The 123,057-nt window shown below is 33.6% G+C and overlaps 2 protein-coding genes across 3 annotated transcripts; one reads left to right on the top strand and one right to left on the bottom strand.

Annotated features, from left to right (window-relative positions):
• Positions 1–3,224: 3,224 nt before the first annotated feature.
• On the top strand, positions 3,225–90,325 carry LOC126746344 (zinc finger protein ZFP2-like). The gene is made up of 8 exons (XM_050454565.1): positions 3,225–3,526; positions 27,638–28,037; positions 38,565–38,826; positions 47,274–47,551; positions 55,722–55,926; positions 72,879–73,083; positions 87,025–87,220; positions 89,647–90,325. Exons 1-8 carry the CDS (start codon positions 3,362–3,364, stop codon positions 89,898–89,900), a joined length of 1,965 nt encoding a protein of 654 aa, XP_050310522.1. The 5' UTR covers positions 3,225–3,361; the 3' UTR covers positions 89,901–90,325.
• Positions 79,765–82,738, bottom strand: LOC126746346 (uncharacterized). Of its 2 annotated transcripts, XM_050454568.1 has the most exons (3): positions 81,236–82,738; positions 80,389–80,856; positions 79,765–80,285 (listed from the first exon to the last, which is right to left on the bottom strand). In XM_050454568.1, the coding sequence occupies exon 1, from the start codon at positions 82,639–82,641 to the stop codon at positions 81,685–81,687; it is 957 nt and encodes a 318-aa protein (XP_050310525.1). In that variant the 5' UTR covers positions 82,642–82,738; the 3' UTR covers positions 79,765–80,285; positions 80,389–80,856; positions 81,236–81,684. The 2 variants fall into 2 exon arrangements, with proteins under 2 accessions (XP_050310525.1, XP_050310526.1); XM_050454569.1 differs by lacking the exons at positions 79,765–80,285; positions 80,389–80,856 and adding an exon at positions 80,988–81,163.
• Positions 90,326–123,057: the final 32,732 nt, after the last annotated feature.

Genomic DNA, 123,057 nt, shown 5'->3' with positions numbered 1-123,057 from the left:
TACACATCTCGTGAGAGTGATGTTATATATTATTATATTTCTTCTATTATTCTTTTATTACTGCATCGATTTTTTTCTATAATTATGTTATTTTATTCATACCAGACAATATTTTATACAAAAATAATTGTTTATATAATTTATTTCCTAGGAAAGCAAGTCTACGGATTTCCACGGATATTTCGCACTGCTCCTACGGATTTCAAAATTCAAAAAGTTGGCAACACTGCTCGAAGGCATTGATAGCAACCAGTGTTGCCAGGTCTCATGATTTATCATGAGATCTCATGATTTTGACTTACATCTCATGATATCATGATTTTGTCTAAAAATCTCATGATTTAAAAAAAAAACAAAGATTTAAAATCGTAACTCAGAATATTAGTCGTAAAAATAAAAATAAAATAAAAATAACCTAAAAATACAACTAAATGTACACATATAAATATCATAAAGCCTTAAATAATATCCGCACAGTCCTATATAAACGGGAAATACTGACGAGTATGGGGATTCCCCGAGATTCTCGGATATATCTACGGGCTATATTTTTCACGAAGTTTTATGCATTTGCTTGTGTATTTGGTATTGTAAAGCATTATTTGTGAGTTGAAAATAATTAAAAAATATGAGTGACAGTGATTCTAGTAGTTCTAGTAGTAGTACATCCAAGAGTATATCTCTTCCAGGACCTAGCAAGAAAAGAAAGGTTTATAAGCAAAATTTTAAAAAGGAATGGAAAAATATACCGGGTTTGCAATGGATCGAGAACAGCAGAAAGGGGACAGGCTTTGCCTGGTAGGTATTTATGATATTTTAAGTTAAGGTACTTTCTGTAAAAATAAGTGCAATTTGGATTTATTGAGTACAAAATCTAAATTCACTTATAATAATGTTAAATCGAGAATTAAATGATAATATGAGTTACTGAATCGTAACTAATTAAAATTTGCTTTAATGCGGATATATATAATTTAAGGCGAACAAAACTTTTATTTTAATGGAGATAAAAACGTTTTTTTTTTTTATTTAAGGTGCGATTACTGTAAATGTGATGTTAAGGTATCTGCAGGGAAAACCCAACTAGTAAAACATTCTGAGACTGAAAAGCATGTTAAAGCTTTGCAGAGAGCATCAATGGGCAAGCAAAGTCAAGTAAAAATAAGTTAAATGTTTGCAGAAAGTTCTAAAAAAATAAGCATTGAAGAAAAAGCGAAAGAAGGAATTATAAGAACTGCGGGGTTTCTAGCCGAACATAATCTCCCTATGAATTTGATGGAGCATTTCATCGATTATCTCAATGCTGTAGGCACTGATTCAGATATTGTCAAACAAATGAAATGTAAACGAACAAAGATGTCAAGAGTTTTACAAAAAGTTACAGGCTTGTCTCAAGAATCTTGGCTTCTTGGCCTAATGAGGAATAATAAATTTAGCATTATCATAGATGAGTCTACTGATAACTCGTGCACCAAACATTTATGTTTAGTTGTAAGAATGTGCATTAATTTTGACATTGAAGACAACTTTTTGCGTTAATCCTAGTAGTAGAGACCACAGGGGCTGCACTTTATGAAATTTTAATCAACTTCCTTACCGAAAATGGTGTTCCATATAAGTCAAACTTTATTGGCTTTGCTTCAGATGGAGCGAGCAACATGGTTGGCGTTAATAATTCTGTGGTCAGTCGATTGCGAGAAAATATTCCAGGTATATTCATAATGAAATGCATATGCCATAGCTTTCATTTGTGTGCATCATATGCATGCCACAAGTTGCCTGAGGAAGTGGAACAATTTGCGAGAGAAGTAAGCTATACGCTAATAAAATAAATGTATACTTAATTAAAAAATATAATTTTTTACAGGTATATAACTATTTTTCAAATAGTCCGAAGAGAGTGGAAGAATATAAGGAATTCCAGGAATTTGCAAATGTCTCAATATCGAAGATTTTACATCCTAGCCAGACACGTTGGTTATCTCTGGAATGCGTGGTTAAAAGGCTTCTTAATCAATATGAAGCTTTGAGGTTGTATTTCGTAGATCAGGCGTCTCTTAAAATCAGTCAAGCAAATATTATTTTAGAAAAACTAAACACGCCCGAAAATAAATTATACTTATCATTTTTATCGCATGTACTACCTATTTTTAATAGCTTAAACAAATTAATGCAAAGCGAATCGCACAAAATTCACGTTATTTATAAAGAGGTTGCTAGAACAGTTAAAACAATTTTAGATTATTATATTAAGGACGAATATCTAAATGCCAACATTGAAAATATAGATTTTAAAGACCCTAGACATTTTTTAAATTTAAATGACATGTACTTTTCTACCCACATAAACTCTGCCGATCTGGAGAAAAACCGACTCGACATGGTAAAATTAAGATGTCTAGACTTTTATATTGAGAGTGTGGGGCAAATATTGTCAAGATTTCCACTTAAAAACTCTGTGTTTCAGAAATTAGAATTTCTAGATCCTGAGGTAGTTAAATCAAGAAAAATCAGGTCTATAAGTAATGTTTCCATGTTGTTTCAAAATTTAATTCCTGCTGATATGCAAGTTATTGACAATGAATGGTTGTTACTTAGAAATTATGAAATTAATTTTACCTGGAAAGGTATTTGCGATTTTTGGGGTAAAATTGCTAAGATTAAATGTGTGGAAAATACAGAATCCCGGTTTCCCAATTTAAGTAATTTTGTGTTTAATTTATTAACTTTGCCGCATTCCAGTGCTAACGTAGAGAGGGTGTTTAGTCAGATAAATTTAAACAAAACAAAACAGAGAAAATTGTCATTAAATAAACAAATTTATGATTCCGATGAGTCAGAATAAAATAACGGATATTTCGGATTTTTGTTTTTCAGTTATTTACTTTAAGATTATGTACGTTTGTTTACTTTAACATATAATTTTATGTTTTTATTTAAATTTGTTAATAAAAAAGTAGATATTTTGGTACTTGTATCTTTATTTCATCAAAAAAATATTTTAATAAAAATAATGTATGTTTTTTTTTTAAATAAGGCTTAAAACGCCATCTCATGATTTTTTTTCCAAAACTCATGATTTTTGGTTACATTTTTCATGATTTAATTTTATTTCACCTGGCAACACTGATAGCAACCGTCGCAATCGCGATCACAATCGCCTTCCAAATGAGCCTTCGGTCTCTTCTGTCTTTTGTCATTGACAATAACGATATTCCATTGTTTATTTATTTACGGTGGGAATGGGAATGAATATCCTAATATTGGGGTAAAAGTATTGAAAATTGGGTACTTTAATTTTATTAACTATTTATTAACTTACTCAATAATTTTCTTCTTTGCTTCCATTTTTCTATTCGAAATGGAAATAATTAAAGCAGAAGTAGTGCATATAGACATTAATAAGTTGTGTAGGACTTGTTTAAATGAAAGCAATGATATGAGGTCAATTTTCTTACCAGAGAGTTCTACAGGGGGTAATGATATCCTGATTGCTGATATGCTTATGAATTTTACTAAGATTCAGGTAAGCTCAAGTACCTTTATATTTTTTTATTAGGCTCACAGGAGGGGTCCCATCAGGAATCCACTTATACTAGTTATATTGTTAAATTATGTTTTTAATTTGTTATCTTTAATAATCTAAAGATATCACAGTAAAATATTTGATGGCACTAAAATTCTTTCCCCCCAGACATCTTATAGTTTAACACAGAAGACTTATTTGAAGGTTTTCTTTTAATAAACCTCGTTTCTTGCACCTGCAAAGCACATAATTGACACCCTACTAATATGTTCTTGTGAAACATTTCTGTTTTACATATTAAGGGAGAAATAAAGTCGAGTCTCTCTTCAATCCTGAGCCACTGCTTCACATTTTTGCTTTAGCCCTTTTAAATATTCAGTCAGTCAGAAATAAATCTGATGAACTCTCTTTATTTTTAGCATGTGAAGATAACCCTGTCATTGTTGTTTTGACTGAATATTAGCTCAAACAGGGTGAATCTTTTTTTATAGAAAGTTATGCTCTCGCATCCATCTATTCCCGTACTCAGTATAATCATTGTGGAACTTTGATATTAATAGAGAATAAGCTTTTAGACAGATATAACTTTGTTGATATAACCAAGTTTGAGTATCTCCTGGAAGAAAAAACTTTTGAATTTTGCATTGTTTATTCTAAAGAATTAAATTTGTACATTTTAGGCCTTTACAGGTCACCCTCGAGTAATTTTACTAGTTTTATTGATAAATTATATAACATTTTAAGCCAAATATTGGTAAATGCATTACTAATATTGACAGGTGACATTAATGTAAATTTTTTAGACTGCAATAACTCATTGTTGATATCTATCATTTGTCGATGTATACAATCATTTGTCGATATATAGAGTGCTGAAATCTTTTAATTTAAGTTTACATGCAAACTACTCGCATCACTTTTAGATTATGTTTGCTCTACTCTCTGTGAAAAGCAGGTTGCATGTAGAATTGTAAATGCCGGGTTGTCTGATCATGAGGCCGTATTATGTTCCTTTCTTCTAAGTGAAAAAAAGTGTACCTCAAGAAAAAAAAAGTGCGGAGGTTGAAAAAATTTCTGTAAATTTAAAGAATGTTTTAATTCAATAGACTGGAATGGTATCATACTTGACAACGGTGATCCTTTTGAGAGTTTCCATTCAACTTTAGTGGATGTTTTTGAGTCAACTTTCCCCATGATGACAATTAGGGAAAAAAGGAGAAGACCCTGGTATAGCGGGGGTCTCTTAATTTCTGGTAAAAATCTTCGGTGTTTGCACTCCATAAGAAAGTTTGCCCTAGACAACTCCAGATTCATATCCTACTTTAATAGATATCGCAAAATTTATCGCGATACAGTGAAATTGGCAAAAAACTTATACTACTTAACTAAAATAAACCAATCATGAAATAAGTCTAGAGAGTCTTGGAAAATTGTTAATGACTTACGAGGTGAACGTGTGAACCCTTCTGTTTCTAATAGCACGGTGTAGGCTGAAACACTCAATCATTTTTTCCAGGGTGTTGCTTTGGGTCTATCAATATTATTGCCTCAGTCTGTAAGAGATCCGCGCTCATACTTACACAACATTAAGGTGCCTGAAACATTTTTCTTTAGACCAACAGATTAATAATAATAATAAGCCTTTATTTCCAACAGGCAACTTGCCCAATAACAGGAAACAGTTGCAAAACAATGAAAAATATAGTTAAAAAAAACACACACAAACAAACCTAAAAGAATGAAAAGAAAAGAAAAAGAGTAAAGTAAAGTCACATTCTCAAAAGTTATCCAAAAAATTAGAACAAATAACTATTAATATGATATAAAAACCCAATTATAAAAGTTTAACAAGATAATCACATATTCAACAAAATTAAATTAAATTAACTGCAATATACCTACTAACTATAACTTAAACACCTACTAACTATAACTTAAACACATGGGCCCTAATCCCAAGAGTAATGATCCACCAAGATATCGACAATCACATGAACTGGAGAGAAATTTATATCTCACATGTGACAGATCCGATTAAATATAGCGCATATTGTATATAGTGGAGATTTCAACAGGATGTTAGTATGAGGCCTTGGCAGAAAGAATGTTGGGGGATGTCTAGCATTAAGCCTAGGCACCATGAAACGTACACCAGAAAGAAGTACAGGACTATCAATGAATCCATTCAGTAACCCATGCAGGAGTTTTACAGAGAAGATCATTCTTCTGAGATGTAATGGTTGTAGATTGAAGTGTTCCAATAGTTGCCGATGATCAAACCGTCTTACCGGATATATGCCATCCTGCCTGAAGGCCAAAAACTTAGCAAATCTATGCTGAACAGATTCAAGGAGACCAACATGATTCTGATAGAGCGGGTTCCATATAATGCAGCCAAACTCCAGTTTTGATCTCACAAAGCAACAGAAAAGCAGTTTTAATGTAGATTCCAAAGTAAAACTCTGAGAACTTCTAATTATGAACCCAAGCCTTCTCAGGGCTGACTTGACTAAGTTATTGAAGTGTGGAACGAATGTAAATTCAGAGTCAAAGGTTATACCAAGATCAGTAATTTGCTCTAATCTACTCAAAATAGTATCATTAATAAAGTAATTAAAATTTAAGGGTGTTTTTGATCTAGAGTAACTGACCCCACTACACTTAGCCGCATTCAAGCCTAACCTGTTAACAGCGCACCATACCTCCAATGTATTTAGACAGTTCTGAAGAAAAACACAATCCTCCAAACCATGTACATTTAAATATAGCTTCAAATCATCGGCAAAAGCCAGCCTATGACAAGTGAGTGACTCAATCAAGTTATTTATAAAAAAACTAAACAGGAGCGGACCCAGGTTCGAGCCCTGTGGCACACCCGACGTTACGTTAAAAAGTTTCAATTTAAAGCCCTCATATTCAACATATTGAGATCCACCAATCAAGTAGGAATGAAATAAATTAAATAATCTCCCTGAAAAACCATACTGAGTTAATTTATGCAGCAAAATATAGTGATCTATCCAATCAAAGGCTTTTTGGAAGTCGGTATAAATAACATCGACTTGAGTATTAACATCAAGTGATTCACAGATGTGGCTAGACAGAGAGGATAGGTTAGTAACACAAGATCGCCCGCTAAAAAATCCATGCTGGTCTACAGAGAGTTCTTTTGCGTGACTACATAGCGACCGATTCAGGATAATTTCGAAAATTTTTGAGAAGTTACAGAGTAATGAGATTGGCCTGTAGTTCACGATTTGATCAGAGTCCCCAGCTTTTAAAATAGGTATTATTTTAGCAGTCTTCCAAATTTCAGGGATTTGTTCTGTTGACAGTATTAAGTTTAAAATGTAGGTCAGCGGATCAGCCAGGACACCAATTCAATCTTTAACTAAGAAGCTAGGCACACCGTCTACACCAGATGTTAACTTATTTTTGAGTTTTTTACTGGCCAAAATAATCTGGGAAGCATCAACGTTGGAAATGTCAAGGTGGGGCACATTATCAGACGTCGACGAATGGTTAATGAAATTTGATTGTATAAATGTCTCACCAAAGAACAGTGCAAAAGCATCAACTATGTCTTGTGGGTCTTTAATTACCACGTCATCGGGTAGCCTCATCATACCAGGAATCCTGGTGCCAGCCTTCTTAGAACCAATAAAATTCCAAAAGCTAGATGGGTCCAAAGAAATATTCCTTTCGGTGTTTGATATATACAACTTATATTCATTGCATATTTGTAGTTTGATAAGGCGTCTAAGAGAATGGAATTTATTTTGAAAGAATGGAGAATTGTACATTTTAAAGTCCTTGAAAGCCTTTTCTTTCCTATAAATGTTCCTAATCAATTCTCGAGAATAATAATTTGGAAATCTTCTTTTGCGTTGCTGCTTAAGAGGAATGTGTGGGGCCAATATGCCATTCAATATATCATATAGGGCTCCACATGCATCATTAAGGTTAGAGGATAAATACACAGTAGACCAGTCAGCTTCAAGGATCGAGTCATAAAGGAGATGGAAGTTGGCCTTTCTAAAATTAAAAGAATGAGATAAGTTTTTATTGAGCTGAAAATTATGGACACGTTGGCCTGAGACGGTAAAATCAATTTCCAGTGCAGGGTGATGCAAATCCTCCAAGACAAAAGGCACGTCACTACGCGAAACAGTACAGGTGAAGTTAGATAAAACAAGATCCAATAGTCTGTTATTATAGTTTAGGATGTGATTACACTGAACAAGATTAAAAGTGTTAGCAAAATTATTCACAGCAATAGACTTTTGACTAAAATGATTACCTGTAGGTGAGTTAATAGAGAAATCAGACACGTTAAAATCGCCCACTATTATTACATTATGGTTTAGCTTTGATATTAAAAGTGTAAACTGATCCAGAAATTGCTCGAAAATTAAAGAGGGGATGTACAAAACAATCATGTAAAATATCTGTAACCTAATAGTAAATTTACAGCCAACAACATCGATAGAGGGCGCAATACTGTTGCAAAAATCAGATAAATTAATTTTTTTGAGACACAATGTTTTTAGAAACTCCACAGAGAACTCCGCCACCTCGTGTGGCAATTACGGATTCAAATTTTCGGTCCGACCGGTAAACATAAGTCTTTGGAAATATTTCACCACTAGATATCTCTGGCCTCAACCATGTCTCGGTGATGCATATGGTGTGAAAATCCTGAGCAATGGCGGCAAGAAAAAAAGTCTCGGTTTTAGTGTTAAGACCACAAACATTTTGATAAAAACAAGTTAAGTGGGCATCACTAGCATGTGAAAATAAAGGCGAATCTAGTTTTTTGCTACAATTCTGGGGGAACCATTGATGTATCTTATATAAAGATTATTTTCTCCTTCCTCTTTGCGTCGCTTTAACTCCGATCTGGCTGCCATAAGCTCATTGCGCTGCCGAGGCGTCATGTCTGTCTCGATGAAGAATTTACCGACAGTCTTCAATTTGTTCTTCAAAACAAGCCTAACATCGTCTGTACTACCAAGGATCACCCTGACAGCATTTAGATCACCCTAACAGATTCTAGTGAAATAATGGAAGCTCTATCCTCGATGAAAAATAAGAACTCCTCTGGATGGGATGGGCTGTCACTAAAGGTCCTAATAGCGCTACCGCTACCAACCCTTGATTCTTTGGCTGAGGTGATAAATGTTTCACTTTCAAGTGGGTCCTTTCCACATTTACTCAAGGATGCCTTGGTTATACCATTATTTAAGGGTGAAAGGGTAAAACTGGGTACATCTGATGCTATTTTCAATTTTTTGGAGAGTCTGTATATGGGGTTGAACGCTGCGGAGAGTGCGGCGGTGGTGTTCTGTGACTTATCTAAGGCTTTTGACTGTGTAAGTCACAGAATACTGCTGCAGAAGCTAGAAACCTATGGATTCAGAGGAGTTGCTCTCGACTGGTTTTGTTCTTACCTATCTGGAAGAACACAAAGGGTATTCTTTGACAATGATATGTCATCCCGGCTAGATATGGATGCGGGGGTTCTGTTCTTGGACCAATATTGTTCCTGCTGTATGTCAATGATATCTCTCAAATTCCAATTAGGGGCAAATTTACTATCTTTGTGGATGATACAACATTACTTTGGCATGACACTGACACCAAGAGGTTAAAGAATATCGTTGATGAAGATTTAATTCTTGTAAAGTCATGGTGTGAATCTAATAGATTAACTTTTAATATTTCCAAAACTAATATTTTAACTTTTAAATGTAACCTTGGAACTGTCACTTTGCAAAATGAAACAATAAGTCCTTCTGAAACATGCAAATTTTTGGGCCTGACGATTGATAAGCAATTAAAATTTGAAAATCATATCTCCTCTTTAATAGGGAAGTTATCATCCAACTGTTATGCTATTAGAGTAATAACACATTCTCTGGGACTTGATGTGGCTAAAATTGCCTACCATGCTCTTATTGAGTCTCATCTGAGATATGGTATTGTGTTTTGGGGTGTGTGCTCTCAATATTTGTTCAGCTCTCTATTTATTTTGCAAAAAAGAGCCATACGCTACATGTGTGCAGCTCCCTTTCGGCCATTAGGCCATTATTTTTAAAACACTCTGTCCTGCCATTGCCATGCCTTTTTATTTTAGGGACTGTTTGTCTTAAAAAAAAAATCAACAATCTCCGAACAACCTTCTCTTTACCTCTGCCTATCCCAAAAAGTGAGCAGATTAAGTCCTCTTTTGTGTATGGGGGCAGAAGGCTTTTTAACCACCTACCCCTTTATATAAGGCTAATAAATTGTGAAAAACGTTTTAGGAAAAATATAAAGAAACTTTTGCTTGCTAAAGCATTTTATTCTCTAGACGAGTTTTTAAATACAATTTTTTGACAGTGAAGAGTTTCGCGCAGCATAATGTGACTTCTTACTACCTTTTCTTTGGGTGTGTATTGGGTATATTCTATGTATGGAAGAATTGTTAAAATTTTTGTAAAAGATTATGTTGTCAACTATCTTTAAGGTTTTATATAATGCTTTGTTAACAACAGATGATGTTACATAACAAATAAGCTATTTTTGACTTTAACTTTGACAATTTTCAATAGAGTTGATAATATCTCTACTGTAAAGAATAAACGGTAACATATTTAATATAGATACTTAAGGTACTACCCCTGATTTAATTAAGATTACATCAGATGAGTGCCCACCAATATAAAACCTATACGTAAAAAGTCTAGAAGCCCTTTTGAAAACTCTTAAATTTTAGTTTAGCCAAAGCAATGGATGGTCCCAAGTACAAAGATAGAGACAAGACCTTATGAGATGCCGAAACAATGTTATCTAGCACTAAAACCAATGCTGAATTGTATCCCTTTTTAAATTCTCATATACTCGTTTCAGAGGTAGTTTTCTTCTTGTCATAATATGAGTAATTATTAAAACATCAACTTTCAACTATTTTGTAAATCGTGGTGCTTAACGATGTACGCGTTATGCACTACGATTTACAAAATAATATATCAATTATATGACTACACTAAGCATACCTTTTTATATTGTGAAGATTATGTAGTGCTCTTTATTTACTATAGTTAAAGAAAAGGAATTTATAATACTTATATAGATAGCAATATTTAATATTCTTCAGAACTAGAATTGTTATCTTAAGATTGAATTATTACTTGTAGTATGAGTGGTAAAACTGTATAATCATCAACTTTAGTTAGGTGTTTTGACACAACTTTTCGATATATCACTTTCGAGTTTTGAAACGACTCGGTGGTTGTATTGAATAACTACTACACTAACTTAAAGTTGCTGAAATGTTTCAAAGCTTTTTTTTAAGTGTACACCAAACAGTTCAAAGGAGTTAAATTGAGAATAATATAATGAGAATCTTAAAACAATGTTTTGATTTTGGGAATATTGTTAATAAGATATTCATTTTTCAAGCTAATTAATAATAATAATAAATCATTTTATTGTTTCAAAATATTGACATAGTAATATCAATACTAAATAGATATACATATTAGATATTATTTTTTTTTAAATTTATTCTTTATTCAGCCCAAAAAACATAATATTACAATATATTACAATGTTACATACAATAATCGTAACATTATAAGACCCCAGATGGGATATGGACTGTGTCCTAAAATATTAGCTATAATTAATAAAAATAACTTAGAAAAATTTAAAACTTTGCAAAAAAAATACATTTAAATAAATAAAATAGATAATGACAATTACAATTTCAAAACATCATTGACAGCAATACAACCACAAACAGAACAGAATAAAAACTGAAACTGATTCTAAAGTAAGCCTATTCTAGATCTAGATTTTATTTGTGCTTCATGCATGTCACCATCCTGAAAAAACTCATCAATACCATAGTATGCTCTGTCCCCCAAAAATGCCCTGAGCCTACAAACAAGCTTACTGGGAGGTAACTGCCTAAAGGAAAGAGGGAGTACATTCCAGATCTTTAGAATGTATAAGACAATGTTTGGTTTCTTAATTATTAGATTGTCCTTAAACCTGGCTTCATATTGATGTTGTCTTTTTCTATCAGAAAAAAATGAAATGTTATTAATTAGAAACTTAATAGATTCCAGAATATAAAGACTGTACATTGTAAGAATGCCAGTATCTTTAAATACTCCTCTACAGCTATCACGATAGTCCATACCAAAATAAAAACTACCTCTTTTGCAAAATAAAAATTCTGTTCAAAAACACAGAGTTGCCCCAGAATATTATTCCATTGGACATAGGCATGGTACGCTGTAAGCGCCGCTTGCCTGCTGGTATGACACAATCAAGTCCAATGCCACCCCCCTGATACCACATCATTTAAGTTTTGAGCAAAGTACGCCATGGTCCACACTGTCAAAAGCCTTGGATAGATCTAGAAGCATGGCTGTAGTCACCTTGCCATTATTTAAAGACACTAGTATTTGCTCCAAAGCCTGATAAATATCAATCATCCTTGAACATATAACTCTTTCAAAGATTTTACTTATATTCGAAAGGAGTGATACAGGACGATAGTTGTCAAACTTGTCACCCTCACCTTTTTTATAAATTGCCCTAATAAGAGCTTTTTCTGTCTGGAAGTACCCCTTTTTCAAGCATTAAATTCAATATATGGGTTAGTGGCAGGCTTATTATGTCTGCCACCTTCCTCAGAATAGACACAGGAATGTTATCATGTCCAACTGATTTCTTATTTTTTAGAGAGTTTATTATTCTAATGACTTCATTTTTTTGTGCACTTGTGCGTCCACATTTAGAATTCAGTTCCTGTATTTGGTCTCCATACTATAATAATCATATCCATAAGATTGAAAGTGTACAACATAAATTCTTAAGATATATTGCCTTTAAGCAAAATGGAGTACCTATAAATTATCAGGATGAGTTTGACTACCAGCAAATGGAAGCCTCATTGAATTTGAGAAGTCTTGAAACTCGTCGTAGGCATAAAGATTTGAAAGTATTTTACAACATCCTTCACTCTCAAAGCTTTTGTCCTGCACTTCTTAATAAAATAGGTCTTTATGCTCCACCTAGGTCAACAAGGGAATTTACTTCTTTTTACAGCCAATCACACCGCACAAATTATTGTCACAATTCTTTTCTGGCAAGGACTGTTAGGCTGGCTAATCAGTATTCTGATGTAATTGATTGCTTTGAGGGGCGCACAGGGTTCATTGAGAAATTAAATCTTATTAATTGATAATGCTGTCTTAAACTAGAACTATAAGGTGTTGTGAATTGTGATGGTAATTGTCCTTTGTGTTAACTATAAGTATTGTTCCAAGTTATAGGTAATCTTTATATTCTAAGCTTTAATTGTATGTTAGGTTAGGTTAGTTAGTTTAATCATCCAATTATTATTCTTATATTTTTTTTGTAATATTGGGCCAAAGCCCGTTGATATATTAAAAAAAAAAAAAAAAAAAAATACATTTTCCAAAAAAATCTTAAAATCACCCAGACATGTGCGATATATGCAAATAATAATTAAATTTTTTTCTTTACCTATAACAGCGCAAAATTCACCTTGACCTTCAATGCTACACTCTGATTTTTTTAATGTCTTTAAATCCTGTGATTTTTTCATTTACTAATATGCATGTCCCTCCATGCTTCTTTTTTTCACGTGCATAGCTAGATACTAAGTTAAACTTATCAATTTTTAAGAAATCTACCTCACTTGCTCTTAACCAATGCTCTGTTAGACATAATATATGCTGTTCCTCAACTAAAGTATTTAAAAATAATTCGATTTCATTACATTTATTACGCACACATTGTATATTCTGATGCAATAAATTAAGGTTCTTATATTTATGGATCACCTGTTCTTGTTGCTGATAGTCAGAGAATTCCTCTTGACTGACCTCGTTTGAATGTGCAGAAAATGATTATGGCCATTTCGCCAAGCTTAAAAGAGCCAATGTATTGTTGCTTCCTGGTCTTCATTTTGTAGCATTTTACCTCAATCCAATCCCAGTGTTGATTTTTACATGTTCTTGTATTGTTCTTCCTCAACATCTGGTTTAAAACCGGACACAAAGAGGTAGACTTTGTTTTCAGCCATTAAAACAAAAGGCTTTCTAAGGAGGGGCTGTTAATTAAAAACTTCTTTTTTAATAGCCTTTGTCAAAGACAGGAATGATCTTAATCTTCATGTTATGATATTTATTTTTTTAAAACCAGTATTTGGTATTTTATTTAAAATTCTCAAATAGTAAGGACGATTATCCATAACAATTACTGAGCTTGGAGTATTTTGGAAAATATTTATTATTGTATTATACAGGGTGTTTCATTAATATTGCTAAAAAATTCAGGAAAGTTTCCTTGCTTAAAAATAAAAAAAGTCCCTATAAACCTACGTCCGCAAATGCTTAATTTCTAAGATACAGGGTGTTTATGTTTTTTCTTAATAATTTTGGTAGTTATGCAGATATTTGAATGAAAATTGGCACCTGGGGGTTTTTTGATATGGTAAAATCAAATTTAATTTTACGAGGGTTCGCACTTGTAGAGGGCGCTACATACACGGTTTTTTATACTTTAAAGCGCGATAATTTTCTCATGGTTGCTTAAATATTATACACCCTGTATATGCAGGAGGCCAACACCTTGAGCACTTTTTGACATAAACAATAAATTATAAACAAAATTTATATTTCGGGTCTTTTTTTTCTTTTTACTTTGCTAAATGCTCATTACATTATATATTCAAAATATTCTTTATTTTATTATTGAACCTTTTGAAAAGAGAATTTGATGACCATCAAATTGAGGTATCACATGAAGTTTAACCCTATTTACATTAAAGGGATGAAGCTCACCCCTGCGTGTGGTTGGTGAAAATTTTATTTTTAAAATAAAGCTTAAAAGATTTCTCCATTATAAAAATTAACGGGTTTTGAAATTTTTTCAAGAAGCAATAAACTCAAACTCAAAAAATGCTTTATTGTCAATATAAACATAGAAGTTGTAGACAATGCCAAACCATAATATAATTCTACAATTCACATAAGTTACAATAGAACTAGATTGAAATGTAAACGATAAAGAAAACTTAAATGCTAATTATTAAAAAATTTCTTTAAACTATAGTAAGCTTTACTGGCAGGAAATTCCTTTGTTGTTATATTTATGATTTTTTCAGTTTTCTTATTTCTAGTGGAATATTATTAAATAATGTTGTTGGAGGTACAATATACAATAGAGCCACATAAAAGTTCAGAGTGATGAATCGGTAGCCTCAGTAGGTAATTTTGTCGAGTGTTATACTAATGCCTAATTCTAGTTCATATTTATATTGAATGAACCCCAAGAGCAGATTCCATATCAAAGATCGGACTCAATAATCGCAAAATATGCACATCTGGCAATGCAAAATTTTAGTATAGTAGCAATAACTCGAAGTGCATAACAGCCAGACAAAACCTTTTTCCATAAAATTGCAATTTGGTTCAAATTTAAGAGATTTATCTATTGAAAGAGCCAAAAACTTACTAAAGGGTGGAATCATTTTTCCACCATTTCATTGTGTTCTTTGTTCAGATAAATACCATTGGTTTTACATTTGAAATTAAGAATATTGGTCTTAGAAACATTGAATGTCAAAGACTTTGCGTCACACCAGTCTTTTATTTTCAGCAAATCTGTTCTTATATTAGCCTCCATTTAAGTAACACCTGAGTCATTCCAAAGGATAGTGGTGTCATCTGCAAATAATGTAAATTTGCCAGATACCTGTAATTGTGGAAGATGAAAATGAGGTAAAGCAGAGGACCAAGCACTAATCCCTGCGGCACACCTACATTTATATTTACTTTTATAAAAGGTAAAAAACATGAAATCTACAGCTACTATATTTAGTTCCTTAGAGCTATCACCATTAAACTTAACTGCCTGAACGCGATTTGAAAGATAAGAATGAAACCATTTAAGGGCAGTTCGCCTAAAATCATACAGCTCTAATTTCGTCAGCAGCACTCTGTGGCTCATACAGTCAAGTGCCTTTGACAAGTCACAGAACACCACTGCCGTAACCTCACCTGTTATAAAGGTGTTCTAGAGAATCAAAGAAAACATCTTTCGTGCTTATAGATTTACGAAAGCCAAAATATTGAAAGCTTAACAGGCCAAGCCTATTTAAGAATGAAACCATCCTTACCTTAACAAGACATTCCACAATCTTGGCCAAAGTAGGCAATAACACTATGGGTCTAAAATTAGCAGGATAGTTGTGTACCTTCTAAAGAGGAATAATCATTACTCTCTTTAAGCAATCCGGGAAACCGCCAGACACAAATAAACAGTTAATTGGCTTAGCCAAAAGCTGCAACAATAAATGTTAAATAATATAATTAACAATGAACATTTGTTAATTATATTATTTAACAAGCTTTTAAGCGCATATTTATTTGTTGGAGCAAAAAAGAAAGATTTAGCCACTACAACATTCTTTAGATAGCTCCTGGAGTCTATTTCCTTTGAGAAATTTGCTGAAAGCTTACTAGCAACATTACAGTAGAACAAATTGAGGATATTGCAATCTAATAGGTGCTTGGAGGAACAAAGACATTATTTTTGTCCCTTGGTCATTTATAATTTTCCAAGATTCTCTTGCTCTATTGCAGGATTTATTTATTCTGCTTTGATAGTAGGTCTACTTAGCCATGTTAATCAAGTTTCTGTAGATCCTATGGTATCTATTTAAATAATTTAAAAATGAGGCATTGTTCATAGAGTAATTCCTTATCTAGTGAAGAGAGTGCATATTTCTTCCAGATACTCGTAGACCTTTAGTATACCAAGGTTTTCTATTTAATTTTTTGTAAGTAAAACTTTTTTACGCACGCTTGAGTTGGGGAGTAAGCTGGCGAATGCGTTACCAAAAGTGTGATCGGGCGAGGCGAATAGTAGTTGAGAAGGACATATGAGTTAGTAGAGATAGAAAGAGAGGGAACTACGGTTCGTATATTACTGTAGGAGCAAGATAGAGCCGTGCGCGCGCACATTTTCTTTCTCTCTTACTCTCATAGTCAGTGTATGAAATAAAGATGTTTTACTTCAGCTTCAAGTCCATCGCGTCTAAACTTATTTTTATTAGTTCCACTATCAACTTTCATAAGCCCCACTATCGCCTGATGGTCAGATAAACCGGCATTGATAGTTTTACACTGATTGTCGTTTTGGTTAAAATTTGTAAAAAACTAACCTATTATTGAGGAAGAAAATGCTGAAGACCCGGTTGGCTGATGAACGTGCATCTTAAAATTGAATGAATTTAATAAGTTAAATAGCTCTTGATTAGATCCGTTACATCTTTCTAGAAAATGTAGATTTAGATCGCCAGTCAAAATTATCCATTGACCGAAATTTCACTTTATAACATTTCTAGGTTGTCCAGAAATAAATTTAAAAAACCAGATGGGATTAAGATTACAAAAGAATTTTCCATCATAATAAGTATACCACCATGCGCAAATCGCCTGCGTGAGAATTTGGAACACATAGCCAGGGATATCTATAGGCTCATCAGACCTCAACCAGTGTTCAGCAAGAATCAAAACATTAGGAAAATTTACTGATTCTGAAAATCGTTCTAATTCACTTACTTTTGAACGCACAGACTGATTATTAAGAAATACTAGGGTAAAGTAATTATGGTAGAAGCTTTTATTAAAAAGGAAGATTTAATAGCGGGTGTATCCACAAGTCTATCAAATGAGCTTAGTAGAAACGGATCATCATCGGAACTTTGAAAATTTTTGAAGATTCATCTATGATGCTATCAACTACATACTGGCCAATGTCAACAGTGTTTATAAACTTGAAAGCTTTATTATGATTAGAGCAATTTGTAATATTGCTTACTAAATTATCAGAGAAATTTACATTATTAAAATCCATATATATTATTTGGCCAGGAGTAATTTTGTTAAGTCTACTAGCATACTCACTTAATCTACAACTAAACTTATATATGCGTTTATTAAATTCTCTATTATGTTTTATAAATAGAATTGAGACCAAAGCAATGTTTGTATTTAGTGTTGATTTTCTCAGCTTTTGATTGAGATCTTTGAATGAGGGAAACTTGTGTTTATTTAAATTATTTAAACCTGCGCTTACAATCAGTCATTAAAGGATAAATTATTTGTTAGACACATTAATCTATCTGTTATTTGATTACTAAATGCATTTGGCTTAATATTGATGCATGGTTAATAATATTGTTTTTAAACCTATAAACAGATTGATCACCCAATATAACAATTTGGTTTTTTTTCATTTATCATTAAAAGTTCCCTTATTTGTCGCAACATATAATTCCTTATATAAACTTAACATTTGACGCGCAAAGCGGGGACATAGCTGAGGTTTCTGAGGAGCATTTTTTGTTCTCTATTAGAGGTAGATTTCTTAGGGACACTCTCTGATGATGTATGGTTATTGCCTATATTATTTCTTAACAATACAATCTCATTTAAATAGAAATTGGTTTCGAATTCAAATGCCTGATGGTAGAAACCATGTTTCTGCTCAATTCGTAGAAATCCGCAATATCCTTTTGAATTTTCAGAATTGTCTCAAATTTTAAGACAATTTTCCTTTCTGAGTGTTTTTTTTTGTTGCTAATCATACAAAATTTTTCTCAAATTGATAGCTTCCTGTTTTTTTTTTGTTTTAATAACTACCATTTTCTTCTCAGAATCCTTTTCCTCTCCTTCCAAATCAGACGTTAGGCGTCGTTGTCTTATACATGCGGCGTTTAATCTATCAATGTCTGACTCCTGGCAATGGATCTGTTTATAAAGATTAGCAATAATTGCATCTTTCTCAGAAAGATCTTATAAATGGGTTTTTGCTTTAAGATCTTGTTAAGATTTTATGTACTTCTTTAATTCTAACTGGTTCATAAGTTCACAAATCGTGGGTTTTGCTTTATTATTAGATTCAAACACATATATATATTGTAACGAAATTCGGGAACACACTTTTATTGTCAACGTCAAAAGCACTAACCTAACTCGCCTTGACTGTCGTTTAATTGTTTCCAAGGTAAAAACTGACTAAACAATTAAAACTGAATGAATTGTCACGAAGCGCGTCCTTTTTAAACCCCGATGGAACAGTTTCAAAATATTTAGAATTATCTTCATTGTTTTTGCCCAAAGAGACCAATAATTTTAGGAGAATACTGACAGTCAAAGCAAGCAAGTATACAAATTCTAGAAAATTAGAACTACAGGGATTTACAATAATATAACCTAAATAACCTAAATTGGGGCCAAAATGGGGCTCTCAAACAAGATGAACTACTTAAAAACTAAACACTATAGATGAAAATAATAAACCAAACGTAAGTAGAACCCTAAAGAAACCCTACGAATCAACTTTAACTACAGAATACTAATAAAATTGTACAAAAACTAGCAGAATAATTAACGTATTTACATTTTCATAATACTGCTCCCCTCTCAAGTTTGATCGTCCCGATTAAACATGGGACCACCTGAGTCATGATAGGGCGCTAGCCGGACGATGTTTACAATTTTCATCTTCGCTGTCGGATGTCGCTGGACACGGTACACCACGTCGTTGATTCTGGTGACCACATTGAATGGACCTTCCCAATCCTTCTGGAGCTTTGGTGACTTGCCCTTCGTCCTCCGTGGATTGTATAATCAGACTTTATCCCCAGGATTAAAACCGGTAGAATTTTCCTTTATGTCATAACGTGATTTCATTCTGTTACTTTCTAGATGAATTTTATCCCGTGCTTGTTCGTGAACAATTTGTAAACGCTCTTGTAAATGGTCGACGTACTCCTCAAGGGTTTTAGACTTATGGGGTCTTCCAGTAATAATGTCCAAAGGTAAACGAAGTTCATCACCGTAGACAACTTTTGCCGGGCTTTTTCCAGTTGACTTGTGGATAGAAGAACAATATGCCAATAGGAATGGTTGTATACAGGTATCCCAGTCGGTTTGCTTAGAGTTTACTACCATCCTTAAAAAGGTTTCAAATGTGCGGTTAAATCTTTCAACCATTCCATCAGACTGAGGGTGTAGTGGGGTTGTACGGGTCTTATTGATTCCCAGCAACTGGCATACTTGTTGGAATATTTGTGACTCAAAGTTCCTTCCTTGGTCTGAATGTATCTCTCTGGGTACACCAAATCGACAAATTCAGTTCTGGAACAGCACTTCAGCTACTGTCGTTGCTTCTTGGTTTGGAATCGGATAAACCTCGGGCCACTTACTAAAGTAATCCATAGCAACAAGAGCATATCGGTTTCCGGAGCTACTAGTAGGAAAGGGTCCTGCTACGTCTATGGCAATTCGTTCAAAGGGTGCACCAACAAGATACTGCATCATCTTTCCTCTTGTCCGGGTTCTTGGGCCCTTGCTTGACGAACACTGCTCACACTGTCGGCACCAGCGTTCAGCATCTTGATGACTGTTCAGCCAGTAAAACCGTTCTCTAACTTTTGCCAAGGTCTTACTAACTCCAAAATGTCCTCCGCCGACACCGCCATGAACAGCTTCAAGAACTTCCGGAATCCGTTTTCGAGGAAGGACTGTCAGATATGTCTTTTCTTTTCCATCTACGCTCTCCCAGACTCTTTTTAAAAATCCATCTTTTATAACCAATGAATTCCATTGAGACCAATAAGCTTTAAGTTCTGGAGGTTTGTCAGAAATGTCTTCCCATTCTGGTTTTGAAATTTCTCGAGATTTCAGTTCGTAAATAAGACCAAATACTGGGTCATCACACTGATCTTGGATTAAACTAGCTACATCCCACTCTTTAGAACTGTGAAGGCCAATACGATTACAAGTAAATATCTCTGGATGCTGTTTTGATTCCTTTTTAAAACAATGTTGACATGTTTCAATACAGGGTCTTCTCGATAAAGCATCGGCATTTTGGCGATATGCGCCTTTCCTATGTTTTATTGTAAAGTCATACTCTTGTAATCGTTGAAGCCATCTTGCTATTTGTCCTTCGGGGTTTTTAAACTGAAACAGCCATTTCAACGAAGCATGGTCGGTTCTAAGGATAAATCGTTGACCATACAAATATTTATGGAAATATTCAATAGCTTTTACTGCTGCCAATAGTTCTCGTCTGGTGACACAATAGTTTCTTTCTGGTTTTGATAACGTTTTACTGAAATAAGCTATCACTTGCTCGCCATCTTCATATTTTTGTGATAGAACGGCCCCAATTCCAACATTACTCGCATCGGTATCCAAAATAAAAGTTTGTCCAGGAATCGGATATGTTAAAGTTGGAGATGTGCATAGTGCTCTTTTTAACCGTTGAAATGATTTTTCACAGTCTATTGACCAACTAAATACCATTTTGTCCTCCGTGAGCTTGTGTAGAGGCTTTGCAAGATTAGCGAAATTTTTTACAAATCTTCTGTAATAGGTACAAAGGCCCAGAAAGCTTCTTAACTGGTGTTTGTCAGTGGGTCGTGGCCATTTTTCGATTGTCTCTACTTTATCTGGATCAGTCTTGACACCTTTTTCTGATATTACATGGCCAAGGTATCGAACTTCTTTTTGAAATAAGCAACATTTTTTAGGACTTAGCTTCAGGTTGGCCTCTCGCAGTTTAACAAATACCTTTTGAATATTCTTCAAATGATCTTCAAATGTTTTCCCCAGTATGATAACGTCATCCAGATAAGCTAAACATGATTCCCAAGTCATTCCACGTAAAACTGTGTCCATAAGTCTCTCAAAGGTAGCTGGAGCATTGCAGAGTCCAAAAGGCATTACTGTAAACTGCCAAAGTCCTGTTCCAGTCGAGAATGCGGTCTTTTCCTTATCTTCTGGGTGCATTTTTACCTGCCAGTATCCACTCTTTAGATCGAGTGTTGAGAACCATTGTGAACCTGATAGCCTGTCCAGGGTGTCGTCAATTCTTGGTAGGGGATAACTGTCTTTCTTGGTAATATCATTCAGTCGCCGATAGTCTACACAAAATCTAGTGGATCCATCCTTTTTCTTCACTAGCACAACTGGAGATGTCCAAGGACTCTAAGAAGGTTCTATCACTCCTTGTGTCCTCATTTCTTGAAGCATTGAGGAAACTTCTCCTTGTTTAGCTATCGGAATTCTTCGAGGTGCTTGTTTAATCGGAGCATTGTCTCCAGTGTTAATTCGATGCTGCACCAAATCAGTTCTTCCCAGGTCTTTATCGTGCAAGGAAAACACATCTTGATTTTCTTCAAGAAGACGTCGCAATTTACTACACTGGTCCATGGTTAAATTGGCAGAAGATTCTTCAAATAGGTTATGTAAACATACAGGAAAAGGTCTGTTTGAATAACGACTTCTATCAGCATTTTTCATGACTGCCACTACTTCAGCGCATACGCCAATGTTCTCTCCTTGTTTCAGGTGTTGATCATATCCTTTTAAATTTACCATTCGAACCAAAACAGTAGATTTCTTCTGCGTAGATAACGTCTTGGCTGGAAAAATTCCTTGACCATATAGTTTGCAGTTTTCCATGGGCTCAATCAAAACAGTTTCTCCCTCTTTTCCTCCAGTTGTAGCATAAACCACCACCTCTGAATTTCCTGGTATAGTAACATCCTTGAATAACTTAACGACCCTGGTATTTACTTTATCTTCATATAGGTGGTGCATAAAAGTCTCTTCATTTCTCGTCGTCAATATCCGGTTATATACATCCATTTTAAACTGCTGAGCATTCATAACATCTAATCCTAATATGACATCATCCATGATTTCTGCCACTAGTACTGGCTGTTGGAATGTTGTTAAGCCAATTGTAACTGTAGCTTCATGTAATCCAAGAATCGGGATCCTTTTTTCATTTGCAGACTCCAGAATTAAATTGCGTGGTGCTGAAAGCCTACAGTGTGCTACGATGTTCGGCTTCACGATAGTATGACTTGATCCTGTATCCACTACCATCTCACATTCACGGCCGCATATTTTTCCCGGTACTACCAAGCTCTCTCCAGGATGTGGCAGCCGGTTTAGTCGTATACGTGGGGCTTGGTAGCACCCAGCCAGCTTGAAGTTGAAGTTTTCCTGGTTCCTTGGATCTCTTAAAGGCTTGGGGCATTGACGTTTAAGGTGCCCCTCCTCATTGCAATTCCAGCATTGCAATGGTCTTTTAGGTTTCCTCGCTAATAATGATTCAATCTTCTTTAGGCGGTCTTCGAGATCACTTTCCGAAGTTCTGATTTGTCTTATTCGTGTCTGCCTTCTAGTTGCTTGAAAAGCTGCCTCATACTCTAGTCCATGGGCCAAAGCTTCTGATATACTTTTATGATGAGCCATCCTTAGAGCGTGGTTAGTATCTGGATCTCGAACTCCGTCAATAAAACAATTTATAGAAATTTGTTCTCGGAACTCTGTTGGGGCTGAAGGGTAAGCCAGATTTACTACTCGAGCAACATCGGCCTCAACTGTTGGAGTCCTTCCTCGGGTTGTTGTCTTCTAGATTTCAATTGAGCCTGGTACACTTGTTGTAGATGGGCTTCACCGTATCTCATCTCTAAGGTACGCACTAGTACGTCGAAATTGAGCTGATCCTCAGATGGCACCATTCTTAATATTTCTGTAGCTTCTCCTCTAAGGCTTAGCTTAAGATTGATTGCCTTTTCTTCGTTATCCCAGCGATTTCCCCTAGCAGCGGCCTCAAATTGATTCAAATAGGTACTCCATGCTTCTTTGCCGTCGAATTTTGGTGGCTTTACTTTCATCATTGTTTGCATTCCATGATCGGGATGAAGAGGAGTCCGTTTTACTTTCATCTCTAGTTCTTGGATCTTTTTTTGTACTTGCCCCAATTCTTCTTCTACCGTTGCTTTAAAGTTAGTCATTAATTGTTTCTGATTCTTCTCCAGATCTTCTTTAAGTTGTACAACTCGTTCCTCTTGTTTTCTGTCTCGTTCCTCCTGCTCCTTTTTAAGATTATCTTTTAAATTAAGTAAGTCATCTTTCATGGTTCGAATCAGGTCTTCATTTTCTTTCTTTAGGTCATCTTTCATGGTCCTTATCAGGTCTTCATTTTCCTTCTTCAGGTCAGATTTAATTGTCTTTAGTAAATCTTCCTGTTTCTTGTCTCGCTCTTCTTGTTTGCGGTCTCGTTCTTCTTGTTCTTCCTTCTGTTTACGGTCTCGTTCTTCTTGTTCTACTTTTTGCTTCAAACTTCCCTAATAGCAGCTCCATCAATTTCTCGGTCTCCATCTTGACCTGACTTCTTGTTAAAGGCATCCACTAAAATGAGCTTCCAAATATCCTTTACTTCTGACACCAATTGTAACGAAATTCGGGAACACACTTTTATTGTCAACGTCAAAAGCACTAACCTAACTCGCCTTGACTATCGTTTAATTGTTTCCAAGGTAAAAACTGACTAAACAATTAAAACTGAATGAATTGTCACGAAGCGCGTCCTTTTTAAAACCCGATGGAACAGTTTCGAAATATTTAGAATTATCTTCATTGTTTTTGCCCAAAGAGACCAATAATTTTAGGAGAATACTGACAGTCAAAGCAAGCAAGTATACAAATTCTAGAAAATTAGAACTACGGGGATTTACAATAATATAACCTAAATAACCTAAATTGGGGCCAAATTGGGGCTCTCAAACAAGATGAACTACTTAAAAACTAAACACTATAGATGAAAATAATAAACCAAACGTAAGTAGAACCCTAAAGAAACCCTACGAATCAACTTTAACTACAGAATACTAATAAAATTGTACAAAAACTAGCAGAATAATTAACGTATTTACATTTTCATAATAATATATATATATATTATGAAAATGTATATATATATATATATTATGAAAATATATATATATATATATATATATGTTATATATATATATAAACTATATATATAATATATATATATATATAATATATATATATATATATATATACATATATATATATATACATATACATATATATTATATATATATATATATATATATATATTGATATAAGGAAAGTAGAAGTAGTAAATTAAAAATAGAAAGAAAATATAAGTATTCTTAGCTAAATTTGTTAAGTAGACACAAGCAAAAATTTAAATGAAGATCCAAATTTACCAGAATAATAAAACAAATATTTTAAAGTGCATGCATCTATCCCAAGTTAATTTAAACTTTGTCCCATTTTAGGTGAGGATTACTTTCTTTCATAAATTTTAACGAAATTCTTAAAGAAGTACAAGAAAAATACTCAGATCTAATAACGCAACTATCTTATCGCATCTACTTTTAACTAAATGTAACTTTTTATTTTGTTTTTTTAAACATAACCTTCCAAAAACTTTAATTGTTTTATTTCCCTACAATTGGCACACCTGAAATTTGTCAGAGCGATCAACATCGAAAGGACACAATCACGGAACATGGCGGCCACCTAGTACTGGTCATTTACTTTTCATTGAATTGGTAGTCCAGGTATATTTATTAAGTTCGTGGTTTTTCCCGATTGACTTTCTGTTCTGGCTGCCATTGCCATCGCCATCCTCACGTCATTCGATTTCAATCCTCACGTCAAGCAATTTTCAATCTGTAGACATTTAATCAAGAGACTAAATAAAAAAAATATATGAAGTAATAAATACTATAAACTTGTTACCCCCATTAATATTTAGTTTCCAATAGGAATTACAATTTACCTACCTATTTATAAATCCAATAATCTCGGGTACTCCAGTGGTGTACTCTCGTGTGTGGTGTGTTGTGTTATTTAAAACGTTACTTCTTACTTCTTTGGTTATTACCTTTTTATTATTAACATTGAATTATTAAGACCGTACCACTTAGGGAGGCTAGGTTGTACCAGGTGATTCATTAAGGGTGTGTATATATATATATATATAAAATAGTGCCTCTACTGGAGAAAGAATGAAACAAAACAGCTTCTAATTTACGGCAAATCGATGACGTGCCGCGCCATCTTTCGATCGAGGGGACAACTTTTCGTTCCATTCCTTTTCATTTCTAAAGGGAGATGTTTTGTGGTGTCTGACGTTTGTGGAAGCTGTATCTCTTGCGGCAAAATTTTAGAAAATATTGCGCGACATTGGTTTAATATTTTTCTAATGCAGGAATTACGTGTGTAAAACCCGCATAGATTTGTAATTACATTTTTTTATGCTGTGCATTGCATATTAAATATTATAAAAAAAAACAGAAATAAAACCCTAAAAAATAATTCTTTAAATAAAAGGCTCAAAAAGACCTCCTTCTTTAGCTAAACAAAAGGTTACCTTATCGTAAAAGCTATTTCTTACTTCCAAAAGAGTTTGAGGTAAAACGGAATTGGCAGATTCAACAATTTTGTTTCTCAATTCCTTGAAATTCGTTGATCTACTATTATGATGTTTATCAGCAGCCTCCTTAAGATAACCCCACAAATAAAAGTCATTTGGTGACAAATCGGGAGATCTTAGAGGCCATTTAATATTGGCAGTCCTAATAATAAGGCGGTTAGGAAAAGTATTTGTTAAAAATTCTTTTATTCTAACCGCAAATACTCTTCACAGTTTTATGACGCATACTCAGTTCCTCCAACACTTCTGCTCGATCGTTTTCAATTCAAAATTAAAGCACTACAAACCATTCCTTCCCGCCGTTCTATCTCCTGGATCCTTCCCAAAGCTTTGATGTGACAATTTCTACATTCTTGGAGGCAAAAAGATGTCTCAAAATTTGACACATTTAAAATAGTTTTAACACAGGGAATCATCTATTTTCGGTAGGAATCAGTCTATTTCCAAAATTTACTAGTTATAAATCCTTGCATTGTACCGAATTACCTCCATAAACCCATTTAATCAATTGAACTTTTTCGGAAGGTGGAAGGGGTATAAACAGTCATAATGATAAATATTTAAGAAAATTAGAATAGCGGTTTAAGACTCAACAGTGCAGTATACATACACACAGCAAAGTGAGGTTGTGCCGAAAATAGCAAATGAGACGATCGGAATTCGCTGCGCTGCTTATCAACAAGAAAGTAAGCGAGAAGCGGTGTTGCCATTTCTAATGCTTATGTGTAGCCTTCTATTCGCCAACCTATATAAGTGTGCAGTGAAGTTTGAAGATTATTTGGTATGGGCTGTATGTAAATCTATAACCTCGATGTAAATAAATAGCTTTGTTCGCGGTGACTGTTCTGAACGCATCCCGGATCAGTGAGGAACTCTTCATCCTTTGAGAATATGTGCATGCTTGATTCATAACCAGTTCGGAATTTATTTCAGCCGCAAACGATCCACAGAATGTCAAAATCTAAATTTGTTTGGGTTGGTATGTTTTTCGATTGTTTTGTTTAGGAAGGAGTTTTTTTTCCTTTAAACAGTACAGATTTAAAGCAGAGAAATGGCTAAGAAATACTATAATAAATATTATTGGAGGTATTTTTTCTGAGTCTCCTTCCTGTTCTTTATAATATGGGGATGTAGCAAATTGATGTGCCAGTTCTCAGTCAGTGCTGAGCCTATTCGAAAATGTTGAAAATACAGTTATCAAATTCTGCGACAATGTTTTTCAAATATTCAACATTTTTGGGAACTTCGGTAACTTCTAAGAGGTTCTCTAAGTCCTCATCACTCGAACTTAAATGATCAGACATGGTAATTTTATCATGGACAGCTAATCAGAACAATCTAAAGAATCTAAACAGAAACTATTATTGGTTTTAAATTTAAAAATAAAATAAGCACCACTTATCAGAAAACACAAAAATAATGAATAGTCGATGTATGTCGTCAAATATGTCATTAAAAATATACTGCGCAAGTCCAGAACTCAAAATGCTATCTCTTTTAAGTTTTAACATTCATCAAGCTAACCTTAGATGTAGTCAATTACCTTTAATCCCACTTAAAGAAACAAATTATTGCCACAATTCTTCTTTATCTAGAATAATGAAAAGCTATAAATTGCATTATAAAAACCTTGTTTTTTTTAAATATGTTTTTTACCATTGCAACGCAAATAAATAAATATAGTTTTATATTATTTCTATATACTATTTTCTGTTTTAGATATCAAATGAAGATGGTCTTCCAGTTTATGTATGTCTTCAATGTGCTATGCAAATTGGTCGTGCTTATTATTTCAAACAACTCTGCGAGCAGTCTGACGCGAGCATTCGGCAGTACCTCGGAAAACCGCTAAATAATACTAAACAAGACACACTTAGTGCAGATTCACTTCCAGAGCAAAATAGTGATTTTAGTCAATGTTTTCTTGATGTTAGTATTGACTCCAGTACGTCTGACAGTGAGGAAGACGAATTCAGGCAAATAGATACTTTACCTGCAGCGAAGGTACCACAAGATCCAACGAGTGAAAAAATAATGGCTCAGCAACAACTTTTAAAACTTGCTAGAAGTCAGAAGTCGAAAAATCGAAAAAAGAAGAATAAAAGAGATATAGAAGATGGTAAGGCTCAATTTAATTTTAAATATCGATACCTAAAAGCACAAATGTGCTAAGTCCATCTTTTTTAGTTTGTGATAATACTAAAAAGAAGTTTTGTATCTTGAACAACTAAGATAATAATACGATGTTCGTTTGTTTATGTAACACAAGTTGTACTTTAATGTTGAAGAAATATTTTTAATACAGTTATACAGGAGTACACAGAGTCACGTAAACTACGAAAAGGGCTTTTATTTAACAAAATTGTTGGATATAGCACATATGTGCAGCAATAATTCAATACATAAAGTGGACATACATTTTTATTTTATTAGTTATTTATAATAAAGTAATATTTTCGAAATAAACAGTATACACATACAATACAGCAGTAAACCGTATTAAGTTTATTTGAAATAAAAACTATTTTGTTGGTGGTCAAAAACTCAGAAAAAATAACAAAAATAACTTATTTAAAGAAAATAATATGCCTTAGCTAATATTCCCTGTCCAAAGAAGTGTCGTCAACGTTTTTTTCTTGATTATCCAGATTCCATACGGCTTGGTCTCTGACTCCTCGAGCTGAAGGTAAATTATTAAAGAAAGAAAAGTAATCTTGAGGAATTATACCTTTGCGGATGAGATTTAGTAAGTCCGTTTTTTTGACCATAGATTTTCGAAGCTTGTCTATATATTTTTTGACTAGTTCAACGTGTGTTCCATTGAATGTCTGTGCTATTGAATTTGTTGTGTTCAAATTCATTTGCTGTAACATCGTATTTGTAGCCAACTGTCTTCGCGTCTCGCAAAAATCTAAACCACTTAACTTGCAAATATTTGACATCTTTTTCTATTGTGTTTTTTTTTCTATTACTAATAAGTTTAGAACTCAAATCTTGAAGATCGAAGACATCATCAAAACGGTTTTCGTGAACTACATAAGGAAATGGGTTTTTCTAATCATTTCAATTAAGAGTTTATAGTCTCTTGGCAAATACAATTTCTTGTGTTTTCTGCTTCTTTCAATGGTTGCATGGATGCTGTCTGCTTTGAAGTAGCTATGACCACTTCATGAGCTTTAGATCAATTGTTTGTAACTCACCAATAGTATTTACAGCATAAAGTAAAGCAGCAAATGTGTCCGCGTAAAGTACAATGTGTGTAATTTCCCTTGGAAGGTTTTGAATATACTTTAATAGGCACGTACCAATTTCTAAACTTCCTTTTTTTCCTCCGGTCTCATTCTATAGGAAACAAATGCCATTATGTTTCGAATCATAAACTGCAAAGTTCATAAGGGAAAGCTTTCTAGAAAAATAAATTTGAGCATCGCCAGCAAAAGGCAGGTTAACATAGCCTGTAAATCAAAGGTAACGTAAATCATTGTTTTGAAGTTCTCTGCATCTTTCTTGTCTTTGTCTTTCATTATTGCGATATTCTCCTTTCTCTGCCTAAGCTGTTTATAGTTCTGGTCAGTCTCAGTTGTTTTCTTACGTTCTGCCTCGTTACATATGGAGCACTGATCTTTCTTTGGTTGAAATATCACGAGGGGTGGCTCAAACTTGTTAAAGATTCTGCGGAAAACATGCTCCATACTGCTGCAGGGCCTTCTTCTTCCTTATAAAGTTCATACAATTTTCTGATAGTAAGATCAGGTGCCAGGTATAAGCGCGCACTCCGTTGTCTACAGTAATGCGAAGGTACCTTAGGGATATCGGCAAGGAAACGACGCACTTTCGACACCTTTGCTTTTGGAGTTGCATTATGGACTGGTTTTCCTTTTTTTTTATCTTTTTCAAAGGAGGATCTATTTAAACATTTAAAGGTAATGAATGCATCGTTGACAGACACGAACCATTATATTTTCTCCTTTTCCATCAGCATAAGAAATATGCTCTGCTTACTTTTTTGTCGACTTCCGAATCTTCTTTCCTTTTTCTCCTCCTGGTTATTTTCATTTCTTTGACCAATGAACAAATGTAATCCTTTTGTCTGGTAACATCGGCATAATTCCAATGTTCCTCGAGTAAGGTTTGTTGCTCTGCACTAGTTATGTTTTTGCAGGAGAATCGGCACGCACAACGTACTATTTTCAATTGTTTTCTAGGTCGCACAATCCTTTTCTATCAACATATGATTGACCAGCTCTTTCCAATTTTCGGTCATTCACTTTGTCATTTTCCAAAGATTAGGTTCGGCGTATTCTTTCCGTTTTCGCTGACGTCTTGCGAGTTGGTCTTCAGAAGTAGTAGGTTCAGCTTCCGAGAAAATTTTCCGAAGTGCGGGATCATTAATCACATTGTTTGGATGTTCTGAGTCTGGATGTTCCGACCCGCCTGAGTCACTATCATCAGTAGGATAATAATCCTTGTCTTTGGTGTTATCAGCCTCAACATTTTCCAGCTGCTCTATATCAATATTTAGTGTTGTTGCCGAAGTAGATTGTCTATTTAGGTCATCTATCAAAATAAAACTTACACATTAGTATTAGGTTGTTAATCTTTCAAAAGAAATCTTACAGTGCTCCACAATAGTTTGCGAAAGCGCTATATTTGTTACTGTTTCATCCTCGCCAATTTCACAATCGGAAATAATATTATCATTTTTTCCTAATAGCAAAGAATCATTCTCCACTTTTTCCAGCTCGTCGTACCATTTAAGCCTATTTATCTTCTAGGTTATGACTTATGCCTAAAAAGAACATAACATTAGTACCCACCTAATATTATGTTTTTTACTGAAAAAAAACATATACTCAACCTCACTGAGTGTATTTGTTTATTTTTTGGCCTTTTTGTGAACTATTCACTCTAAATTGAATATTAATTGTTAGTTTCGGTTTAGTGGTGTGTGTTCCCGTCCCCTCTTTTCGAGATCCTATAAGGACTGCTATTTCTTGTTCTATTTGAAAGTTAAAATTTTTGTTTTAAATCCAACCTCAAAATGAGTGGCACATGCACCAGATGTATTTTCAAGGAACCAGCTAAGAGTTCCACCAATATGTTTGGATAACCATGTGATTTGTGCAAGAATGTCTTGTGTAAATCTTGCTCCGGAATAAGTACTACGGAAATAAGAAGAATTATTCTCTCCAGTCGAGTTATGCCTTATGTGTGTAAGGATTGCTCTCCTAAGCTCATTGACTTGGTTGGCTTGGTGAATCGTGTTTCTAGCTTGGAAACTGAAGTTCAGGATATCAAAAACAAAACAGATAAGTGTTTAGAATTTGGCGCCATGATCAATGAAATTAAAGAAGAGGTAAAACTTTTAAATTTTGCTTTCTTATCATCCTTGAATGGCATCAGGAACGATATTAAATTATTACAACTGCCTCAACCAATCAGCTTGCCTTCCATCGGTAAGTGATAATGTCATACAGGAAATGTCCAAACGACAGAAAAAGCAAACAAACATCATGCTTTTTAATTTTTCTGATGATGAACCCGCGCCAAAATCTTACTGGATAGTATCATTGGATATCCAACAGATTCGTAGTGTGACCAGAGTTGGTCAGAAAAATAAGAATGGGCATAGGAAGTAGTAAGGGTTTTGAGAAGCAAAAGAAATCTGGACAGGACTACACAGGTCTACATTGAAGCTGATCTTACACTTCAACAGAGAAAGGATCTAAATGAGTTAAATGGCAACTTGAAGGAGAGACAAAGAAAAGGTGAAAAGGATCTACTTAAGTATTTTGCAGGTATTCCAAAAAACCTTCCAAAAACTAAATGTGCCGCTTCCTCAGTTCCAATTGATGGGCTATTACCAAAACATGAGAGGTTTACGAACCAAGCTTGACCTGTTGCACCAGAATGTGTTCTACAACTCTCAATATCACCACGTAATTGTCTTGAATAAGACCTGGTTAACCAGTGAGTACTTTGATAATGAACTTCAATTATGTGATTATACTGTATACCGAAAGGATAGATCGGCTTTTACTAGTGAACGTTCTCGTGGCGAGGGAGTGCTGATTGCAGTGCATAAGAGTGTAACCAGTCGGGTTTTATTATCAAGTAAGGAAATTGAGGCACTGTTTGTGTAGCTTCAGGAAGCCATCAGCTATTAGTGGCTACTTCATATTTTCCGCCCAGAAGCCACTCTAACAAGTATGCTATTTTTGTGGACGATTTGGAGGGACTGGTGGACTCCCTCATTGTCAATTGTTGGTTGTGGGCGATTTTAATCTACTTCACTGCCTTTGATTGGATGAGGATTTCGGATCAACTGCTGTTCCCCTGGCTTCAGCATCACCTGGAGAAGTCGAGATTGTCCAGACATTGTCTGGCTTTTGTGCCCTATATAATTTATTTCAGGTCAATCATATTTCAAATGATACTGGCTCAATTCTGGACGTGGTATTGGCACCTTCCTCAGATGTAGTTGTTTCCATGGCAGATTTCGCATTGCTTTCAACAGACAATCATCGCCCTCCAGTGTACTGTTGTGTGGAGAGTGGTCTTAACAGAAATTCAAGTGACCTGACTGGCTGTGGTTCCTATAGGGAGTTTCATTCGGTCGACTGGGATGCCATTTTGGATTTCCTATCGCAGTTCGACTGGGATACACTGTTAACGAATTTAGCTCTGAACAATATGTTAAACGCATTCTATGAAATTATGTATTTATGTATTAACTGCTTTGTTCCTTTAAAGAAATATGCCACTAAAAAATTTCCATATTCGTTTTCATCAGAGTTGAAAGAGTTAATAGTTGCAAAGAAGAGGGCATAAGAGATTTTTGAACTCACAATTAGATGCCAATTATCGTGCTTTTTCGGTTCTACGGTCACGATGTAAAATTTTTTTAAAAAACACTGCTATAATGAATATGTGTTTCTTACAGAGCAATCTCTTAGGAATAATATGCGAAATTTTTGAACATTTGTAATCAACAAAAAAGGCAACGTTTTTGCAGTTTCTCAAGAGATATTTTACGAAAACGTTAAATTCTCTTCTGGTATTGATATAGTCAATCTGTTCTCTAAGTATTTTTCTGAAATGTATAGCAATGCACCACCTAACTAGAACGATTCAGTAGCTGTAAATCAAGTTACAAATAATTTGAATGTTTCTAAGTTAAGCATAACAATCTCTGAAATTTAGTCTAAGCTGAGTACATTGGATGCTTGCAAGGGTCCTGGCCCCGACGGATTGCCTCCTATCTTCTTAAAGCATTGCAGCTTTAATATCTCAAGACCTTTGTTTATATTGTTCAATTTATCCTTAAAGACAGGTGTTTTCCCTGACTTTTGGAAATTAAGCTTTATGACGCCCATCTTAAAGTCTGGTGACAGCAAGTCAAGTCAAAGTCAAGAATTATAAACCAATAAGTATCCTTAGTTCTATCCCAAAGCTTTTTGAGAGGATTATTTATGCCTTTTTGGTGCGTCATCTTGCTGTTGTAATTAATGACAGACAATTTGGTTTTATGTCAGGGCGGTCTACTGAGCTGAATGTTCTCACTTTTACTGAGTTTCTTATCCAGTATTTTGAGGAGGGTTGTCATGTACATGCAGTGTATACGGACTTCAGTAAAGCTTTTGACCGCGTCAATCATGCAGTTTTGTTAAGCAAACTAAGCAAGTACGGCCTTACCGGTCCTTTATATATGTGGCTGAAAAGCTATTTATCTAACCGTAGGCAGATTCTTAAACTGCAATTTTGAATCAAATGAAGTAGACTCTATCTGGTGTTCCCCAAGGATCCCACCTGGGGCCGTTGCTTTTTAACATCTTCATCAAAGATATTGGAAGTTGCTTCATGAATAGGTATTATCTGAAATTTGTGGATGACCTTAAGGTTTACCGTATGACTTAAATAGGCTTGCTGGTTGGTGTACCGCTAATGGTCTTGAATACCAGTAAATGTCATTGCATACTTTTCTCTCGAGGTACAGGCCAGCTTAATCATATTTATACTATTAATGGCACGCCTCTGGGAGTGTTATCTAGTGTAAAAGTCCTTGGTATAACTTTGGATTCCCTGTTAGATTTTTCTCTTCATGTCACAATAACTGTATTAAAGGCTATGCAAATGCTGGGTTTTATTAAGAGGTGCACCAGAGATTTCCAGGATATTGCTTCTATTAAGCTTCTTTACTGTGCATTATTTCGTCCTCACCTAGAGTATGGTTCATGTATTTGGTCACCTCATTATAACAATCACATTCAGATGATTGAACAGGTTCAGCACAAATTTTAAAGATACATTGCGTTCAAAAGGAATGTTCCACTTTCTATTATCTACCACGAGTTTCAGTCTGAACTTAATATTCATACTCTCCAAACCCGTCGCAAACATCGTGCCCTGTCAGTCTTCTATGACATTCTCCATTCTGGATCTTGCTGCCCAGATATACTCGGTAAAATTGTTTACATGTTCCTTATAGGCAGACCCGTCAGACACCCTCATTCCATATTCCATCCTACCAAACCAATTATGGAAATAATTCTTTTGTTACCAGGGCAGGCAAACTTGCTAACCTCGGATCAGTTGGATTGTTTTACTAATAGAATAGAATTTTTAAAAGTGTTGAAAGCCAATGTTCTGTAAATTTATTCTGTGATGTGAAAATATTTAAGTCAAATTGTACCCTATCTATTTTTAAGGTTTTTATCAGGTATTATGACTTTTATGCAATGTGTAGTGTAGGTTAGGTTTTTCTTCTCTCGTAAAATGTTTTATATTGTTGTAAATTGGACAATTGCTCGTTGGAAGAGAAATAAATAAATAAATAAATAAAACAAAACTTATTCTTTTTCCACAGCTAGTCGGATTTAATTAATTCAACTATTCAGATTATGCATTGGTTCTGATCGCAACTATTATATTGTTTTGATGGTCTTTATATGTAAACAAAATAATAAATATTTATTAATAATAAGGATGAATCAAACTGGAGAAAAATGCAGCCAGCAGCAACAGACACGTTACTTCCAACAGTAATAGTAATAGTTAATAGTGATTTAACTTACCGACTTTTTTGCTGTATACGCTATATTTAACACATCACAAAAAATATTAGTTGCTTATTGTTGGCAAAAAGAATCATTTGTAAGCTTTAATATAATTAAATTCGGTAAATAAATCGCGAACAATCTAGACACTCCTACGTCATCTAATACTCAACAGGTGTAAGCTGGACATAGCACGTCTGTCTTCGCGAATTCATATAGTGGCGGATATATTACTTACGCGCACCAGATAAACAAAATTGCGGGGACATAGCGCTTTTTCTTTTACCATATTTTCACGCTTCCTGTTTATAAATTGGACTTGGAACTCTTGTGCCCTAGATTGTGTATTAATAGAAATCGTGTGATGCCAATAGTCTTAATTTTGTAAAATATGGACCTAGTACATCTGTGCTTTTACGTATCGATATACAGATATAATCATTCAAACCTCGCCTATAGGAAATAGTCTATGAGCGTAAGCGAGCGGGGACATATGGAGTCCGCATGAGACAGACAGAGGGCACAGTACATGCCGTTTCCAAATTAATACGTTTGGCAACACTGATATTTCTGCCGCACGGCTCTCCGCTCGTTCATCGAAAAACGAGACAATTCTTATCCCCACCACACTGCACCGCCAATATGAGATTGCATTTTAAACGTTTAACGTTATTTTTATTCCTAGCTTCCTGCTTAATCAGCAAAGATTAAATTTAAAACCGCTCGCTATTTTCTTGTTAAAATGTGTTCTCTTGAGGAAAAAAGCAAATTATTAAGTGGTATTATGCCGGCAGTTCTGTCGACGAAATATCAGGCAGAATTGCATTCACGTTCGAAAATCGGCCCATTCCCGTAGGCAGCACAATTTTTGCAATTATCCATAGGTTTAAGATCTTTGGGTGCTTGCAGAATTGCAGGAAATGCTACGCAAATGAGCAACCACCTGTTGTTAGACCGCTAGGCGAAGAAAGGGAGCTTCGAGAGGTTAATGTTTGTGCTGTTGCTGAAATGAACTTTCCTTGCAATAGTACAACCATTGCCAAAGAAACGGGTATTGAGCCTTTAAGGTTTAGAAGAATTTTAAAGAGAAATAAGTACAAGTGCTATAAGTTGCAAAAACCCAAGAAATTTTCCCACAGGAGAGACGGATGGAATTTTGCCATAAAGTATTGGAAAGGGCAAATCGGGACGAAATGTTTATTAGTAACATTTTGTTTTCAGATAAGTCCTCTTTCTCTATTTGTGGTAAACATAATCCGTCCATTACAGTGGGTTATTCGAGGGAAAATAAGCACATAAGCATACCAACACGTACACAATATCCTCAAAAGGTTAATGTACGGGCTGGCATTTTAGGTGATTCGATTATAGGCCCTTTTTTATCGACGGAAACCTTAATGCCAACAAATACCTTAATCTTTTGAGGGATGAAGTTCGTCCTTATTCGATGGCTCAATATCAATTTAGAACAAGTTTGGTTTCAACAGGATGGTTGTCATGCTCATAACGCATTAGTGGTACTTCAATTTCTCGAAACGTCTTTTCCTGATCGACCAATTAGTGGAAACGGTACTATTAAATGGCCCGCTAGAAGCCCCGATTTAGCCCCCAATGATTTTTTTCTTTGGGGATACCTAAAAGAACAAATTTATAGGCACGAAAATGAACGGGCTACTAATTTAGAAGAGTTTTGTGTTAAAATTAGGCAAGCATTAGTATGTCCATTGAAATGTTGTCATGTTTGTTTGTTGTCATATGTGTTGAACACGAGAAGGTCGTTTTATGATCGGTTGACGTACTGCACTGCTAAACAAAGTGGCCTTTTTGAACCTGACATAAGATAATTTTTATTTTTATTTAATATAATCAAATTAACTTAATTTTTTGCTTTTTTTTGAATTAATTTTTTTTATTTTCTGTCCAATATTTAGTTAATTTATGTTTACATATGTCAACATTATTGCAGTCGGTTTTTAGTTTATTTTTTGCTGATAGGACAGGCAGCAGCAAATACTCAAACGAAACAATTTTTTTTTATTTGCCACAGAGCAGTGCACCCCCGCTTGAACGCCTTAAGAATACTGAAAGGTTTTGGTTTCGGGCTTCGGCGGGGTTTGCTGCTTCGAGTAAGTTGTCACAACGTTGCCAGACCTACCGCGATATATAATTCCTATAGGCGAAGTTAGAATGATCATATCTGTAATATGGTAGTATGGTTGCCCTTACGACAATCAATTTATTTATCACTAAAATGGTCTTGACCTTTTTACGCACACAATTTTATAATTCTGGCATACTACGACTCTGACTATGTCAGCAGGCACCCCTTGGCGCTACCTGAGTGCTTATTATTTAGTCGCGAGCTTATTACTGTGTTTTTACGTGTCAACTTTTATTATATTTTCATAAGAAGTTCCATTAAAATTTTTTTTTCAAATTTTCATGGATATGTACAACCGCGTTTGATAGAAAATGTTGATATATAATATAAATATTACTTATTTTAATATATTCTGGCTTCACGTTATAGGAAACAGATAATCATTGACGACAACTATAGCTTGATTTAAGAAAAAGCCTAAACATTTATTATTTAAATGACCTTCAATCAAATCGTGGCCTAAGTATAACTTTTCTTTATAATGCGATGTGTAATATGGAATTTACCATTGATGATGAAATACCAGCGCTCATAGGCTTTCTCATATTTTTTATTCGTCAGTAATTAACGACTTTTATATCATCCAATGTAAAAAAGATTTGTGAGCTGTACCGTAACAAAACCCATAACAAAAGATTTTACCCATAAAATAAGATTAAAAATTATCTTAGTTTCACTACAAATAACTCTAATCCAGATGCGAAAATTTCGACTTGATATGTAACTTAATATTGCGTTGCGTCCACAGTACAGTTAGGTACTGGAGCATCCCATATTTTACCACGAGGTCGCAGGTTACGTATAAAAATGTTCAACTTCACAGAAATCTTACTAAAGATTATCTTTCAGACTTTCTTACCTGGGTTATAGTATAATTTGTCTTTTCACTAAACTCTATTGACATTATATGATTAATTTACCCTTTACATTACAAATTACTCTAATCCAGATGCGAAAATTTCGACTTGATATGTAACTAAAATTTTCCGTCGCGTCCACCGTACAATTAGGAACTGGAGCATCCCATATTTTAGCACGAGATTGCAAGTTAAGTATAAACATTTTCATGATTATTCCGTCCTTCCTTTCGTGTTAAGTTGGAGTAGACTGTGCGCTTTGATTTATACGTATGCTGTTTACTATTTCAGCTTATTCTTTACTTAGGTCGAAATTAATTTATTAATTAAATAGTTTCCACCATACAAATTACATTAAGGTAGGTCAAATTAATGCTTACCTAATTTAAATAAAAATGATACTAGACCATTCATGTAGTTTATCTAAGATCACTTTCGAACTCGAGTTCACAGAAGAAATTGAGTCGCGTGTTTGCCGGACTTTCATATCTGGGTTAGAGTAATTTGTCTTTTCATTAAACTCTATCGACTTTCTATGATTAATTTACCCTTTAATGAATTTTTTTTTATAGCCGTTCCTAAAAAACGCGTCATAGGCGTCTGCAACGTGTGCAAAAAAAAATTTAGAGACATGAAATTTTTACGAAAACATTTACGCTCCCATATTGAGGATCGTCCGTTTAAATGCGATCAATGCAGCCGAGCGTTTACTGAAGAAAACTATTTAAATAATCATTTGAGGAGCCACCTGCCTGAAGAACAAAAGCCACACCAATGTAGCATTTGTAAAAAAAGATTTTTCCATCCGTCGATGCTTCAAAAACATATTTTAAGGTAGGTCCTTTAACTTTGTCATTCAAGTTTGGTATTAATGGTATATGGTATTTAGTATTAATGGTAATAGTCTACTATTTTTATTTCATGATAAATCTGAAGATATTTCAAACTTCACTATTTCTGTATTAACTTTTAATAACCGGACTTTTCTTAATATTAATATGTAAAATAAAGATAGTTTAGAAATGTTAACTTTGAGCCTATTCTTCAAAATAGCGCATATTTTCAGCTATTTTAACCTTAAAAATAGGTTAAAGAAAATAGGTTATGGCAGTAATAAAATTTACGAAACCTCCATAACAACATCAACAGAATTCAGGAAGTATTTTGTTAAAAGGTCCTGGAAGTCTGAATTAATGGCCTGTTAGTTAGCATATAATTAATTAGTTTTAGCAACTAATAAACGTATTATTATTATAAGCGCCAATAGAACACTAATTATGGCGTCAAATTGGATTTTCTGTTTATCACTTTTTCTATTTGCTTACTGTAATTTCTAAAAGACCCATACATTTTTAACTAAATAAGTAAGTCTGGGCTTCAGAAATTAAACAAAATGTATCACTATACGGGGTGTTTCAGAACTATGGGATCAAACTTCTAAGGGTTGTTCAGTGCAACAGTAGAATCCATTTGAGTATAGGAACCCATGTCCGGAAATGTGTCACTACGCCACTACGGCCCTAAAATGCATTTAAATTTAGAAAAAATATTAATTACCTAAATAGGATCTGGTGGATTTATTTTTACCTTTTTTATATGATACCATCACAACAATTGTTCAAAATGTCTTCCTCCAACCTCACTGATTTAAACGCCGTACATGATTTCGGCGGACTACTACACTAAAAATTTGATCCTCGTTTTGAATGATTTCAAATGCTGCTGTTATTCGTCTAATTAAGTCTAGCTCTGATTCTACTGGAGTTTCGTCGACTAAAGACTTTACATGTCTCCACAAGAAAAAATCGAGCGATGTTAAATCGGGTGACCTAGGAGGCCAAGAAACTGCTCCAGCTCTGGGGCCGTATTTTTGAAACCATTCGACGTTGATTCGCATACGAAATTAGAGGATTTCGCACGAGAAATCGATATTCGTATTTTCGACCGCTTCGTATGCGAACTTTTTCGCATGCGGTGTCTCGAATGGGTATATACCATTCGAATTTCAAAGTTCGTGTGCGATTCTGCCACTTGTCTTGTTTTGATTTTAAACTAGCTTTGTATTTTTTTAAAATTTGTGAGTTGGTTAAGTATTTTCGTAGTGTTTTTTTGTTATTTATTGGAAAAAAATAATCAAATGGCAAGATTAAACAATCTTGTGCAAAGAAACGTCGTCGAAAGGAATAGGATGTACTCTTCATTTCTTGACCCATTTGAAATGTATTCAGATGCTCAATTTAATAAATTATATAGATTAAGCAAGACTATTACGATAGAATTGATGTGCTCTTTATGTGCTCCAGAGACTGTAATCTGTCCGCTACTTTTATCCACAAGGCTTGTGCAGTTTTAGCCGAAAAATTTTGGGTGAATTTGCCCGACTTTAATTCCGGGTGCTCTTCCATAAATGAAATTAGTTCTTTCTTTTGCTCATTCGACACAAAACCGCAATATTTTTTATTATTTGAATTCATTTAAAAAAAAAGTCAATTTGCAAAAACCCAAGAAACGCATGAAAAAACCTCAAAATTCCCTAATGTTTTTAGAGTTAAATTTTAGGTTAGGTTAAAAATCCATCCCGGTTGACACGGCCTCCAATAGCACTCGACTTTGCTACGTTACCACTACATTTCATGTTCGCATGCGAATGAAATTTCGAATGCTGTTCAAAAATGCACTTTTTAATTCGTGTGCGAATTTTGCCGCTCGACTTTATTCGCATTCGAAGATTCTCGCATGGTTTCAAAAATACGGCCCCTGGCAATCCAACGGTGCCCAAACCGCTGAGCCAAATACTCGCGTACTTGTACAGCAAAGTGAGCCGGCGCTCCATCATGCTGAAACCACATTTGCTGTCTAACGTTTAGTGGAACATTTTCAAGGAGTTCTGGATGAACTTCCTCTCCTGGGAGAAGAAACGCAGATAAATAGGTCCTGTTAACTGTTCCGGTAGAAGGTATGGCCCAATTAAATAATCATCAACAATGCCTGCCCATACGTTGACAGACCAACGATTCTGATGTTTTCTTGGAAAAAATTGCATAAGGATTTTCTTCGTCCCAAACATGGCTATTCCTACTAATAAAAATCCAGTCTCTTGTGAAAGAGACTTCATCGGTCCACAAAAAATATCGTTAAAATTTGGTTGTGCAATGATGTGATCCAAAAGCCATCGACAAAATTGAACTCTAGGATGATAATCGGCTGCAGTCATACCTTGAACTTTCTGGAGGTGGTAAGGATGGAGTTGTTGCTCGTGTAGTACTCGCCAGACAGAAGCGTTACTCGTATTCATTTTCTTAGCGACGTCACGTGTGCTATTTGATGGTTCATCGGCAACTCGCTGAAGCACCTCTTCTTCAAATTCGACCGTTCTTACGATTCGAGCAACACCAGTATCATGCATCTTGATCTCAAACATGCCTGTCTCAGCGAGCCGCCGATAAACCGCAATAAACTGTTTGTATCCAGGATGCTGTCGTTCGGGATAACGTTCATGATACAACCGCGATGCTGCTCGCACAAATTGCAGTTTGTTGCTCCGTATGCCAAATGCATATCCGCCAATTCTTGATTGGTAAAGTTTTCCATTAGCAATAAATGTTTAAAAATTGTAAGCTATAAAATTTTTAAACATGACATTGAGAATTGACATTGATAAGCGTTTATTTTAAACAATTGTTGTTATGGTATCATGTACAAAAGGTAAAAATAAATGCAGTAAATCCTATTTAGGTAATTAATGTTTTTTATAAATTTTAACGCGTCTTAGGGCCGTAGTGGCGTAGTTACGGATTTCCGGACATGGGTTCCTATACTCAAATGAATTCTTCTGTTGCACTGAACAACCCCCAGAAGTTTGATCTCATAGTTCTGAAACACCCTGTATTATGAAAAGAGATTAAAGCAAAAAATGTACAAGTTATACAATCAAAATTAACAGTTATACATGTTTGTTAAAACATTAAATAAAATATCAAAATTCGTCCAAATTTCACAATGTATAAACTTACAATTTGATTTAATTAGGAACTTTCTTGTACGAAGAGCAAAGTTTCAAAAAGTCTCTTCAAAATTGCTCATGCATTGTAACTGCACTTCTCTCAGGTTTGGCGTCAGCTTTAGAGTTAGTTTTGATATTTAGGCAAAAAAGAAAAAAATGGAAAAAAAGTTATCCAGAAACAATATGTGTTCTGCTGTGTATTGAGATTCACTGGATAATTTATTTTGAATTCCAATTCCTAGGAACAGAAAGCATATTTTGAACTAATAACTTTAAATTCATACTGTTCGTAAACGGATCTTCAGTTGTGGCAATTATGTTAGATTTCGTAACGCATGTAATAGATAAAATGGAAATCAGATTTTTTTTTGAGAATGATCTGATTATTACTATTATCCTTTTACCACTCCATCTTATGCACTCTAGTAGACAAATGTTGAGAAATATAAAAATAAAGCCATATTCTAAATTATGGATTATTAAGGGTATTCACACATCTGCAACAAATCTCCGCTATGTCAATTCATTGCATAAACACTAGTAATAGTGTTTTTTTAAAAACCTACTTTCTTGAATATTGTAGGCATACAGGAAGCTACTGCAAAGGGTGAAATAACAATGCTATTCTTCTAAATTAAAAAAATCAAGTAAGACATTCCGAATATCCTGGCAAATTGTGAATGAAGTATCAGGTAGAAGCATAAACTCTCAGGATATTTTATTGGATCCAAATGATCTCAACAACTTTTACTGTTCCATAGCTGACAACCTAACTAAGACTATTCACACTAAAAAGGATTCTCTCCTAGTCAGTGTAAATATACTATTTGCATTCTCTTTTCAACCCACCAACTCAATTAAAATTAGTACAGTTTTCAGTAGGGTGAAAAATCAGAATACGTCAGGTAGTACCCGCCATGGTATATCCCTAAAAATATACATGGTATTTCCCTAAAAATCTTAAAAGAACTTCCTGAAAATTCCCTTTCTGCACTGACACTTGTCGTTAACTCCTCTTTTGCTCGAGGAAGTTTTTCCTCTTGTCTTTAAAGTTTGCCAACATAATACCGGTTCACAAGGGTTGTGACTCTTCTGATCCGTCGAACTATAGACCAATTTTATTACTTTTTACTCTGTCCAAAGTAGTAGAACGTCTAGTTAACATACGCATTACAAAAAAGACTTCAACATGTTAAACAAAAATCAGTTTGGGTTTCATTACTAAAAAAGCACTGCAGATGCTGTATTCCACTTATTAAAAGCCATCGATTGCGTCAGTCACAGAATACTGCTGTCTAAGCTTTATAAGTATGGCTTCCAAGGTGCTGAGCTTGCATGGATTATGTCTTATCTATCAGACAGGACACAGTCGTTCTCTATCAAGGGCAGAGCATCGGATAACAAAATCATTATTTGTGGTGTTCCTTAGGGGTCTGTGTTGACCCTAATTCTTTTCCTGATTTACCTCAATGATTTGCTATACCTTGATATTTTAGAAGAGTTTGGAGCTTTGCTGATTTGATTGTACAGGACTGTGGTCACTGGAAGAGAACAACCCTCTCGATCTGCAAAATACTATTGTTTTTGACGTTCAAAAGATAAAGGATTGGTGTGATGCTAATCAACTAGCTCTTAACCTACCAAAAACCATGTTGTTTAATTTTGAGACATGCGCATGGAAAAAATTGCCATTGAGACTCAAATTTTGAAGGTTGTTGAAGATTCTAAATGTGAGTTTGAACATAAATTACAGGTTGAAATTTGACTGTCATGTGAGCTGTCTAAATAGGAAGCTGATTTCTGGTTACCATAGCGTTAAGGTAACTGCAAGAGAACTTAACTGCCTTGGTGGAATCACATTTAAGATACGCTATTCCACTCTGGGGTTTCTGTACCCAATATATTTTTCATGTTTGGTCATTGTGTTCGCTACATCCACGTACTTGTTAATTGCAAATCACTATTCATTGAAAATAAAACCCCTACCAACTCTTTTTGTTTTGGAAACAGTGTGTATTTTTCACAAACATCTTTCTAATTTCTAAAATGCCCGAACTCATCAAACACGTCAGGAACATGTTTTGTTTGCCTATTCCTCACTTTAGTTATACAGTGCTTTCATTTCAAAACGATCCACCCTTAATAACTTTCTTAAAAAAAAAAACATGTCAAATTAGATATAACACTGTATAAAGGACTTTATTATTTATATGGGCATTAAAATATATATGTATAACCACTTGCACATTGAGTGTTGTATTGAGAATTTGAAAATCTTTTGACATAAGTGCAAAAACCTTTTAATTGACCATGCGTTTTATTCTGTGAATGAATATTTTTTGGTTTAATCTCAAGTAGCATCTAGTGTCTATTACGCTTTTAAGATTCTGTAATTTGACCAACAATTGTATTAGTAAAATATTTCTGTCATTGTTAAATATTACTTACCTTGTGAGTTCTATAAAATTTTATTGTATTTCTTATAGAACTTAATATTATATTGGTATGCCTTTTAAGCTTTGTTAATAAGGATTTTATATGTTATATTTCTTGAACAATAAAGTATGTTATCTATCTCTCTAAATTAAAATGAATAAAAAAAATCACACCCCATTTTGCCACATTGTCCATGTAGGATCCTACTGTATTACAAAGAACCTGAGCGCAGTTTTTAACCTTCATTTTATTTATTTTTGAAGATATTAAATGACAATCCGTCAGGTTGGTACACATTATGTTGTCGGCTGCTGCTCTATGTGATCAAAAGTGGTCAGTTTTTTATAATCTGGTCTAAAAAAGACATTTTTACATGGAATGTCCTATACATCATTGACTTAAATAAAAAGATATTATTTTTTTAATTTCAAATATATTATATAAGAAATCATTTAACCACACAACAGTGGTGTCAGTCTAAGAGACACTTCACGAGTTGAGTTTATTATTTTTGAACTATGATAAAGGAAAGTTAATTAAGAGCCTAATTTAAGCCAAGCAGTTTATCATTAATAATTAAACTTAAAGCATACCACCTCGGGTGGGGCTACTTGTTGCGAATACTATTCCTACTCACCATGTATTGATTTATTATTAATCACCCTAAGCCTGGGAGATTAACTAAAGGTATGGCATCTGGTTTAAGGCCTTGAATTGGGCATGAATAAGTAAGGATTAGAATGATTTTCACACAGAATTTCTAATAAAGAACTGCGATTTTCATGGTTTCGTGGTTGAAGTACCCTAACCCCAAGTATTAAACATATTGGGCCTGTTAATAGAACGAGGAAAGCTGTGTCTTTTGATGCTATCGCAGCTTCTTCTCAGAAAAAAAGTTTATGCACCTACTTATGCAAATGCAATGGCACCAATGCCCGTATTCGATTCAAAGTGTTTTTTATTTATTTCTCAGTTCTTATAAAATAATTACAATATAATTTACTGCTTTTTTAGAAATATTCATCTTGGTTATATTACCTAATGATTCTGCTATGTTGCCAACTTTTCAAAATTTTCTTATAGTTTTTCTGTAATCCGTTGAAGAAGTTCTCAAAATATTATTCTGTATGATAAAATAAATTTAACTTAGCAATAGCTTTACTCCTCTAATTTCCGCTGCCGAACATCACTAAAAAGAAGTCTAGACGAACTAAAACTAAAAGACGAACGACAGCTATGTGGTTTTCGCCTCCGTGTGAAAATCCTATTTGAAAAGCAATTTAGCTGGTTTTTATGTACAGCTTAAAACAAAGGATAATGAATTTAGTCTCATTTGTGATTACTTATCATATTATCTAGATATACATTAAAAAGTTGACTCATACATATAAAATACAGTAGTTGGATTGTTAAATAGTGGATACTTCGTGCTATGATAACCCCATTTTAAATGATTAGCATCTAAAATGGCGTTACTATCTAGAGCGCAAAGCAGAGTATCCTTATGTTACATTTTTTGTTAACCTCCTCTTGATGACGTCAATAACCATTATAAACCATTGCCATAACCATTTATACTGCACTACTTAAAACAATTATTGCATATTTTGGAAAACCCTGTATAAAGCGTTTTAATCTTACAATTGTTAACAGTCTTGTTCTTTTTTTAAAATTAAATCGACCTGGGATATGAAAAATATGCTGCTTTTATCAGTGTTTACACATGTTTTCTTTTTAACTACACAATGCGTTGCTGGTTAAGGATTTAATCAAGAAAGGGTTGCACGTATTCTACAGGCTATCCAATCGTCAATAAGTAGAGACTTAAGACGCTACAGGGATACTCTAGCAATCATCAGACGTCCAAATTAATGCCGTTCAAGAGCAACCACAGGATAGATTTTTATCCTGGCAAACTTTCAGAAATCCAGCAACAACGGCTTGCAAAATCAGTTGTTACGGTCATACACTTTGGATAAGGAGTAGTGATCAGACAGTTAGAAATAGATTGAGAGAAAGTAACTTAAGACCAAAAAGAGCAGCAATTAGTTCATAGTTCACCAGACAACATCGTGCTGTCAGATTAGCATTTGCCAGAGAATACATCAGCTGGACTGCTGACGACTGGAGGGTACTTAAAAGATATAAAAAGTGTATTCCAGACATTTGGCAAGAATATACTATTTCTTTTCCCCACTTGTTTAATGTTAATGTAATAGTTTTATGTTGATGCATGAAAATGCTTGACCACACACAGCCTGCCTAGTAAAGAGATTCTTGCAAGATATTACACGGATATTGATAATATGTAATGGATTGGCCAGCTAGGTCGCCAGACCTCAGTCCAATAGAATACATGTAGGATGCACTCGGAAGGACTGTTAGAAGCAGAATAATTTCACCAGAAATCCTGGGACAGCTGTCTGAATCGCTTCCCGAAGAATCAAATGTTATTTCTGAGAGTATGTCCCGAATCTGATTACAAGTATAAAAAGACGTTGCAGGGCAGTGATAAGAACGGAAATACTGAATACTAATTTATTTCATTTTATTTAAAACTTTTTTTGAAATAAAATCAATCGTTAATTTTATTTTTTAGTTTTATTTAAATAAACTATTTAAAATAAAGGGTTTTAAGTGTTAAGTTAGATGTAGGGTCAAGTAAAATCCAAGCTGTTTAAATATTTTTTCTCTTTATTGTCAACGTTTCGGCCTATATTAATTTATATAGGTAGTTAAAATGTCTTCTTGTTAGAATGAAACATTTAAAATAGTTTAGTAGCCTTCAATTTTAAAATGTTGAATCATAATTATTTGATAACATATCTTATAATATTTACAGGCATAATAATGAGCGTCCGTACGTATGCCAAATCTGCAACAAGGGGTGCTTTGCAGAAAACAGTTTAGTGAAACATATGAAAATTCACGAAAAGAAAAAAGGAGATCCAAGACTACTAAAACACATCTGCGACTACTGCAAGACAGAATTTCCCTCCGCCGAATTATTATCAGTTCATATAAAACAACATACTGGAGACAAACCGTATGTGTGCAATATATGCGGAAAATGTTTCCCACAGAGATTTAATTTGGAGTTACATGTGAGGACACACACAGGTACTTGTATTTTCTATGTAGATATTATTATGAAAATGTAAATACGTTAATTATTCTGCTAGTTTTTGTACAATTTTATTAGTATTATGTAGTTAAAGTTGATTCGTAGGGTTTCTTTAGGGTTCTACTTACGTTTGGTTTATTATTTTCATCTATAGTGTTTAGTTTTTAGGTAGTTCATCTTTTTTGAGAGCCCCATTTTGGCCCCAATTTAGGTTATTTAGGTTATATTATTGTAAATCCCTATAGTTCTAATTTTCTAGAATTTGTATACTTGCTTGCTTTGACTGTCAGTATTCTCCTAAAATTATTGGTCTCTTTGGGCAAAAACAATGAAGATAATTCTAAATATTTCGAAACTGTTCCATCGGGTTTTAAAAAGGACGCGCTTCGTGACAAATTCATTCAGTTTTAATTGTTTAGTCAGTTTTTACCTTGGAAACAATTAAACGACAGTCAAAGCGAGTTAGGTTAGTGTTTTTGACGTTGACAATAAAAGTGTGTTCCCGAATTTCGTTACAATATTATTTAGTTGTATTCAAACAAAGAGAAAATTTTTTGCCAAATTTTAAACTAAATTGTACGATTCCTTACTATTTCGGTGGCACTATACTTTCCGCATAAAATAAGGGACAAATGGGTACAGGATATATCTCTCTATTACTATCAAAAATCCAAGAAGAGATCTAGAAGTTGCATTTTAGTTTTCAATGAAAAAAATTATTTATAAATTATCCTTTGTAAGTTTAAGTGTCCTTTGGGACGCCGCGGACCGACAGGCAAATTCAAGTTAATTAGTTTTAACCTTTCTATCATGTTGTTGGTACTTTAAGTCCCTACTATTATATATTACTTCAATCAGAAAAAATAACAATTTTTTTGCCAAAAAATATCGGGCGTTAAATTTTAAAAAGTTCGCGAAAACCTCAAGGTTCTATCTTTAATAATGAGGAAGATACTTGGGAATTACAGCCATAATGCGACATAGTGTATGTACAGGGTGGCCAAATAAGAATGCGAGGTACTGTATCTGGGAAACTATTCATCGTAGAAGCTTGCGATAAAAAAATTTATTACTAAAATGGCCAAGTTTCTAAAATGGCCGCTAGGGGGCGCAACTGCAATCTTGAATCTAGAAAACTGATGTTTCTGTAAATTTTGCTGAATTAACCTAACAAAAAAATAGCTGATTATTAAAGTAGAGACTAATCCGAACCTTTTTTATTTGAATAGTTTTGCTGTATCTCTAGAAATAAAGTGGTGGGGGGTGTTCAAAAGTTGGCTTAAAACACACCCTGTATCCTAAAAACGCCTTAGCCGATTTTATCAAACTTGGGCTAGTTGAAAAGAGCTATTATTAAGCTACGAATATTATTATATTTCATGTTTTAATAGTTTTACATCTCGCCGCTAGAGGGCCTTTTTCGGCTTTCTGACACAAATGACTAATTTTCTCAAAAAACTTAAATGCAATGATATAAATTTTTTTATACAAAAAAATAGCTTAATGACGCCTAAATATGCTTGCGAAAAAATTTATTTATATATATTATATTTATATATTTTTTTATTATATTTATATATTATTATATTTATTTGCGAAAATATTTTCCAGGTCATTCTCTTGACCATTTTAGTAATAAATTTTTTTATCGCAAGCTTCTACGATGAATAGTTTCCCGGATACAGTACCTCGCATTCTTATTTGGCCACTCTGTACGTTCCGATAAAGAATAAAGTTAATTCTAAGAAAAAAAAATTATACATGGTGGGGACTCTAACTGGAATAAAAATTTTTCAGAAAAACGCAATTTTTTGCGAAAAAATATATTAAAATATTTTCTCAGCTCTTCCGAAAGGGTGAAACATAACCCTCAATCTTTTTAAGTGGGATGATGACCCAACCCAACCCAACCCTCCTTAATCTTTTTAAGTGGGATGATGCTACTTGTGGCACCTTATTGGAAAGCTCTTTTAAAAGCAATTGACAGGGTACTTTTCTTTTTGAAACAAATTAACCCTTGACTTTAAATTGAAAAAAACTTTTTAGAGGTATCAAAATTCCGACGTTAAATGCCTATGTTTTTTCTCTTGATAAAGTGATCAATTGCTTAAAAATTACCTGAGTCACCCCATAAGGGGTCAGATCAGGTCAGGACTTACCCTATTGAATTATCAGTGGATAATTGGGGATTTAAATGAAACGATACGCGGTTCAGATAAGATCATGACAACAACTACTTTATTTTAAATTAGTACTGACAGTTTATGTTACAAGCGGTTAGGCAACACGACATACTGAATACGGCACTTTACTCAAACTACCAGTAGATAGCGTTAATAGGTTTAGATATCTAATATTAACACTCCCACTTATCTGAACCAATTAATCACAACTTAATCTAAGTTCACTGTAAACATCTAACAACCTAAGCCTAATTCTGTCGTAAACCTAGCGTGCTTTACAGAACATAATGCTTTTGTTAGGACATCCGCCAGCATTTCATCTGTAGATAAGTAATTTAACTCTACAAAACCATTTGCAATTAATTCTCGGATAAAATGGTAACGAACGTCTATATGTTTAGAACGCTTGTGACATATAAGGTTCAAAGCTAATTTTTGTGCACTTTGGTTATCATTAAATACACTTATGCACAAAAACTTATCGAGAATTTCAGATAACAAATTCCTAAAAAATACAGCTTCTTTAGAAGCTTCTGTAATAGCCATATACTCGGCTTTAGTACTCCTTAATGCCACCGTTTTTTCCTTGTTACACTCCCATGAAATAGCCCCACCAGACAACATAAACACAAACCCTGTATATGACCGCCTATCTATTTCATTACTTGCAAAATCTGCATCAACATATCCCTTTAAGTCATAATTGCTATCTCTTTTATAAGCTAAACAATATTCCTTGGTCCCCTGCAAATACCTAAGTAACCTCTTAGCACACTTCCAATGTTGTTCGGTATAGCAATTATTGAACTGACTCAAAAACTTGACAGCAAATGTAATATCTGGCCTTGTTAATACTGAAATATACATAAGACTACCGAAGAGCTGTTGATAAGGCAGTTCCTTTTGACAAACACTAGGATCTGGCTTATCAAAGCAAAGTCCCTTTTCCAAGGGTGTATTTACTGGCTTATAATCGCCCATATTAAACCTATCTAGAACCTGATTTATATACTGTTCTTGGTCTAATAAGATTTCACTTTTGTCATCGTTTATTCTAACCCTCATGTTTAAACATTGTTTAACCTGGCCTAAATCCTTGATTTTAAATTTTCTAGATAAATGACCCCGGACAAAATCGATTTCATCTTTACAGTAAGAAAATAAAAAAAAAATCGTCAACGTATACCGCAATGATTGTAATGAAATTACCTATACGTTTTATAAATAAACATGACAAGTTCAACTTCTTCATACCACACACGAGCAGATTGTTTCAAGCCATAAATAACACGATTTAATTTTAACACACTCTGGTATTTCCATGAAAACCTCTTCTTCCAGTTTGCCATTTAAAAAGGCTGTGACAACATCCAAATGGATTATTTTAAATTGAAATTGCACAGACAGTGCTAGTAACAACCTTAAAGTTAAATGTTTTACTACTGGGGAGAAGGTTTCATCGAAATATATACCCTGTTTTTGACTAAATCCCTTGGCAACTAATCTAGCTCTATAAGTGACATTATCATTACTATACTTAGTTTTAAAGACCCACTTACACCTCACTGGTGTATGTCCCTCCGGTATGTCCACAATGTCCCATGCGCAGTTCTCACTAAAGCTGTCCATTTTCCTGGTCATAGCTGGTAACCACTGGCTGCGGTTAGGACTGGAAAGAGCCTCCTGGACCGTCACTGGATCTCCCACTGGAACTGAACTCTCTGGCCTCCGTGTAAAGTAGCTGACAAAGTCATCCCATGTCCTTGCCTTTCTGCGCCTTTCAGATTTCCGAACAGCCTCCTCCGCAGCAGGAACATCCTGATCTGGGGTGTAGCTCGGATCACTCTCATAACATACCTCGTCCTCAGTGTCCCACTCAGACAGCACAGGTGTTTCAAATGTAGAGCTGGTCTCAGAGCTGCTATCTACGATCGCATTATTTAAATCTGACTCTCTTACCTCCTCCTTAATCTGCATATGAGCACCATTCAAATTCTTATCCATGATATCGACATCTCGGCTTGTACATATTTGCCTTGTAGTAGGGTTATAAAATCTATAGCCCTTTGTGGTATCAGAAAATCCCACCAATACCAGCTTCTCTGATTTTCTGTCCCACTTCACCCTCTTTTCCTTAGGAATATGTGTCATGGCTGTACTGCCAAACACTCTGACATGACTTAGGTTGGGTTTCTTACTATAAAACATTTCATAAGGCGTTTTAGGTAAGTTACTTACCATAGATCTGTTTCTAAGATCTAAGGCTGTGTTGACAGCCTCTGCCCAAAAATTCTTTTGAAGATCAGCCTCGTAAAGAAGACACCTAGCCTTCTCAACCAATGTCCTGTTTAGTCGCTCGGAGAGCCCATTCTGCTGGGGTGTGTACGGGTTTGTGGTTTGGTGTACTATTCCTTGCCTCTTCAGATACCTCTGGAATTCACCACCAATGTATTTGCCACCATTGTCGGTACGCAACACCTTCACCTTCCGGTCTAGCTTTTTCTCAACTAAACGTTGAAACTCCTTATACTTCTTGAAGATTTCATCCTTCGTCTTAAGGAAATACACAAACGACATACGGGTATGATCATCCTGAATGGTCAAGAAATACCTCAAGCCTCCTATAGATGGTGTCTCCATCGGCCCCGCCAAATCACTGTGGATAACATCTAGCGCCCCTGTAGCTCTGGTACCTTTATGGCTAAAAGGTTGTCTGGACTGCTTACCCTCGCAGCACACCACACAGTTCTGCCTGAAAACATCTTGTCGGACTTGCATTGTCTTATTTATTTATTGTAACACGACGTTTCGGTTGGTAAGTATCTCCAACCGTTATCAAGTGTCATCAAACGTCGTGTTACAATAAATAAATAAGACAATGCAAGTCCGACAAGATGTTTTCACTGTACCATTGTCTACCACCTTCAAAAACACAGTTCTGCCTGTCAATTTCCACCCGACCAGGATAATCAATGCCATCAACTAGACCGTCCTTCATCTTGTTTAAAAAGGTTGAATTTATATGTCCGAGCCTCCTATGCCAACTGGCAGACTGAAATTAAGTTTGTTGTTAATTCAGGTACATACTGAACATCTTTTACCTCAATTTCAACAGTATTACTGCACACTTTTGTGTAAATATTCACATCACCACAGCTGTGCACCGGTAACTTCGTGGCGTTAGCCACAACAATTTCTTTCAGGAATGGAGCTCTTGTATTCTCAAGCCAATCTTGCCTACACGTAAGGTGAACACTGGCACCTGAATCTAAGTACCATTCCATGTTGTTATACTGGGCACTCAAAAACACAACATTGAACGCACTTTTAAACTGATTTGGACTGTCCTTGTTCGTTTTTTGAGCAACTTGTGGGCACTTCGACATGTAATGTCCCGCTTTTTTGCACCAGTAACAGATTACTTCACTTAAATCCTGTTTTTTAACAGAATTTGTGCTTTCACAACTTTCCTTGGGTTTATTTTTGTTTTTATGTACATTCTGTTTGACGTTTATGAAACCCAGCGCCCCCTATAAAAGCACCAGCTGACGAGGAAGTCGCGAATCTGCTGCCATCTGGCTGCATATCGAGCAACTTTGTCTTAATGGCATCGACGGTAATATCGATCCCGCTATGCTCCAGCGCCATCACCATCGGAGCGAAATGTTTAGGCACCCCTGCCAACATTAAACTGCCTATTTGCTCGGAATCCAACTTGAGCCCCGTACGACCAAGTTTCTGGAACGTTTCGATAACTTGGTTCACGTATTCTTCCATGGAGCTACAGTTTTCCAATCGCAACGAAATTAAACTTCGAAGAAGTCCAATCTTTCTCGTAAAGCCCTTGTTTTCATAGAGATCTTTTAGTTTGTCCCACACATCTTTTGCTGTGGTCGCCTCTTTAACATGGACGTATAAAGAAGGATCAATGGGCAAAACAATCGAGGCCTTGCACTTAGCCACTTGCACGGAATCGGTCTCGGTTCCAGCTATGCAATTACTTAGGCCTTCTAAAACTAGGAAATTTTCCATCGCGTAGCATCATTCTTCATGGTTTTCGCGGCCATGAAGCTTCGAAATTGACGACAAATAGTTGTTTGCTGCCATCTTGAAAACTGCGACACTGCAAAGCCGCGGTGAACAAGACCAGGCGCGGCGCTTTTCCGGCACAACTATATTTTTTTTCGACCAAAACTACCCAAACAAACTCGCGTAACTTCGTTATTTTATCGCCCTGGGCCCATAACCTATTGAATTATCAGTGGATAATTGGGGATTGAAATGAAACGATACGCGGTTCAGATAAGATCATTACAACAACTTTATTTTGAAATTAATACTGACAGTTTATGTTACAAGCGGTTAGGCAACACGACATTCTGAATACGGCACTTTTTTCAAACTACCAGTAGATAGGTTTAGATATCTAATATTAACATACCCCACATATTTTTTTAAGTAGAATGATACCTCTTGTGCCGATACCTTGTACGGTAGTAGGCCATGGACATGCATCTCTTTGAAAACAATTCCGTGTAGTTTTTAAGAAGGCCGTGACAGAATGTCAGAATCTTAAAAGACTGTCAATTTTTAAAAAAACTATATTAGTTATTTTGTATTTTATTTAGTATTTTCTATATAATTTATTGTACTCCTATTTAAAAATTGTTCAAGATTGTTTCCATTTTTATTATGTAACTGTTGAGCAATTTTTTCCTTGTATCGGTTAAATTTGTGTGTTTTTAGAATCAAACGCGCCTTGCTTTTCTTAACCCCGCCTTTCGACGCAATGACTATAAAATGTTTAAATATAGGATTTGCAGTTTCCCATGCCAAAACATTAATTTCATCCAATTGATTTTCTTTTTGATCATTTTTTGGTCGCGGTTTTGAAACGGCGCCATGATTAATTCAATTTTGTTTTAGTTTTTAAAACCTATTGGGAAAAGATTTTATTTTCTTTAAAGGGTAACTACAAGAGGTAAGGCAACCGGTTAATAAGTAGGTATATAAAGGAACGAATTTTTAGGTCACTATTTAAAAAAAAAGCATATTTACTATTAATCAACTAAATGTATATGTCAAACATCAATAGCATAGGATTGTTGCTTCATGACCTTTCATAGCCACCTAAAGCAAATATGTCAAAATATTCCCATTTTTACAGAAAATTGCTTTTAATTCAGAAACCGAACTACTTAGATATTGGAACATGATAGCTCGTTAGAAAGGGATTTCAATTTCCTTTTAGAATATGGTATAATATACAGTGTGTTCCATTTAAAAAAATGCACATAACACAATTTTTGTATCTAGCGGTAAAATCACTAATTTTGAGCAACCCTGTATAACGTAGAACACATTTTTATAGTGAAAACTAATGTACAATACTTTCGTAAATTACGTTTATAATTTCAATTTTCTGCGCGTTTCAGTGCCGTAGTAATAAAAATTTATTTGGAGCTATGTTTTGGTAAAAAAAAAATAAAGAAAATAATTAATTTCTCTAAAACCACTAAAGTTAGGTATAGGAACAACTTATACAAAAACAATCATAAAGCGATAGCGGATCGGAAAATCAAATAATATACAGGGTATTCCATTGAAAATAACAAAGTTGCTACGATGTTTTGGTATAAGCGGCAACGCTGTATCGCTAAAAATATTTTTTCGTTAGATCACCAGCCAGCCATCCATGATGCCAATTTTTCAAAAAAAAAAAACCATTTTCCGTTCTCCGTAAACGTCTAAGGTACCATCAACTATTAATCACCCTGTATGCGGAAGATATAAAAAACGTTTCGCCCAATTAACTGATTTTTTAAAATTAGAATTACTCATAGAGTGACGAATCGAACTATACTTGTGTATATATGCTAAACGCCTATAAAACAAATACTGGCTCTTATTGAATGTTATACAAAATCAGTTATTTTTAATTTAAATGCTAGGCAAGAACTAAAAATTATCTATTTATTTTCAGGCGAACGTCCTTTTACTTGTGAGGTGTGTAAAAAAGGATACGTCTCAAAAGCAAGTCTAAAAATTCACATGCGAACCCATACCAATGAAAGACCGTTTGCCTGTGATTTTTGTGGAAAGGCTTTTCGGCAGAGCGGGGATTTGACTAGTCACAAGCGCTTACACGGCACTGATAAACCTATTGAGTGTGATGTTTGCCAAAAAAGGTAATTTATGTAAATAATAGTAAATCTGGTAGTTTCAAAGTATCAAGTTAATAACATTGGTCCTATTTCGGGTCCCTGTAACATCTGAAGCTTTGCAAAAAAATCAGACATTTTACAAGACATTTTTCAAGCTGAATCGAAAAGAAAACATCGAAATCTGTAACAAAAAAGAATTTCCTTTTTTTTACAGATGTAATCGTTAGGAACTTAATAGTTTTATATATTTGATTTAAAAAAATACAGAAAACCACCAATACATTTAGCACCCCGGTTCCTTCTTAATATCTATAAAGTGTTCTCTATACAGGGTGTTCATTTGAAAACTTCCCACAACGGATTTATCGAAAAACACTGTTTAAAATCATGGCAGCTGTCGATGATGCGTTGACGAAGTTCATCCAAACTTTCAGGTTGGGGAGTAAACACAATAAATAGATTTCAAATGACCCCATAGAAAAAAGTCTAACGGCGTTATATCAGGAGATCTAGCAGGCCATTCTATAGGCCCCCTTCGCCCTATCCATTTATATGGAAACTCCTCGTCTAGCCATTGCCGAACGGGAAGAACATAGTGAGGATGAGCGTCGTCTTGCTGGAAATATATTTCAGCCTCATCAAGTATAGGGTTTCCATCATCATCGATTTGGTTTTCAATGGATTCAGTGATAAGCGGATTGATGGTATTTTCCAACATATCCAAATAAATGCCTCCATTTAAATTTCGGTTAATAAATAATGCCCCAATCACTTTATTTCCTAAAATGCCTGCCCATACATTAATTTTTTGAGGATACTGGGTATGCCCTTCTACAAATGCATGAGGATTTTTATTGCTCCAATATCTACAGCTATGCTTACTAACAAATCCATTTAGATAAAATGTGCATTCATCGCTGAAGCAGATATTCTTTTTAGATGAATAGTATTATCATTAATCGCTTCAGTCATTTTTTCACAAAACTCAACTCGCCTATCGAAATCGTTTTTGGTTAACTCTTGCAATATTTTCATTTTGAATGGATGAAATTTATAAAGTTTGGTAACTGTGTGAACAGAGCCTAATGAAATACCAGTGGCAGCAACAATTTTGCGTAATGAAGTATTAGGATTTATTCCAAAATGACTCAAAACTTCAACTTGAGCGGCTTCATCTAAAATTCGCCGATGATCACGTTTTTTATTTGCAACAGATCCAGTTTCAGTAAACTTAGTAACAAGGTCCAAAACATACCTATATGCGAAGTTATCTTGTCCGGATGGCTGGCGTTAAATGTGACGGCAGTTTGCCGAGAACATTGACTTTGGGCACCATAAATTAGAATAATTTCCACTCTTTCGGCTAGTGTGTAAACCATTTTGGAAGTAAAATCTTCAATTCAACAAATAAATTTTCACTATCCCAAGACTGTCACAAATGTAACTGACGGCAAAATAAATTCTTTATTTTCCTTAGCAACTATAAATAACTAAGCAGGTATAACAATAAATACAGTTCGCCCAGGATATCTGTGTTGATGAAAAGAATACGGAAAAAAATTCAGGTTGTTATTTAGTTTTTTCCACGTCTAATCTTCGGAATTGCTGTTTATGTCGGTAGTTTCCGTTTTAAATTATAAACGAATTGTAGATTTGGCAAACCCTAACGGGCAACATTTTGAACACTTATTGAAATAAAAACTGATATTTTCATGTTTTTGTTTTCTATCTGAACAAATTAAGATAAACAAAGATTTTTCTAATTTTCTCGAAAACGAATGGACCGATTTAAAAAAATCAAAAGTCAAAATAAAAGACTTCGAAAGACCTTTTAAACAAGCTATTACTCGATACCCCTTGCCATTTAAAATTTTTAAGGGGATGACCCTGGGGGGCAGAGGGTGAAACGGGGTGAAGTAATTTTAGGTTAGAAGGTTGTCCCCCTTGACAAACCTTTTGACGTATTTCGTCGTTTTTTTTTAACAGTAATGGTTTTCGATAAATCCGTGATGGAAAGTTTTCAAATGAACACCCTGTATAGAATTTAGTATGCCATTAGATTTACCTTGGATCTTCAGAAAAAACATCGGAATTATCTAATTTGCTTCTTAATATCCAAGTATTTTAATGCAGTATTATAATACCATCTACTCCACCCTATTAAAAATGCCTTCTGAGACAGAGAGAATATTGAAAAATTTGAATGAGTTCGTGATTAGGCTCACATTCATGTCTATAAATTTTCATTTTACGATATAAACGAATGATACCTAATTTATTTTTTGTCAGCTGTGGAGCTGAAGTATCCCAGTTAAAACGTGAAAGCAACAGAATGGATGTGTTTTTTCTTCGTCTCAGTTAAAAATTGTCCCCAACGAAATGAGAAATCTCACTAGCTAAGGCCTGGCTCTGCCAATTTTTTGTAATTAGATCTTTTTTACTTACCGTTGATTTTCATCTTGCACGCGTTGTTAATGAAATTTTTTTTTTCATCGAATTAAGTCTATAAAGCAAAATTAATTCGTTCTGTTATATTTATTCAGAAAATAGTGTTTACAAAAAAACCTTCAACTCTAATACAAATTCTAAACTTAAAGAAAAAATATAAGAAATCTGATTCTAAAAGAAGGTACTTTACATAATAATTTAATGGAGATAAAGAACCGAGAGAGAGAGAGAGAGAGAGAGACACCAGGTGATAGTATATTATAGAACTTAGGTGCAAAAAAGCATATCTTTATTTGAAGAGGAGATTTTTCAACATGGGAGTTCTAGCGTTTTCATTTGTAACAGATCGTGTTTTGTGATAGTTAATGTTAGTGTTGAGCGGTTTTTTTTTTATGGTAAACCCAAGCACAAGAGGAAAGTCCTATGTCACTCTTGGAGTGGTGCTTGCGCGAAGATATTTGTGGGCATTTATCTTGAATAGCTGTAGGTTGTATGCGTCGGGAAATATGTGAGCCCGTTCCACAAAGAAGATGTTCTCCAGATGAATGAGTCCCGATACAGCGACGTCCTTGGGGTAGACAGGTGAACTCGATGTTGATGAGCCGCAACTGCTAGACGCGTCCTTCTTGCCGGAACAGCCCTGGGTGGAATCAGGCCTGCCAGCTCTGAGGAGCACTTACCGTGATAATAACGGTAGAATAAACAGAGATCAGCCACCTTTCTCCTGTGCTCCAGACTATCCAGACTCTTTGTCAGTTCTGGTTTGTCGATAAGACGAATAGCTCTCTTCTGTATAGAATCCAGCAGGTTTTAACTAGGCTTGGGTGCAGAGCTCCAGACATGCGAGCAATACTCGAGGGAAGGGCGTATTTGAGCCTTATAAAGAGTCAGCAGCTGTTCTGGTGTATACAGTTTTTTCGTTTTGAAAAGCACTCCGAGTTTTTTGGAAGCCGCCCTGGCGACCTCGGCAACGTGGTCATGCCAGGACACACTGTTGGTGACCTCGACTCCTAGAAGATGTAAAGATGATTTCATTGGCAATGTTTCCCTGCCATAACCAGCTCCGGGCCACCAAGGTTAGTCTTCATCGTAAATACTGCAGCCTGCGTTTTTTTAGCGTTAAAATTGACCAAATTGTTATCGCCCCACTCCAAGATTGTTCTAATATCGTTGTTGGTTGAAGCTACTTGTTGCTGCCTAAGATTCTGAGAACTTGCGGCTGTCGTTGGTTTGGCAGACTTAAATGTGGAAATAATTGTGGTAATATCGTCCGCAAAGCTGTAGATTGGATTGACAGTGGTTCCTAGCAAATCGTTGATATATATCAAGAAAAGAATGGGGGATAGAATGCATCCTTGAGGGACTCCAGCGTTATTATTAAATTTGTCGGAGAGGTATCCATCGACGGCTACTTGGATTGTTCGTTGTTCAAGAAAACTTTTGATCCAATTCAATAATGAGTTAATGAGAAAGTGATAAATTTTGTTTTATCAATAGTAGTGCTTAATAAATTTTCGTTTTTAAATAATACGAAAACCTGTTTCTGCCCCACTATACGCATTTAAGCAACTGTCTGCTGAAAATACGATTACCGTATCGTCCGCGTAAGATATCACTTTTCCATGTATTGAAAGGTCGCCGATATCGTTAAAGTAAATCAAGAAAAGGGGCGGGCCTAATACGGTTCCCTGAGAGATACTTGTCTCTACAATTTACTGGAACTAATTATAATGTTTAAAATCAGTTTCTAAGTTTACTATAAATTTCTCCAGGATGAAGTACCATTATGCAAAGCAAAATAATAGACGAAGGGTCCTGTTTACTTCACAATCTTTATTTCAAGAATCCCGATGCGTTTCGGTTGTTAAACCATTGTCAAGGGAAAAATTCAATCTTATCACCCCGTATTTAAAAACAATAACGGATATTGGTTTTAAAAAAATTCCATAGGTACTACATTATATACAGATATTTAATACTATTACGAATAGAGACATCTAGGATTAAACGCGAATTAATAGAACATTTTAAAAAACAGTAAATTCACAGGATTGTGGTAAACTACTTTAATAAATTTACAATTATGACCGCTTCTCGGTAGTGGGCGTTAATAGGTTCGTTCAGACAATTAACTTGTGTATTTATTTAACATTTTATTTTTTTTGTATATTTATTTTTTTTAAATATCATTACAACCATAGTGCTTTAATTTTGCAATTTTGAATAATCGAGATAATAATATATATAATAATATATCCTGATAACTGAGAGTTTTTAGCAAGTGCTCGAATAATATTGTCTGTCACATTCAAAAGCGTGCTAGCTGTGCTGTAATTTTTTTTTTTGAAGCTTGACTGCTAAGAGAGCAGAATTTTCAGTTAAATAAGAGAAAAGCTGCAAATAAACTATTCTTTCGAGAGACTAGGAAACTTAGGAATAGGACAAATTATAGTCTGCCACCATTTTCTAAAAGAGCAATCGACTTCTAAACAATTGTTAATAATATGAGTAATATAATCAAATAACTCAGGGAGGGATAGTTCAGATTCAAATATATTTATTGTCTAACAGGAATCTAATCCTAATTACTAAGATAATACATATATGCAAATATAAGTAATACCAATGCATACGTAATGAAAAATAATAATATATCTTCTCCTATATAAAAACATAACTAATAGGTAATCATAAAATATGTACAAATACATAATCATAAAAAATATGTAAGCACTGCAAAAAAAAGCACTAAAAAATATGTAAATGGTTTCCTGATATAGGGAAAGCATATTGAATATGGTGAGTAACAAGTGCCGATCGTGTTCGGGGTAAACTCTATCAGTTTTAAAAGCAATATATTTTAGAAATTTACTTTGGACCGATTCAAGTCTAACAATGTGAACAACATTTTTTGGATACCAGAGTGGAGCCGCACAGTAAGCGATTTTTTTGGGGAATTAAACAAGATGATTCTACTTGATATATTAGTGCAGTCTGATGTAGCTATTATAATAAAACTAAGCGATTTTAAAGATGACTTTATGATGGTATCTATATGATTGTAAAAATTAAGCCTGTTGTCAATAGTGACATCCAAATTATAAACATAAGGTTTGTTCCAACTGATTAGTTGGTATCGTTTTTGGAACGGTGACTTGAATCGTTTGAAACAATCGGGTTGCGCATTCGCCGCATTTTCACGGTTCTCGTTACGGTTCGCGAAGAGAAGTTTGTTGGAACGAATTTTGATACTAATCTCTCTTCTCGATCTGACAGTGGACATAACCTTACTTTTACGTGCCGGTAAAAATAAACAACTCTGTGATATAATTTGTGGTATTAATTTAAAATAATATTATGGATCAGTCAGTCGAGGATGAAATATATGGTGGTAAGTACCTACTAATAGTAGGTATAACATAAGTAGGATTTATTATTAATATACTTATAATTATTTACGAAATTTTTATTATAAAATTAGTAATGCGATTGTTAATTTTAGAATTACAAGAGTACATTTTGATGGATGATAATTTCATTCCACATAGAGCACCTAGTCTTGCATCGACAAATTTTGCCAGTGCAAATAAACGAACAACATCCATTCCCAATTCATCGATAACTGTTCCCTCAAAAAGTTCAGGCCCTGCAGAATCGGGTTCATCCTGTCAAATTGACTATAAATGGGGACCGTAATGAAACAAAAGCTCTACTGGATTTTTATGGGAGATATAAAAAAAAAGTTGGAACTTTTGAAATAAAGAGTATTAAAATGATGTGGCAAAAAATTGCCGAAGAACTAATAAAATTAAATATACAAGTGACGGCAAAAAATTGTATAAATAGATGGAAGGTTGTCGAAAGAAACTACAAGAAATATGTTGATAATCAACATAAAACTCTTAAGTTTATAATATTAGAGTATTTTCGTAGAATAGTAAAACAAATTTGTTATATGTAAAGGAGTACCGAGAGGATTACCTACAGGCCTTGGACAAAATTCCCCTTTGTAAAGTTAACCTGCCTCAAATAATTATATTGATAATATATAATATTAATTAAATAAATATTTACAAAAATTAAATTACTTACATCAAATGTCTTTTTTAGGAAGAGGTCGTAAATTTTTTGAATACGAGGTTGAAATGGAGGAAATATTCGGCCGAAAAAAAATATACATCCAGAATTATTGTTGTCCAGCGAAACAGTGAATAATACACTTGAAGATATGGAAATTTCTTCAAGTTTATTATTCACTGAAGAAATTATAGTACAAGAAGCCACCCCAAAAAAATTAACCGAATTGCCAAAACCAAAAAGGGTATCAATAAAAAAATAAGAAATTGTGAAAAAGAAAATGTCCGTCCTTGAAAAAATACGGTTAGACCGTAAACAATATTATGATGAAAGAATACAAATCGAGAAACAAAAGCTGGAAGAGATGAAGAGAAGAAAGAAATCAAATTTTGAAAGATGCAACCTGCAAATGCCAATGTGTCAGTGCAATGACCTGTTAGCCCATATGATAATGTTGTGTACCTGTTAAAACATAAAATTTCTATTTTTGTTTACTTGTTTTTTGTTTAAATTTACTTATAATAAGTAACATTTACACAGTCATTCCATTTACATTTAAAACCATTAGTGCCTAAATAAATGGCATAAATTAATAAATTTATTTACTGTCTAGCCAATATTAAGCACCTGATTAAAAATGTTAATAACAAACATTTTTTAAATAAAGTTTATTTGTAAAATAAATAAATAAATGCCTATATTTTAAACCTTTATCATAACACATCTCATTGGAATAAGTACAAAACGTTATACCTAATTATACAATAATTTTTTTTTAAGCGATACACATTTGAAAGTCTATCTACAGATTGTCAAATTTAAGATTAGCTCGCAAAAGAACTTAAGGAACTGGTTTTATTTGTTTGTATGTGTTAGTACTATCATTGTTTTACTTCTCTTAAAGTGTTCTTCGTTCTAACTAATACCTTCAATTTTAAACTAAATATTTATTTTGGGAGTTGGAAAAAAATACCAATTGGTAATTTACTGAATTCGTTTGCAAGCTCATTTTAAAGTTGTCGCTCTGTATGTTTTTACATTGCCAAAGAGTTTGCAACTCTGTCTCTAATAATTGCAAACTCTATATCTACGTCATCATCATCATCATCTGCTTCAAGATTATCTACAGTGTGTCCCACTTAAGGGTTAGCCACCCCTCTAAAATTTTTGTTTCTTGACCAATTTTCAAAAACTTTTTTTGTTGGATAGATGGTAAAAAATGGCACTTATGAGCCAAGGTCGACATTTAGAGAAAGCAGGTCATGGCCTACTGTATTCAAGTTTGAAGTGCGAAAAATCGAGAAGTAGTATTAGCGATATTTATTTTTGAAAAATGGTACTGGATTATTGTTCAGGACCACTTAAAACATAAGTGTACCAAATTTGGTTATGATAGTATACAGGTTGTTGAAATAAATTGGAGTCAAATTTTTAAAAGGCGCAATAACATTCTTAATCAAATACGAATATTTTTTAAATTTTTGGTTAATTGGCATGCGTCTTGAGAACACAAAGGTTGGAAATATCCTTCAATAAACAACAATCGATCATATTATCATACTATTTTGGGCTTCACAATAATACAACTTCATTTATAAATTTTTTAGTTTTATTTCATTGTTAGCTTCCAGTTCACACTTCACTCGTTACTTAATAATGTAATGTTGGCTAAGCAGCAAAAACTGAAAATAATTACCTTAAGGAATTACCTAACACCAAAGATAATAATACTACTAGTATTATTACTAGTGTTATCTTTGCTAACACTCAAATTTGAAAATTAATGCCACAAAACTAAATATTAGTTCCTTCAATATGTCCTCCATTAATTCTTATACATTTTTCTATGCGTCTTCTGTTGTTTACTACCACCCTTCTTAACTGTACCCTGTTTATTTCATTACCCTCTTGTCTAATGCGCTCACAAAGATCTTGTTTCGGCTAACGGCAAATCATCGATTACGTCACTAAAATCACCTTCCAGGAATCGAAGAAAATTAAGTCCATTTAGATTTTCATTGAAGAAAAACGGCCCGATTATACGTTCGTTCAAGATACCGCACCATACGTTAATTTTCTGCGAATACTGCCTTTTACATTGTATCACCCAATGGGGATTTACGTTACTCTACATTCAAATATTTTGAGATGACAAAATGCCGTTTGCAGTAAATATTGCCTCATCGGTGTATAAAATATTTTTCACAAATGTAGGGTTAGCCAAATACTCGCCTTGTAACCATAAACAATATTCCATCCTGCGTTCTTCATCCCCGTGTTCCAAAGGGTGAAGGAATATAGGCTTGAAAGGCTTCTTGTTATTTTTCTTTGCGGATTAGCATTAAAGTATTCAAGAATTATTTGGTTATTATTATTTGCTCGATTACGATGTAAATGAGGACGTACTCCGCCTACTGAACCAGACTGATCAAACCCGTAGTTTATTCTGGCTATTGTTGAATGGTGGATGTTTTTACCAGGATGTCTCCTGTTAAATTCCGCCGCAGCTTCACGAAATGTTCTAACTCCATCGCCAACTAGCCGCACTACTTCAACTCTTTCGTTTAAATTATAATCACCCATAATTGTTCGACAAGCAGTCAAAATGAACTAAATGCATGAAAACTTTGACAAACTGTCAGGAACATTTTCTTTCATAGCATACTTGGGTAAAATTCCCACAAAATAATTTTTAACCAGACACAATCATATCTTCGAAATTTAACAAATAAACTCATAAAAAAAACAAAAAAATTGAGCCCAAAATAGTATGATAATATGATCGATTGTTGTTTATTGAAGTATATTTCCAACCTTTGTGTTCTCAAGACGCATGCCAATTAGACAAAAATTTTAAAAATATTCGTATTTGATTAAGAATGTTATTGCGGCTTTTAAAAATTTGACTCCAATTTATTTCAACACCCTGTATACTATCATAACCAAATTTGGTACACTTATGTTTTAAGTGGTCCTGAACAATAATCCAGTACCATTTTTTAAAAATAAATATCGCTAATACTACTTCTCGATTTTTCGCACTTCAAACTTGAATACAGTAGGCCATGAAATGCTTTCTCTAAATGTCGAACTTGGCTCATAAGTGCCATTTTTGACCATCTATCCAACAAAAAAAAGTTTTTGAAAATTGGTCAAGAAACAAAAATTTTAGAGGGGTGGCTAACCCTTAAGTGGGACACACTGTATATGAATATGAAGATTTGGCACTTCGTCTTCATCATTTACAATAAATTCATTGTCCATTGCAATATTGTGCAACACACATAATGCTCTTATAAAGTGAGCAATAAATCTTATACTTCTTAATTTAGATTGATACAATTGTCGAAATTTTTGTTTTAAAACGCCAAAACAATGTTCAATAACATATCGATTTTTTGCTAGTTTTAAATTATAATTTCTTTGCCTTCTTGTCAAAATTACCTCTGTCTTTATAAAGTGTAAGTAAGTTTCCTTGTAAAGGATATCTCCCAAAAGAAAGTACCCACCACACTTTTCTTCTAGGTGCATTTTTAAGGGTGAATTTCTAAAAACCCTGCTATCATGTACCGATCCAGGATATCCAATAAATATATCAATTATTTTTCTCTTGTGATCACAAACCACCTCCATCTAAAACAAAAAATTAACAGATTTTATAAAATAATATATTTTTTTAAATTAACAGGTACCTATAATCTGATAAATACCCCAATTTGCCCATGATTCCCATTGAGAAATTATTTTAAAATTCTACTATTGCAATTTCCCTTTTTACAGGCACTATCTTAACAAATGAAAATTAATTTAATTACTTACCTGAATGGAGTAATACCCTTTCCTGTTTATGTAAGAATCAGGATCATTGTTTGGCTTATCTATTTTAATATAACATCCGTCAATTGCTCCTATGATGTTTGGAAATCCATTGGTTCTAAAATGTTCTTCACTTATACGCTTTTCTGCTTTGTTTGACCATTTTATTATTTCTAAAGAAAAATTGCTCAAAAATAAGGTAAGTCGTCGTATTATTCTGTTAACCGAGCTTATAGTTACATTGAACCGATCTGCCACATCACGGTAATTTGCGGTTTGATGTCCTGTGTACCATAAAAATATGAGAACCTTCAACCAAATAATAAATTAACATAACTCTAACTAATTTAAAAAAATTGTTGATATTTACTTGACTCAAAGCTGCTAAATTTCCAGTGTCCTGATCCATGATGAAAATAGGGGCTTGTTTGAAATCTTTCACTAATATTTTGAGCAATAACTCTAGACAACCTAAAGTGCTCAAAGAACACTTTTTCAGAGTAATTTTGTACCGTCTCCTCCAAAAATGTATTACAATTATTACAAGGCAACTCTAATTTAAAAATCATTTTTATTATAATTTACCTAAATAATTTTCATCTTTTACCCTTGCAAAAAAAATCACTATCTGCTTCGTCACTCATTTTCACCTTAATTATATCTTATTTATAAAATATCTAAAAATAGATTCAAATTAAGTTTGAAAATTTTCAAGTGAGATTTTCAGGCAAATGATAGCTAACAAGGCTTATTGCGCATGTCATCCCAATCAGTACTAGCAACGGGACAAGTATCGAAATTACCGTTCCCGGAACCATTCCGCGGACGGTAATACATCAGGTTGGAACACACATAAGAACTGTTCCTCTTCCGCGTTGGAACGCATTTTATCTATTGCGCACGAACAGTACCGTCCCAAGAACGGTTTTTTTACGTGTTGGAACAAACCTATAATCACCGTTACAAAGAATTGTACCATTTAATGTATAATGTCTCGAACTTCATTTTTTAGCAAAGAAATTGACAAAGATCTTGACACTTTTTACACCAATTAGTTACAATGCGAAAAAGCTTTAGGTCGTCAGCAAACAGATGAAATTGCTGAAAATATTTGCAGATGTGTCATTGATAAAATGGAAAACAAAAAAGAAACCATATTACTACCGCGAGAAGCACCGCTATATGCTTTATAAAGATATGGCCTAAACCTATTATATTCTACAAATGTCTATCTGCTGTTTACATGTCTCGATCTACCAAATAGACAAAAACATTACAAGATTTGAATGAAAACCAAGCCTGATAAGTTTTTAAAGGCAGTTATCACATCTGCATGGTTCAGTTTTAAAACTATTATATTTTGAGAAAGGACATCATTAAATAAATGAGAGGGTGATTAAAAACACTGCTAAAGAAATCGGCAAGTGCATTGATTATGTCATCAAGGTTATTTAAACAGGTATTGTTAAAACTCATAACATTCTTCGCCTTTCCTGTATAAGTTTCCACAATTTTTTCTGATCTTAATTAATATAGTTCTCAGTATTAGCTATATATACAGGGTGTCCATTTAATATCGCGGTGCTCGATTGCGGCTAAACCGGGAAACGGAAAAAACCTTTAATAGTGGGAATGGTAATTGAGTTAGAGGGACCCCTTTTTAAAATTACTTTGTTTAATACAGGTTGTCCCAAAAAAGCTTGGTACATACTTGTATGTACAATGTTTCACTTAAATATTAATATTTGTTTATCTTTTTGAAAAATCTATGTAGAGTCCTTGGCTAAGTTCATTTTATCTTATGAAATTCCAAAATTTATTTATTTTTATACAGGGTGATCAAAATCGTTACTCAAAATTAAATTTTGCGCTATTTTTTTAAATGGAACACTCTATATCTAGTAACGCGTTTTAATAGAGCATTCTTTTATTTTCAATTCGATACTAACAAGTTTGCGTTTATCTCTAACCGTTTTCTCAAAATTTGTTTTTAAAGGAGGAGTAACACTTATTTTTTATAGGCATTACGACACTTACGATGGAAAACAATTAATAAATATTTTATGGAATCAGTTCAATCTCTGTTCAATTCTCTTTTGAACACTTTTTAGTAAGAAAAAAAGTCAATAGTTGTAATAACCATAATAAAATAATAGTAGTTAGAGCAGTGGCGTGCAAACAATGTAGGCAAAAAGGCATTGCCTACCCTAGCAATATTTGTAAAATTAGAGAAATAAATTACAATAAGTATTATATTCACTTCTTCCTTTTATCAAAAATATCAAATATCATTTTCATCTGCATTATAAAGCAAACGCAAACATTTCCAGGAATCCAAAATAGTGCAATCTTGCTTTTAAGCGCACTTGCTATTCCCCATGTAGGTGGCCCATATGCGGGCTTCGTAAGGTGGACATTGCCTTGGTATGAAAAATATATGGAGAGGCGAAGGCAGCACCTATTATAGCGCTTATACGCGACAAGCGAACGAAATTAAATAAATTAGATTTTGTTCTAAAAAATTACCACGTGTAGTACAGACTCGATGGGCCTATAACTCCAGAACTGTAGACGTAATTTTCAGTGAACTTTTTAATTTGAAAAACTTATTTAATGATATGCTTGAAAATCAATCAAACTGGGATGGGGAGAATCTTTCGGCAGCTAGAATGTATTTATTGACACTAGAAGATTTTGAATTCAATTATTTTTTGAAAATTTTCAATCAAATTGTTCAGACGGATGTACTGTATAATATTATATAGTCGAAACTATCTGATATTGGCTATTGTATTAAAAAAATGAGAGTTTCAAAGCATTTTTAGAGAATTTCTTCATATAATTCGAAAAAAATATATAGTAAATGTGCAAATGCTTATGGCGAACCTCGAAGAAAACGAAATATGGATGATGTTAAAACGCATTACAGGCAAATTTTCAGAGAAATAGTTGACAACATCAAAAGCGAAATTGATGATTGTTTCGAAACTTTTAGAAATAAGTTTCCAGATGAAATGGATTAAAATTGAAATACGCACAAAAGTTTGATTTTGAGACATTGAAAAATGAGCTTAATTGTTTGTATTCATTATCAGAATTCAAAGGCATGAATGCTTATGAAGTCATACGTTTTTGCCAGGAAAAAAAATGTGCGAAGTGTTCCCTCAATTAATCAAATTAGCAAAATTAATCGTAACAATACCCGCTAGCTCGGCATCTGCAGAACGTTCATTCTCTGGATTAAAACGCATCCACACGTATTTACGTAATACTCAAGGACAAGAACGGCTTAGGAGTTTATCAATAATTTCCTTGGAGAAAGAACTCTTGCTAGATTTAAAACGTAAGTCGACTTTTAATGATGATGTTGTCAATGCATTTTTGGTGAAAAATCGTCGTATTGAACTAATTTATAAAAAAATATTGTTTCTGTTTCTCAGTTAGTCAGGCATTTTTAAATAAATTTGTGTAAATAAAGACAATGTTCCACTTCATCAAGAAAACGATTCTTCTCGACGATTTTCTAATGGTAAGTACATTTAAAAAAATTATGCTACCTTATTGCCTAGTGCCTACCTTACTCTTAATGCCACTGCACGCCACTGAGTTAGAGACAAATAATATTAACCTCCTGATGCTCTCATTTATAAATAAGAAATATTGTCTTACAAGTAAAAAGTTGGCCTTAATTCATTTATTCTTTATTGTGTGACGTCAATTATAATGTTTACTTATCAGTCATGTTAAGTAGATTTGTGTCAAAATGAATTACTCTCAGCGATAATAAGTAAATTATTTACGTTATCGGTGAATGCCTTGGAGTTTTTTTGGCTTCAAGAGTTTATTAGGAAAAATTTCCTAATAATTTCCAACATCCTGTACAAAAGCAAACTAGAACGAAAACAGTATTAAATGAAGAAAACCAATTGGTAATCACCATTGTTGCAACACTGAAAATTAGTTTGTAGAGAACGAATAAGTAAGAACTTAGAAATATTGAAATCGTCTGTGGAAAAATATCCCAAGAAAAACAAATATGATTCCTATCATGCACAGCTACATCAAGGCACAAAATAAAGCAGCAGGTTTTTTTAAAATGTGTGCCCTTAACTAATGAATGTACGTTCCACAGAAATGATTTTGTGAATCTCCATCGAGTTTTTATCAATAATTTTCAACAATGATGGAGCATCAATGTGGGGGTGCAATATTACATGATTTTGTTATTGTTCCATCCTTTTTGAAAATCGTTTAACAGGAAAAAATTTTCTAAGTTTCTTAAGAGAGAATTTTCCGCACTTCGCGACTTAATACGGCATCAGTTGAAGGGTGCACAAGCTCAAATTTATACTGATGTTAATGAACATATCACACACCAATTTGGTAATAGGTGGATTGGAAGGCTAGGTTAGCTATTCAAATTAATTTTTTTATACATATTTATTAAACTTTATACTGGATAGGCCCCACTGAATGGCCTCCTATGTCACCGGAATTAACGCTTCTGGATTTCTTCTTGTAGGGAAGTCTGTAAATCTAGGCAAAATATGGTGGAGGGCATAAAAGAGTCTTTCAGACGTCTACTACGCTTCGTGCAGTTAAAAAAATTTTCGCACGTAAGGCTGATTTGTGTTTAGAGCAAAACGGTAAATATTTTGAGCAATTTATGAGATAGAACTTATTTATAATGTTTTTAGTTAATGTTGTTAATGTTTTTGATGAGTCCTTGATGTAGCTGAAATTAATAGGGGTGATACTAATTTTTCTTGTGGCATTTTCCAACAGACCTATTTGTAAGTCATTTTTTGTCTTATTGTAATTTTCGGTTTTTCTCCAACCGACTTGGTGAATGCCAATTTAATTTCTTCATTTAAAACTGTTTTTGTTCTAGTTTGTTTTTAGTACTCTAGGCTTACAGTATACTTTAATAATTCTCAAGTAAAATTAAACGTTGTAATACCTATGAAAAATAAGTACTCTTCCTTTAAGAATAAATTTGGAGAAAACGGTTGGAGATAAACGCAAACTTGTTGGTATCAAATTGAAGATAAAAGAATGCTCTATCAAAATGCGTTACTAGATATAGGGTGTTCCATTTAAAAAAATAACGCAAAATTTAATTGAAAATACCATTATTTGAGTAACAATTTTGATCACCCTGTATCAAAATAAACAAATTTTGGAATTTTATAAGATAAAATGAACTTAGCCAAGGACTCTACATAGATTTTTCAAAAAAATAAACAACGTCGGTGGTAAATATTAATATTTAAGTGAAACATTGATTTTCGTGAAAATTTCTTTAAATTGTTAATAACTAGGCAAGGTCGCATTTTAGGGCAAAATAATTTTAGGGTTAAAGAGAGAGTCAAATGAGACTCAGCTGACCATCAGACTGACCATTTCAGAAAAAAAATATAGGTAGTTCCGTTTAAAAAAAAGTTCATAGTATGTATCACGCTTTTTTGGGACACCCTGTATCAACCAAACTAATTTTAAAAAGTGGTACCTCTAACTCAATTAATATTCCCACTATTAAAGTTCTTTTTCCGTTTCACGGTTTAGCCGAAATCGAGCACCGCGATATTAAATAGGCACCCTGTATAATCTTTATAATCTAAATCGATATTTAATTTAATAGTGGATCTTATTGTTTTAAAGGCTTTAATCAACAATTTGATAAATGGAAAAGAAAAAACGATTTTGTTCTTTTCCATCTATTAGGTAGCCTAGATTTTTCTTAGTCTTTTACAATTTGAGAGGTATATTACCTAGGATAAACATATTTGGTATTACGCCTTTTAAACAGAGGGACTGATTGATTAAGCAAAAGCGATATTTTATTTAGTGTAGAAGTTCTTAGTGAAGCTTAGAAGTGAAGCTTCATTAACATCAACTATATCATGCAAAAAGTCCCACTGGATCTCAGAAATAAGATGATATAACAATGGAAAATTGATTTTTCTAATGTTATAGCCTATATTTTGAGAGTTAGACTGAAATTTCTTTTAATTCAAAATATTAACACTTAAAAACATAGAAATAGCAGCTTGAGATAGTGTTATATTGATGTAAGGTTGATAAGTCAAAAAGTTTTAGCTGTAACATATAGATCGAAAAAAATCTTATCAGTATCAGCAGCATTGGGTTTAATATTATGGATTAATGTTGTATAATGTACTGGTTTACTAATGAAAATTGGAAAATGTCATTAGCATATCTATTGGTTTGTGTAGAAATTTATTTTATCTGAACGGTGATCGAATTTATGGAAGACGCTTATAAAAAAGTTATTTATTAAATTTGATTCACATAATATGTTTAGAAGAAGTCGCTATTCCTACTAGCTGTCTAAATGTTGAGGTTTTTTTTAAACTTCTCCAAATCATTTTACTGGATTTATCACACTGCAAACTTTGAAGTAATGAAGCTCTTTCATATCATTTTAAATTTACGTAAAAATTATTTAAAAATTATACAAAATAATGATGCGTGCGTATCTCCCATATTATCTATTGACAGGCACTACAAGCGGTTGGCATTATCTCCTCTTCTATATCTATAACTGAATGTTATCATAAATAAACCTGCTGGAAATTTGTATTAATTATTAATGACAACCAAATTATTTCTAGGTTTACCACTGTAATGAAGTTGAAATATCACATGCGAAACCATACAGGTGAACGTCCATATGTTTGTACAGTATGCAACCGCGGGTTTACGGTCAACACCATCTTAATAAGGCACATGCGAGTTCACAGTGGCGAACGTCCTTATGTGTGTTTCACGTGTGGAAAAGCTTTTTCGCAGACAAGTACCCTTAACAATCACATGAAGGTATAGTTATTATTTACATTTTTAATACTTATTTCATCAAGTTCTGATCCAGAATCAAGTCTAGTCCTTAAGGAACTAAAAAGACCAAATCTTCACAAAAAATCGTCAAATTTTCGAACCACATTTTCAAGGTCTAATTAAAATAGAAAATTTCTAATTACTAGTTGTTATACGATTTAAAAAACAATAAAAACACCTGTTTCATACTTGATAAGTTAACAACTCAAAACCGAAATGCATCGAGCATTACATCGACGATTTTTTGTGAAAATTTGGTTTTCTTATTGCCTTATTAATACATAGTTTGTTTATATAAATAATAAGTGATACCTTTCTTTAGGAATAGCATTGATTACACATTAATTATTTTTTGATTTAAAAAAATTTTAAATAGTTAAATCACAAACCCGATGTTCCGTTTTTCGTAAATGTCTAACCTCTCAATAACCCTTATATGCCCTGTATATTTATTAAATCTTCGAAAGTACTCCGTTTTCGGACTTTTTGAACAAACGTAATCTTTATGTATGTTTTATTTTTAATGATTTTCTTTCATCTATATTTATGTGTTCTAAATATCTAATTATATTCTGTGAATATAAATAAAAACACTTCACACATTTTTTTTGGTAAATAAAATATAAAGAACATATATAAACTGTTTTCAGTTTTTGTTAGAAAAAGTCTAGAGAAATGTAAATATAATCGTCAGCGTAATGATAAAAGTGCATAATATTATTTACCTTTACGAATATTAAAACTTCTTTATTAATAAAAGGAAAGCAGTGTACGTAAGTTCTCTTTAAAAGATTTTTTTAAACCAATATTTATAATCATAAACTTGTGATATCAAATCAATTAAAAGTTTTCTTGTACATAAGTCTAAACTTTGTTAAAACAAATTTGACCAAAGATAACCTAAACAACCTGCACAGTAAATGTATTTAAAGTCTAACCAAACTTTTATTTAAAATACCTAGGAAGCCGCTAAAAAATATACTGCACCTTGTAACAATTTAAAGGAAGTTGCCAACTAATAAAAAAACTAGGTGTCGTTACCCTTCAATAAAGCAAAAAAGGTTTATGCCGTTAACAAAAATGAAACAGAATAATGTTTAAACAATAATATACACCGCCATTTTTAAACATCTTGTACCCGCAAACTAATTGTATAAATTTCCAGTATAGAAAGTTATTAATATATAATCTGCTCTTTGCTCTTTCCTTATCTGTCTAAGTAGTTAAAGTTCCAGAATAATTCCATCTCTTTTTATAATTAAAAATACTGAATAAAAATAATTAAATAGTATTTATAGTGGCTATTCAAATGGTTATAAAAAACTACGCCACTGAATCCGGCTAGTGCACAGGCAAACTGTGATCACAGGTTAATCATCATTTTGGTATAAAAAAAAATAGAACAAAGCAGAACATTAAAAACAAAAATGTAAAATAGGCATCAATAATTTAGATTATCCCAGTTTTATAAAAACAATTAATTTCTTAAACTCACTTAAGTCTTCATGCAATATAGAGGTCAATAATTGAGTGGTGTTACATTTCTCCAAAACGAAATCCAAGCAATATCTTGTGTTATAGTCTTTAAAGAGGATTTCCCAAATTTTCCCAAAAAGTATTCCTTATGGTGGAGCCTGTTTAACACTATACAATTGGACACACTAGTTGAAAACTGTATATCTAATTCTCAATTGTTATAATTCATATATCTTTGAATGGTTTTAACGGCTCTTTTAAAATCGTTTTTTTAAAAAAGCTTTTTTAAAATTGTCAATGGCTTTAAGAAAATCATCACAAACATTTATGATCAAACACTCACAGGAGTGATTCTCACGAAAACCTGATTGATTGGGCATAATTATTTTATAATTTTTGCAGTACTTAAGTAACGGTTCTTTTAGGCGGAATTCCAGGAATTTCGTAAATAAGGACTGTATTAATTGGTCTATACTTATTGTGACATGTATTTTGTACTCTAGGAACAGGAATTATGATGGATAATCAGTGGAATGGATAGTACCTATATATACCTTAGGAAAGATTGCGCTAAAAAAAGATGTAATAATTATTTCTGAAAGACGATCATAAGTAGGTTTGTTCTAGCAGGAAATTTGGGATGGTTTGAAACTAGTTCGATGTATATCGCAGTTGCGCATGACCAGACTGAAACCGCTTTGCAAACGGTTTCGGACTTATATCTGCTAGAACATCTTTTTAAGACATGACGTTGACATTTCGCAACTCAAAACCGTTATGTAATATGTTTGTTGGTTAGGTTTTGTGTTATTTATTTTGAACATCTAAATATTTTTCAATAAAAACAATTATTTTATTATAAGTGTATTAAATATTATTTTTTTAAATGCATACCATTGATGTTAATGGTAATTTTACTACTATGCTGTAGGAACTTTCTCTAAATCGCCAATATTTTTATTTGGAGGCGTCCAAAAATTTCTTCACCATCAACAACAGTTTCTAACCAAGAAAATACTCAAACACCAATTTCTATACAACAGTCCCAACAGTTTTCTTTTATAAACCCACAGCCAGAAAATTGTCGATCTTTCGTGAATAAAATATCTTCATTATATAATAAAGATGATACTAATTTGGTTTGGACAAAAGAGCATTCACTCATACTTATTGATAGCTACAAAATGTTTAGGCATAAGGTAGGTGGAATAGAAATCCAAAATATAAAAAATATGTGAGAGATCATAGCAGCACATATGAATAACAAGTATAATCTCAATTATACTCCAGCTAATTGTGAGAATCAGTGGAGGGTCTTGGACAGAAATTATAAAAAATATATTGATAACAATTCAAATAAATAGGTATTTCTTATTTAACTGACCTGTAGTCTAAAGTCAAAAGTTTATTGAAAAGCAGATTTGCTGTACAATTTACAAAGAGTTCTTAAATCTACAATAAACATGTAACAAACAATTACAAAGTGTAATTAGAGGTACAGGAGAAATAAAATAAAATTAACCTATAGATATATGCACGCAAATTACAAGTCATTAAGGTTCTGCAACATAGGTATAGATAGGTCAAGAAATTCTGTGAAAGAATAATTAGCAGATCTCAATAAAACCTTTTTAATGACAATATCAAATTTTCGTCTATTCAAGTTGCGAATCCTTAACGATAAATTATACATTAGCTTTTCATAGTGGAAAATAGTATTTCTGCTTAAAGTGCTCTGAGACAGAGGCACCTGAAGGTTTTGTCTAGAACGTGTTTGGTAATTATTTATATTATCCCTTTGTTGGAAGGTATTAGAATGACAGTGACGAAATGTTTCAAATAAAATAAGATCATATAGAATTAGTATTTTGTAGTATTGAATCAGAGGCTTACAGTGGTCTCTATAGTCTGCACATGATAAGACCCTAACAGCTCTCTTCTGCAGAAGAAACAGAGAATATAACTTAGTAGCAGTACAGGAACCAAAGAACAGAATGCCAGAATATGATATACTTCATTTGAGATGCCTGGATTATTATTCTCCATAGCTATTGTTCTTATTGCGTAAATGGCTGATGATAGACTTTTTAATAGCTTGTTAATGTGAACATTCCACTTTAAGTTTTGGTCGATCATTAATCCCAGGAACTTATACTTACCCACTCTCTGAACCAAACTATTGTGAATTTGAAAGGATATTCTAGGAGAGTGTGTTTGGAAAAATCATAAATTTAGTTTTATAAGTATTTAAAGCTAACCTGTTTTCATCAAACCAGCATTTAATTTTGTGCAAGTCCTCATTAATAACGCTCAGAAGAAGAGATGGATCCTGCCCTGACCAAGATAGAGAAGTGTCGCCTGCAAAAAGGATTAGCTTCCCTTTGAGGCTGAGAGCAGCTAGATTATTAATATATAGTATAAACAGGAGGGGACCCAATACAGAACCTTAAGGAGCCCCATTTCTAATTATCTTAAGTCCAGAGGGCACCTCAGTTCCACAAGGGCCTCTAACGCACACACACTGCTGCCTGTTCTCCAGCTATGATACAAACCAATCCAGAGCAGCACCCCTGCAGCTATAAATGTTAAGTTTTTCAAAAGCATTTGATGATTAACACAATCAAATGCTTTGACAAGGTCAATTGTTTGCCATTAATACTCTCATAAACATGCTGAAGTAATTGGTGTATGGCATCTGTAGTGCTTTGTTGGCTCTGAATACAAATTGTGAGTTATTATTTTATTCCTATCTAAAAATTCAGTAAGGCGATTCTTATCCAAGATCTCCAGTATTTTAGAAAAAACTGTCAGTAGGGAGATAGGTCGAAAACTTTCTGGACGATTGTCACTTCCGCCCTTGTGAATTGGAATTACCTTTGATAATTTTATTTAATCAGGAAAGACCTTCAGAAAATGAGCAGCTTATGATACTGGCAAAACCTCAATTACCCTAAAAGGCATCTGTCCTAGTAATTTTGGTGTAATTTGATCCAAACCAGAAGAATTTTTTTTTTTTTTTAATTATTTTAATAACTTTCTCAGGAGCAGCCGGTTTAAAGAAAAAACTATTAAGGGGGCTGTTACTTCCACATAATTTATTTTGTTGGAGTTTAGCAGATAGGTGTTTTACGGACTGGATGGAGTAAAAATTCTTTCTATTTAAATATGAGTCTGGATCATTCTTTTTTATATGAGTACCATCAATAGCTCCAATGGCCCCTAGGAATCCATTTTCTCTGAAATGTTGTTCAATAGTTGTCTTTTTAAGATCAGATGGCCGTTTGGTGACATTCCACTTACAGGAAATGCATCATGCTTTTAAGAACGTAAAAAAGGCAGCTAATTGTGATGTCAAATCTATCTCCAACATCTCTAAATGAAGAAGCTTCATGACCAGCAAACCACAAAAAAATTAATGTTTGTTCGTAGGCTGATAGCTTGCCATTTCCACCAGATTGTGAGTTCAAAAATTCACTTTCTTCAAACCTATGGCCAATATCTTGAGCTAACTCGAGTTGTTTGTCTGCTAACTCGAAAATGCTCAACTTTCTTTTCAAATTTCTGGCTATTGTACAGTGGTACAGTAACTTCGAGGTAGCCTTCGTTTTTTGGTCTCCTGTTGCCTTGGAACAGGATATCTACTAGTCCATCATCACTCGATTCATTAGAAGCAAATCCATGATTTGAATCCGAACTTGAAGAGTCTGATGACATTCTAGATTCTCTTAAAACCCGTAATAATAAAAATTTGGATATATTTATATACCCAATATATAATGTAAAATTACACAGAATTTTATTGAATTTTTTATATACCTACCTTTAGATATTTAATTAATACAGTAGTAAAACTCTAAAACCAGCCCTAATACTTTGAAAGCAGCAAAAATCAAATTTCAATTATCCCACAATGAAACGTGATCAATCTCCAAATCCGATATACATTTCTTATTGATTATCTAAATGGCAAACAAAAAAAGAAAACAGACCTTGCGCATGTCCCAAACCGAAATCCCTTCGGGGAATTTTACGGACTACTTTCAGTAGTTTGAAACTAATTTCCAAACTGAACTTTGTTATTGCTAGAACAGCTGACAGGCAGTCAGAATCCCGGATTAGTTTTGCTAGAATGCGCATTTTCGTCTGCGACGAAATGATTCATGATTCTAGACCGTTTGTGTATTGGTCAAACTTCTGCTAGAACAAACCTAATTAATATAAGGGCCATCACAAAGTACTTGCTAAGATATATCACTTCAACCATTTTGACATTGATATTTTTTACACTGTGATGGCTTCACTAATATTACAAACACGGGACATACCGTTGGCCCCTTGAGGTATTGTTTTAATTATATGGTTAATGCTCTCAATGCCTACATAACATTTTTTTAATGAGAAGAAAAAAATACCAATTTATTAAATAAACAATCCTTTTCGATACTTTAATCTGTATCAAGGTTATCAAGGTAAATAAAAATGAAATATGTCAAAATACTTACCTTTTTCATCTCTCTTTAAGTACCAAAACGCTGGTTCAAGTTACAATATTTTATTCTTTATTTTTTTCTTTCTTTTTATTTAAAAAACTTAAAAATAGCTAGGTAGGATAGAAAATAAAAAACCATTAAAGGTCGATAGGTAGAAGCTTAGATAGATAGATCCTGGTATATAAGAAAATCTATTATACCTTAAGTAAATTATTGTATTTAAGAACTATCGGACTTGATTAAATTCGAGATTGAATTACATATAACTAAAAATGTTTGCGTGCATCTTTATCAGACTGTATTAATTACAAAACACCAATATATCATTTGTCAGATGAATTTCGATCATTGTTGCATACAAACTGATCGAAATTCTTCACTTGCGGCTATTCATACACCGTCACAATTAGTCCTGACATTTGAAATGTCACTGTCACCGTTGTCTTTAACTTTTGAGGTTATTTGTTAGTTATTCTGTTTTCTACTTCAAAGCAATACAATTTTTTATGTTTGTGGCTGATAAGTCCAAAATTTCGTTTATTAACTATACCATTATTTTTTATTTTACTATTAACATATTAAAAAAACGAACTTTTGACGAACATATTAAAAAAATGTACTTACCATTAGATCGCCCAAAATCCACAAATATGCGCTATTCATTTTTTTAGAAATAAATAAAATCATCTAATTGATTAACAAAAAAATGTATTTTCTTTTATTTTGTAGTAAAAATGATTTACAAATGGTTTACAAAATTCACATTACCTATGAGTGATAAGGTCATGTTTTGTGATTTAAAATGAGTGGGTCTTTTAACGGAAGCTTTTTTGGATTGCTTTGTTTTTTTTGTAGCATAAAATCGCCGTTGAGGCAATATATTTTTATTCGCTGCAACTAAAGGTTGGCGTTTACTATTGATTTGGGATCGAGATGAACAATCTTCTAGGGCTTTTAGTTTTGGTTTTATTGGTCTAATACATTTTTTCACCACTTCAAGCTGAGCCATTGTTTTTACATTTAAAAGTGAATTAAGAATCTCTTGCTTGACTTTTTCAAGTTCCTTAGTAATATTGGCATTTTCACTATTATTCTTATTACTACTGGTAACATAGGTAGCTAAAATATCCGTTTCTACTTTTGCTTCGTCTTCAGATGCTATTACTAAAGAATTTTCTTCTTGAATTAGATCCTCAGATGCAATATCTGGTACCAAACCTTAAAGAAACAATGTAAAATATCAGTTATAACAAATACAACAAACTACAGTACAGTCACTCATTAATTCATTCATTCATTAATAAGTAAATAATTGGCTTACCAGATATTTTATTCTTTTGCATGTCATCAATAAGTTTTCTTCCAAGAAGGTGAATATGTTTACATATGATCCATTTTATGGAAGAATCGACACAAGAACAGGAATATTTATGAGTGCACAACCTTTGTTTAAAATAATTATTCTGTCAAATAATCTGTCTTTCATAAACTTCATTATGGCATATATTGCCTTATCTAGTCTTTTGACTCATTTTCCACCAAGGTATATATGTTTTAATGTGCCGTGCATCCGTTCTAGGTGCATATTAGTGTTTAATCCTGAATTTAATCTAAAGCAATTTGAAAAATATGATTCACAATTCTTGGTATAATATCTTGTAAAATACTCTCCAAATTCTTGGGTATCTGGATCTTCCAATATTTTTTCACAAAACTTATCTCTAATTTTACTAAAATCTGTAATGTCTCTCTCTTCCATAACAATTCTTAATAATTTATAGACCTCAATCTAAAACAAAAAAAATAGGCTAATAATAAAAATTATTAACAAAATTTAATGTAACAGTACATTTTTGAAAAATTCCTTCGTAAAAGGCCTTCATTAATCGTCTACAACAAAAAGTTGCATGAGCTTTTTTTCAATTAGCGCAAGAATCGTCGAAATGTTACTATTTTAAATACATAATATGATGTTATGTTTCTTCTTTATTTTGAAAATTTTAATAAAATCAAATAAAGAAGGAGGTATTTTTAGGACAAATTGACAATTAAAAAATAAACACAGGCATTTGTGGGCCACGACCAATAGAAGCCTCCTGTAAAGGAATAAACATATTTAAAATTGCATATTGTGTATCCTACATTCATACATCTACATAAAAACAAACCTGTTTTTCTTTATTTCTGATCTTTGGAACGTTTTTTCTCCAAGCTTGATCGATATGCCAGGAACAATAGAGTCTGTAAAATATAAACTCTATGTAGGTAATACAATAAAAACAAAATTTGAATATTACCTCATAACTGGCTTATGCACTACTTCAATCCAAGCATCGTAAAACGACTCAGCAATATCGGTCATAAAAACCCGAGGAGCTATGACATCAGAATGGTTTCTTACATAAGAAAAAAATAGTTTTAGAATTTCTTTGTCCACTCTATTTGAAAGTAGAAAGGCACAAGGAAACCCTTGGCGCATATCGTCAATTATCATTAAATTTGTTAGCTGGAAGTCATACATGTTCATGCCATGTGTGCTATCCAAACATACACAATCTGAACCAAACTTTTGTAATATTTCACATTGAGCCTGATTCATTATAAGGACAAAGTCATCTTATTTTAATTCAGGGTGCTCTTCAATAACAGTGTCTTGGAATTTGTAAAATAATATACACATGTTTCCTTCTTCTTTTATCTCATTGATCCATGCCTGGACACTTGTTGCATCATTGTTATGCCTTATGACTTCTGAACATAAATTGTACGACTTTTCAATGTTAAAAAGGTCTTTTCGAGTTAACAGATGCAATCTTTGCAATTTTGAGTCAGACACAGAGTCTCTGATATCATTCAGAATCACTTGAAAGTGTACTTTTGAAGCAATTTTTTCCGCACATATTTTCCTTTCCAAGGAGCTTAAATTTAAATGGCCCAGATCTTTGTTATGCCCTACATGATTTTTTATAATTTTACAGGTCCATTTTATATCATCACCTCCTGAAAGGGTAATCCCTGCAGGGCAGGTCCCATTGATTTTATTGGTACCTTGGGTCTTCAAATGACGTTTACGATTTTGAAGTGATGGATTGTAGTCACCAGACCTGTTACAAGCATACTTTACATATTTGCCTGATGATAATGTTTTACTTTGGAGTATTATAAACCTAGACCCAGTCTCATTTTCAAAGTTGTTTTTAAAACTCTCAAAATCTTCGAAAGTTTCAAATGTTAAAAGCTCCTGCTTAATAAGTATATCATGACAACTTGTAAAATGTTTATGAAGATCTTCAGAAATGCAAGTAAAATTACATATTGGAAATTTTTGCCCCTGTACATTTATGTTAGAAGATTCACCATCTTTTGAATGACTTTTTAAGTGATAAGTAAACAGGTTTTTCCTTGAGAAATTTTTGCCACAATTGCAGGTGTAAGCATAATCATTTTCGTTTTTATACTTATACGAAGGTAATAATAAGGCATCATTTTCATGAAAATTTTTTATATGCCTTCGTAAGTTTGAAATATCATAAAATGATTTGTTGCAATTACCACATACTTGTTCTTTATCCATATTTTATGCGCTAAAATACAAGTTACATTTATAAGATATAGAAATAAAATAAATATAAGTACTTACTTACCATGACCTTTTTTAATATAATAACATTTATTATAACAACAACGGAAAACAGAATAAATAACAAATAACCTCAAAAGTTAAAGACAACGGTGACAGTGACATTTCAAATGTCAGGACTAATTGTGACGGTGTATGAATAGCCGCAAGTAATTCTTCTGACAAATCTGCTAGCATCCTCTCGCTTGGCAACGGAAATTATTGTAACTAACTTGACAGTTAGACGTACTTAATTGGACCAATAAAAATGGTAGAAAGGCGTGGCCACATTTGGGCGGGAAAATTCAAATTTCATTTAATAAGGAATCTCATAATTTTATTATTTAATCGCAATATCCAAAGCAAACAGCAAATCAAAAAGCTTAATTTTTGATTAGGTGTTGGCAAGTTATATACATAACATACAATAATTTATTATAACAGTGTCAACCCAAATAGATTAGAAAATATGGTGAAGATTTTTGTGTTATTTTCTTATCATACATGTAAAGGCATTACTATTAGGTTCATAATATCCTTATTTTACAGAAACAGATTATCTTTATAGAGGATAATAATATATTAATAATACATGTTTTTTTATTTTGAACATTTTATAAAGTATATAGTTCAGCTAGCAGACAATTAAGGTAATATTTTTGGATAATACAAGACTAACGACATCACTACTAACACCCATGTACTAAACCTACACAAGTTACAAGAATACATAATCTATATTACCAAAAATAATTTAAAAACAAAACATGCCAAATCCAGACATAAAAATTAAAACAATACATACATAAAATATAACTACACCTAAATTAATTACCTATTCTATAAAAATGTATAATAACGTTCTTTGTAAAAAAGATTTAAATTTGACTGCTGAATGAATTATCTTTGTTTAATATATATTTCTGTGTTTCCCGAAGAAAAATTAAACATATTTTAAAAACTAATTAAAAATTCTATAAGAGAGTATTATCTAAAAAAACAATATACTAGCTGCAATACAAAATAAACTCTTTGAAAATGAAACAAACTTATAGTATAGCATATATCACATACATAGTATATATTTGTTGGTCGCTCATAATATTAACAACATAACTTGGAACTATAATATTAAAAAAAAAATAATTGAAAGACAAATGCCTACAGAAAATAAAAAAACTTAAAAAAAAAACAAGTTATAACAAAAACATTCACTCTGATCCATTCTGGGTGCTCAGCTCTCTTAGTCTACAGATATAATCGTTCAAACCTCGCCTATAGGAAATAGTCATATGAGCGTAAGCGAGAGGGGACATATGGAGTCCGCATGAGACAGACAGAGGGCACAATACATGCCGTTTCCAAATTAATACGTTTGGCAACACTGATATTTCTGCCGCACGACTCTCCGCTCGTTCATCGAAAAACGAGACAATTCTTATCCCCACCACACTGCACCGCCAATATTAGATTGTATTTTAAACGTTTAACCTTATTTTTATTCCTAGCTTCCTGCTTAATTAGCAAAGATTAAATTTAAAACCGCTCGCTATTTTCTTTTTAAAATGTGCCTTCTTGAGGAAAAAAAGGCAAATTATTAAGTGGTATTATGCCGGCAGTTCTGTCGATAAAATAATCAGGCAGAATTGCATTCACGTTCGAAAATCGGCCATTCCCGTACGCAGCACAATTTTTGCAATTATTTATAGGTCTGAGACCTTTGGGTGCTTGCAAAATTACAGGAATTGGTACGCAAATGAGCAACCACCTGTTGTTAGACCGCTAGGCGAAGAAAGGGAGCTTCGAGAGGTTAATGTTTGTGCTGTTGCTGAAATGTACTTTCCTTGCAATAGTAAAACCATTGCCAGAGAAACGGGTATTGAGCCTTTAAGGGTTAGAAGAATTTTAAAAAGAAATAAGTACAAGTGCTATAAGTTGCAAAAAACCCAAGAAATTTTCCCACAGGACCATGAGAGACGGATGGAATTTTGCCATGAAGTATTGGAAAGGGCAAATCGGGACGAAATGTTTATTCGTAACATTTTGTTTTCAGATGAGTCCTCTATCTATACTATTTGTGTTAAACATAATCCGTCCATTACAGTGGGTTATTCGAGGGAAAATAAGCACATAAGCATACCAACACGTACACAATACCCGCAAAAGGTTAATATATGGGCTGGCATTTTAGGTGATTCAATTATAGGCCAATACGATGAAGTTGTTCCTGCTATTCGAGAGCTCATTATCAATTTAGAACAAGTTTGGTTTCAACAGGATGGTTGTCCCGCTCATAACGCATTAGTGGTACGTCAATTTCCCGAAACGTCTTTCCCTAATCGAACAATCAGTGGAAACGCTACTATTAAATGGCCCGCCAGAAGCCCCGATTTAGCCCCCAATTCTTTTTCTTTGAGGATACCTAAAAGGACAAATTTATAGTCACGAAAATGAACGGGCTACTAATTTAGAAGAGCTTTGTGTTAAAACTGCACTGCTAAACAGGGTGGCCTTTTTGAACCTGACATAAGATAATTTTAATTTTTATTTAATATTATCAAATTAACTTAATTTTTTGCTTTATTTTGAATTAATTTTTTTATTTCCTGTTCAATATTTAGTTAATTTATGTTTACAACATTATTGCAGTCGGTTTTTAGTTTGTTTTCTGCTGTTAGGACAGGCAGCAGCAAAGGCTCAAACGAAACAATTTTTTTTTTATTTGCCACAGAGCAGTGCATCCCCGCTTGCACGCCTTAAGAATACTGAAGGGTTTCGACTTTCGTTTCGGGTTTCGGTTTGGGGCTTCGGCGGGGTCCGCTGCTTCGAGTATATTGTCACAACGTTGCCAGACCTACCGCGATATATAATTCCTATAGGGAGTCCTGTCCAAAGTTAGAATGATCATATCTGTATATACCTCTGTCTCATCTCAGTGAACACAGGAAGTGGTCTGATACGAGCTTGAAATAAAATAAAAAAATAGGCAGTTCAAAACTTAAATAAAATAAATTCTCTAAATGATTTTTGTGAAAAATAATGACAAAACAAATTTTTAAATAAATATGTATTGTAGTCTAAAGCCAGCAGTAAAACTGATCAGAACAAATTCTATAGCTTCAAGTCTTAATAAAATTTACATTGCATATCTCTCTCTCCATGTTTTTCTTGTAATGGTGACTGAAGGACATTGAAAAGTTATTAAGCTAACTAAATTTGAAACCTTATTTTTTTACTATTTTTATCGGAGCCATTTAAAATATACCTACTCTTAAATGAAGGATATTTACAGAACTTTTTAATCAATTTTTTAATTGTGGAAAATGAAATCAGAGGCCAGCCATTTTGTAATATGTATTTATAATAATCAAGTTGAAAATGAAATATTTGAAAGGTAAAACATCTTGATTGAAACCAACTGAATTTGATTTTATTACACACTAAAAAATTACAATACAAAGAAATAACAGTAATAAATAAAATCATATTTTCTTACCGGACACCTGGAATTGCAGCAAATCAATTTCTCATTAAACATTACTCCCGATATTGAAAAAAAAAATGTAGGAATGTTATTGATTTAATGTAACATCCTTAAAACAGTCCCAACCCACGGTTCATTACACGGAAATTAAAAAAAAAACTCAAATGATGTTTTATCAGTCAATGCCAACAACGTTACTTCTGTTAGCTCCTGTCAATTTTGCCAAGCAAGATGGCCGACATACGATTCCGATTTTCACCATACAAGCTTCATACATGTGGTATTAACATTATTCTATGAGGTGGCTCATTTTGGACCTGATATCCTCGTTTCCTTGTCTATTTCTTAAGCTTAGTCCCAGCATCACAATCTCCATTGCACGTTTACAAACATGTAGTTGTGCACTTTTCTTTGTCATGGTGAATGTCGACATCGAGACCGTACAATATAACTGGTATATTATATTGTACTTCGGTTTTTTGAGGATATATGTGAGTTTTCCAAATTTAGCAACCTAAATACTACTCATTGGTCCCTAGCTTATTTTGCAAAACTTCAAAATGGCGGCGGGACGCCATATTGAAAAATAAAATTAATTAAAAAGGCGGGTCATGCGATACATCGTTTGAAAGTTCCCACTGAATGTTTTATGGTCCTAGAATATTAAGTCATTACTTCCACCCATAGCAAAATGGCAGCCTTTTAAAATCTTATTTTTCGCATTTTTATTTATTTTTATTTTCCTGATATATTTGAGACCTGTGACTTGGAGTTTAATTTATTAGTATTTAATTTAAACCGGTATCTTTGAGAAAAAATTGACTATTTCTTCGAGTAAATAAATGTTGTTCTAGGTACATGCAAACAACCTGGACAAAGGCGATCATGGAAAGTGTCTGATTAAGTATCCAGCGGATGAAAAGTATGTTCATCATCCGATTCCGCACAATCATATTACTTCACAGCCACCAACACAGCAGCAAATTTCGCAGTCTCAGCAACCAATTATTATGGATACACAGGGTACCAGAATCCCGATACAAAATTCGGGTATGTGCTACTTTAATCTACTTTCCCTATAGCGTATTTGCAAACAAACTCGTTTTATAAGTTTTTTAAATAATTTTGCTACGTCAAACAAGTACAATATAACCTCGACTACAGTACAGTATAATCCGAACACGCGTTTATCCGATTAGCCGAACCAACAAATTTTTGATCATTATCCGAACCCTCCTGATTAACCGAACAGTGGCGTCAATTTGCAGGTCTCGACTCGTCAGTTTCTCGGGTGTTTGCTTTGGTCGTTTTGTTAAACAAACTAATGAGTTGGATTAGATCAGCGGATGGGTACACGACACGTTAAGCGGCGTGTTACGTACATGTTCTAGACTCTTTTTTCCTGAGTGTAACACAATTAGGTATATGCACTGCAAATATGTCAAGAGAAAACGCCATTTGTTTACAGTTGAGTGATAAGGTCACAATTTTAAAAAAGTATTGACGCTTGTGACAATGTGTCAAATTTAGCTACTAAGTATGGTGTTGGTAAATGTACGATCTGTGATATAAAGAAGAACCGCACAAAACTTTTGGCCTACTTTGCTAGCTTGAATAGTGGCCCTGGAAATCGAAAGAGTCTTAGGTTAAGTGCTAATCCTGACGTGGAGAAGGCGGTCTGGTCTACACCTGGTCCTTGCAGGCGAGGTCTAGAGGTAAAATTTCAATGCATACATGTTTCTCAAACTTACGTTTTTTTAAAAATTAAATTTTGAATTTGGAATTCGACAGCTTCCTATTTCCGGAGAAAAACTTTCCAGTGACCTCTCTGCAGTAGATCCTTTCAAACTAAAAACTTCATGATAAAATTAAGGAGTTAGGCTTAAATGCCCATCAACTTTATAATGCTGATGAAAGTGGGCTATTTTGGAAAATGTTGCCTCAAAAAAACATTTTGAATTTGGAATTCGACAGCTTCCTATTTCCGGAGAAAAACTTTCCAGTGACCTCTCTGCAGTAGATCCTTTCAAACTAAAACTTCATGATAAAATTAAGGAGTTAGGCTTAAATGCCCATCAACTTTATAATGCTGATGAAAGTGGGCTATTTTGGAAAATGTTGCCTCAAAAAACATTGGTTTATAACCAGAAAAATTCAGCTCCAGGCAGAAAACAAAATAAAGAACGGATAACATTTATGCCTTGTTCAAATGCTTCAGGTAGCCACAAGTTAAAATTACTGGTTCTTGGTAAATCAAAGAGGCCACGTTCATTTAAAAGCCATTACATTCCTGTAGTTTACATGGGTCAAAAAAAAAGCATGGGTAACAAGAGAAATTTTCACAGAATGGTTTCACACGTGCTTTGTCCCGGCCGTACGTCAAAAAAATGCATGACTTGGGTTTACCTGAAAAAGCACTGCTACTCCTTGATAATGTACCTGGGCCAGAAAATTTATCCAGCGAGGATAAACAAATTTGTGTAATGTTTTTACCTCCTAACTGCACTCCTTTGATCCAACCAATGGATCAACACGTAATTCAAGCAAGTCAAACTGTACTATCGGAAAAAGCTTTTAAAAAAAATTGTTGAGACACCAGGAGATACTTATATCGGCGGAATTGAAAAAAATTACTTTAAAGGATGTCGTAACCGAACTGGCTGAAGCTTGGCAAATTGTCAATCAAAGCTTGTTAAGAAGATCTTGGAAATCGCTCTTACCACCTATTTTGATTGCACAGGAGTGGGATGAAGAAGATCTAATATCTCTTGCTAGTTTAGCGAATCGCTTAAAACTAGGTATTTTTCATCAAGAGCTGGGTGAAATCATAGGTCTATCAAAAAAATTGAAATAAGTTTAGCTGATGAAGAAATACAACAGTGGGATGTAGGAAAAGAAGAAACCGTCGAAAAAATGACCGAAGAAGATATTATAATAAATTTGGATGAGGAAGATCAAGATTCAGAAAAAGAACATGGGCTCATAGCTACCAAGTCTATAATGCATAATGAAGCGGTATCCTCTTTTGATAAATGTATAGAGTGGCAAATAATAATGGAGAAGCTCAACACCATATCCTTCTATTGGAGGAAATGAGAAATAGAGCTAACCAAATGGCAATGAATGCTATAAAGCAAAAAAAAATTACCGATTTTTTTAAATAAGTGTTTTTTTTTGTGTCAAGGTTTTTACATATTTATATGTTTAAAAGAAAAAATTAACTGACATGAAATGTTTTACTTAAAGGTTGTATACATATTTTAATAAAGAAATTTGCAACAAAAAACATGTTTTTATGTAAAACTTAATTATCCGAACATTTTGCTTATACGAACGGGCACTTGCAATTAATGATTCGGATAATCGAGGTTATACTGTACTTAAATTACACTGAGCTCCTGTGACTGGCTTGTACGGCTATGGTGTGGCATCATCATTATTATTATCAGTAAATAGCGTTATTTCCCTTTTTCCAGATGCCCGTATGATTAGAGACGAACCACTTCGCCTTCTTCAGGTAGACGCTATTGCTCACGATACCACGAGACTTCTGGCCGATACTGCGCACCTTTTAGCTGACAATCGGACCATTTTGACAACTGAAGAATCTCGAATAATGGTTGGAGATCCCACGATGCTGGTTAACGTAGTAGAACCAACCAGATTGTTGGTGCAAGATAACGCTGGACGCAACCTGAGTAACGAGAAACCGTTTGGTGGCTATAGATAATAGAATCTTAACAAGTAATGTAAATGATAATAGACACTTATCGATGGCCGAAGGTGCCAGAATTTTGACTGATAAATATGTAGCATATGGGTCCTACCATAGAGGACATTTGTGATTTTAAGCAGTATTAGATTCTTTTGTACTTAATTTAAGCTTATCGTCTTTGTATTTCTATTAGTTTATTTAGTTTGTATTTTTTGGTATAATTTAAGGTTTAGTAGTAAAGATCTACTTAAATAATGTAAAATGCAGGTGCAAGTAAACTTTTTTTTAAATATATATTTTTTTTATCGTCGCTCATTTTTTTAACAAATTTAGTATTAAATGAAAATACATTTAGAGTCAAATCCTGCAATAGGAGGTATCGCTAGAGGGAGGTGAACTCAAAAATAAATAGATAAAACGTAAATATAATTAAAAGTGTATACAGGGTGTTTATTTGAAAACTTCCCACCACGGATTTATCGAAAATCACTGTTTAAAAATAAAAAACGCCGAAATACGTCAAAAGGTTTGTCAAGGCGGACAACTTTCTAACCTAAAATTACCTCACCCCCCCTTTCACCCTCTGCCCCCCAGGGTCATCCCCTTAAAAATTTTAAATGGCTAGGGGTATCGAGTAATAGCTTGTTTAAAAGGCTTTTCGAAGTCTTTTATTTTGACGTTTGATTTTTTTTAAATCGGTCGATTCCTTTTCGCAGTGGCGGCAGAGAAAAAACTCAAACCACCGAGAAGGGACAAAGCCGGGACCGATTTTTCTTGCGCATGTGCGAGCTTATTTGGTATACCTGTCTTATTGCCGGTCCCCTGCCAGCCGTCGGTTAGTCCGGTAATATTCGACGCCTAGTTTATTTTTTGTCTGTGTTGTCATTGTGCTCTTTATTTTATTAAAAACTTTTATAATATGCCTTATACCTGTGCTTTTCGTGGATGTCATTCAAAGACAGGGTGTGGTGTTTCTATCTTTGCTTTTCCGCAGGAAGAAGATCGGTAAGTTCAACTTTTCTTTTAATTGTTTCCACTCAAAATAAGTTGTTTCTTTTTTTGTTTTTCGTAATTACAGTAATTCATTATTTATTTTTTATTAAATTCGTAATTACAGTAATTAGAGGTATTTATCTATGCAGTAATTAAAAAAAAATACATAAATTACACATCTCGTGAGAGTACGTGTAATTTTATGACTTTCAGTGCCAAGTTATGGCTGGCAGCTTGCTATAGAATAGACTTGTTTTCGATACCTAGAGAACAACTTACCAGGAACTATAAGCTCTTTGAGTACCATTTTGATGAGAAGTTTTATAGTGCAGGGCCCTCAAGAAAGCGTTTGTTACCTAACGCGTTACCAACATTATTTCCTAATCCCACAAAAAGGACTTGGTGAACAGCTTGAAGATGGACTGCCAAAAAAAGTCAAAGGAAAAGTCAAAGGAAAAGGACATAAAAATTCTGTCAGGTTAGCTTTTGATGGGTTAACTTACTATAATTTTTACCTACTAACTAATATTAATTTTATGCTTGAAACCCTATTTTGCACATAAAAATATATTTTGTATCTATTATATTTCTTCTTTTTAGATATTTTAATACAGCTTGCAATTATGAAACCAGCAACGTTGGCCGAGCAAAGTATTGCCGAAAAAAATTCTCCTTATGACAGAACTAAGACGTTTAATTTTATTATTGCCAATGTATTTTTGTGTTTCATTATACAATGGGCCAATATTATTTCCTCAAAAAATAAAAGTTTGTTTAGAAGATTTTTTGTTTTCCATTATTTATCCTAAATGGTAATTTTTATAGTTGGCACTATACCGGGTGACACAGGAAAAAGGGGACACGCAATAACTTTTTTATTTTTCAAGATAAACAAATGAAATTTGGTATGTCAATAGAATGGTTATAAAGGCATATTTTGACGTATTCAATTGTTTTTGGTCACTTCCGGTTGAACCGGAAATGACACGAACTTTCTTATTTTAAATGGGACACCCAGTATATTTTTTCATACATTTGTTTATCTTGAAAAATAAAAAAGTTGTTGCGTGTTCCATTTTTCCTGTGTCACCCGGTATAGTTTAGGTATACCTATAACTTAACTATACCAATAGTAAAATAATGTAATAGTTTTGATTTCAAATTCCCAAAAAAATTTTTAATCTGTTAATTGTCGTATTTCTCTCCGTGTACGGAACTATTAAATTGCCATAACGATTTTTCTCCGTTACTTTATATGTAGCGCCAGTCATTTAAGCCCGCTCAAGGGCACCAAAATTGGACCCCAGAAAATCAACGGTAAATGCGGGTTTTGTCGCTTCTCGGTGGTTTGTTTTTCTCTGGTGGCGGCTCGTGAGTTCTGAAAGTGGTGGTGCGCCAAGGAGTAGTAGCATAAATTTTTTGGGTGCCACGCCCATTTTTTACTTAAAAAATTTGCAGTTACCTTCACGCCCAGAAAAATGTATTTATGGCTGTTCAAAAAATATATATTTTTTTAATTAAATAAAATCCTTAAGAGAGGGCGTTAAAATTTTTTTTTACAGCAGAAATTGCTTATTTTCTTCAATTTGCCTCAAATAATTTGTAAGCAGAAACTACCTACTTAATTTTACTTTTAATATCAGATATTAGCCTAAAAATATACAAATCAGACAAAATTTACAATAGATGGAAAATATATATAAATTACCTTTATTAAATCAAAGTTTATATTGCCATGTCATTGCAAAGATTAGCTATCATCCAAAAAGTTTCATTTTTATGTTTCCAGTTCATATTAGATTTTAAAAAAATACTACAGGTATACTCTCTTTTATACATAATATATTGAATATATATATTTACAAAAACTTACAAAAGATTTACACATTTTTAATCTTTAAAGTCCATGCGCCTGTTTTTAAGTTTAATAAATATTTCCATAACTTTTACATCGAAGTTTCGAATGTCATGTACAAACTCCCGATTAATTGACACCATTGCTAGGGCATTAAGCCTATCGTTAGTCGTCGAATTGTGGAGAAACGTTTTAAGTCTTTTAAGAGTGGAAAAGCACCGTTCAGATTCAGCAGTACTCATTGGAGTGGTGAGAATAATTTTAAGTCACTTCTCGAATATATGACTTCTAATTCTGTTTTTAGTTTTCTAATTCTGTTTTTGAGAGCATTGGATACAAAACGGTAATATTTTTAAAAAGTTCAATAGGAAAATTATTGTTAAATGCCATGTACGAAGTGTTCATGAGAAGGAAATTAGCTTCTAAATGTCCCCTGTATGAAAGTCTGTCTTTAATTTGGGTAACTATAATATCACATACCTCTTCAGCAATGACACTTTTTCCATCACTATCACCCAGTGTTCTACGTTTACCAGTATTATCACTGTTCCATTCTTGTTCAATTAAATCAGTTTTACCCCGTATGCTTTGTTTAGAAGCCTCAAAGTGGGACATTGCTTTATGTAATTGAATACCATCTATATGTCTGGCTTGAAACTGATTGTATAGTATGTCTACATGAGGGAAAATTTTGTGGAAAAAGGTCAACCAAAACATGAACTGATGATCTTCCAGTGTGCATGCTAAAGTGTTTGCTTCCCGGCTGGTTATGGTTTTTTCAGTTTTTTCGGCAATTTCACGGAAGCACAGTATTAAATTTTCTCTTTTCTCATTTACCATTCTGGAATTAAAATTCCATTGCGTTGGACAGACTCGTGGTAATCTAAGTTTTACAACTTGCTCTAGCATGTCACAGCGATTGGAAGAGTTTGAAAAAAATGCAGGGATGCCAGATAAATCGCTGAAAAATATACGAACTTGTGCACCTCCGTGTGATCCGCTCATAACATTAGCCCCATCATATGCTTGCGCTAATAATTTATTTTCTTTATCTTTTACAATTGGATCTATTTCCTCGTGAATTATGTTTGCCAAGCCACTAGCCGTTTTATCATGAACCCTTACAAATGTCCAAAAATGCCCACGTACAGTATACCCCTTCATGTACCGCAATATTATTGCCATTTGGCAGTGATTGCTTATGTCTGTCGTCTTTTCACATTGAATTGACAAAAAATCTGCACTATCGATGTCTTTCCGAATTTCCGATTTACACACTGTCAACATACAGTCAAAAATGTCATTTTGAATTATTTTTTATGTTCCTTTAAAAACACTAGAATGTTCTAAATGTTCTTTTAAAACGTTGTCCAATTCAGCACTGTAATTTATCAGTTCTTTAAAAATACCACGGCTTGAGGAATCTTCTTTTTCGTCATGACCCCTGAGGGCCAATTCAAAAGCGCCACAGAATTTAACACAACTTATAAGTCTACTTAAAATATGCCTGTTTAGACCAGGCGAATTAACTCAAATTTAATCAAAAAATGCACAAATTGCTATCCGGAAACTGACTGTTGGAGTTGGTAGAGGGGTTCATAACGAGTGAAAAAAACGAAAATCAAACAATGGGGTAGTATGGGGTTGTTTTGAGGGGGGTGAAAAGGGGTGGAAAAATATTCTTTTGCAATTTCCGGCGAAAGTTGACGTCTAATTGAAAAATGTTCAATAGAAAAGTTGTAGATCATAAGAAAATCTATAATTTTTGTAGAGGTCACTTTTAAACATAACCCCAAAATAGCCAAGATAAATAACCTCAATTTTTTTCAGATCGAAATATTAAAAACTTTCGGAGATATGCGTTTTTTTCGGAAAAAAACCGTTTTTTTTTAATGAAAATTGTTCTTCAGAAAATCATGGTACAAGGTTCATTCGGGGCTCGTTTTTTTTGTTTTCACATGTACTTTCTTATGAAATAAAGAAACTATATACTTCCCATTTGAAAAAAACGTCGAAAAATGCAAAAAAAGTCAAAAATGATTTTTACAGCAATAAAATTTTTAGAAATTGTTAATTATTTATTTAAATTAGTTAAAAAATCAAAAAACAGATTACTCCATTCGATTCTACGGAAAAAAATACAAAAGAAACTATGTATTATTATTTTACCGGAAACTTAATTGGGCACAGTTGGGCTTTGTACACCGTGTAAATACAATCACATTCTTACGTATTTTCTCAATTTTCATAGAAAATAATTGTTTTTCGAAAAAAATACAAGAGACAAAAATTATTTAAAATCAAATTGTCTACAACTTTTGTTTAAAATATTTTTCGCAAAAATCATTAGTTTGTCAGTTTTAACAAAAAAACATGCAAAAAAGTCAAAAATCGTTTTTAACATTGTAAATTTTACAGTTATTCTTAATAATTTGTTTGAATTTTTATAAAATTAAAAAAACTAGTTACATAATTTAATTCTACAGGAAAAAGTACAAAAGAAAATTTTATTATTTTTATACGAAACTAGATTTTTATTATATGTAGCGTATCACAGCTTACATTATGGAATATTACAAAATTACATCAATCTTTTTCTTTTAGATAAAATCATAATTTCTTGCTCATCACCCGTACTTTCATTGAATTCCGTGCTTCCTTCATCTTCATACTCTTCTTCAATATCACTGAATTGTTCTTCACATTCTGGATCCAAATTAATACTTGGCTGCTCTAATTCATAGGAAATATCCTCGGAATCACTTAGATCTTCCACAATTTTTTCAGTGTTACAACAACTATCTCAATTCTGACATTTTACACATAATACCGTGCATTTTAATCCCTGTTTGCGGCATCCGCATCTATTTGTTGAGTAGCTTGTTTTACAATTACACGAGATTTTTTTCAACAGCTCTTCAGGTATGACTGCGATGTCAGTGAAGTATCATCAACTACTTCCTTCCAGCCCCATTTGGTAGCGCTTAATTCATGTCCCAGCCAGGTTTGCAGTTGATATACGTTCTAAAACAGTGCTGGTTAGCTGCTCCAACAGTTGGAGGTAACTTTTCCAATTGAAACATAGATTTTGCAGTCAATACCTGGTACCGCTGAAATCGCAAATCATCCAGAGATGAGGTTGATTTAGTTGAATTGTAAATAGATGTAATCAATACACAGCCATTTCGAGCAATGAGCTTTGGATCAGAATTCTGTTCATAAAAAGGCTGTACTAGTTCAGCTAAATTTGTATTTTTCATGAGCGACTCGACTGTTTTCTTCTTTCCTTTTCCAGCAAACGCAGACGTTGAATCGCAACCGGTGAAACAGTGTAAGAATGCAACAATTGAACGGTAATTTGAGAAGTTGAAACTATTTGAGGAATATAAGCAGTCACTTACATTTTGTGATCCTGCTTTTAAAAAATAAACTGCAAGATTTTTGACATTTAATTGATGTAATAAAACTAATAAATCAATATCTTGACCAATAATAACGACAGTTTTTTTATTAATTTCTGCCATTTCTATTGCTGTGTGAACGATTAAAACATCTGCGTCTTCTCTAACTTGTTTGATCGAATATCCTTCAAATCGAAAGGCTGCAGACAACCTCTATATTAATTCAACTTTATTTTTGTCAATCGACAAAAACTTGTGGTTCAATATGAAAAGAAGGATAACAAATTTTTACAAAGATTGAACTATTTTTGTGAAAATAAAAATATAAAATTGAAAAAACGAAAAAAAACGGTTTTTCGCATTTATCTTGGCTATTTTGAGGTTATGTTCAAAAGTGACCTCTACAAAAATTATAGATTTTCTTATGATCTACAACTTTTCTATTGAACAATTTTCAATTGGACGTCAACTTTCGCCGGAAATTGCAAAAGAATATTTTTCCATTTTTCACCCCCCCCCCCTCAAAACAACTCCCTACTACCCCATTGTTGGATTTTCGTTTTTTTCACTCGTTATGAACCCCTCTACCAACTCCAACAGTCAGTTTCCGGATAGCAATTTGTGCACTGTTAAAGTCTAATTCGCCTGGTCTAGTTCTCCCTCACCATCTCGTTATGCTTAGCAATACTTAGGCGATAGGCAGAGCTTAACTGCTGAGCAATATTAGTCTTTCCAAGTAAAGCTAGTTCTGTACAGCATTGCAAGTGAAATTTCGACAATTCGTGTTTTTTAACTTTTTCTTGTAAGTGGTTTAAGTCTGTAACCCCTACTCGGCTTCAGCTCTTATCCATACCCGGATTATAAAATATTATGCACGGGAAACAAAATAGGGCATTCTTGACATTGCATCCACATATCCATTTATTTTTGGCATAGGTACTTGCGTGAAAATGCCTCACAAAAGACCAACCTTCTTTCTTTTTTGAACAGGTTTGACTTAATTTTAAATCCGGAGTTGACCTTCCTAACCGTTTAACTTGAATTTTAGTATTTAAATCGAATGACGAAAAGGTTTTTTCAATTAGATTTTGAACAGAATTCCAATTGTTTTTCACTGGCACATCTAGAACTAACTAGAAATTTTAAAATTTTACAACACAAAAATAGTAGTTTCCTTGGTATTAAAAAAAAAACACTTTTCTAAATAATTAATAATAGCTACTATATAATATACTTATAATATCAAAAACCACAAATTAACGCTCTCACTACTTATTAAAAACAAACCGAAAACTGATTACACGCCAAACGCAATCGACTACAAAACAAAACTAAAATAATGCATCATAAGTGTGTATTTAAATAGCGCACGGAGCCGTACTTACATCGGGCGATCTTCCGAGTTCTTCTGATCGACCTCCTTTGCCAAAATTACATTAAGCTGGAGCGACGAATGAACGCACTCATGCTCTGATGCGATAGGATGTACCATGGCAATGGACGTCGCCGTCGCGTCGTCTTTTTCCACATATGATGGTGAATAATGTTTAGTCAGGCCGTGCTCTCTATTTTAGTGTTTAGTATTGGCGTTGATTGAATATTTGGGAAGATACGCAACCTTATGGGCTAAAACGTGACCGCAAATATGCGTGAAAAATAGATGGCGATTCTCTCCAGTATGCGCGAAAATAATTTCGTCCGTCGCTTCTCATTAGTAATCGGCCGATCATCCAAGTCGTGTGGGAGAGTTTTTGCACAGGTTCGTGTTTGCCGTATTGCAATTTGATAGTTGTTAAAAATTTTTCGTGGATATCATAATCACAAATAGATAGATATATGTAAATGTGTTTAGTTTGTGAGACGATGGCTTCTTTAGGCAAAATTAATCAGTGTGCGTATATTAATTAAGACTTTGATTTATAACAACCTAATATGGGAATCTCAAAATCTTATTAGAAAATCTTTAAAAAAATCTAATTATAAACCTCACAGAAAATTATCATACAAAACAAAAATCATACAAAAATCAATCCGAACTCTTAAAAATACTGTCTCTTCATGTCTATGAGAGCCATTTTCTCTTTTTCTTTTTTTTACTTTAAGAAAATTTTAAATCAATATATTATGTTTATGGTCTTTAGTGTTTTAAGTATTTTCAATAATTGTTTTCATGATGAAATTCATTCATGAAAAAGATAAAAATAAAGCCTAAAAAGCCTTTAAAGTTATTGAGAAACTGGTTATAGTACGAATGGTAGCTTTCCTAATTTAAAAAAAATAACATATTAAATGAATGTCGAGTAATGTTTTCATTCCTGGAGAGATTATATTTGAGCTTGAAGAAGGTCACTTTGCTGCAGCGGTATTCTGCGACTTCTCTAAACACTTTGACTGTGTCAACCATGGAATATTGCTCGGTAAGCTTTCTAGATATGGGTTTAGGGGAGTTGCTCTAGAATGGTTAAAATTTTGTTTTGTTAGACAGAAAAAAGTTTGTTTGGCCAAATGGCAGTTTGTCTGAACTTTGTGTAGTAAGCAGGGTTCGTTTCTCGGTCCTATTTTATTTCTATTGTATATAAATGACCTGGGGTCTCTCCAGATAAGAGGATTCTTCACTATTTTTGCAGATGACAACACTATCTTATGGACAATAATAAAAGCACATTAACCTACAACAATTTCTAAAGATTTATTAATGATTAAACAGTGGTTTGATGCTAATTTGATGTCTTTAAACATAGATAAGACTAAATTGTTAAGTTTTTATGCTCAGAGCAGTTCATGATTCACAACAAAGAATTGGAAGTGAATAATTTTAACAGATTTCTTGGAATTGTTATCGATCATAAACCTAAGTTTTATGGAGATATGTCAGGAGGCAAAAACTGGCTAGACGATGTTATGCTGTTAGAATGGTTTTAAATGAACTGAGATTGATATTTTTTTTGTCGAAAGTTGGAACTTACTTTTATACAAAAATACCTACAGTATGGAATAACATTTTGGAGTTGCATTAGTAAACGGCTTTTTGACTCGATGTTTGTTTTTAAAAAACAAGCCATTAAATATATGTGTCATAAATCTCCACAGGACATGCAGACCCCTATTTAAAGATACTTTCCTTGTGTTGCTTGTTTATTGTTGAGTCTGCTTGACTAATATACAAAAAATATAAATTGTATCTTCAAAATAATGGCTCCTTAAAACATTATAATATCAGAAAAAAATACAATATTCCAATGCCCATCCCGAAAAGTGAACTAAGAATTCTCTTATTTACTTGAGCATAAAAATTTTTAATCATTTTCCAAATGTCATAAAAGTCTCTAGAAGTTCTCCTCGCTTTAAAAAGTCCTTAACGAAACTTCTTAAAAGCAAATATTTTTATAGCATTAGAATTTTTTGAAGATAGTTAGGAATAGGCCAATAGTATATAATTAGTTTTTAGTAAAGATGTAAAGGTTAGAATTTGTGATGTTACTCTAAAAAAATTTTAAGTCGTCTTGCTTTGAAATTGAAAATACATTTTGTGTTTATACTAGTATGTTGAACCCACTATTGTGTATTGTTTTTAAATTATGTGTTAGTAATATGTCGATTAATGTGCCTATTTTATATCATAAAAGTACCATGTCAACAAGTAGGTACCATGTATTTATGAATAAAGTATGTTTTGAATTTTTTGAAATTCGAAATTGTATTTAAAAGAGAGAGAGAGGTATATAATATTTAATAGGGATGATTCCAACTACTAGCTAGAAATTACCTCGTTGATAAAGTAATTAAAAGGGTTATTCAAAACTGCAAGTGGCCAACATGGCGTCGACAAGAAGAAACAAAGTTGATTATGACTCTCTAAAGAAGGAACGTCGTATTTAAAAGTTAAAGATGTTAACTTGTAAATGAGAGAAAGTGTTTACAACAATGTATAAATGATTTTATTTTATATTTTCAAATAACGCCAGAAAAAAATAAAAAAACCATTTTGCCAAATTTCACCTTTTTCCTGAATATTAGGAAGTATTTGGCATTTTTTCAATTTTTAGATTGCATTTATTCAATCATTGCATTTATATTGCGCAACTTTCGCCTAATTAAACCATTTACTGCTCATCCTTATTTTGGACATCCTGTATAATCGCGATGAGACCCTTCATACTGTTAAACAAAATATTTGTTTTTTTTCTTATTAACTTTTTCTAGTTTTAAGAATTAGTAATTAAGTGTTTGCCTGTATTGCAAATTAAAATGTGGCCTATTTTCTATATTTTATAGTGTTGTTACACCCTTATTCAAAACCTTTTAAATTTTGCGATTTTATTTTTATATTAATTTCAGTTAAAGGTATCTATTTTTCAATATTTTTGTCCAAAAAAAGTGTACTTCACAGATCTCACTACCCTACACAGTTTTTGAGATATTGGCTGGTTTCACAAGCCCGTATTGTCAAAAATCACATTACGGGCTACTTTTTGCAATAAATTATTCACTCTAAAAAACTATAGTATCGTATATAGATATTAAATCTTTAATTATTTAATTTACTCTTTATATTTACGTGAAACCTACCTATATCATCACCTTTATTTAATATTTTTGTTAATTTTCTAATTATTAAATAAAAGCTTATTGAATTTTTCTTTTGTTTTTATTTATTTATTTTTGTCTCAAAAAAGGATTTTGGTAAGTAATTTATTATTTGTTAATAAAATTTAAGTTGTAAGAGATAGCACCTTCCAATACATTACTTGACCACCACATTTATCTAGTTATTTATGCGAGATCACAGCGCATTTAAATATCGGCAATAACAAAATAAATAAAAGCGCTGTTATCATCATCGCCCTTGTCTTAAAAAAATAACAAAACGGCCGGGCGCCCAAAGATTCCCGCGTCGTTAAACTGCAAATGGTCAATATAGCGCCGACAAAGAAAAACAAAGTTGATGATGGCTCTTTAAAGACAGAAAGTATAGTTGTAACAATTGGTAATTGAGAATTTTCCTGTGTCGCTTAAAACTTAAAATGTGGCCTATTTTCTATTTCTATTAACGTCCTCACTCACAACCCCTTACTTTACAGATCTCACTAGGCTGCACAATTTTTCAGATATTGAATCACATGACAAAATGGGTTACTTTTTACAAAAAATTATTGATCAAGAAGTTATATTACCATCGGTATTAAGTCTTATGAATTATTTAAATTATTCTTTATAATATTTACGTGAAACCTACTTATATCTTAAAATTTGTTCCACATATTTTTTGTATATTAGTTTTTAGTTAATTAAGTGCAACGGGCTTTTTATTTAAAAACTTGACCCTCTTGAACACAAAATGAAGGAAACATAATGTTTGTTGGAATTATAACTTGTATTAAACTTTTTTGGTAATTTTGTAAAAATAGCTTTTTATATATATTTTTGTATTAATTTTTGTCTCAAAAACATATTTTGGTAAGTAATTATTTGTTTATAAAATTTAACTTTTAAGAAATTTCAATATGCCTCCACCCTTAAGTATATCACTTATCACTTGACCACTACATAAATGACACTGTGTTGTATGTTCAAAAAAAATAATAAAAACATAGTTGGCAGCATCATCATCTTAAAAAAATATCCAACACGGCCGCGTAACCGGAGATTCCATCGTCGTTGAAAACCTGACTCAAAGAAGCCAAAAGCCAGGTCCACGCAGCTAAAATAAATCGTTCCTAGATTTGACGCTTTGCGGCAGCACCACACGGTGCACGAAACTGAACGGCAATCCGATAGTCGACCGGGTACACTTTTTAACACAGGATTGCGTATCTTCCCAAATATTCAATCAACGGTATTGGTATAGAAATCGAATGATTAAAACCAGAATGATCACGGAACTATATTTTTTTGTGCTTTAGAATACTTTAATGAATATTCGGAGTGTTTAATATTTATCACAAAGTTGGTTTTTTGTAGAAATCTAGCCTTATTCTAGATTAATGTTTAAGTTTGATAAGGTAGAGTTAGTAGTTTGGTAATATTTTGTCGAGTAACTTTAATCGTATAGACAGTTTTTGTTTGTTGGTGGTCTTACTTTGTAAAAAAAAGGAAGCTAAAATGCCACCTAAAAGAAAATGTAAAAATAGGAATCGAATGTCGGATTTTGTTTATGATTCGGATAATGATAATGCGGAGGGTTCGCAAACAAATAGTGTTACCGCACACGAAAACATAACTTAGTCTAATGATTTCAATATGGTGCTAAATAAATTAATGTCTGAAATGAGTATGTTAAAACAGGCTGTAACCGATCTATCTATCAAGCAAAATCAAAATAGTGGGGAGAAAAATGAGGCCGCGAGTGTAAGTTTACCGGTGGCCGGAGCGATAGTTCAAGAGGGCTTAACAATAAATAGGCAAAATGCTTGTTTGGGGGATAAATCCTATATTTTAAATTTTAAGGAATTGGGGGGTAATAATTTATATTTTTCTCCTGCGGGAAAAATGAACCCTAAAGCCTTTTTAAATAAGGTTTATAAAATTTTTGACGAGGCTGGTGTGCCAGATAGACATAGATTGGGCTTGGTATTGCCGTGTTTAAAAGGCACAGCAGCTGACTGGGCAGCTATAAAAGAAAGTACTTTTCATAATTTTCAGGATTTTGAGGTGGCGTTTTTAAACAGATTTTGGGGGGTGGATAAACAGAGAGATTTATTTTTGGAAATAAGCTACGGGAGATTTGAATCTGGCAATCGCGCGGACTACTTTTCAAATCTTTTTAACCAGGCGGGTTTCTTATCGTCACCAATTCCCGAATCTAAATTAATATCGTTTTTGAGCAGGCATTTTCCGCCTGACGTTCAGCGGGGTATTGTAACCAGGGGGCTGAGAACGTTCGATGAGGTCGATGAGTACCTGCGAGACATCGACGCAACATACGCTTACCCAACAGAGGGTAACGCTGTTAATAGACGAAGTGTGCAGACTCGCGGGGATCGTGTAATGGGACCGACCCAAACTTCAGATAATAGCGGACCGGGGAATCGTGGCAACACGGGGCCAAACAATAATACTTGGCGTCGAACACAGCGTTCGAGCGCTAATGGGCAAACGTCGGAGCCGGTCGACAGAAATAGCATACGTTAAAATACAAATATGCCTAGCCTATGAGAGCGCTTCGGAATCCGCGAGGGCGTGGTATGCGAACCGCCAAATTCAAAATAGGAAATTTTCAATGTATGTAGAGTTTTTCTATTCATATTTATATTTAATTAGGTTTTTATGATGCGTATATATTTTAGATGCAGAAAAGTGCAATATGCATTAAAAACATTTAATAAGAAGATATTTTAGCTATTATTAGTAAATGGATTATTGATTTTTTTTAATATTTACAGCGTGTGATCAATTATTATTTTAAAAATATTTTATAAATATTTGCCAAATTTGGTTTTTATAGCAAATTATCTCTTTTATTGACGAAATTTGTTAATAATTTGGTATAGCGGTACGTGTAAGCGCAATGTATTAATTATTTAATTATTATTGTTAGTTAAATATTAAAAATGGGGTGATACGAAATTGAATTGGTGTGTAGAGCTGATAAATTAATTAGTTAATAGGTGGATGAGTGGATAAATAAAAAAGTTAGAAAATAAAAATAAATGGCAATTAATTCTAATAGCTATTTGAGTTTGGTCTTGTTGACATGTTCCTTGAATGCGAATGCTTCCCCCAGACTTCTCACTTTGCACACGTTATTAAATCCTAAAAGTAAACACAACAAAACATACTTATGTATGTTTGATAATGATAACTTTGACTTTGTACAACCTCTGATATTGCTCCTGTTGTAATTGTAAAATATGTGTTCTTCCCCATTCTTAAACTTGTTTCGGGTCTGACAAGCATAATCTACTTCCCTATTATCTTGTGCCCTCCAAGATGTGAATTCTTCAAAATTCCTAAAATTTAAAATTGATTCTTTGACAGTTATATGGTGAATATCAAGCAAATGTTTGTTTAAACAGTTAAAATATGAAAATGTCTGGATATCATTAGTACACATTGGACATATAATATGTTTTATTTGTTCCTTCCCAACAAATTCAGGGTGAAACTTTTTCCAGTGCCTGTTTCTGGTAGATGTGCTTGAAAATTCCTTATCACAAATTTCACAGATTGCATTTTGTTGACTGCAAAATAAATAATTATTCAAATTAGAACTAAAAAAATTATATGTATCTTACCTTAGTGATGCCATAATTGTCTAACAGACAGCAACAGATAAGTGCAAATATTGGTTTAAGTGGAAATTATGCACTAAGAAACACTGACAAGTTTATTGAAAGGTAATGAAAATCAAACACTAAATTGTTTGTTTTTGAGCCCGAGCACAGATATGGATTGTATAGATAATGGAGTAAACACTCAACACTATACACTATGAATTTTCACTCAAATAGTGGCAAAGTTGATATAATTGTTGATAATTAAATCAATTATTAGGAAGCAAGCAAAGCAAATAAAATCTGCAATATAGGTTAAGAAACAAAACCAATGCCTTGATTTTCAATTTCCTTAACTAATCGGCAACGAAATTTGACGTACGAACTTTCACGAAAGGATCAGCAGTGCTGCTCCACTGTCAATTTCTCTGATTGGCTGGGCATATTTGTATTTTAACGTATGCTTTATTTGTTCCTTCCCAACAAATTCAGGGTGAAACTTTTTCCAGTGCCTGTTTCTGGTAGATGTGCTTGAAAATTCCTTATCACAAATTTCACAGATTGCATTTTGTTGACTGCAAAATAAATAATTATTCAAATTAGAACTAAAAAAATTATATGTATCTTACCTTAGTGATGCCATAATTGTCTAACAGACAGCAACAGATAAGTGCAAATATTGGTTTAAGTGGAAATTATGCACTAAGAAACACTGACAAGTTTATTGAAAGGTAATGAAAATCAAACACTAAATTGTTTGTTTTTGAGCCCGAGCACAGATATGGATTGTATAGATAATGGAGTAAACACTCAACACTATACACTATGAATTTTCACTCAAATAGTGGCAAAGTTGATATAATTGTTGATAATTAAATCAATTATTAGGAAGCAAGCAAAGCAAATAAAATCTGCAATATAGGTTAAGAAACAAAACCAATGCCTTGATTTTCAATTTCCTTAACTAATCGGCAACGAAATTTGACGTACGAACTTTCACGAAAGGATCAGCAGTGCTGCTCCACTGTCAATTTCTCTGATTGGCTGGGCATATTTGTATTTTAACGTATGCTGACAGAAATGATGCGCGGGTCGATAGGCAAAATATGAGAGCTATGGAAATGACGCGTTTTAACGAAGATTTCGATTTTTTCAGCGAGTCGGAAAGCGAGAATGAGGGTGAATTTGAGGCCTGTAAACCATCAATTAAATCGCCGGTTATCAAGGCTGTGGTGGGAGAAAAAGGCGTTGAAGTTTTAATAGACAGTGGCAGCGAAATTACTGCTATCTCTGAGGATTTTTTTAAATCCGTTGCGAATGAGTCTAGAATGTCAGGTTTACCGGTTACGAATGTGGCTATTATGGTTGCGATTGGCGGAAAACAACAAAGGGTTAGAACGCAAGGGCTTATTAATTTATATATCCCTGATGCGAAAGTTTACCTAGATGTAAATGTTTGGTATTTACAGTTTGGTAGTAACAGTGGCGGCTCGTGACTTTAGGAAAAGGTGAAGCGCAAAACCCAAAATACACCATAAGCAGCCAAAAACAAAATTTTATTATGCAAATTGGGTCATATAACGGCAACATTTTATAAAAAAAATTCCCGAACGCGATGGAATTTACTTCCGATAAACAAGAACTAAGTCAATGGAATAAGAACCTTTGGCTGGCAGCGGCATGCATACGGCCATACGCAGCGCCGTTCTGTAAATTACCCCGCGTGATTGTCCGTCCGTTGCCATAGCAACCGTCGTAAGCGCGGGGGGAGGTGTTGCATCGGATTATTGTTTCTGCTAATTGTGCTGCATTGACACATGCGATGGCGGTCGCCGCTGCTCTTATGAGAATATGTTTAGCGCGCTCGGGTTTCTGAATACTTTTACAAATTTATTCTTTATAGGATTACACTAATTTTGATAAATCAAGAATTAATTTGTTATAAAATATAAAACAAACTAAATTGTAAACGTAAAGATGTCGATTTTAAAATTCTTAAATTTTTTAAAATTTGTGGTGAAGCGGCGCTTCACCCGCGTCCCCTGACGAGCCGCTACTGACACGAAATAATAATGACCAATGATAGTCCTTTTCATTGTGCTACGTATCCTATTCCATTTGCATATCGGGACGAAGTCAAGTCTTAGATTGACGAAATGCTTCAGTGGGGTATTATTTTAAGAGAGAAAACAAATTATATTTCGTTATTAGTGACGGTTCGAAAGAAAGACGGTAGCATACGCATATGTTTAGATGCTCGTATGTTAAACAGCCGTATGGAACCGGATTTTATAAATCCGCCTAATCCAAATGAATTATTTTTTCATTTTAAGACAGGCATGGTAATAAGTACCATTGACCTAACATCCGCGGACTGGCAAATTGAAATTAAACCGGAGCATAGAAAATACATAGGTTTCATTTATGAAAATGACTCTTATACTTTTAAGAGACTTCCTTTTGGGTTGTCAACTTCGATGGCTAGTTTGATACGGTGTTTAAAAAATGTTTTACCATCGGATACGCGGGATTTTACAGTAATTTATGTAGACGACCTATTCGTATTTTCGGAAAATATAAGTGATCATTTCAGTCATTTGGAGCGACTTTTTACTTATTTTCAATCAGAAGGTGTTACGGTCAAACTAAGGAAGTGTCAATTTCTTAGCGAGAAGGTTAAGTTCCTTGGGCATATAATCTCGAGTAAGGGGATAGAAATGGATCCGGAACGCATAGAGGCCATTAAAAATTTTCCTGCACCACGCAACATTCGGGAGCTTCGGGGATTTTTAGGGTTAATTAATTACGAGCAAAGGTTTTGCTGCAAATACTCGGATTTGACATTACCATTATTGAAACTATTAAAAAAAAATGAGAAATGGTCTTGGGAAGAGGAAGAAAAAGAAGCCTTTAAGACCATTAAGGACCGGTTTCTCAGGGCTACCTTGGTGGTACATCCTGATTTAAAAAAAAATATTTTTTGTACAATGTGATAGTTCGAATTATGCTGTGGGGGGTTGCCTTTTTCAGAAATCTTTGGAAGAAGAAAGGGAAGTTATAAGTTATACCTCTACCACTCTTAAAGGAAGTCAGATACGGTATACTACAACGGAAAAGGAATTGCTAGCATTGGTGCATTGCCTTAGGCAGTGGCGTACCCTTTTATTAGGGCAGGCATTAACGGTAATAACCGATCATAAATCGCTATGTTTCTTAATGACGTGTAAATTAAAATCGGCTAGGTTGACTAGATGGACACTTCTTATACAAGAATTTGATTTTAAAGTAGAACATTGTCAGGGGGTTGAAAATAAGGTTGCCGATATTTTATCAAGAAATCCCCCTAATAAAAGTTTATTCTTGGCCCCAGAAAAATCTTCGAACCTACACATTATGCTGATAGGTTTATCACAATCTTACGATAATTTAAAACAAAATTTAAAATCTCTGCGGGCTGATCAATTAAGGGTGGCTTGGATACGACAAAAAATTAACTTTTTAGAGCAGCTTGATCCGCGAATTTTTTCAGAGAAAGAGTATCGGATCTTTTCATGGTTTCGAGAATATAAGGGTTTGCTTTTTAAGAGGGGAGACCATCTGAATCCGGGGTACAAATTATGTGTTCCTAAGAATCAAGTTAGAGATCTGATTTTAGCACATCATATCGGAAACGGGCATTTCGGGCGAATGAAAACATACGCTCAAATGAAAGAAATTTTTTACTGGCCGAAAATGCAACGGCATATCGGTCAAATTGTATCTACTTGTGACCTTTGTCAAAGGGCAAAATGTTCTAAGCTAAGTAGGGGTGAATTACATATCGTCATTGTAGAGAATCCAGGTGACTTGGTATGTACAGATTTAATAGGTCCATTACCAGTGTCGCGAGGTGGGGTAACTCAACTACTGGTTTTGGTAGACGCTTTCTCAAAATTCGTTAACTTGTATGCCTTAAAACGTGCTACTGCTAAGGCTATCATAAATAAAGTGTTACTGGACTATATACCAAAAGTTCAGAAACCCAGGTGCATTTTAAGTGATAACGGGACACAATTCACCGGGAACTTATGGAGGAATAAATTAGCCGAAGAATGTATCCGGGTTAAACATACCTCCGTTTATTTTCCCGAGGGAAATATGACGGAGCGATATAATAGAGAAATTGGCCGACTACTGCGTTCTTATTGTTTTGATAAACATACTAAGTGGGCATGTCTTCTCGAATTCATTGAAGGCTGTTTAAACTCTGCGGTTAGTGAAGTTACAGGGTTTACACCGATGTTTCTGCAATTTGGAGAAACTCCGCAGCGGCCTATAGAAAAATTTATATCATTTCCACGTGAAGATAATATGGGGTTAGATTTGGAAAGTGTAGTAATACTTGTTCGCGAGAGGTTGCGCACCCGAGCTGAACGTCGCGTGGAAAAGGTTAATAAAAAATTAAATCCTACGGTTTTTCAAATTGGTGATAAGGTGCTGGTTAGATCTCATGCCCAGTCTTCTGCCGATGATCGAACCATTAAAAAATTCTTCCTGTTGTTTACCGGCCCCTTTTATGTTTTGAAGCACAACGGTCCTAACTCGTATGTCATTGGTGATTCTATGGGTAGGGAACATTCATGTCAGAATATTATTAACCTCAAGCGTTATAAAGATGTAGAAGGCTTAACCAAGTAGTTTGTAATAAATATTTTCCTATTAGTTGTAAGGTTATTTGTACGTGAAATTTTGTAATCAATGTTAGTTTTTAAGTTGCTTTCGTTAAAACGTCTGATAGAATTAAATCTGTTCATATGAATTAGATTTAATTGGGGGGTCATGATACGGTTCAGTGAAATAAAAAGATGTTCGGCAACGCCGGAGAGATGCCGGTGGCGGTTAACTGTACATGCCGCGGTGACGAGGTCACTCGGCATCACATGGATGAAACTTGTATGGTGAAAATCGGAATCGTATATCGGCCATCTTGCTTGGCAAAATTGACAGAGAGCTGACAGACAGTTGTTGACATTGACTGATAGAACATCATTTGTCATTGTCATACCATTTGAGTTTGAGTTTGTTTTTCATTTCAATGAATGCCAGCGTGGGTTGTGGGTTGAGTTTGCTATTTGTTTTAAGGATGTTAATATAAATTCATGACTTTTTTTCTAAAAAGTTTTTTTCAATATTGGGAGTAGTGTTTTAATTAATTTGCGGCAAGCAATTCCAGGTTTCTGGTAAGAAAATCTGATTTTATTTATTACTATTATGTTTTTGTATTGTCAATCTTTAGTCTTTAATAAAATCAAATTCAGTTGATTTCAATGAAGAAGTTTCACTTTTCAAGTATTTAATTTTTAACTTATTATTATAAATACATATTACAAAATGTCTGGCCTCTCATTTTCTATTTAACAATTAAAAATTGATTGAAATTTTCCTGACCTTGATGTAAGAGTATGTATAGGATTTTAAATGTTTCTGAGAAACAGTAATAAAAGATTTTTTTTATTTCCTTCAGTTCATATTACAAGAAAAACATGGAAAGGGATATGCAATGTAAATATTATTAAGACTTTGAGCTATAGAATTTCTTCTGATCAGTTCTCCACAAATTTTAATAATGCTGATACCCCTGGCTTTACACTAGAATACATATTTATTTAAACATTTATTTTGTCTTTTTTTACATGAATCATTTAATAAATAGATTTATAAGGTTTGCACTGTCTATTTTTTTATTTTATTTCCTGCTCGTATCACACCACTTCCTGTGTTCACTGAGACAAGACATAGGTATAGCGGCTAAGAGACCTGAGCACCCGGAATGGATCAGAATTAATGTTTTTCTTACAACATGTTTTTTTAAGAGTTTCTTTTTATTTTATGTAAACATCTATCCTTGAATTAAGTTTTTAGTAATATTATAGTTCCAAGATATGTTGTTAGTATTATAAGAGACCAACAAATATATTCTATGTAAGTGACATATGTTTATACTAAAAAGTTGTTTTCATTTTGAAAGAGTTTATTTTGTTTTGTCGATGGATATATTGTTTCTTTCGACAATACTCTGTTATAGAATTTTTAATTAATTTTAAAAATTAATATGTAGATTATAATTTAAATAATTTTAAAATTTGTTTAATTTTTCTTTAGGAAACAGATACAAGTACATATTAAATAAGAATAATTCATCCTCTATTGACTCTATGTGTTAATAAAATGAGGATATTATTAACTTAATGGGAATGCCTTTAGATGTATTATGAGAAAATAGCACAAACATGTTGACCTTTTCTAATCTGTATAAAATTAGGGTAGTTCAGTCAGTGCTAACAAAATAATTTTAAACATTTTTAGATTAATTCTAATTTATATAATGTCTGTTATAATGAATTATTGAATATTATGTATATCATTTTAAGTATTTGTTTTCCCGGAAAATTAAATAATAAATGTATTAAAGCAAAAAAAACATTGTTTTATTTCCATTTGTCCAATTGGTGATATGTCGTACACTTTCATAGATTATTGCAGTAAATTAACCTATTTAGATATGTAAAATAAATCTGAAAAGTTTTATTTTTGTTCAGATCAATATCTGTTGCTAACACCTAAACAAAAAGGCTCTTTTCTCTATGAGTAACCTTTTTGATTAGGCGTTTGCTTTAGATATTACGATTAAATGATAAGATTGTCAGATCAAATAGAATGTGATTTCCCGCCTTAATTTGGCCACGCCTTTCTACCATTTCGATTGGTCCAATTAGACACGTCAAACCGTCAAGTTAGTTACAACAGTTTCCGCTGCCAAGCGAGAGGCCGCTAGCTAATTTGTCAGAAGAATTTCTTTCAGTTTGTATGCAACCAGCACTTCTCTATATATTTGTGTTCGGTGCTCGGCATCGAGATCCTGATGAGCGAGGGTGATGCGCTAAAAGTTTTTTATTTTGGTTGTACGAATAAAAAGTTTGAGTTTGACCGGTGTGTTTTTGTAATTGTGATTCCTCTGACGACCCAGAACGAGATAAAGCTCAGCCTGAGCTGTTTCAAGAAATTTTTAGATTTTAAATTTAATTAAAAAAATTAATTTGCTATGATTTTGTCGGCAGTGCGCGCACACGAGTGCTCTTATGGACGAGCCGCCCCTGCGTTTTCGAGAAAATTAGAAAAATCTTTGTTTATCTTAATTTGTTCAGATGGAAAACAAAAACATGAAAATATCAGTCTTTATTTCAATAAGTGTTCAAAATGTTGCCCGTTAGGGTTTGCCAAATCTACAATTCGTTTATAATTTAAAATGGAAACTACCGACATAAACAGCAATTCCGAAGATTAGACGTGGAAAAAACGAAATAACAACCTGAATTTTTTTTCGCATTCTTTTCATCAACTCAGATATCCTGGGCAAACTGTATTTATTGTTATACCTGCTTAGTTATTTATAGATGCTAAGGAAAATAAAGAATTTATTTTGCCGTCAGTTACATTTGTGACAGTCTTGGAATAGTGAAAATTTATTTGTTGAATTGAAGATTTTACTTCCAAAATGGTTTACACACTAGCCGAAAGATTGGAAATTATTCTAATTTATGGTGCCCAAAAGCAATGTGCTCGGCAAACTGCCGTCACGTTTAACGCCAGACATCCGGAGAAGATAACTTCGCATAGGTATGTTTTGGACCTTGTTACTAAGTTTACTGAAACTGGATCTGTTGCAAATAAAAAACGTGATCATCGGCGAATTTTGGATGAAGCCGCTCAAGTTGAAGTTTCGGGTCATTTTGGAATAAATCCTAATACTTTATTACGCAAAATTGTTGCTGCCACTGGTATTTCATTAGGCTCTGTTCACACAGTTACCAAACTTCATAAATTTCATCCATTCAAAATGAAAATATTGCAAGAGTTAACCGAAGACGATTTCGATAGGCGAGTTGTGTTTTGTGAAAAAATGACTGAAGCGATTAATGATAATACTATTTATGTAAAGAATATCTGCTTCAGTGATGAATGCACATTTTATCTAAATGGATTTGTTAATGAGCATAACTGTAGATATTGGAGCAATGAAAATCCTCATGCATTCGTAAAAGGGCATACCCAGTACCCTCAAAAAATTAATGTAGGGGAGGGTGAGCCACCATGAGACGGAAAAAGTTTTTTAAAATTAAAAAATTTAGTTTTGTGTAAATGTTAGGCTTTAAAGAATGATATTTATAATCATGTTAATCTTAAAACAAAACATAAAAAAAAGTCTTAAATTAATAGTTTTGCGAGTGAATTATACAACATTCTTTTTTTTAAAGATGTATCAAGGAAGCCCAGAAAAGTGGTCCACCATAAGACATATGTGAAAAAAACAACATGTTTGTTACAAAACTTTATTAAATGGCGGTTTTGACAACTAAAAATAAGTACTTAAATGAAAAAAACACGAAAATATAAGATTTGTCAATGTAAAATATGCCAAAAATCAAACAATCATTTATTTTTCTTGGTAAAAAAAGAACTTTAGCGTAAATTTATATTGCTAAACTGAATTTTTGAATTTCAGATATTCCTATAAACGTTTTGTTTTACCCAAATGAGATGGTGGCGGTAAAATCATTTTAACGTCATTTAAAGGAACCATTCCTACATCAGGTTCCAAAGGATATACGAAGTGTCCGCTGAATTTTACCGACTTCCGCAAAACCTTTACTTCTACTTCATTGCTGGAACTTTCCAGATTTATCACTTTTCCAACATAGAATATATTATCATTTTTGGCACTAAATGACACTAATACAAAGTCATCAGGTTTGGGATTTCGATCCAGTTCTTCAAATGCTGAAGGATCAGCCTCGGGAATCCAGTCTGTTGAATCTTGGTCAGAGTCGGCAAAAGATAAACTTCCATCTTCCTCAAACGAAAATATATCATTGAAATCAACCTTCTTTTTTTTTGCAAATAAATTCCGGGTGGCAGCTTTTTGTTTGTCATCCTTGTGTTTTCTTTTTAATTTGTCTTTCAATTTTTTCCTGGTATTTTTTTGAAACATATCTTTCTCAGGCGTATCAGTGGGAATGCAGCTGGTAATTTTTCTACGGTGACTATTAGAAACCTTTCTCATTCCTACTTTTGGGTATCCCTTAAATATTTCTGGGCTTATAAACAATTTCGATTTTGGTGACTGATCATTAAGTGTATCATTGGTAACTGTCTGAGCTACTTTAGATAATGTTGATGAAGTATTTTGATCCACGGTGGAAACTTCTGTATTGTTAATATTTAAAATATCTCTATCGGTAACAGAGCTGCACAGGAAATCGTCATCCGTAAAGACATTTTTGTCAAAAGGGTAAATTCCGGCCTTCTTGAAGCCTGATTTTATATTGAACGGAGTCATAGACCGTTCGAATGCTATTCCAACACAAGCAGCAATTTCGTAAATGGATAACGGATTACCCGGATGATGCAAAAGCCAAGAGTCAACTGCAGTATTATAATTTGCCTTAAATGGCGCAAATACTGATATATCCAGCGGCTGCAGTCTATGACTACAATGTGGTGGAAGTGTGACTGGAATGACTCCATTGTTCTTAGCCAAATTCAGAGTTTTAATCCCAAGGTGGCTCTCATGATTGTCCATGATTAAAATAGTGGGATTTTCTTTGGACGACCCACTATGTCTAATAAAATGTTCCATAACAGACGGAAATAATTCTGAGTTCATCCAACCTGAAGTAGAAGCCAGTCCTAATGTTCCTGCCGGTGCCCCGTTTAACATATCATTTTTAAATTTTTTTCTGGGGAACACCATTATTGGGGGCAGTGTATTACCGGTAGCACTTATTATGCAACACGTTGTAATCAAAACTCCTCGTTCTCCACTAGTACATTGACTTACTTATTTGATACCTTTCGACGACGGAACTTTTTTTGGTTTTTGAACAGTTGTTGTTCTAGCTTCGTCTAGGTTATAAATCCGTGTACCATCAGAAAACTTCTCAGACCGACTATACGCTTTTTCAAGGTTGTCAAAAAATAAATTTACATTACGTTTGTTAAACAAAGTTGCTCTTGAAAGACTACATCCTTCTGGTTCACGTATGCTTAATTCTTTTGCATGTCTTTTTAAAAAAACCCTGTAACCAGTCGATACCAGCAGATTTATTCTTATTCCAAGATAACGGAATGTTTTTTTTATAATTTGGGCCATCTCATATCCCAAAACACGGGTATCTTATGTAGTTTTCCCATAGCAAATTTTCGAACATTTAATAATGTAATTGACTAAATCCTTCTCTTCCTCTTCATTAAAAACCAGGCGATGCTTATAATTGCTTTTCATTGAAACAATGTCATTGGGATTGGCTTTATTTTGTTCTTTTTTAACATACCTTTGCAACGTTTGAAACCATAAATTGTTTTCTTCTGCAGCTTTCCTAAGAGACAACTTAACTCCATTTATTCCTACTAAAACTTGCTGAACCGCTCTTTTCATATTTTCTTCTTTAAAGGTTCCTTTTTGGCTCTTTCTTGTTCGTCCTCTTGACATCTGCAAAGGTAAAACAATATGCTAGCAGTAGTACACACTAGGTTATACACTACTACATTCTGGTCCACTATGAGACAGTGTCTGAAAAAAGCCACAATAAACAAATAAATTGTCTTATTGTGGCCCATTTGTATATTTAGGAAAAAATATTATTATTATACAGTAAATCTAAAGTTGTCTTTTAAAAGTTACATTTAAAAATTAGCTAAAAGGTCAATTTACAAATGCATATAACTGTCTTACCTTTAGGGTTTATAAATCACTCAAAAAAACTTGTCGACGACTGATCCAGCGGCGCGAAAAAATGTATATTCAGGTCATGCGCTTACAGAATAGTATATTGTGCGACCGATAGATGACTATCGCGTAAACGACTGGAAATATAAAGATGTCTCATCGTTGCCCATGTCTCATAGCGGCCCACCTTACCCTATGAGCAGGCATTTTAGGAAATAAATTGATTGGGTCATTATTTATTAACGGAAATTTAAATGGAGACATTCATTTGGATATGTTGGAAAATACCATTAATCCGCTTATCACTGAATCCATTGAAAACCAAATCGATGATGATGGAAACACAAAACAGCCTTTCTTTCATCAGTTGGACACAGGTTTGTATTCCTATTATGCTTGCCTGTAAATTTGTTGTTTCCAGGCCCAGGTTTAGCATAAGTTGTCTGCCCTGTTGTTTGTCCTCCACCATGCCCACAGCTACCCCGATCTTGGATCGTTTGGTTGCCGTGTGCCATACTGAGTAACCTCTTTGCCTGAGCCTGTCCCCTTCTGCGTCCAGTGGTCCCGTTTTCTCTTTGATGACAAAAGGTTTGTCTAGGTATGTGACCTTGGTTCTGTCTATTCTTAGAGCCAGGCGCCCAAGGTCCTGTATCTTGTCAAAAAAGGCATTGTGCCCATCTTTCGATAGGATTGTTGCGCCATTTGACAGCAGTCTTTTCGCCCCCGATATAGCTTCAGCCCGTACCACTAAGTGTAGCGGGCTTAGTCCTATCAGGTTCTCTAGGGCAGCAGTCGCCGTTGTTGACATCGCTCCTGTTATGCCCAGACATGCTATTCGTTGTGTTTTGTTGAGTTTCTGTATTACAGCCCTCTTTTCTGCCGCATGCCACCATATAGGTGCTGTGTATGTAATGATGGGTCTAACCCATCTTTCCCCTATAAACAGTTTATCTATGGTCTAACCATTGTCGCGTACATCCAATGTACCATTTTTGGTGACAGTCCTCATGATCTACCGAACATTCTCTTACAGTACATAAGAGCTTTCGTGGCTTTATTTGTAGCCTGGATTACATGCTTCTTGAAGCTGAGTTTTTTATCCAGGGTTATACCTAGATATTTGACCTCGTCTTCAAGTCGCAGATTTTCTCCATAAAAATTTTTGATTCTAATGGGCTCTAGTTTCCTTCTTTTGGTAAAGGAAACCAGAGTAGTTTTTGTGGGATTTACCCTTAGTTGTTCTTCCTCACACCAGTGCTCGACAGTAGTCAGGGCTCTTTGCATTTTTTCGAATACATGAGCCTGACTACCCCCTCGTGTAAGGATGACTATATCGTCAGCATATCCTATAGCGAGGATAAGCTGCTTCTCCAGTCGTGTCAGCAAGCTGTCCGATACAAGGTTCCACAGCAGCGGTGACAGTACGCCCCCTTGCGGTGTTCCCCTGCACACTTTGGCCTTAACCGTTGTGCTGTTGAGATTTGCTGCTACTTTCCTATGATTTAGCATTTGGGTTATCCAGCCGCCAATCATGGGATGTATTCCTCGTGCTGCTATCGCACGGTTGATTGAGTCATATGATGTATTGTCGAATGCTCCCTCAATGTCTAAGAAAGCTCCTAGGGCGATCTCTTTGTTGTTCAGAGATTGTTCGACCCTCTGGGTTATCTCGTGAATCGCTGATTCGCAAGATTTACCTATTTGGTAGGCATACTGGTGTCGATGTAGAGGGTTGACCCGTAATACATTGTCCCTGATATGCCTTTCTATGAGCTTTTCCTCTGTTTTTAGGAGGAATGATGTAAGGCAGATTGTCGGAAGGATTTAGGTTTCGCATGGGAGTCGCGTCCCGTCTTTGGTAGAATTACTACCTTTGCTTCCCGCGTGCGTGGCTAGACTTGCCCGCATTATTTTACATAGTGCAGGCAGCAGCAGTTCGCTACCCCGCTGTAACATGACTGGCATCCATTCCGGGAGATTTGAATGGTTTGAAGGAATTTATCGCCCATTTAACCTTCTCGTAGGTTACTACCTTTTTTGCTAGTTCCCAGTGTTCCCTTTTGCCCCTGTTCGGAATGATAGGAGTTGGATCCTGGGTATGTTCTGGTTGATGGAGAATTTTCGATCCGAGAAAAAAGAAAGAGGATTTCCTTTGCTTGCTTTTACATTCCCAGACTAAACATAAATAATCGAACTAATAGAACCGAAGATATTATCTACAGAATGTTCTAAATTTATTTACATGTATAAAATCTATAATTTGTTGTTTAAGCGTCAATTATTTTAAGCGTTACAAATTAGGATTTAAAATATTCCTGCTAAGAGCATCTACATGCTTCATTTTCTTTCCTGCTCTGTGTTTTATTTCCAAACCAAAATCCTGAATTGCCTGCCACCATCTAGCAACTCTGGGCAATAAATCACGCTTATTAAAAGTTGATCGTACCGCAGCACAATCTGTTATTATCGTAAAATGAATGTCAGTGTTGCCGCAGCGGAATTTTAAAATGTACTGAATTCAGGAAAAATGTACTTAATTGAAAAATATACTAAAAACATGGTTAAATAATCTGTTAAAAATGCTTTAAAACTTAAACAGTAAAAAAACATTTATTTTTAAAAAAAATTTAATACAAATATTCTAACATAAAGGACTTATTATCCTAAATAGTAGTGCAGATTTTATCCTTATCTTAATTAGCCTAACTACAAGTACTTATGCATCTTAAAGTCAATTCACGCTTTGTCGGGTTCCCATGAAAAACGAGTATTTCCCTTTATAGAATCTTTGCTAAATAATAGCGCCTCTACAGTTTTTGTTTCTAGTTTGTTTCTATATTTAGCTTTAATTATACTTAACATTGAAAACACTTTTTCAGCAGTAAACATAAAATTAAAGCATCCCATTGCTCCAAAATACGCTTCACAGCTGCTTCTAAGGATAACCACCTCATTTGAGCAGGGCGCAATAATTTATGCGGCTCTGCCTGTACAAACCGCTGAAATTCCTTGAAGTCATGTTGCCTTTTAGCACTGTGTGCAAAATAATTATAAATTCTTCTGGCAAAATCCTCTACATGATTTGGTAAAAATGCGCAGGCCTTGGAAGCACATAGATGTAATGAATGTAATAAACAACCCATAACAAAAATATTTGGTTTATTTCAAAAAATTTTGCTTTTACTCCATTAAGGTGGCCCATCATGACTGAAGCATTATCTGAAGCGACTCCGATTATATTTTTTATTAGAATTTCATGTTTTGTAGTATTTAAAATTACTGCATTAAAAATTGCTTCGGCATTAGCTTGCTCTAATTCTATTAAACCAAAAAAAAAGACTCTACTACCTTTTTTCTTTTTCATAAAAATACCTAACAATCAAATACTAAGCATTTTTTTGTTGAAACATCGGTGGTTTCATCGATAATGATGCTAAAGAAAGATTGTTTTAAAATATTAGCAAGAGACATTTCAGCAAATGGTCCTAATTTCTCAGTTACTAAGCCCGTTGCTTTCGTCTTGCCAATTTTCACGAAACTTTACATCATATAATTTTCGCTTTTTGGCACGCGTTTCATGTCCCTCACTTTCTGAATGATCACTACTATCAACTACTTGTTGAGAAATAGCTTGAGATCCACTGTACAAAGGTGGTGTTAAAGTAGATGGTTGGGAAATATTTGGAACTGGACTAAATGGCTGAGAAAAACCTAAAGTAGACGGCTGAGAAGACTCTGATGTGCTATTATTAGAAGGGGGCTTTCGAATAACAAATCTAAAAGGAAATTAAATTAATAACTTTCTTGGTAAAAAAACTTTTACTTCGTAATTCGTGGCAAGAAATAACTCACATAACCTATAACAGAAAATAGGGGAATACCCGGTGAAAATGTAAGGTAAATTTTGTGAAACCGGCAAAACGTGTCATATTACAGTTTCCATTGCATGAAACAGCAAACATTGTAGCTTTGAGACTTTGATGATAGATGGCATTGATGGCACATCGGCACATACTGTATCCTATAAACGTTGATTGAGAATATAGGAAGATGCGCAACCTTACGGGCAAAATCGTGCCACTAAAAGCGGCTAGCGGATAGATGGCGCAATAAGAAGCGCGCCCCGGTCTCGTTTAAAAATCTCGTGTATCATTCACATAACACATAAGAATACTTCTTATTTATACAAAATTATTAATAAAAACCCTTATTATACAGTGCTTTCATGTCAAAACGATCCACCCTTAATAACTTTCTAAAAAAAAAAAAAAAAAAAAACACGTCAAATTAGATATACAGGGATACGGTTAATTATGCATTTACTGAAGTTCTGTCAATCACCTCCTCACCTCCAGCTAACCTCACTTTAATATGTTAAATGGGAACCCCCATCGTGTGGATACATCATAGTAAGGAGCGTAAAATTCTCTATTCAACGGTACCAAAAAAAATGACATCGGTAAATGTGTAATACATAAAATAAAATAACTAATAAATAAAAACGGTGTATTATTGTAATAACTAATAATAAAAATATAGTATAAAAATAATAAATAAAAACGGTGCAAATAGTTACACATACCTCATTACAGTATACCTCATTTTAAAATTCTTACATTTTTTATAATAGATCATCAAAAAAAAATACAAGCAATTTAGAAGTTAAAATGTGTGGTAACAAACAGTACATTTAGTTCAAGCAAATTATTTATTTTTTTAAGTAAAGAATGTGTACCGTTATTTGCGAGAAAAAAGAGTGTCTTCAAATTTTTTGCAAAAATCTTTGCAGTCTTATAACTTTGTATGTGTATTTATTTCACTTATATTTTTTGCGAAACCTACCCAATAGGTACAAAAAAACACTGCAATACCTTACATTTTTAAGGCGTTTAAAAAGAAGGCGATTTATTTTAGTTAAAACAGTGAGTTAATAAAATGGTGTATACGCTAGCCGAAAGAATAGAAATAATTTTCCTTTATGGAGCTCAAGATCGGTGTGCTCGCAGAACCGCGAGAGCATTTAATGAAAGGTATCAAGATAAAAACGTGAGCCATAACTACGTATTAGAATTGATACGAAAATTTGAAGAAACGGGATCGATTTGCAATAAGAAAAAATATGAAAATAGAGTTGTCGATGAAGCATGCCAAGTTGAAGTACTAGGACAATTTGCTATGGATCCAACTTTGTCTATACCAAAGGCCGCAAAACTAACAAATATTTCCACTGGTTCTGTACATAAAGTTTAAGAAAAAATAAGTTCTTTCCTTATAAAATTCATATTCTTCATGAACTCGGAGAAAATGATTTTGATAGGAGAATTCAATTTTGTGATGTGCCAGCGAATTGACGACGATCCTCATTTATTGAAAAACATTTGCTTCAGTGGCGAATCGACCTTTTTTTTAAATGGCCTGGTGCACAGACATAACTGTAGATACTGGGATAATGAAAATCCGCATGTTTTTCAGGAAGGCCATACCCAATATCCCCAAAGAATTAATGTTTGGGCAGGAATTTATGGGAATGAAATAATCGGGCCTTTTTTTTTGGAAGAAAATTTGACTGGCGAAATTTATTTAAACCTTTTAGAAAATGCAATATACTCTTCCATCATCCAATCTATGGAAAATCAAGTAGATCAACATGGTGCTATATTATTGAATGAAAAGAATATACATTTTCAGCATGGATGGAGCTCCCGCGCACTACACTTTGGTAGTTCGAGAGTGGCTTGATGAAAATTTTCGAGAAAAGTGGATTGGCAGACGTGGTGCAATCGAATGGCCTGCGCGGTCTCCGGACCTAACCCGACTAGACTTTTTTCTTTGGGGCTACTTAAAAAGCAAAGTTTATAAAACCCCACCTGAGAGTATTGAGAATTTAAAAAATAGAATATTTTAAGAATGCAGAGAAATTAGCGGGCAGACCCTTGCCAATGTTCGTAAGGAGTTTGAAAATAGGCTTTTTTATTGCCTTGCTAATAACGGCGCGCATTTTGAACATTTAATGAAATAAATTTGTTAAACTAATTAAATTTGTTTTTCTACCCTACCGATTTACACTTTAATTGCTTCTTGGTCAATCAATTTTATTTTTTTTTTACAACCATTGATAGCATAATCAATGCCCTTTAAAATAATGTATCACACCATGGGGTAGCCATTTGACATACCAAAGTTTGGCGTAAATAAAATATTCATTATTTCTAGACATTTTCGCTAACTATTTGCTTACACATTTACCGATTTTATTTTTTTTGGTACCGTTGAATAGAGAATTTTACGCTCCTTACTATGATGTATCACATGATGGGGGTTCCCATTTGACATATTAAAGTGAGGTTAGCTGGAGGTGATTGACAGAACTTCAGTAAATGCATAATTAACCGTCCCCCTGTATATCAAATTTGAAGTGTTTTTTTTTTTTTTTTTTTTTTTTTTAAGAAAGTTATTAAGGGTGGATCGTTTTGAAATAAAAGCACTGTATAATAAGGGTTTTTATTAATAATTTTGTATAAATAAGGAGTATACCTATCTACATTTTTTTAGGGAATAGGCATACTCGTACGTTTATCATACTATGTCCTTTAAAATAATTTGGTTTTAATTTTTGTTTTCTGAATAAAAAATACATATTCATTGTAACGATAAGGGTAGTAAGATTAGGGCCCTTTGGTGCTTTTTTGATTTTGTTCGAAATTGGTACATAGGGGATTTTGAGGATGAGGAATACACTTCGCCAAAAAAGTATTGCATTATCTAGACTTTTTCCATAAGATTCAACGTAAAAATGTTTTTATTTAAATAGCTGCTATATTACATTATAATTATACATATGTCTATTTTAATAATTGAGCTAACAAGACAATTTAAAAAAAAATAGGTTATGAAATATCCAAGCTATAACTTAGACGTTAGCGTTATTATTTGCTGCAATATATCCTAAAGAGTGATTTAAATGAAATTTTTTAAGACGTAAAATAATCGCTCTGTATATTGTATGATGTACCGTGAAAATTATCACGTATTTTATAATTAAATTGTGATTTATTAACGAATAAGATTTTGTTTAAATCACATATGTATTGCTTTTCTTTTAATTGCACATCATACAGGGCAATTATTTCATCTCAAAAAGTTTATTTTTCTTTAAAATTTAAATACAGGGTGGTTAAGTGGTAAGATTTTTACAAATGTTGTTTTTTTCCAGATATTTGCGAACATATCCGGATTTTTCAAATGGAATTTTAATAAGCATTAAATTGCGCAACTTTGCCATAATTTAATCCTCTCTTACGGTTTGCGAGAACCCAGTGATGATGCTCGAATTTGGGCCACCCTGTACAGTGCGGATCTTTAATGTCCCCCCTCCCCCCGTCAATGTGACTTCCCTTCCCATTTAAATTTATTTTTCAAGATGGCGCCCAGTCGCCATTTTGATTACAACTGTCAATTTTATAGCAAATGATAGTATTTATAGACTTATTGACTCATGCCAAGTTTCAAAAAATGTTGTAATATTATTAAATGTACAGAAGCAACTTTTTTTACTAATCAAATAAATAAAAAACTATAACAATTTGGTCACAAAAATATTGTATATTAAAACTTATTGTATCTTCATAATAAGTACTTTCTTTAATTGAGATGCAGCATATAAAAAATCTACAGCAAATTATTTTAAAAGGCATAATATGATAAAAAATTTCCAATTCTATTTCTATTCACTAGCTTTCAACAAAAAAAAATTGTACTACATATAATATGTACAAAATTAATTAAAAAATCCTTAATATAATATATCAATCTCGTAAGTCTCAAATCTTATGCCTATCTTATTTTCTTGCTGTTTAAATCATCACAAACATGTTAACATTTTTAGAATAGCAGCAAATAACATCGCGAAAAGCGCGGTGCCGAAACCTAGGAGCATCTGTAGTGG

This window comes from Anthonomus grandis, chromosome 17 (genome assembly GCF_022605725.1).
Source record: "Anthonomus grandis grandis chromosome 17, icAntGran1.3, whole genome shotgun sequence".
NCBI lineage: Eukaryota > Metazoa > Arthropoda > Insecta > Coleoptera > Curculionidae > Anthonomus > Anthonomus grandis.
This window is presented reverse-complemented; position numbering and strand designations above follow the sequence as displayed.

What these genes read in the sequence shown, in the direction of transcription:
- LOC126746344 (XM_050454565.1), top strand. Translation starts at nt 3,362, where the DNA reads ATGGAAATAATTAAAGCAGAAGTAGTGCATATAGACATTAATAAGTTG. An exon ending in TAAAAGAGATATAGAAGATG is followed by an intron (nt 28,038 to 38,564) that starts GTAAGGCTCAAT and finishes TTTTTTTTATAG; the next exon opens with CCGTTCCTAAAAAACGCGTC. An exon ending in CCCTTAACAATCACATGAAG is followed by an intron (nt 73,084 to 87,024) that starts GTATAGTTATTA and finishes ATGTTGTTCTAG; the next exon opens with GTACATGCAAACAACCTGGA.
- LOC126746346 (XM_050454568.1), bottom strand. Translation starts at nt 82,641, where the DNA reads ATGGATAAAGAACAAGTATGTGGTAATTGCAACAAATCATTTTATGAT.